The 111,916-nt window shown below is 44.7% G+C and overlaps 2 protein-coding genes and 1 long non-coding RNA gene across 8 annotated transcripts; 1 reads left to right on the forward strand and 2 right to left on the reverse strand.

Annotated features, from left to right (window-relative positions):
- Positions 1-541: 541 nt before the first annotated feature.
- On the reverse strand, positions 542-26,296 carry fn1a (fibronectin 1a). Of its 2 annotated transcripts, XM_078939008.1 has the most exons (50): positions 26,198-26,296; positions 25,680-26,024; positions 24,664-24,789; positions 24,453-24,587; positions 24,211-24,342; positions 23,991-24,128; positions 23,614-23,772; positions 22,555-22,737; positions 22,271-22,453; positions 21,757-21,933; positions 19,848-20,003; positions 19,505-19,633; positions 19,061-19,204; positions 16,279-16,400; positions 16,030-16,198; positions 15,773-15,958; positions 15,558-15,686; positions 15,162-15,251; positions 14,883-15,077; positions 13,931-14,209; positions 13,390-13,653; positions 12,970-13,064; positions 12,680-12,848; positions 12,514-12,600; positions 12,253-12,444; positions 11,559-11,831; positions 11,161-11,275; positions 10,990-11,066; positions 10,823-10,912; positions 10,484-10,750; positions 10,286-10,402; positions 9,304-9,468; positions 9,070-9,225; positions 8,870-8,983; positions 8,503-8,772; positions 8,214-8,425; positions 8,014-8,101; positions 7,760-7,945; positions 7,579-7,668; positions 6,845-7,036; positions 6,689-6,778; positions 5,918-6,032; positions 5,602-5,821; positions 5,347-5,517; positions 5,131-5,269; positions 4,882-5,049; positions 4,352-4,477; positions 2,975-3,081; positions 2,770-2,889; positions 542-1,465 (listed from the first exon to the last, which is right to left on the reverse strand). In XM_078939008.1, exons 2-50 carry the CDS (start codon positions 25,813-25,815, stop codon positions 1,397-1,399), a joined length of 7,512 nt encoding a protein of 2,503 aa, XP_078795134.1. In that variant the 5' UTR covers positions 25,816-26,024; positions 26,198-26,296; the 3' UTR covers positions 542-1,396.
- Positions 26,297-32,578: 6,282 nt separating this feature from the next.
- On the forward strand, positions 32,579-58,113 carry LOC110014894 (uncharacterized). Of its 5 annotated transcripts, none has more exons than XR_013652603.1 (3): positions 32,579-32,925; positions 33,127-33,250; positions 37,219-38,072. It is a non-coding gene; the product is annotated as an uncharacterized LOC110014894 (long non-coding RNA). The 5 variants fall into 5 exon arrangements; XR_013652601.1 differs by lacking the exon at positions 32,579-32,925 and adding an exon at positions 57,675-58,113 and having other exon boundaries at positions 32,950-33,250; positions 37,219-37,359; XR_013652602.1 differs by lacking the exon at positions 32,579-32,925 and adding an exon at positions 47,853-49,250 and having other exon boundaries at positions 32,950-33,250; positions 37,219-37,359.
- LOC101156879 (melanoregulin) lies at positions 57,461-61,370 on the reverse strand. Its single transcript, XM_004086936.5, has 5 exons — positions 60,635-61,370; positions 60,341-60,560; positions 59,125-59,215; positions 58,111-58,277; positions 57,461-57,748 (listed from the first exon to the last, which is right to left on the reverse strand). The coding sequence occupies exons 1-5, from the start codon at positions 60,850-60,852 to the stop codon at positions 57,671-57,673; spliced, it is 774 nt and encodes a 257-aa protein (XP_004086984.2). The 5' UTR covers positions 60,853-61,370; the 3' UTR covers positions 57,461-57,670.
- Positions 61,371-111,916: the final 50,546 nt, after the last annotated feature.

The raw sequence follows: 111,916 nt of genomic DNA on the forward strand, positions 1-111,916 counted from the left end.
TATTCCACATGATTAAAATGAATAATTTTAAAATGCTGTTTTAAAATAATGAACAGGTTTTTAAAGCAAAATGAAATATATTGAATAATATAATGGCTAATTTAAAATCTGTGTGCAGGTTTTTCACAATTTCATGATCTTTTTATATATTTATGAGAGATTTATTGGTTGTGTATTTGCATGAGGTCATATTTATTTAATTAAATATTTATTTATTTAATTATGAACAGTATAGGACTCCATAAGTGACGGCCGCGCGCCAGGATACCAGTAACTTATTTTTTAAATTTATGTAACGGTTTGGGGGAAATAATCTCCTAAATCTGACAGTCTTAGTCTTCATATGTGGAAGAATTTAATGTTTTTAATCTGATTTTCTTGCTTTTTGAGACACAATTTATCAGAAAAGTACATAGTAATTATTCTAAGATGCATTAAAAGGGTTGATGATGGATTTTTACTATCTGAAAAAGATCTTTACTGCAGTTTTGGATATCTTTTGTTTTTAATATTTTGTAATAAAATAAAACAAACTGAAAACTTTTTTTGTTTTTCTTTAGAAGTTTATTAAAAATATTCAGTCCACAGTAGTTCAATGTTTGGCTGCAAAAATATAAAAAGTTGATCAAAATAAAGTGTACACCCCCACATTAGCACTGAGCAAACGTGTCTGAGTAAAAAGGATAAATAAAAGAAAGACTGGAAAACATACAAACACGATCAAAACACAAATCGTAAAAAAATCTCAATAATTTTATTTTTGGTCTGGTTTCACACCTTCAGAGGTCTCAGCATTTTGAAGAACCTCGTCTGAAGGATCATTTCAGTAAAAAGCAGGGCAGTTTCATACAATCTCAAATGTTGGCAGTGCTTTTCCTTGAAAAGATGAGAGTGGGATTTCAGACCTGCAGCTGCTGGAGACAAATGACCTTCCTCACAAAATCTGCAGACTCAGCATCACAGAGATGATGGAGATGTTTATCTACCGATAAAACATCTAAAATACTGTGCGGCTGCCTTTGATCTGCTCTCTCCGCCGCTGACCTGAACATGTCCCAGATGTGACATCAGTCCTCGTCGTTCAGGGAACCGAGCTGAAAGTTCAGGATCCAGAGCTCCAGCAGTGACAACATGTGGCGTTTGGACCAATCAGCAGAGTTTGTGGAGGCGACGTTTGGGTGATGAAGCAGCAGGATGTGTGTCAAACAGAGAACAGGGCGGATCTCCACGGCGGCTTGGAGAGACCTCGGAACGAGTTCCGATCAGAAAAGTCCTGATAGGGCCCGGTGTTCGGTGAACGCTGGGAGAACAAGTGGGATGGAAATGTTTTGGCTACTGCAGCTGGAGGAGATGTCCTTCTGGGAGGGTCTCTCTTCCTCCATCTTCTCCTCACCATTCACTCCAGCTGGCTCTGAGCGTCTGCAAGCAGCTCTGGCCTTAAACATTCGATGGGACAGTGGATGTTCTGCACAAGAGACGAGCAACACAACAATGTTGTTATTTATATTTTGACTTTTCTTCATACATAAGATGCAAAAAAAAAAGGAGAAAATGAATTGTAGGAAAGTAGGTCAGCAGTGGGCCAGTTAGTTCCAGCTGCGCAGCCTGGAGCAGATTTGGATGTGGTGCATCTGCAACGCCAGATCAGACAGAGCTTTCCCAGATGTCAGCAAAGCTTTGATGAGGAAGAGGAAGAAGCCATTGAGGCAGCCGCTGAGACCCGGCAGCAGGGCGGGGCGATCCACTGTTCTGCACGCTGCCGCGTCAGCAGAAATGCTTGTTTGCCCTTTTTCTTTATTATTGTAATCATTGAACGCCAATATTTGTAAAATTTGTGATTTGTAAAAAGTAATTTATTTATTGATTGCTTTATTTTTACTGAATATTTGCATTTATGAAATAAAAAAATTCTAATGTCACACATTTATTGTTGTAAATTGGTGAATATTTCCTCAAACATTGTATTTTGTTCAGGCTTTTTCCCCCATACCATGTCAGACGTCAGTGGCTCCTAAGCAAACCTACTGCCCCGTCTAAACCTCTTAGAAAGTTGGAAAACAAAAGGAGGACACACAGAAAAGTGTCTGCATGGTGTGCAAAGTCCTGCTTGGAAAAGTGCGGCACAAGAACTTGACATTTAGATAAGCTAAGTCCAAACTGTTCTTTGATTGCTTCAGGAGGAACTTTTTCATTCGGTTCCAGGAAGTCCAGACGTCTGCTTCTCTTAAAGCAGCTTTAGCGTCACCTTTAGCACCATTGTCTGTTACAGAGGTCAGATACCTGCATCTGCAACCAACACGCTGAAGGTAATGTACACAGGTAGTCCGATTGTTTTTACTGAAAAGAATGGAAAATCTTTGCATAAACTAAATTCCTTTACATACTTGATTTTAATAACTTATCATTTTATTAAGTTCAGTTGTCCCTTGAACGTTTTTAATCAACTGCACTTTCTGCACTGGATTTTTTTTCACCATTTTCCTGACATTTTTCTTTCAATTTAAATTTTTCCATTTAGATTAGTGAACCATGATTTATAAGTGCAGCTTTACATTTAGTTTGATTACATCAGTTCTGCAGTTTAATAAGTTTGCAGTAATTTGACATGTTTGGCGCCCCCTGGTGGTAGCAGGTGGACTAACATGAAGAACCAGAATGAAAAATGTCTTTAAACCTCCTGACTAGCAGCAATGCAAACGAGTTCTCTGTAGAGAGTTAGGTGTAAATTAAATGTGAGTGTAGTTTGAAAACATCAGATTTGACACTGACCAGCTTCTTCAGAGCGTTTTCTCTGTAGCGGTTGTAAGCGTCTGACGGAGGCGGATGCAGCAGTTCAGCCTCCACATTTGTCTCTCCTCCCGGCCTCCTGCAGTTCTCGCATCTCCAGCCCTTCAAAGGAAGAGCAGCAGGACAGCGATGAACACAAAGCTCCTTAGAACACCCCACACTTTCCAGCAGCAGGCATCAAACGTACCTGCTGTCCTCCATAGCAGGTACAGGTGCAGATGGCCCCCAGGTATTCCTTCTGCCACTGGTTTCCCACTTGGTACATTTTCCCGTCATCGTAGCACGTCGACTCATCTACAGGTTGTTAATAAATAAATAAATAAAACACAATTTTGTGTGATTCGTTTGTGTGACTGAAAAGCAAAGAATTTAAACACTAAATTAACTTTTAACTTTTAATGCTCATATCAACTTAGTGGTGAAATCCAGTTTTTTTCACCTGAGACAACTGGCCAAAATTAAACCTCTCCTCTCTCACCATGACTTTGAGATTTTAATCCATGCTTTTATTTCAACACGTTTGGACTACTGTAATGCTCTCTATGTTGGGCTTTCCCAGAAATTACTTGCTCGTTTGCAGTTAGTCCAAAATGCAGCTGCCCGTCTTCTAACTGGTACACGGAAACAAGAACATATCACTCCCATTTTAGCATCTCTTCACTGGCTCCCAGTTCGCTTACGCATTGATTTTAAAATTCTCCTATTTGTTTTTAAATGTCTCCATGGACTCGCCCCAAAATATCTGTCTGACCTGATTCAGGTGTACACTCCCCCCCCCGCTCCCTTAGGTCACCCAATCAGACACAGCTGGTCGTCTCGAAGACCAGGAGAAAACTGAGAGGTGACCGAGCCTTCTCGGTCTTCGGACCAAAAATCTGGAACGAATTGCCCCTGTACCTCAGACAGATAGACTCACTTAGTATTTTTAAATCTGCTCTTAAAACATATTTTTTCACTTTGGCTTTTAACTGAGTTGGAATCCGGACCTATTTTATGTGTTTTATGCTTTATATTTTCATGTGCTTTTATTAATTTTTGTGTTGTTCAGCACTTTGGTGAACCTTGCTCTGTTTAAAGTGCTTTATAAATAAAGTTGAGTTGAGTTAAAGACCCAATCCAAAGAAAATGGTGTTTTTAAAATGTTCTTGTGACATTTTTATAATGACATATTTAACCAAATGTATGCTTAAAATTGCATTTCTGAGTATTTTTTTATTCGAAACGAATGAGGAGAAAAATGCAGTTTGAAAAAGGTCGCTGGGAAGGTTACAAGCTCCCTGCTTGGAGCAACGGGGAGGGGAAGGGGGGCGGGGTTGCTCCATGCCAATGGTGCCACCCAAAACTTAGATGTGAATTTCTAACAAACTCCTGCTGCCCTGCAGAAACTATGTCCTAGACAACGACCCAGTTTTTAAATTTTGTCTAAAAACGGCATCATGACCACTAAAAGACCACCGGGAAGGCTTTGAAAACAGTTCAGAAGATGATCAGAGTGGGGCTCCAAATACAAATATATCATGTTCTGCATCATCAGTTTAACATGCGATCCTTTCAGACAACTTACGAGGTTCACACTTGAACTCTCCCTTTCCGTTGCCGAGGCAGGTGCAGCTCATCATGTGACCGTTCTCCCCACGGCGGTCCCAGCGCTCGCCAACGCGGTAGTTGTTGCCGTTGTCATGGCACCACTCTGAGTGGGGGGAGGTGGGTGGAAGTGAAGGATCACAAGAGAGAAATGCAGATGAAGAAGAGAACAAATGAAGGATGAGGACGTCCTTCGCCGATGCAGCAGCGCCGCTCTCAGCTCTTCTACTGTCACGTTAGCCGTTCGGGACGATAACAGAGACTGAAATCGAAGCTCGGAGGAGATTTCTGTCTCGTCAACATGGGCAGATCTGTTCCTTATTAACCGAATAATAGTTCAAATGTTTTCATTCAAGCATCCAAATCTGGTTTAAACCATCCTCATCTGTGCTGCTGCCCATGCTGAAATCATATTATTCCACAGAAATCCATAGAATTTTATTTTCAATTCCATGGTTTGCAGCTGTGTGTTTTGCAAAGCATGCTGGGAAGGGTTAATAAGCCACTCACTGGATGAGTCACACCTAAAATGCCCACTGCCCAGCCCGAGGCAGCGGCACCACAGCTTGAAGCCCATCTCGGACATTCGCTCCCACTCGGCGCCCACCTGGTGGTGCGTGTGCGTCAACGTGTCGTAGCACACGTCCTGGCTGGCGCTGACGGGGACGTCGCCTGGAACTGAAGGAAACGACGACTCAGCATGAATAGGAGCTTGTTTTGTTGGAGCGCTGCTTTAGCTGTGGACAGAGAGGAGCGTACCGGCGTTGCCCACGGTCACGACCTCCTCCAGGACCTTCTCCTTGGTGCCCTCCTTCATGGCCTCCACCACCACGTTATAGGAGGCTCCTGACGTCAGGCCGATCAGCGTGGCGCTGTTGTAGGAGCCGGGGAGCCGCGTCTGTGTAGAGAAGGAGAGCGTGGCTCAGCGGGGGTCATTCTCCGCTCTGTGGCGCCCGTGAGGCGGCGTGCCTTTACCTGGAAGCCCGTTTCCTCCCGGAGCGTCACAGGGTTGCAGGACACCTCGTACTCGGAGGTCTCGGGGACGGCCTGCCAGGAGATGGTTGTGACGGTCTGCGCTTCTTGGGGAAGTTCTGTCTCGTTTTCAGGGAAAGCCAACGCTAAACCTGGCAGGTGACTCTCGCTCACCTGCAGGGTCAACGGGACAAAGTCAGCCCCACATCTCAGAAAGTCAAGCATCGGTGAGGCTGATGAGCGGTGAGGTCAGCCCACCTTAACCAGGGGAACTCGTTGCCCATCCGGGCCTGCAACAGGAACATAAACCAGGGGCTCTCTCAGAGTGGCTCTCTGGCCTTCTCTGGGTCCATTGAAGGGGCCATGAAGTCCATTATTGGGACCCAGGTTCTGGTCCTCTGTGTAGATGTGCTGCCCCTGCTGGCCTGGCTGGTTCTGACCACTCGTTCCTGCCAGGTGGACGTAGTTGGAGTTAAAACTAAAAAAAAAAGGAGACAGAGATTTTTCTTTTTAAAAAGACAGTTTCTGAGACAGAGAGGAGAGTTTTGGGTCAAAACGAGGAGGCGAAGCTCACAACTTGTCATCAAAAGATTCTGGAACATCCAGGATCTCGGTGTTGGTCCGGTGTGGGACGGGAAGATTAGGCATCAGTGGTTCTGAGACACGATGGATGGTAGGAAAGTCCGGTTCTGAGGACACAAGAGAAACGTGTGTGTGGAATGTTAGAGGCAACTTTAAAAAAGTCAGAAAAAAAAAGAAGCCTGTTAAGGTAAAAGCAGTCAAGACAGATTCCTAAAAGTCTGTAGAGACGGCATCAAAAAGAGGATTTTTGAGAAATGCAGCTCAGACTGTCAGAGAGCAGCCAGGTACAAAAGTACTGTTGCAAACAAATAGTACTTTACGTTTTTGACAAAAAAATGTGTTTTTTTATCAGTATCACATTTAAAAGCCATTCATAGAATCATAAATCTGGCCTCAATAACAAAATATGTGTTAAACAGCAACTGCAGTATAAACACTAAAGTATAAATACTAAGTACACATACCAGATAATAAATATTGAAGATACACACTGAACTGTAAATACTAATGTATACAAACATTTAAATACTGAAGTATAAATGCTAAAGTGTAAACACTGAAATATCGATACTGAAGGATAACTATAGAAGTACATTATTGAAGTATAAATAGTGAAGAGTAAATACTGAGGTAAACTGTAAAGATACTAAGTACTGGTGATTCATGGAGGATTTTGATAAAGGGAAGAAAAAAACGTGGATTTCTACAGTATTTGAGCAAAAGGAGGGAAGACCTGGACCCGGACCCGGCAGGACCGACTCACGTGTTCTGGCTTTGCCCACCAGAGGCGTGCTCCTCAGGGAGTTCTGGAGCGCCACGATCTTGATGACGTACTCCGTTCCAGCTTTCAGACCTGAAACCACGAAGCCTTTAGAAGTCTATCCCGGCTTTGAAGCAGAGGCACGTTTTCCACACTTACCCCGGATGGTGGCGGAGCTCTGGCCCGCATGAGGTCGGGGAACCAGCTCCAGAGGCAAACCCCCCGCCTCCTCGTACGTCACGTAGTAGCCCGTCACCCTCGGGCTGCGAGAAAGGTCCCATGTGAAAGAAATGCTGGTGGGGTTGAGGGAGGTGAAGCGCAGGTTGGTGGGTGGGATGATCAGAGCTAGAGCTGAACCACAGACAAGTAAAGGATTAGAAACCAGAACTGGACCCCCCCGATAAAGAGTCATAACTGATAACGTAGAGTTTTGTGTCACTTTTCCAAAATAAAAGTTTATTTTATAGAAACTGGAGGAATGTTCAGCATTCACGGCTCTTCTAGCTCCTGAAACGGAGTCTCAGATTTTACTCAGACTTTACTTTGTTTGTAAGAAGTGGACCTTCTGTAGTTTTGGATCAGTGTTCTGTAGCAGAACCCTGGTAAACCCTGATGCTCATGAGCCGATGAAGGACATCCAGCTGTTAGGTATTCTAGTCAAACTTGGTACCGTGGGTCATGCTAACTGTTTGGGGAGCTGAAGACAGCTCTAAACCATCACACTGCCACCACCGTGCTCCACAGCTGTCTTTGACTCACATGTAACAGGATTCTTCATTTTCTTTAAGATGCCATAAATCTGTCAGTTTAAAAACATCTGTGGTTTATGTTCCCCTTGCTGAGGTGCAACACCTCCCAGGTGAGTCTGTAGTGTAAAGCTTTGTGTTGGTTACCTGTGGTGGCAGTTTGCGTCTGAGGAATACTGCGTCCGTTGCCTTTTAGCGTGTAGATGCTGATCTTGTAGGAGGTGCCAGGCTCCAGACCTAGAGAAAGGAGCAGGTTGGGGAGAGTGAGGCTTACAACCTGTTGAGGTGGAACAGGAGGCCTCAGGCGCTGATGAACGCTGCTGCTCACCTGTGATAGTGAAGGAGCGCGAGTCGGGGCCGATTGTCCTACGGATGGGGACGTAGCCTGAGGGGGAAAGGGTGGGCGTGGCCTCAATCAAGAACCCAGAGATGGTCTCCGTCTTGTATCGCCACATGAGAGTGATGGAGGAGTCGTTTACGTCGGCGATGCGTACTCGGCGGGGAGGGCTAATATCTGCGGGGAAGAAAGGCCTTTAGAGAGGAGGAGGTTCTGTTTCTCCTGCTGTGGAGTCAAAGACTTACTCTCCAGAGTGGTGACCTCTCCGCGGACTGGCCTGCTGGTTAGGGAGTTCTTCAAGGCGTAAACGTGGACCTCATATGTCGTGGCGATCTAACAAAAAGTCATGAAAAGTCTAGTTTATTTTTCAGTTTTAAAGCAGCGATTTCTGCACAACAGGGAGTTTTTCATTAGCCTGAGTGTGGAGGGAGCGTGCAACACTCACCATGAGTCCAGAGATGTGCGCCTGAGTGGAGTCTGGGGCGAGGCTGACCTCTTTGGTGGGGCCGCTCTTGGTTTTTGGGTTTACCACCACACGGTAACCTGTGAGGCCGGACAGGCTGTTGATCCGGTTCTCCTGACCCGGTGCGGTCCAGTGAATGATGAAGGATGTGGGGCCAACCTGGGAGAACTGGAGGCCTGATGGAGCGGAGATGGCTGGAGGGGAGAGAAGAGGTCATGAAGATAAAAGCTGCCAACTCTCTGTTTTGTTTTTACCACCAAACCTTGGGTACCTGTGGCTTGTGTCCCGGTCAGCGGCGGGCTGACCTTGCCGTTGTGCGTGGCGAGGACCTTCACGGTGTACTCGGTGCCGGGCTGGAGTCCATGGATGACAGCGGACTCGGCATCTCCTCTGGGAGCAGGAAGCAGCTCCCGCTCCCCCTCCTCTGGACTGGAATACAGGACCCGGTAGGAAGTGACGATTCCCTCAGGACTGTCCCAGGTGATCCGCAGCGAGGTGGAGTCCACGTCTGAGAAAGTCAGATCTTTTGGACGGTCTACATCTAAAAACAGGCAAAAGTTGTGGGAAACATGTTACCCTAAAGCTTTTCCAGATCTAATGGTGATTACAGGGGAAGAACAGAACTACTGAACCCTCACTCGTTAGAGCGTTCACCACCAGCGGAGAGCTCTCGCCGTTTTGTCCGAGAGCGGAAACGCTGAAGATGTACTCTTCTGAAGGCATCAGGCCTGAGAAAGTCAGCTCTGTCTGATCTGGAAGAGAAGAAGAGTAGTTCTAAACCCGGCCAACGTTTGCTTCTAAAGCAGCCATGAACACAGAGTCAAGATCAGCACCACACCTGGAGCCACCTCCTCCGTGTAAGTCTGACCCTGGCCGTTCCTGGGGACCCCAGTCACTCTGTACCCTTTGATGGGGCCAGGGGCCGGGCTCCATCTCACCGTCACGCTGTTGTCGTTCACATCCGTCACCTCCATATCTGACGGAGAGTCCACGCCTACAAGAGGTCAAAGGAGGGAGAGATGAGGAGGCGAAATCCACAGAAATCCCAGCCACACCTGTGCGGTGGCTGTACCTGTCCTGTGGGAGACGTGGATGGGGATGCTGGATGCGGGGCTGTCTCCTCTGCCGGTGACGGCGTACACAGTGATGGTGTAGTCAGTGCCAGGCTTAAGGCTGTCGATGACGGCGGTGGACTTGGAGCCGGGAACGGTGAACTCCTTTGGATTGCTCTCACCTCCTGCATAGATGGACATCCACGTTACAACTCTGAATAATTACTAGACAAGTAAAAGAGATGTAAAATAATGGTTACAGTTTCCCTTATTTGAATTTTTTCTCTCACTCTATGCTAGAATAGTTGTAAATGTGGTGACCCAGGTGATCCAGCAGAAGGAATGTCAGGAAAAACCAGAAAACATGCACCGGAGTCAACCATTGTTTAGCCTCAGTCACATGAACATGTTGGGAAGGTTGACCCGTCCGGGTGCTGCGGTTTTTTGGGGGTTTTCCGGGTCTGTGGAGCATCGAAGAAAGGAGCGGCTGCATCTTAAGGGGAGCGGAGGTGTGTCTTGCAGTGTCCTTAAGGGTCGTACCTCAAGGGACATCATGTAAATAGATCGTACAGTCGTGCCATGTCCTTACGCCACACCAGTGGTTAGTAAAGTGCGAGTACCAAATACATAAACAAATGTAATATTTGCTCCAAACGCTCAAGTCTGCCTGGCCATCAGCCTGTAGACGTGGTGAGGGTTAACAGGAAAGCCAATGTTTGGTTTTTCCTGCTTCTTGTTAAACTTTGGCAGCAGTGATAGAACATGTACTGAGGAGCCAAGCGAAGTGTTTTTGTCAAAGCTGTAACTCTTGTGGTTCATAATCAACACAAAGGAAAGACGAATAACCAAGAATGCCAAGAATGACCCCTGGGGAACTCCACATGTCCGGATATTAAAAAGAGAGTTATGACCAGTTTCATGATCCTCAATGAAAACAACATGATTTCCAGCTTTTGAAGTCTATTAGGAGGCAGCTTTCTGAAAGCCTCTGCTGATGCTTACCCGTCTCCCCATGAGTGATCCTGTAGTATCGCACAGTCACTGGTGGAGGAGTCCAACGGACGGTGATGCTTGTGGGGGTAGAATCCAGCACTTCCAGGTCAGTGGGGGCGTCGGAAACTGGACGAGATGAACAAACATCCGCATTAAAACATGTATTGAGTCATTAAAATGATCAGGAAGTCCGGACCGGGTCTGTACTTGTTTTCTGGGTCCCACTGAGCGGCAGGCTCTCTTCAGAGCCGCTCACGGCATAGATGTGGACCAAGTACTCCGTCTCCGGAGTGAGCCCCGTCAGTGTGAAGTAGTTCCTGGAAGGAGGAAGCCTCTCGTCCTTGGCTCTGCCGCCGCTCGTCATCTGGTAACGGATGCGGTAACCAGAGAATCTGCTTTGGGGAGCCAGCCAGTGGACGGTGAAGGAGCTGGTTAAGATTTCAGAGAAACGCAACCCCATCGGAGAATCCAGAGCTGGAAGAAGAAATCCAGAAATCAGAAAAGAAAAGAAAATAATCCAGTTTTTAAAAGGATGCCTCATCTCACCTGTTTTCTTGGTACCAACCAAAGGAGAGCCCTCTCTCTGCTCGTACACGGCCACCACGCTTACCAGATACTCGGTGTTGGGCAGCAGATCTGCAGAGAAATCAGAAATGAAGAATCAGCGGTTCTGTCTCTGCTGATCAGCATCATTGGCACTCACAGCAACTTACTCCTCAACACGACTCGATCAGTCCCACCCCTCACACTGGTTTCTGTAATTTCATCCTCATCGTCTGTGGGGTGGTACCTGGAAACAGCAGCGTGTCAAGTCAGCCGGTGTCCAGATAGGATCTGATCCAACAATTGGTAAATATTCCTGAAAAGGGGGATTCTTCTCTTGCCTGATGATGAAACTGTTAATGTGAGCAGGGTTGGGCACGGCCGGGGGAGCCCAGGTCAGCTCAATGGTGTCTGGTCCGACCTCGCCAAAGCCCAGGTCCGTAGGAGCTGGTACAGCTGCTCACAGGAGAACGGCGTGAATGACGGGGCACAAAAGTGAGCCGCCAAAAGGCCAAAGCGTTTAAAAATAACAGTCTGTCTTTTATGTATAAGCTGGAAATTTTACAGCATCTTAAAAATTAAAGAACAAAGAGAGTCTGAAGTCAGTATGACAAACCCCCTAAAGTACAACCAGATGGTCTGTTTGAGCAGAGATGCAGGGCAGCTCACACAGCAAATTCATGTCTCATAGTGGTGATTCAAGTCAGTCTGGGCCTCATTTTCAGGCAGCAGATCTTACATGTTTGGTGAGTGAAGGTGGTGGGCTCGCTCTCGCCGTTCTCCGTTATGGTGATCACACTAATCTCATAGTCGATGCCCGGCTCCAGTCCGTAAACGGTGTAGTGACCCGTACCCGACGAGACCGTGTCCTCAAAAATGGGGAGGCTCTCTCCGGCGGTCACCACCATGATCTTGTACCCGGTGATGGCCGTGGTGTTGAACGGAGACCAGCGGAGACTGATGCTGGTGTCGCCCACGTCCTCAAAGCTGAGGTCGGTCAGCTGAGGTACCTCTGGATATGTGGAAGAAATGGAGAAAACCGGAAAAGACGGAGCCGAAGATGGAGGAAAAGAAAGGAGGCACAAACGGGAAGACAGAAACGCAGAAGGAAACACTGAGTCAACAAAGCAACTTGTAATATTCAGCAAATCCAAGTGTGTTTCTGCTCTTAATCCTCATCCAGCGATTAGTCAATGAACCATCTTTATTGAGGTTCTAAAGCCAAAAATGCGGGGAACACGGTGTTAGTGTGGGTATGCTGTATCAGCCTCTGCTACATGTTGAAAGTTGAAGCAATGTGACAAAACTTTCAACATGCTGTTACTTTGAGAAATGCTGAGAAGTCACAGTGTCTTTAACAACGTTTCTCTGGCTTCAGGTAGAATCTAGACCCAGTTGAAAACAAGCAAACCTTCTTAGCTCCTCCCACCCACCTGGCGTGATGACGGTTGACACCGGAGAGCTCTCCATGTCCCCCTTCACTGTGACCACACTGACATTGTACTCCACGCCCGGGAGGAGGTTTTCCAGGACCCAGAAGTCCTTCCCTGCATCTACGTGCTCCTCCACGCTTTCTCCTTGCTGTCCCTTGGTCGGAGCGCACGACACTCGGAAGCCTGTGATGTCTTGCAGAAAGAGACGTCAGATGATTGAGCGTCATTTATCCATCCATCGTTTATCTTGCCGCGGCTTACCTGGCACGCCGGCTCCATTCCAGCGGACCAAGAGCTCCCCGGTGCCTGGGATGGACTCCAGGTTCAGGTCCGTGGGAGGAGACAGAGCTGCAGATGACCCAATGAAGAGGTTTTAATCAAACAGAGACGCTAAAGATTCAGGCGGCACCTCTTGTTGGACACCTACGCGTCACTACGTGACTGGTGACCGGCGTTCCCTGATCCTGGCCGTTAACCACCGGCTGCAGGCTGTAGGTGTACTCCACTCCAGGAGTCAGACCGGAGATGTAGATGCTTCCCGACTCAGAGGTCACGTCTCTCGGGGCCTCCCCACCCAGACTGGGCCGAACCGTCAGCTGATGGACAAGCAGACCGAGTCAGCAGGTGGAGGGCTCTGGGGCGATCTGATCATTGTGCAAACCCGCGACAAAAACAAACATTTGGAATGAAATGGTCTGTTTCACACCAGGATCTGACCTTGTATCCAATATGAGGAACCGGAGTCCAGGAGACCACGATGGACGTATCCGTCACGTCGGTCGTGAACTGAGGAGCATTTCCCAAAGGTGGATCTACAGACAATGTGGTGTTAGAGTTCATTTACAACGCTTGCATGTCTGATGATCATATTAATGTTTTGAGCAGCGTCCGGAGACGACACTGCTCAATGGAGAAAACGGAGGAGAGAGGAGAAGCATTAAGTGCTGCAGGACTCATTAAAGCTTCCATTTCATTCACCAAAGGTTTTTCCAGCACAGGAACATCAGTGTCATCAGTCCTGGACTGAATCATGGAAAATCCTGTGATTGTCATCTTCATTTCAGGGAATGTGGACGTTAGTTTTTCCGACAGAAGCTTTTTTTCTCTTGATTTGAGGTACAGCTGAAAGACACTCACTGGTGGTGAAGCCCGCAGACTCGCCGGCGCTCAGCGTGTTCCCTTGCTCGGAGTGCATGGTGACGGTGTACTGCGTGTCGGGCTTCAGGTTCAGGAGGGTGTATTGAGACAGGCGGGCCGGCAGGCGCAGCTGCATCGGGTTTGAACCCTCAACGGTGATGAAGAGCCGGTAGCCGTTGACTTTCGCTCGGGGAGCAAACCACTGCACCACAGCGCTGTCTTCAGTCACATTGGTGAAATGGATGTCTGTCGGGGCGTCTGGCTCTGGAGGAAGAGACGCCATCAGTTTTGGAACATCCTGACTTCTATTTTTAGTCCTTTTGACCCTGGTAGTCTCTGACTCTGCAGCCCAGTTCAGAATAAAATGACCAAACTGGACTTTTACAATCAACTTTTTAGCAGAAATGTGTTCTCTGCTTCATAAAATTTGCAGTTTTCTAGATTTCAGTGAAACTAATCAATGGAGAAATAAAAAATGGAGTGAATCATTTTCTTTAGCGTGATTAACCAGGAGTTTTAGCGCTGACTGGACCAAACTCACTGGTGGTCTGCTCTCCAACCAGCGGCAGACTCTCCTCGCCGTTGTGGATGGAGTAGACGTTGAAGCGGTACAGCGTGCCGGGCTCCAGGTGCGTCACTTCACTGTAGGGGTTTTGTCCGACCGGCAGATTCATCTCAGTTTGGGGAGAACCAGAGTTCTCAACCGCGACCACAGTGACCCGGTAACCTGACACGCCCCCTTGTGGGCCGGACCAGGTCAAGACCACTCTGTTATCGGTCACTTCGAAAAACTGCAGGCTGGTGGGAGACTCCACTTCATCTGAGAAAAACAAAAGGTTTGTGTAGAAGTCATGAGTTTGTGCACAGAAAAATGCAGCAGTCCAGGAAGCTCTTTCATTAGACTTTCTGTGCAAAAACATTTTATTTAGCAAGCAGCTGAACAATTATGACTATAAATTTAAAATGCTCAGATAGTATGACAAGTATTTACTGATAAAAAAAAGAAACCAGTTTGAGGGAAAAAGACGTCAAATGAGAGGGATTTAAAGCAGCACTCAGTATGATTTCTGTTGCTTTTCTTCTTCCCTTTTAACACAACAAAGCTGACAGCAAAAACACAATGGTTGAACATTTTTTGCTCAGACTTACTGCTGCATAAAACCCAACAGATTCAAACTAACTTTCAAAGAAACAGACTGTTTTTAACTTTAAATTTTTCGTCCACAAGAGCAGAAATACTGTGGAATATAAAAGAAAAAAAACATCGAAAGTTTCATCTCAAAACTGGTTTCTTTCCGGTCGTTCCAGCTGTCAAGCAGTCGTGCGTCTTTTTTCCTGATTGTCCAGCCGATACTTGGCAGGCGGTGACATTTACACAACTGCAGCCGAGCAGAGCAGCTGTGAACTCACTGACTTCACTTTCCATCGGAAACCTCTTCTGCTTCTCGACACTCGGGTTGTCCCGGTTCTGAACAAAGATGTCTGGTGCTCACCTGGCAGTGGGTCTCCAGCGGTGGTGACCTGCACGAAGATGGGCTCGCTCTCCAGGCTGTGCTCCACGGCGTAGATGCTTATGTTGTATGACTTCCCGGGCATGAGGTCGCTCAGCGTCACGGAGGTCGCTGTGTCCGGAAGAGTCAGCTCGTTGCTCTCACCTTCGAGGGACGGCGTATAGACAACACGATAGCCTGCATGAAGACACACGAGTTCAGATCACCACGAGTCGGCGGAGGCCCACAGAACCCCATCGGACCATGTGACTGATAACTGACCAGTGATGGGAGCCAGTGGCTTTTCCCAGCTGATCATGATGGAGGTCTCTCCAACCTCCTCCACGTCGTGCTCTTTTGGAGCATCAGGTGCTGCAGAACAAGCACAACAGATGAAAGGGTTCGGCTTTTTCCCGCTCTTTTGATCAGGGTTTCTAACTCTGGGCCTCAAGGGCCAAATGCATTTGACAAACCGACAAAAAAAAAAAACTATAATTCATTAAGCTAATGTAGTGGTTTATATCAGTAGCTTTTGCAGGTCCTATCAGGTTTTTAAATGAGATTTCTGTTTAAGCATGCCTCACCATCTCTGGTGACCTGCTGGTAATGTTTGTGCTTCAGATCTAAAGGCCCAGAGCGGCGTGCAGGCACAAACGGGGCGTACACCACTCCACTCACCTGTTGTTTGAGAAGTAGTCAGGATGAGGTTTTCCTTTTCCCCATCTATGACCTCGTAGACATAAACTGTGTAGTTTGTTCCAGGCTCAAGCTCACTGATGATCACAGAGTTGGCTGTTCGAGGCAAGTCTGATGACAGAAAGAGGATTTCTGTTCGTAAACAGCTTCTTGGGGCAAAGCTGTGAGTCAAACCGCAAACTGTAAACCATGCTGACCTAAAACCATGGGTTGGCCCCGGCCCTGGCCCTGCTCAGTGAGCTCATACTCCACTCGGAAACCAGAAACTGTGTCTGAGGCCGAAACCCAGGAGAGGACGAAGCTGTTGGAGGTGATTTCTGTCACTGACTCCGAGGTGTCCATCACAGCCGGCAGCGGCGTGGCCTCGCCCTGAGAGGTAGCCACTACAACACAAGCACACGAGAGGTTTTTAGGATGTTCTTCATTTCTACACTGGAAGCGTCTGTGGACTCACGTGATCCATAGGTGGTGGTGAAGTCGAAGCGGGTGACCTCCTTGCGCCCGAAGCGCAGCACGCTGATCAGCTGGCCCTCATACGTGATGCCCGGCTTCAGAGAAGAGATGGTGTAGGAGTTCAGATGTCCAGGGATCATCACTTCCCTCCACGGGCTGCGTGAGTCTTTCTGCAGAAAGATTCAGACAGTTTTAGAGCTAATCGATGATAGTTTGACGTGGAAGGCGCATTTTTCATCCGGAAACTCACCACTCTCCATTTGAGGATGTACTGGACGATGTGTGCAGACGAGGGCGAGTTCCACTGAATGGGATGGGAGTTGGGCTGGTTCCCCGACTCTGTGATGATGACCTGAACTGGACGATAGCCGCCTGCAGGACAGGGAGCACACCATCAGAGCTGCTCCTCCCTCACTGTAGTTTTACAGTGAAGCTGCGCTGATGCAGCAGACAGCGATCCGTCCAACCGTCTGACTGACATCTGCACTTTCACACAGCCTGTGACTGGCGGTCAGATGTTTTCCCTGAACACGCCATACAGGCGGGGGGGGGGGGGGGGGGACTATCAGCTCCGTGTTAGATTCCAGCTCAGACTTCCACTCCTGAAGTGGAAAATGTTTACTCCTCTGCTCCTTTTCCCGTTTTACAGTTTTAGGACTCCCCAAACACTTTCCTCAGTTTTTCATGAAACATCTTTTAAAATAACATTTCAGATTTATTTGAAACTAAACCCAAAGAATGCCAGCAGATCATCACAATTCTCCCTTCAGAGCAGCACCAGCAGAACATGAGCTTCAACGTTGGGTGTCCATCTACGCTCACGGCTCACGGCAAGGCTCCTTCCTGAACTGAGAGCAAAATATGCTCCACACTCCAAAAGCTGCTTCTGTTTGGTTAAAGACCAAACAGAAGCAGCTTTTAGCCTCCAGTAAGAGGAAAACTGGACAAGAAAAAGGAGTCAGTGCAAAAGAAACAAGGTTGGCAGTGAATAAACATTTCCATCTTTATGTTTGGTTCAGTGATTGTAGTTTTCAGAGGCAGCTTGTACTTCTGAGATCCGTTCAAACCAAATTCTGCATCACGTAAACTTCTGAGCTCAATCCCAGGAATTCAGAACATACGCAAATTAAAAAAATAAAAATAAAAAGAAAACTGAGGCACTTTTAAACTAAATGAGCACATTTTCAATTAGCACGCTGGTTTGGTTCTTTTAAATTCCAAAACCGTGTTAAAAGCTGACCAGCCGCCACATTAGTCAGCGCCTGTTGGCACTGAAAACACACACACGAGTGTCCACACGGACTGCAAAGACACAAAGGTCAAGGAAACTGGGATGTTCAGCGTCATCTTTGATACACACAGCTCTTGTGGTCCTCACATACGCTGTGCTGATGCAGCCTATAAAGAACTGAGGTTTGCTAACCGCCTTCCCAAACTGCAGACCTGTAATCCACGTTTCTGAGCAAGTGGTTCGGTTTACCAGAGGCTGGAGCAGATACACAAACCTCAAAAACAATCTGGGATCAATTACCGACCCACAGGGCCATGTGTGTGGGAGGGGCTTGAAAACAAACGCACACTTCCAGTGGATACGGCAGCTTTGGGGCTCCTTCTTCAGGGTGCGTGAATGGACCCACACACCCTGATTCTGAACACACAGACACAACATCCATTGTCAACAGTGAGACAGAAGCAAATCAAGCGGTGATAAGGAGCCCTGAATAGACGGGTAACCACAGAAGTCCGGACATTGGACTGAAAAGCACAGCTGGCTCCAACATAAAACGCAACAACATTTCTGAGATCATATCAATGTAAATGCTCACTTTAAGGCTAGTAAAAACTTGTAAAAATGATCCCTAACTTAGGTTTTCCATTTTTTACCTTTTATGGCATTTTGAGAGAGCCAGCAGAGCTCGGGCTTGGATCTCAGCTGCCCTTAAATCTTTGCATGCTTGAGCACACACAGCCACAGATGGTTGCTATTATGGCCACTTCCAAAAGAGCACGGCCTTATATCCTGCAACTCTACGCAACAGGCAATCAAGGAGGCAATCAAACTGACCCAGAAACCAAGTACGTCCAACAATCAAACGTATACAGCTAATTTTCAAATATGTCCAGCAATCAAACTTAACTAACCGACAATCAAACCTATCCAACAGGGAATAAAAGTTATGCAGCAAAACAATCAAACACATCCACCAAACATCAAATGTATCCACATCAAACTTATCCAGCAAGCAATCAAACTTGTTCACCTAACAATCACAGTTGTCTGACAAACATTCTAATTTTAACGATCATCAATGAGTTTTTAATAACCAAGGTCACGAGGTCACGTGACCACATCCTAGGATGACATTATAGGGTTGCATTTCTGAAATCAATGTTTTTAACTGTCTTTACAAACAAAATAAGACATTGATTCATAATGTTCATGAGTCCAATCTATTTTATTATCATGTTTGTTTTACTTATACATTCAGAATTGTATTTTATTAATTGTATTAATTGTAACAAAAACTCCAGACTCTTTATTCCAAATTTAGATTCAGGAGTTTATCCGTGATTCCCAAACAATAATCATGGAATCTGTGAGAAAGATGCACAATAACCCAAAATGAAAAGTCTCTGGATAAACAGTTTACTTGTAAAAGGTGAGATTTGATTCAATGTGATGGAAAACACTCGTAAAATTGCACCGCAGACGTTCAGCCAAGGAGCTTTGGGCACGTCTTTCATGCAGCCATGAACCGTAGGGTACAGCTGTGGAAACAACCCAGGGATGCACCACATGCTGCCGGGAACAAAGGCTCAAACTGGGGGGGGGGGGGGGGGGGGGGTGCTTGTAAAAGAGGAAATGGCAAAGCCCCTCCCATCTCTGCCTTACATCAAAGTAAGGCCTGGTTTTGGAGGTGACTTAAAGAAGCAGGGCAGGCGATGTGGACGCGGATTCACCACGAGAGAAACGAAATGAGTTTTTTTTAACTGAAAATGAGTTTTAAAGAACTAAAAACAGAGCGTCTTACCGGAAAAGGACTGCTGGGGTTCACAGCTGAGCTCTCCAACTCCATTTCCATAGCAGTAACACTTGTACAGAATTCCCTGGATGACTTTATCCCAGGTGTCCCCAATCTGGTAGAAAGCTCTTGTTTCAGGCTCCTGGCATTGATCTAAAGGTGACGTTCCAAAAGATTAGCGTCCCTGCTCTGGCATTTCTAATTTACACTTCTACAGCAGCTTGTGAAAATATATCTGCATGTTTCTGACAGCAGGTGAAGCTTCAGTCATTTGGAAACAGAAACATGGTTTTAACTGAACCGATCTGGACCGCTCAGGGCCAACGTGTCTCTGTGTTTTCATGCTTTCCTTCCTGCTGGTATTGCTGTCTTTAAGGAAATACTTGAATTATGACAACATGCACGTCTCTGTGGTAACCGCCCCAAAGTTCTGCTTTGATCTGGAAAACCCACCGACGGCGTCGCACTTCCAGCGGCCGCGTCCCTGTCCGAAGCAGGTGCAGTTCATCATGTATCCTTCCTCGTGCTGTTTGGTGAAGGTCTGGTTGACCTCATAGGTCAAACCGTCCACACTACACTGGTCTGCCAAAGACACACACACACACACAGATGAAACCAAACGTGCACCTACACAGCCTGGAGATGCCCTGGACCTCTCCTCCATTAGCCCAGGATTTCTGAGGTGCAGGTGTGCAGGTTGACGTCCGTGATTTCACGTCAAAAACAACCTTTCACCTCCTCACTCAGGAGATACCAATACTGTAGGGTGGTTATAATAACACACACAGGTGCATACCTTTGAGCTGGGAGTAGGCGACACAGCTCCATTCTCCTCGCCCGTTACCCACGCAGGTGCAGCGCATCATGTGACCCAGAACGTCATGCCGTTTATCCCACTGGTCTCCGACATGGTACATCACTCCCTCGCTGCTTGTGCACGCTTCTTCATGAGCTGGAAACCAGACGCACGAGATGAAGAACTTCAGCTCGACTATCACACAGATCCCAAACAATTCCCCTCCGGTGATCTCTTCCTGTGATCATCTCAGCGGGTCTAACCATCAGAAACACCTGATTAAAAGCCAGAAACAGCTGTTCGTTGTGCCATCGCCGACAGTCACAGTATGTTCTTAGATCATCAAAAGCATGTGTGGATTTTAAAGATAGAGGTCGTGGGTGGGACGAGCAGATGTCTGCCTTTGTGAGACACAGGGAGTGTGGCTGTGGATAAACGGCTTCATTTCACTGAGGGTTTGAGGCTGAATCCATTTAAAGGACCTGGGGATGGGTGCAAACTGAGACTTTTACTGCAGAAACAGACAAACGTCAAGAAACTGAAGGCTGATGTTTGGTTTGGTGAGAGAAAAGAACAAAGTGTTATAACGGGATCCAACCACATGACAGGAAGTGACGGCTGGATGAAGGATGGATAATCGTCTCCAAAGTAATCGGTTGGAGTCAAATAAACTTCCTTCTCTGGTTAATGAACGTGTCTTTCTACTTCTATAAAGTATGAGATTCCTGGACACAACACGACTCTTCTTCTCACTAAAAGTCTTTTTTCTTGCCAATCACAAACCCGCTTTGAAACATCTGCAGCACATCTGGATGTTTTCAATAAGATGGAAGGTTAAATATTTTTATGATCTGGGTCTGATCTGTTGGAAAAAGTTAGTGATGTTCAGAACTGCTCCTCGGTTTGGTGTTGGTGTCCTGAAACTCATGTTGACGATGATGGGAGACCCGAACCAGGTGGATCAAGCAGCTCCTTGTGTGAACATCAGCATTAACATCTCAACAGCAGCGTTTGTTCACTGCAGCAATGGTTAACAGCCCTTATCTTCCCCCCGCTGTTCAAACTTCACAAGGTAGTTTCAGCAACAAACTGTGAAGCAAAAGGCATTTCAGGGACCCCTGAACGTTTAAGGTCTTGGCTCTCTCCTGCAGCAGGTCAGCCTGGGACCTTCTCTGATAAGTTACACAGAATTATCGGAACTACTCAGCAAAAAACTGTGTCAGAAATTTAAATAAAGAAATCTGTGTGGCCTCTGGCAGCCCGAGGCGGACGTGCATTTCACATGAGACTGGGAGGAACGCTGCAATTAGCCCCGCTAATCACGTTAGTTACCCTCATGACTAGTAAATTACTGATTGTATCTGCAGTTGGAAAGCTCACAGAGTCTCTAGGGGATGTTTGCTTCAAAGGGATAAAAATGAAACCAAAGAGACTCTGATCACGTCAAATCTGAGCAGCAAAACACGGCGGGATTCAGGAAGAGTCAGAGATCACAGCTTTATAAAAACACGACCTTGATGGTGTGAAAACACACAGATTCATCCTCATTAGTCTAAAAGGTTTTGCTGGGTTAGGAGATAAAATCAGCTGGAGGTTTGCTTTGTGAGGTCACTCCCTCCGCTACTTTTTCAATTTTATTCACTCCTTCACCATCCTTTTTGGATATATTGGGCATTCAAAGGGGAAAACCGACTCAATGTGAGATTGTCCTTCTGAAGGATTCCTGCAGCTCACTGGGTCGAGCTGCCTGTCGGTCAGGGGTTCAAATCTGAGACCGGGTCATCACCGAGCTCTTGGGAAAGTCCCCACATGAATTTAGACAGAGCCGGGAACTTTTTCAGGTTTGTAACAAAGAGACTTTGTTTTGGCTTTGGGTTGGCAAACCAAACAAAGGAAGCAACAAACGTACCGGCCATGGGGCAGAAACCAAAACGTTGCTCTGCATCATAGTTGGCCGTGGTGCCACACCACTTCATGCCGTCCCTGCGTCCGTCGGCTGTGCAGTCTGTATAGTTCCGGCCGTTGTAGAGGAAGGGGAAGTGACACAAAGCACCGTTGGAGTTACCTCCTCTTGTTGCCACGACCACTGGTTAAGAAAGAAGAAAACAATTCAAAAATATCAGTTTTTTAAAACATCTTTGTTCATCATTTCAAAATTGACTCCAGGTGCAGGTTCAACCCTGACCCTAACCCTAGCCCTCCACAACCAAAGGATGGCAATCATTCTTGACCAAAACCTTTAAACTGGATAAGAAAAGCCAAAAGATAAAAACTAAGCCTGTTTGGGACATAAAACTAAAATCCACACCAAACCTCTGTGAACAGAACTCATCTCTGCTTAAAAATGGAGCACCAAGCTCTTGTTTCAATTATTTTCTTTTTTCAAATTTACTTTCAAACAAAGCCACTGTCTGTCTTCTCACCTTTCTTCTCTGTGCAGAACGAGTACTTCTGGTCCTTCTCAAAGTCAGAGGTGGTGGAGCACCACAGCTGGCCGTCACTGCGTCCGTCAGAGGTACAGGACAGGTAGGTCTTCCCCTTGTGGACGAAAGGGAAGACGCAGGGCAGGCCTCCCGAGTTTCCACCGTAAACCGGAGCCGGTCCATCTGCACGAGAACATGAGAACACGGTTCAGCCGTGCTCCTCCTCCACCTGAACCTATAGTTCCTACAAGAGCTTCTCAGGGCGGCTTCAGCAAAGCTCTCACCCCACTGATCACAGCTTATCCCGTTCCCAAGGCAGGTACAGATCATCTGCCTCGCTCCCTGGTTCTTGAACCAGCGCTGTCCAACGAAGTACGTCAGGCCGCTGTCAGTCGCACAGGTTCCCTCCTGGGGGGTCTGAGGCAGACTGACGGGCTGGATGTTGGTGATGACGCGAGAGCCACTCCCTATGTTGTGAAGAAATCAGAGTTAATAACCCAGAATGACGGCAATGATGGACCCGCACTACCAAGACCAACTGTGGTCTACTCCATTTACCAAAAATGGGTCCAGAGAGAATCCACTCCTTGAATTTTAAATTTACCAAACTCCCAACAACTCTATGATTTTATTAGAACAACGGGAAAAAGATCAGAACCCTTGCTGCTTATGCACAAACCTAATTTAATGTGAGAGAAACCTTTCAGTTTCAGGAAAACCTTTTAAATACAGAGTCAGATCAGGGCCAAAGCGTGGCTGCTCTGAAAGTCCACTGCACTCTGGCAGATGCCAGAGCTCATCCACACTTTGGTGTCGACCAAAGTTAACTTTGGTTGCATGAAAAGACGACACAAATCAAAGAGTGTGTGGGATGAAGGTGGTCGGCGGAATGACATCCTTTCTTATAACCAAAGAGGTCAGAATGTGACATCCTCAGATGCAGCACTAAAGCAGGTGAACATGACCACAATTCTGGGCTTTCTCTCCAAAGTCCTGGACCAAAATGTATCCGTGAATTACACGGAACCATAGAACAGAGCGATCAAATGCACCCAAGGTGCTGCTCTCAGGATTTTTACTGACCTTTACTAAGTACAAGCACATGTTTTGGAGTCACGCCCCCAATCACTTCAATTGTCCCACCAGCAGTTACTTCCAGTCAGCAGCAGCCGGTTCCCACAGCCCCCCCCACACACACACACATCATTAGGGTCATAATCTTAAGACATGTCTGTCTCACTTTATCACTTTGACACTTATCTCCCTTTTCTTTAGAAGACCTGTCTTTGGCTCGCATTCTTTATCAGATAGAGTTGGGGGTGGAGTGGGGGGGGGGGTCTCACCCAGGCCTGTGGTGTGGAGAGAGGCGTGGCGCTCGCACTTCCACTGCCCGCGGCCGTTACCCATGCACAGACACTGCAGCAGGTTTCCACGGGCGTCCGTCTTGGTCCACGTATCTCCAATTCGGTATGACTTCAGGACATCCTGGTCGTTACAGCGATCTGGGTGGGACAACGGAAAAATGGTTCAGGTGCAACGCCAATGGGGGTGGGGGGCATTCAAAGGGTCACTGGCTTCTTGTTTTGCATCCTATGACTTTCCAAAAACTGTAAGAAGCAGGTGTTCTTGGATGCAACAGGCGGATCAAACGTTTATTTCTTAGCTAAGAAAGCTCGGTCACTTAACTACACCTAAAGTTTGAGGTGGGGGCGGGGCTTACTTCTTGATGTGCATGTGATTTGTCCATTTCCCTGTCCCAGACAGGTGCAGTCCATCACCATCCATCCCTGATATGGTTTCTCCCACGTCTCCCCAACAAGATAGGAGGCTCCAGCTGAACTGTCGTAACAGCGCTCAGCTGCGGGACACAAACTCATCAGCGACCTTTTCCTTCATCCACAAACTCCGACATGAATGAGACACGCATGTTTCTGACTCACCAACAGGTTTGCAGGTCCACTCTCCTTTGCCGTTTCCCAGACAGACACATTCCAGCATGTATCCTCCCGTTTCATGAGGTCTCCTCCAAGTGTCCCCTATCTTGTACGAAGCCCCGCCCTCATGACAGCGATCTGGGAGAATGAAAAGGAAAGAAGGTTTGTTCAGTTCCTGTAAATGCTGGGATGATGTGTCCTCTGGGGTTGGAAGTGGGCCGTTGAGCTGCAGACACAAATGCACGTACTGGCAATGGTGCAGCTGATCTTGCCCTTTCCAGACCCGATGCAGGTGCAGTCCCAGATCATGCCGTCTTTGGGTCTCTCGTAGGTTTCTCCCACGGCGTAGTACTGCTGGATTTCTTTGTCGTAGCACTTTTCCTCTGCAACCAGGACAGAAGTCGCCATTAACGGACATCCTGAATTCTTGGGAAACGTGATGCAGACACACAAACTGACCTTCAGGTTTGCTGTTGCACTTGATCCCAGCAACTCCATGGCAGGTACAGATGAGAGTGCTGCCCCGGAACGGCCGCTCCCACTGCTCGTTGATGCTGTAAAAGTGGCCGTTCTCCGTGCAGCCCTCTGCGCCCGCAGCAGGAGAGGAGACGACACGCCACAGAGCTCATTAAAACATTTGTATAGACTGAGGCAGCGGGGGGGCAGATGGAGCCTGTGGAAACGGACTCGCCCAAACCGCAGCAGAACACAAAAAGCAGCTCTGCTGCTCACAAGGTTTGCCTTCCCCTCTCTTCTTTCATAATTTCATGAAAGAAGAGCATTCATGTTTCTCCAATTACATAAAAGACCAACATCAAGACAGAATGTTGGTTTAGATTCAGAAAAAACAAAAGAAGATTTGAACTATTTTAACTCGGACACATCAACACATGCATACATAAACTTGGACGAGGATTCCCTGAAAGGAAAGACTGCAACTAAACTTACAGGAACCCATCAGTAACAGAAACATATCAGGGATGTGTCTGTGGCACCTCGCACAGCATTTTAGTGTACAAATTGAGGTATTTTTTTCCTTTGTTTTTTGAAAATGCTTAATATAAATCAAACAATCAAATTCTCTAAACTTTTTTCCAGAAACCTTGTTTTTTGGTTGTTGTTTTTTCTTTTTCTTTTCTGTGGGACAGGATTGTGTTCTTCAGGACTGATCTGGATGACAGATCTTCAGAAGCTGTTTAGAAGCTAAGATGAGCAGCTTTTCTGGCTCTGTCTCTAAAGTCCAGCTGAATAACAAAACTGGACCTGGATGAGAACCTTCAGACCTTCGTCTGCAGGAACTCTGATCACATGGAGGAAGCTGAAGACGAGGTTAAAGGTCAAACTTGTGACATAAAGACAGTCAGACCATCTTCATGCTGATTCAATCAAACTGAAATTGGATTAAATTTTCCTTTCAAAGTTATGAACCCATGGAGATCTTCTCCAGATTAGAAGGTTCTGCTCTGCAGGGTTACCTTGGTTGACTGAGGGGACGTTCGGTTGCGGGGCCTGCCGCCGGTCCCGCTCGGTCCCTTTGGGCATGCAGTTCACCGCGCTCCCGACGCACAGAGCGACCAGCACCCCGGCGAAGGCGCTGCTGCGACCGGCCATGGCGAGCAGAGCGTGCGTAAGCGTCTCCTTTGGTTCCGGAGGGTCTGATCCGGCGGGGCTGCTGCGGCTTTGTTCTGTGCGCGTCCGTGTGCGGGACAGCCCTCTGCGCGAGGAGCGATTTATGTAGGCATGCCCGACCTTCAGGGGAGGGAGGTGTCACGGGAGGGGGGAGTGACTGCCCACGGAACCGGGAACAGAAGCGGAGGATCCTGAGAAACACACAGTGCCTAAAAATGTGATCAAAAAACTTGAAACGCACACAAGGAGCTTTTTTTATGTCAGGACTCAAGAACAAAACGTTTTATGATGAGACTGATTACAAAAAAACTCCCAGAAAAAAAGCTCCCAGAGTCACCATCAGTGGTTGATGTATTTCTCCAACCTTCTTGTAAAGGAAGAGCTGGCTTGGCGCTGTGGTCAGAGACCTGCAGGGGTCCACGCAGCATCAGGGTCTGGAAGGCCTCCAGTAGATGCTTATATGCTTTCCTGAATGATCTCAGAGTAATCCAAGCTAACTTGTGTAAATCAGGAACCCCCCCCCCAACACACACACACATACCCCCTTCTTCTTGGCTCACCTCTTGTCCTTTAATTGTTTTCAGGTTATTCTTCTCTTCTGCTGCCTTCCTCAACTCCCATTGGTGCATTTGTGGTTTTGTAAGCCAGTTCCTCAGGTCCTCAACTAGGTCTTCTTCTGCCTGTGGGGATGACTCTGAGCTGGGGAGGGAATCTAATGATCTATTTTAAAATCCCATCAAAAGTTACGCTCTGCAGGATTGTTTGCTTTGGTAACAACACCAAACTCCATGGAGGCTTGAACGCATCGTCTCTGAGAAAACAAAGCAGTTTGATTGACCTAAAAAAATGGATTGTTTTCATGTAAATCCTGATGATTTACTTTTGGTTAACATGCAGAGCCAGTTTACAGAGCAACTGTGCTCTGCCAGCAGTGACGACTGTGTCTTGATGTCATTACTGTCTATGAGAAGATCCAGCTGTGACAGCTGGGATCCATTCCCGGGTTGGGTCTCTCTATATGCTGCAGTATTTTTGACATTTTGTTAATTGCCGTTTGGACCGGTTGAAGCCTCTTTGTTTAAACAAGAAGCTACAAATGGGAGGAGCCTCTGAGACGGTGCCGCTGCCAGCAGGACTTTTGGTGCAGGACGTGTTTTTAGTTTGGTTGGTGTTTCACGGAGCAGTGACAGTTCATACCGAATACGCTGCAGTATGCGCATCAGAGCCAATGTTCTCCTGGAATCCCACTGAGCTAGAATGTGACATAAACCTGTGCAGCTTTCACGAGCCATGAGGTATCTTTTTTTTAGTTTTCAGTTAGACACAAACATCTTTCGTGGTTCTGATCCCTCATAAAGTTGTCACATCCCATGTATTTTCTGATCAAGAGCAGTGAGCATTCACTGACTGGGTTGATCTTCACCAGAGTTGTTTCCATGGAAGGTCCGCTTCAGTGCAAGCTAACCTGGACTCTGGTGCTGACCAAAATAGAAATCTGTGGTCACCTTGTTAGCTGGCAACATGGGAGTTTAAATGCTGCTAAGATGAACGGCGAGTGTGGAGGGCCTTTGAATCAGAAGCAGCAGCCACAGTTCAGATTTCTGCACCATGGCTGCTGCTTCTGGTTCAAAGCCCCTCCACACTCTCGCCACAGTGCAGAAAGCTGAAGACATGCTGCAGCAGTTTGGATCAGCAGCAGAGGCTTGTTCCTGCAGGCTCCTCGTCCTGCTAGATGATCACTGCGGGAATCAAGCCCAGAGGTGACTGAACAAAGAGTGGGGATGAGTCAGGAGGAATGGTCTGATCTTCCTGAAGGCAAATCTCCAATAAAGTTAGGAAGGTCAATAGTTTGGTTGATGGGGGACAAAAGCTGAAGATCCCAATCTGATGGTGAAGCTGTGCTGCCTGAAGATCAAACTTCTGATTTTAAGAAAAAGATTTGAAGAGTTTTTTTCTGTGGTCCAAGTGGAGACGATGAAGATTCTGTCATGTTGTTTTATGGAAAATAGAGTCAGGTGGAATCATCGGCAAAGAATGAACCTTTTATCTTCTCACCAAACATGAATCATAAAAAACCGCCACCTGTTTTATCAATGTGTGTAAAACAAAAGACATCTATGCTCATGTAGTTTAATCTCTACAACAGAGTTTTAGGACCACAAAAAAGGAAAATAAGTCAAAATACAAGATTTAAAGTTGTAAATTTAAGAGAAAAAACTAGTAAATTTACGAGATTTAAGTCGTAGTGTTGTTGCAGAGCAGTAGGTGAACGCTGCGCAGCAGCAGAGCAGACGCACTAAACTCAATGGAACAGATGAACTGAACGTTTATTGATAACGTTCCAAATGCATGGAAGCTCATTTGTTTGATTTATGATTTATTAATGTTTGATTTATTGATGGGTGGTTTGCAGGATCTCTTGATGAAAACGTTGGTGTCCCTGCAGACAGACGTCCACTTCAATCCTTTCTTCCTCCACCAAAGACCAGATCTCTAAGTCTGTGTGATGCTTCCATCTGAGGAGGAGCACTGTTTGGCATTGTCAACGTTCTGATGCTAATATAACAGAATATTTTCATTCCTCTTTATTGTTTCATGTTGAAACGTGACGTTCCATCTGGAGGAGGGGGCGTATGGAATACTGTTTACTTCAGCTTTGGTGTTCTGTGGATGACATGTTCATGACGTCATGAGACAAATGGACTTCAGGTTATCTGTATGAAAAGGAAAATGCTGTAAAGTATTGGTCCTCTACACCCAAACGTGTCTCTTAGCTCCTAATTTTACAGATGAAACTCCGCTTTACTGACACCGAACCCCGGAAAGCTGGCTCCACTGAAAATAAACTGATTTTAAGTCACCAAAAGGTTCAGAAGTCTTTGTCTTTGAAACCTATCCGGCAGTAAAGCTTCACAAAATGCTCCACATCTTTCATCTTCAAGCTAGGCTCCAATGAACAGACAACTTTGGCTGAGTGGCTTAAATCTATTTTCGACTTTTTTTCCTGTAAGTGTGGAACTAAACAAAAAAAATTATCCTCCGGACTCTTTTTCTCACCGTGGCCCTAATACTCTGTCGTAGATCTCAGTGTGTGAGGCCGGTGTGGAGATAAGACCTTTCAGCAACGGTGCTCTGGCACAGATCGAGACTCACACTGCAGACACATTTTCAGAAGCAGCAAAGTCTCTGTGACGGTTCTGAGAAAACATCAGAGAAGTTTCATTTCTGAACATTTTTAAAACTTGTCTGCATGCTGGTGTAGTGGTTAGCACTCTTGCCTCTCAGTGAGAGGGCCCTGGTTCAAATCCCAGCTGGTTTCTGTCTGTGTTCATGTTCCTCCCGTGCATATGTAGGTTTTCTCCAGTGTCCTCCTACATCCCAAAAACATGCTGCATAGCTCCACTGGTGACTCTAAATTTCCCCTAGGCTTGCCTGTGGTTGTGTTGCCCTGTGATGGACAGGGAAGCTGTTCAGGAGGGACCTTGCCTTCCCCCATCAGCAGCTGGGATAGGCTCCAGCAACCCCGGGACCCTGAAAGGGTTTCAGCAGGTTTTAAAGATGGATCTTTAAAACTCCAGCTGGACAAGAGCAAACTGTAATCATCCAAGGCGATTAAAAATGCAAACATCTGGACACTTTCATCCAAAAATGGGCATTAGTGACTCATATGAATCTAAGTGGCTGATTTGATCAGCACCTTCCAAATCCACACAGTAGTAGAAATATAGAAGATTTGATGCACCTTTTACTGCATTTAGATGGGAAAACTCACATTTTGCAGCTAAATCTGAATGGATGTCGTCCTGCTGACGAGCTCAGTGTGGTCAGCAGGACGACATCCGTTTTGATCGATACTTGGCAGTCTGTGATCTGATCAAGGTTTTCTGCTTGACATCCTGAAGGGCAAAAATTAGATTATGTTCATGAAAGTAAAGACAAAGACATGTTTCTGTGCAGAGGAATGAAGTCTCCTGAACCAAACACTGAGATCATTCTGTTATATTAAATCCATTTTACTTTGCTGGGGACGGCAGTTGTCCACTTCTATGTGACAATGTGACCACTGTGGACCATAAGATGACAACGTCTCAACAAGAGGAGACGCCTTTGTCCCTTCCTCTGACTGTTTCTTAAAGTTTCTGTAAAACCACTGGAAGTCCTGTTTACGGTCATCCTGTGGCTTTCAGTGACACACGCGCCATGCACGTCTCTGGTCAGCAGCTGCAGACCACGCACACAGCAGCGGCGCAGTGACGAGCAATGATGTCGATGGAAATCCGCGTCTACAGCCATCCTTGTAAATACAGATGTGTTCAGCTTTTAGGTGATGAGTCACGCAGGAACCTCTCAATGAAAATTGCAACATTGATTTCCATTGTGCAACTTTAGGACAATGTAGCAACAAAACTCTGAGACGAAGAGCCACAAAGGAAAACGCCTTTTCCTGCAGCACAAAAATGCTTGAGTTCAGGTTCTACAGATTCAGGAGGATGCTGGCAAAAACCGGAGCAGGAGAATGAAAAAGGCGGCAAAAAGAGTGGAAAGACAAAAAAAAGCGAGGTTGAAAATTTCTGGCAGAGCTGCCGATGTTTAAGAACGAAGCGTGGAAACGATCTGCTAACTTTGTGATTTCATTACACAGATATCCCCCAGAGTTACAACTTAGAGACGGAGGCCAAATGTGAGGAAAGAGGTTACAGCTGCAGAGCCTCCGCATGAAAAGTCAGCAATAACTCATCTCTCCGGCCCCCCCACCGCTGCTGACAGACATGAGCTGACTGGTGAGCTCTCCTCCAGTTGTGACCCAGATACTATGAAGAGTTTGTGTGAAAGATCCCCCATCGCCTCTGTGGATCTTTTTTTCAATCCGCTACACTTTTGGTGGCAGAGGTGAACCACATTTTGTCGTTTTCGCTTCGCAAGTGAAGCATTTGGAGAAACAGCAGATCATGACTCTGTCCTTGTCTGCAGATCTTACCTTCTCAGTGGTCTAGACCAAAGGAATCACCTGTCTGGTTTGAAAAAAACTACCAAACAAAGTCTTTCTGTCTCTTCTGACACCCAACCCCCCCTCGCCTCCGGCTAGTTTCCCCGCTCCTTCAGCCCTCCATATCAGGGAGATGAGGTCACATTGTGAAGGGAGAGATGACGTGATTAGAGGCTCAGACTCAACTGTTTTCTCAAGCTGATTAGTTCTAGATATCCTCAAATTTCCCTCCTTGAGCTGCAGCACAAATCCCAGCTTCTGCCAGCATCTGGCTGTGGAGGAACCATGAACAAAATCCCTCACAGTGTCCATTATTTCCTTGTTAGGCAAACAAATTAAAAAGAAATGAAACAAATGTTTTGATTAGAATCTGAGTTTTTTCCTTGCTTTGCAGTAAAAATGACAGCCGACGGAAAAGTGACGTGGTTCACGCAGAACATCATTAATGCTGCTGTAAAAAACAAAAGCTAACAGCTGTCCAGACCAACAAACAGAACTTTTTTCCTCTTTTTAAACCTGAAAAATGTCTGTCTGAGGACACACTGTTTTACACGTTTATTTCTGCGTCCACAAGTTACCTCAGGATATTCTCTGTACACATACACTGCATGCTGCCACCCCAGTGACCCGCATCCTTCCACTTTAACCTGAAAAGGTCGAGCGTAAGACCAACAGTATGTTTTTCTGCAGTGTTCATTCTTTGTAAACGTCTTTTACGTCTGCAACTATGTTTCCTGTAACTGAAAATCTTATAAACTGATTCTAACCTCTGACCTGCAAAACCCAGACATAAAGCCATAAGTTAGAAACTGTTTGGAATCAGCCACATTCCTAAAATCTGGGTAAATGCGTCTTTTCAGCCTTTTGGTGATGAGTTTTCTCACTTGTTCATGTTGGTGCATCAATCGGCCCTGCTCATCATGTCCCTGCAGCTCCACGCATAAATGTATTTCTTCTTCGTTCATTTTGACATTTAAGTAAAGAAATGATCTACATTTCAGAGCCAAGGCTCTTTTTCCCTGAAAAAAATCATGAGGCAAACCACCAACTGAAAAATCAACTCCATAGACTGCATTCAGTAATTATCTCTGTTTTATTAGATTTAGTTGGTATATTTTGAATAAAAATTCAGTGATATTAGTCTGTGAATTTGTCTATGGGTTTTTGCCTGTCTGGGAACATAAATAAATAGATAAATAAAGCTTGGCACACTTTTTTCAGTTCTACTTCTTCTGACTCTATTCTTAAATAAATGCACACATTTCTTTGAGGCAGGGGTGGGCAATTCCAGGCCTCGAGGGCCGGTGTGTCTGCATGATTTCCAGATAGTCTTGCCCTACTCATGGCTGATTACCTGGTTCAGGTGTGTCCAGCCATTTAGAACATGCCAGAGCAGGGTATGCTGGAAAACATGCAGGAATGCGGCCCTCAGTGCCCACCTCTGCTTTGAGGTCATTTATTCTGTCTTCAGTGTTTATTTGCAGCACATGCAGTTTGTACTGAGTGACTCAACAAGCTCCCACAGGAGTCCAAATTAATGTTTTCTTGATCGAGGTTTGGACTCGACTAGAGCATCGTTTCCCTTCCTCTCACCTTTTTGACTGACTCAGATGTGTCCGATCCTCGTTAACTTCTCCAGGAGGCTCCGCCTCCTGCGACGGGACTCAGTTCTGACTTGAACTGTGCAGCCTAGTCGAGCTCTTTGACTTCAAACTGATACTGCAGGGGCGGGAAGCTCTTTGCAAGGTGGAAGATCTTCCTCCTCCTGCTGTTGCTGCATGTGTGACTGAGAATGATTTCCTCCTCTCTGCCTACAAAGATCCCGCTCTGCATCAGCAGCAGCCACACGCTTTGCCACGGAGGCCTTTGTGTTACTCAGAGACTTCTGGGATGTCGTTTATTGTGCAGACATGAAACTGCTTTGAAAGTCCTCCACATGAATGTTAATGCTTTGGGCTGAATCAAAAGTCTTTGATTCAAAATGTAATGTCATTGCAAGTTGTTTCTCTTTAGAGCAGAGGGGGGCACTGAGGGCCGCATTCCTGCATGTTTTCCAGCATACCCTGCTCTGGCATGTTCTGATTGGCTAGACACACCTGAACCAGGTAATCAGCCATGAGTAGGGCAAGACTATCTGGAAATCATGCAGACACACCGGCCCTGCTTTAGACAAATGTTTTCAGACCAATGAAAAAGTTCCAGTGCTCTAAATATTTAGAAAAAAATTTACCACAAAAGTTTATATATACATTTTTTTTAAGTTTCCAAGACTTCAAATGGATCTGTTTTGAATGGTGGGTTTTTAGGGCGAGGCGTTCTGCCCGGCTCATCTTCACTGATCCCACCTGGTCTGACTGAATCACCACACCTGCTGCTCAGCGCTGGGATGACTGCCTCCGCAGCAGGAGGATCCGAACGGCTTGTTTTCAGGTAGAACCCGTCACCTTCTGGTGTCAGTTCCAGGCTTTATCACTTCTTCTTCTTCTTCTTGGGGTTTTCTTTCTTTCTTTTTGCCATATCAGCTGTTTTTTTGTTCATTTTTCAGGACATTTTTGATCATTTCCTTTCCTCTGTTAACCTGCAACACTTTTACTGTTCTTCTTTACTTTACACCTTAGATGGGAGCCGGTTTAGCTCGTGCTGGTTTGCGGCGCCTGCCGTCCGTGAAACCAGGGTTCGACTCCGGGCTGCTCCCTGTTCCCTTCTCTACCTCTGCCGGTTCCAAGCCCGGTTTGAGAAGGTTGCGTCAGGAAGGGCATCCGGCGTAAAACATTGCCAAATCTACCATGCGACTCGTTCGCTGTGGCGACCCCTGATGGGAGAAGCCGAAAGTGGAAGAAGACTTTACACCTTAGATATTTAAATGCAAGCGTGTTCTTATCAATCATGGTATAAAAATGCTAAATAGTGTTTTTTTAACAGGAGGGCTATTTAAATTTAGTTTGACCTCCATCTGATGTCTCCAAATAATTCAGCTCAAACCTCCTTTGACTGACTCCCAGTGACTCAGCAGGAGGTTCCAGTGATAAACAGACTGTGTTGATAAATCGTTGGTTACTCTTTGGTCAATGCAGCGGGTGGAGAAAGCAGCTGCATGCATGTCAGCCAGCATCTGATTCATTTGGCCTGTCTGGTGTTTGATTCCAATGAAAATTGGTTACTCATTACACTTTTAAACACCAACCTAGTAATTATTGCTCTAAAGGTTTCCTGAGATTAGTTGTTGGGTTTCAATACAAAGATATTTTTTGTTTGGAATTGGTGCACAAAAAAAAACTTAAGTCTGTTCTTATTTTAAATCTCGAGTGGGTTTTCTGTGAAGCATCGCCGTAATCCTGCTAATGTTGACATTCTGGTTAAAAAAAAACCCAAAGAACACACAGATTAATGGCGGATTTACTGGACTCTCCTCCACAGACTGAGCTGATTTACTCCCAAAGCAAACAAACGTAAGTGAAAACTGCGACTGTTTGTTTGCTTCTTCAGTAAACCTCGGATGGGTTTACCAAACTGAGGAGCCAATAGGAGTCGGCTGCCTTACTCCACATTACTGCAAGCATCCTGTTTAATTTGGCCTTTTCCTTTTCAGTTTTTGTTAATATTTCTTGTTTCCTTCACAACCCCCCCCCCAATAAAGAAAGCAAGCAGGCAGATGAGAACGGCGAAGCATTTGGATTATCTTTTCGCTGACAGAGCATAATGTTGGGGGGCTGCTAACCCCCACAGGGAGCCCGGCCGGAAGGGAGGAAGCTTGGAGATTCACGGGGTGGGATATTTGTCTGTGGGTGGAGGTGTGAGTGTTTGGGCAAACAACACTGCGTGGAGCAGCTGCTCTCAACAGGGACCTGCATCACCAAGGGGGTGTCACTATGCCTAAGAAAATATAGGACGACCCATCAAAACATGAAACCTGCTGTAAATATTCTTTATCTAGATGATGATGATGATCTCCTCACAGAGAGATTTTCCTTATGCAGAAAATAACATCATTGCTTTAAAAAAAAGTGCTTGACATCTAACTGAAGCTGTTTCTGTTCATAGAGATGTGACCAAATGCATGAACCTTTTTAAGGGAAGTTTTTAAAATCTTTAAAACCACAGAATTGACGTAGAGTCTCTAAATGTATCTTACGCTCCAATAGCTGGAATCCCAAATGCTGTTTAGCTGAATCTGCATTAAGCCTGAGGCTGTAGATCACATCTCAGGTCAGTTTTGCTCATAGGGAGTCCTGAACACCAACTTTAATAGACATGCAGACAAATGTTAACCCTTTCTGAACTCACCAGGGCGTCAGCCAGCCACACAGGTGTTTAAATGACCCAGAATTAGTATTATATACTTGTCTGTGTTTCAATGAATGTAAAGGTCTCAAAAAAGTTGTTAGCTTTGACTTTTTTTTAAACAAACAAGTTATTACACATAACTGTAATATCCCTTGAAATAAATCTTTGCAAGACTTTAAACAGCTTTGTGGAGTTTTGCCCATTTTTTTCATGTTTTAACCTTGTTTTTGCTCTTTTAAATAGTTTTGGGTGATTAAGCCATTTGAATTTTGTCTTTACACTTTTGAAATGTTCCAATTTGATCTTTTTTTTTTGCAGTAACAATTTATCATTTGGAATTTATTTTTTTGTAAAGTTTCAGATTTATTGTAGAAGTAATATGTAATACAATGAAACATAATGATACAGATCAAGCCTGTCGGTGTTAACGCACCTGTAACACCTAATTCCTCTATACACTTTAGAGTCTTTAATTCTTGAAGCCTTTGTGAGGAAATTATCCAAAACCTTTAATTTTTGTTAACAGGAAAAGTTGAAGTACATGAAAGTATACAGTTCTGCTGGTGATCAGAACAGAAACTGAAATATCAGTCATTAGTTACATCAGATTAAGTTTATTTGTATGATCAGGCAACATCTTGTGTAACATCAAATGGGTTTCAGAAAATGGATGGATGGATGGATGGATGAGTGGGTGGGTGGGTGGATCCTATTTCAATTTAACAGAGAGAGGATTTCTTGCCGGTGTTTCGTGGGAAAACTGGTCTTGATTCTGGTAATGTAGAGGAACAGTCTGGTTTTGAGAGAAGTTCTCCATCCGTCATTCAGTGGTTCTAACCTTCTGGTAAGATGGGCAGAGTGGGTTTCCATCAGTGTTCCTTCTGTGGTCCTGTGGCTTCACGTTGGTTTCCTTGGTTTTATTGGACTGCTCAGTCTTTTCCTTTGTCTGATCAAAATGAGTTCTCTTTAGCATAAATGCAGTCTGGTATAATGGCTTCTAACAGGGTACTGATCCACTCAAATACCAAGGCTTTCCTTTGATCATTTCTTCTTTTTGGTATCTGGCTGTTCAAAGTCAAGTTTGGCTGCTTGATTTTGCTGTTGAAAGTTTCAGACGTGCTGCCACAACGCAGGTTTAAAGGGCAAAGAGCTCCTCGGACCCTCACAAAGATTAATGAGCCAGACAATGACTCGTCTGGCCTCAGTGTCCCCTTCCTGACCTTCCCACAGTTTACATCCCCATTTTCATATTTGTGGCGTTGCTAAGTAACACAAGAATGGTGTTTTTCCCTAAGTTCATCGTAGAATTTAATCTTTATCCTTTTTATTCTGCCAAAACCCCCCAATTTCTTTATTTTAAAATCCAAATTCCCCTATTTGTCATACAGTTCTGTTGTATTTCTGTAGCATTTTGAAAAAAAAATGAAATCAAAATAAAACAGAGGGAAGTTCAGAGGTTTCCATGGTTACGACATCGCATTGCTGTGGAACTCCAGAGTGATAACCTTACTCCAAAACAGGACGACGGACGAAGAAAGCGAGTGAAATTCTGAGCAGGGAAGAAGAAATCCCCCTCCAACAACAAACCACACACTCATTATGATCCCCGAGAAAAGGGTTAGCGAGCACAGAGGGCATGGAAAGTCAGACACACTGGGAAATGAGGCCTTCAAGCGTCTGACTCATGCATGGTAATGCTCTAAATGGAGGAGCAGAATAACTACAGGTTGGTGTTTTGGGAGTAGCAACCTGTGTGTTTTCATGCTGTCAGGCGTAAAACTAAAATATACACATGATGTAAAGCTACTTTTTATTCCAACAGTTGAAATAGAGGGGTTAGTAGTACTCCCATCTATTGAAGGAGTCCTCTCTCCACATTAAAGTTCTCTTGAAAAAAGTCCAACTTTTTGGGAGTTTCATGAAGGCTGGCCATGCCCCCCAAGGTCAAAGCAAACTCTGTGCTTAACATCCTTTAACATGTGGAAGTGGGGGCTCTGACTGAAACCTTGCGCTCTCTTTGTGGCTTTTGGTTTGATAACATGGGCTATACGATGTTTTGTGAGTGAAATGAACGCTGAAAGTGCAGCTCTGTTTTCTTTTCTCCTCTTTCTCAGTCGAGGTGTTACATCACCGCCGGCTGAGGTCCTCTGGGTCCGAGTGGAAACTGGAGACTGAAACAGACGGGTGAACGCACGTGAACATGCACGCGTCCAGATGCCGCCGCTCTGCTAACGCTGGAAACATCTGCAGGAACGGTTGGTGCAGCAGCCAGTGTGGGAATTTCATGAACAACCTGTTCATAAATATTACAGATTTCAATGTGGAAAGTTATTAAACTCGTTAGTTTCTTCTCAGCACATTTGAGTTTGAGGGTAGCGCAGTTTCTGCCGGGCAAAAAGAAAGTTGTGGTGATGATGAGGATGGAAAACGTGGATGAATTTGACGTTCATGAAAATCTAGAAACATTAAAGGACGTCACTGGCTCCTTTTTGACCATTTAAAGGAGGATCTACTGGGCCAAAATCCTGAGTGTCAGACTTTAATGTGTAAAAATGACAGGGAGCACTTTCCCTGGAAAGTTCACCACAGTTCAGGGTCCTTTAATGTCTTTGAACGCCAACATTTAGAGGGACTGAGACGGTGCTCTGATGTTCTCTGGACCAAGACAGATAAATCAGGCCGGGTCCTTTGAAGTTACCCCCCCCCCAGATAAATACTCTGCTATCAGAACAGAGGACTATCTGTTTCACTGAAGGCGTGCGGCCCGTTTCCTGAAAGCTTTTAATAATGTGGTGATTTGTGGAGCACTGAGACTAAAAGATGACAGAAAAGAGGAAATATTACCGCTGATATGAAACACAACAATAAAGAATTTCGTGAAGCCGTTTTAAAATCTTTAATTAAAAAAATACTTACTCAAAAAATAAGCGAGGTAATTCATTTAACTAACTATTCATACCACATACTTTCGTGGTGTAAATTAAATGAGTTTGTTTTTCAGATGAGGGATGATGTCTGTGGAAAATGACAGAACAGAAAACTTTCCTGAGGTCAGAGGTCCTGCAAATGTAAAACCAACTGGAATCAAATAAAAAAATCCATGCTATAAGTTTCACAGAAAAGCACATTGTAGTTTATGCAACTAAGGAGTCTGCGTTGATCTGTCTGATACCAACCAGATTGATCTGTCTGAGGCAAGCTGTTCATCAAATCGGCCTTAACCATCATAAAATCCTTTCAGAACGAAATAAATTATTTATGTCGGCCTCAGGAAAATACCATCTGGATTGAGGTTCAGGAGGTTTGAATTTTAGGTCAAACCGACCAATCACAGCGAACAACACACATGTGATGTCATGAACACGGATCAGTCCATCATTCCAGTCCAATGTGTGGACAGACTGTGAATAAAGTCATGTGACCATCCAGTGTCTAGAATGTTCTAAGAATGTTCCCTTTGGATTCTTTGGATGTGGAAAAACAACAGTGGTGAACTTTAGGAAACTAACATGTGAATGGATTTGATATTCATTCTAGTTTACTGGTTTGTTTGGACACACATTTCATTCACCTGCACTGTTCAGTACCAGGTATTTCTCTTTCAGTGACACTGGTTAAAGTTTTGGCCAAAGATGTCCTGGATCCATTTTAGGTCAAAGAATCGGATCCAATCCAATCGGAATGAACAAATGTCTGCTTTGAATCGAATTGACAAACATAAATGATATGAATTAAATTGTTGTTCAAACGAATCGTTACTGCCTTAACATTTATTACAGAATAAATGAACTGAACAGAGTTTTAAATACTCGGTTACCGTTTTTAACCGGTGGTGCTCGCTGCTTCAGTCTTTTGTTGAAGTCCTGCTGGTTAGAAAAGATCCACGCAGGTCAGTCTCTGATCTTTATTCAAAGGTTTCCCCTTTTTGGGGTTACTTTCAAAGAGCTACACAGTCAAAATAATTATTTTTAATATCTTTTCTTTGTTGAGGTTTTATCCAGAACCGTCACAGCACTATTAAATGTGGGAAAAAGTATATATTTTCATCCATCTGGAATGGTGGTGAAGAAGAGCTGGTTTTACAGGGCAAGCGGTCTTCAGCTGCATGTCTGTGTATGAATACTGAGTTGTCTGGTGGGGCTGTGGTGAAATAATCTGAAGTGCAAAAACAGGAAAAATGTCTGAAGATTATTGGTCCTCCTGGACAGGATTCAGTTCTTCAGGAAAGCTGGACATTACAGGTTCATCTAGAAGTGTCTCTGTTCATCTGGGTATCAGTCCAGACAGCTGATGGAGACTTTGGTTATTTCTGTGCGACTCCTTCAGAAGTATGGCAAAAAGTAAAACATGCAAATGTGAAAGATCTGAGCGGTCGGCTAAAGTCACGTCACTTGGTAGGGGTCTGGTGTGGCTCACAGGTGGGGGCTCTCATCAGTGGTTTATTGTTGGTGTGTAGGGGTGTGGGTTGAAGATGGCCCCGCGTTTGTCTGTCTATATAATCATCTGTAAGGAGAGTCCATGACCTTTGTGGTCATGTGACCTCCCCGCTCTGCTTCTCCATTTGTGTTCTGTTCTTGGACCAGTTCTTGTCTGTGTGTTGCTGGAGTAAATTGAGAAGTTTGTGGATGAACTTTAAAAGTTTCTCAGAAACTCTAGGTGCAGATGAAGGACCATGTTGTTGAGCTCCTATTTCCTGGACTCGGTCCTGCGAGTTCTCCTTTTCTGGAACTGCCAGTCCTGAAGGCGGTGGTTTTGTGGATCTGCTCTTTGTTGCTTCCTTCTGAGTTTGTTGGTCTGGTTTCTGCTGTGATGTTCTGGTGGGTGGTGGAAGTCAAACATGAGAGGTGGAGGGATGTTTTTAAACTTAATTTTCTTTATATGTGTCCTTCATCAAATAAAAATGCCATAACATGTTATAAACACCAAAAAAACAAGAGTGGGTCTTAAAGGGCAGAAGAATATGTCCAGTAAACATTTACATCACTCCAGTTGGGTCAAATAAGTAAAAAAAAAATCCCGAAGATCATTGTTGTCAGTTTTTCCCAAAAGTCCCTTCTTAAGCAACTGACCCTGATTCATTATTATCTTTCCACTCACAAAGTTCCACTTTCCTTTCACATTTTGCCACATTGTGAAATAAAAGCCTGTAACCCCGACAGAACTCTCCCTACAACTTCCAGCAATGACTCCAACACAACTTAAAAATCAACACAAAAAAATGGAAATGGTTTTTCTGTAGCAGTGATTCACCAGACGGAGAGCTTTTCCTCGCCATACAAGGACATGACCTCCTGTTTTCATCCGATGTCTCATTAACCGTGTTTTTCAAACATGTCTACTGTAAAATGACTCTTATCTTAACAAAAGCCCCGACTTTCTCACATGAGAAAGAAAACACTCACAGTGGTGGAGACTGGACACGGTGACCCTTTTGTGGTTTCTGTTACTGCAGAGTGAAGGAGGCTGCATCCAAAATGAATTTAACAGTCAAATAAAAGATCAAGGACAATTTAAAGCTTCATGTTATCTTCAAAGAGGCACTAAAGTGACAGAAAACAGCTTTGAAAAGCTGCCAGGACATGTTACTGTGTCACTGCTGTGTCTGAGCGCTAAAAGCCTCATTATGAGGAAAACCATCCATCCATCTTTGTCCCCTTATCCAGGACCTGGTCAGGGCTCTAAGCAAAGATGCCCAGACTTCCCTTTACCTGGCCACTTCCCCGAGCTCCTCTGGGGGGACCCGAGGTGTTCCCAGGCCAGCCAAGAGACGTTGTCTCTGCAGTGTGTCCTGGGTCCTCCCTGGCGTCTCCGCCCAGTGGGACATGTGTGACCAAGCTCCTCCCCCTATCTCTAAGGGGATTGTCAAACCCCCCCAGAGAGGACAAAACTACCTTTCTCCAGTCAAGAACCATGGCCTCAGACTTGGCGGCACAGATACTCCTCCCAGGCACTTCAGATTCAGCCACAAAGCGCCACAATGCATGCTGGGGGTCCCAGCTTGACGAAGCCAACAGGACATCATCTGCAAAGAACAGAGAGGAAATCCTGAGGTCCCCAAACCAGACCCCCTCCAGCCCCAGGCTGCGCCTAGAAATTCTGTCTATGAATATTATGAACAGAACCGGTGAGCAGTCCTGCCCCAGTCCAACATGCACCGGGAACAGGTCCGACTTGCTACCGGCTATGAGAACCAAGCTCTTGCTCCGGTCATGCCGAGACCTGACAGCCCTCAGTAAGGCTCATTCATTTGAGCTTTTATCCAAAAAGGCGCCCGCCCATACTCCCAGAGCACCCTCCACAGGACACCACGGGGGACGCGGTCGAACGCCTTCTCCAAATCCAAGAAACGCATACGGACTGGATGTGCGTCCTCCCACGAACCCTCCAGCACCCTAAAGAGGGTGTAGAGCTGCTCCACGGTTTCACGACCAGGACGGACTCTGCACTGTTGTTCCTGAGTCCAACGAACTGAAACGGCTCGACACCACTGTTGACGTGTCATCAACAACTGTTGACAGCAAGATGATGGAAGAAACAGTGGGAAGTTAACAAGTAGGGGAATTTCAAAATAAACATGGCAGCCATAGAATGAAGTGAAGTAAAATGGAGCGATTTTATTTTTTATTTTTTATTTTTTTGGCATGAAGACCAGTCCACTCTGACTAACCCCCACCCCCCCAAGTTGATTTAGATCCTCATCAGGTGGTGAAGTGATCTCCAGTCACAGATCTGCTGTTGGACTGGTCTTCATGTGTCTGCAGATTCACTTCTTTAATTCTGTAAAAAGGAAATTGTTAATCAAATAAACCATAAATCAAAGATGAACTGAGATTATCTGCTCTGCTGTTTTCCTCTGAGTCTAAACAGACATTTGCTCAGCATGAATAATGTGGCTTTCACAATAAAAACAAAGAATACACCAACTGGGACTTCATCAAATACTGGTGGCTGTTGAACAGATATTAAAGACAAACATCTCTCATAAAGTGGCTCCCAAACAGATAGCAATGGGCCGACCCAAACGGACCCTGCTGAGATGTTGGATGCGCTGGGAAAACGGTGACGTGGGTCAATGTGAGCCAGACTGCAAGAGTCCAGCATTTCCGCTGTCTGGGACGCAGCTACAACTCTCAGGGAAAAAGTCTTTTTTGGTAAGATTTCTTCAAAGTAGTTGTGACGTCTGGCTATTTTCAGACAAATAAAACCTAAAAATGGGCTCTAAACAATCAGGTATATTGCTCTGGTAATTTAAAATATTATGTTTAAAAAAAAGATTGTATAATTTCAAAAAATTTTAACATCTTTAAAATACGCACAGTTGTACCCTCCCCCCTCCAAAAAAATATCAGAACCTTCCAACAAGATTCCAACTATCCTTAATTCTAGACCATGATCCTCCTAAATTAGGACTGGAAATACTCTGTTTATTTTCTGATTTTACATTTTACATAAGTTAAACATAAAAACAATAGGAAATGAAAATTCAACAGCTGAGCATATTTTAAAAACAGGTACAATCAGCATAAATATGACTGAGTCTTTGAGTCTTTCAAAATTAAGAAACCATGGTACAAAATAATATTGTAGAGCCGCAGAGGAAGTGTTATTGTGTTTTTTAACGTGCTGGTTATTTTTTCCAATGGTAAACAGACATTTCTTAAAGCCATTTTTTAACACTTGGCTTGTTCACCGATCCCAGAGCGATTACTCTCTTTGCTTTTACTATTCCCACATCAGTTATTTTTTTATTTTGTGTAACTACTTATATTTAAATCGTTGGGATATAGACCCAAGAGGAATACTTTTGGTCCCAATCCCAGATGGACTGATGACATCTCCTCTAATGTACCTTTAACTTCTGTCCAGAATTCTTTTATTTTCGGACACAATGAAACGGAGAGCCTTTCTCTGCATCACATCTGTAACAGAGGTTTTTGAAACTACTGTTAAATTTATTGAGTTTTTCTGGAGTAACATAGTCTCATCAACCAGCTGTATTGCAGTAATTTAAGCCGGGTGTTGCCTGTTTGTGTTTGGGCTGTTATACATGCTTTCTCCCATTGTTCAGTGGTAATTTCTTCCTCGAAGTCAGAAATCCAAGCATTGAGTTTGGCAGTGGAGGATTCAGGGGAAGATGACTTCAATAAGTTATAGAATTCAGAAATCTTTTGTTAAATCTTTTTCCAGAGCAGACATTGTGGGGGCTTGTGTAAAGTTGGAGTGGTGTAGTCTCATGAAATTTCTTAATTGCAAATATTTACAAAAGGGTTTTAGTGGAATTTGATATTCAGAGACAATTTGTTCAAATGTGAGTATTTTCCCATTCCCTCCATTACTATTTTTTTATTGCCTATGCCTTCGTTTGCCCACTTTCTGAAGCCCTCATCGTTTCTGCTCCGTAGGAATTTATTGTTTCCCCAATAAAGAATAAAGACAAAGAACGGGGTTCTTCTAAGTACCTTTGTGTGGTTTTAAGACACATATCATATTTAACTATTGGGTTAGGTGTAGATTTTTAAGACTGTTGAAATAGTCAGAATGAATATAGTTGAGAAGATGTAGCTTCAGCGACAGTGACTCAATGTTTAACCATGTGGCTGGATTTCCTTCAGCATAATAAAACATTACCGTCCCTAATTGGGTTGGCCAGTAGTACCAAATAAATTGGGGCATTGGAGCCCCCCCCCCCCCCCCCCCCCCTGTCAAATGGTAAAAATAAGAGGGACAATCGAAGGGAAAATTCAACAAATGTTTGTACTTTCAAACTTTTGCCCTGCTGTCGCTAAATGCATTTTTACTGTTATGATTCAAATAAAACTTTCTAATTTATCCAAATTTAAAAATAATATATATCTTTTTTTTGTAAAAAGGCCAGTCATTATTCATTAATAAAATAATTAAACACTTTATGTACAGTAAACATGTTTCATTAGAGGTCTTGCATAGTGAAATGTCTTCAAGATCAAATGAACGTTTTCAGGATTTATTGTCTTGAAAAGTCGTGACTGAACAGGAATTCAATATTTAAACTAGAAACCAGACACAAAGAATTGGAGAGATTTTGTTTTTGAAGTGGACCGCTCACATTTCCTTCCAGCCAAACCGCAGCAGATACAGGGATTGTTTTTTATTCATTTCAGTTTTTGTCCAACTCCTCCTTCTTTTTTTCCTTTTCTCTTGTGTTTTCATCCACCCTTCTTTTTTCCATCTATTGTCTTGTCCTCCTCCTGTCTGTAATCAGTCTTTTAGTCTGACCGACCCAAGTTCATCTGGAACTCAGCGGTTCTCCAACTCCAACCTCTAATCTCACAACTCCTCTGCAGTCTCTATAAAAAGAGATGTGAGGAGTTTTGAAGTGTGTGCGTTCAGTCCGCCTGTAGGTTACACCCGCATGAGCTGTGATAACAGCAGCATCCCGCACAGGAAATGCATCAGCGTTAGTTTGCGGAACGATCAAAGATGGGGCGGAATTACTGCTGTTGCCAGGCAGAAGAATTCATTTTTTCATCAGAAATGCTGCAGTTTTCCTGTTCTCACCTTTAAATCTTCACCTGCTTTTGCTCCGGACCTTTCTGTGAGCACAAACCGAATCCAAAAGTGAGTTTAGCTCAACAGAAAAGTCTTGAATGTTGTTTTTATTTCTAGTTTTTAACACTTGATCTAAAAACATGACACCTTCCTCCTTTTTAGCTGTAGCTCGTCATCTAGAGCAAGGAGAAAAGTGGAACTTTTTGTCCACCAACCGGGTTGGAGTCTGACAGCTGGATGTTTGCCAGACCAGCATTTGTCCGCTATCAGGAAGACCCTCCCCCTCTTCCTCCTTCAGCCCTTTTTCATAATCCTCACTTCCTCTCAGTTCGGACCCTTTTTTTAGAGAAAGTATCTTATCATAGTCACCCCTCACCTCCTTCCTCCACTCTTATCTGCCACTTTCAACCGCTTCTCCACCTTCCTCCTCACCTGCATCAAACGGCCTTTAATGAAACAAAGCCTCACTGTTTACACTTCTGACAAAGACAGGAATCAAGAAGAGTTCAAAAGTGGAGGAAAAGGAAGAAAAATGTACCTCGTTCGGCTTTTACTGTTATCCAGCAACAAAAAGCTGAAATGAATGGGTGAACATCAGATTAAAATCTGCAGTTATTCCTACAGTCTCTCTCTTATCCACTGGACTAAGATTCTGTCCCACATGAAGTCGGGGAGAACGTGAGATCCCTGTGAGGGGTCTGGAGCCAGTCACGGGTCGTTTGGGATGTTAGAGGCTTTATGAATCATAGCCAGAAATAACAGAGTTTCAAATCCCTCTGCGGCTCATTATGGGGGTTTCACAAGCCCTGTATCAACAGCAGGTTGAGAACCAGAGAACCCGAGAACGGAGAGATGAGGACAAAGAGAGTTGGAGAATGTAGGTTTGTAGTCGGTTTAGACCTGAGAGGAACAATCCTTCTGAAACGTGAGGTTTCTGTAAAAACACTTCAGCTGTCGTCTCCTGAAACAGTCAGGCTTCAGGTTTTAAAAACCTGGCATTCAGGGGTCAGAGCAGGTCAAAGGATTTTAAAAAGCGATGCTTTTTCCACCGATGGTGTTTTTATTAAAACGTTCAGCAGCACAAACAAGATCCAATTCTCATGAGGAATAAACCGAGCGAACAGAAGAGCGTCTTCTCTCCATCTGCTTGTGGAACCCGTCCGCCAGTCACTCGCGTCCAGGCAGAGGACTTTCCTCCCTGCCCGCCGTTCCTTAACCACCGCTGATCTCATGCTCTGTCATTTAGAGCTCCATTCTGGAAAAAGCCCTCCTTTTAATCGCTCCACCTCAAGAGCGTGCACAGGTTCCTCCCAGAAGGAAGGGAGGAGCAAGGAGATGGATGTTTAGATACTGGAGGCTCAACCGGTGGACTGACCAGTTTTTATTCTTTACAGCTGCCGACTTGCTTTGTGGAAGGTGAAGTTTAGCTCATGCCATCTGAATCTCTGTGGAACGCCTTCACAGAGGAAGTGTCTCAGGACACCGGCAAGTCACTTCCTGTTCACTTCAATGTAAACGATCCTACCGGACAATAGATCCATCATGGTGAAGACAGATGTGGGCACGCAGCAGTGATTAGTCCAAGTCAACGTTTCTATGGCAACCAACTCTTACCAATCGGGAGTGTTGGAAGGCCACGCCCCTACCCTTGAACATGGGGGGCAGCAGACTCCCCCTACTTTTATTAAGGCATCTGATTGGTCAGTTTATAACTTGAATAACTTAAACTCCAGAAAAAATATCATTAAAAAATGAGGATTATCAATCTTCTTCTTCCACTTTCGGCTTCTCCCATCAGGGGCCGCCACAGCGAACAAGTCGCATGGTAAATTTGGCAATGTTTTACGCCGGATGCCCTTCCTGACGCAACCTTCTCAAACCGGGCTTGGAACCGGCAGAGGTAGAGAAGGGAACAGGGAGCAGCCCGGAGTCGAACCCTGGTTTCACGAACGGAAGGCGCCGCAAACCAGCACGAGCTAAACTGGCTCTCCAGAAAAAAAAAAAAAAAAAGAGGATTATCAATATGTTAAGAAAATGTACCAGATCCAGAACAGTTCTTCTGACCAATAGAAAGACTAACAGCTATTCATTTCTCTATAGAAGTGTATGGGATTTTGTCTTCTTGGAGCCACTTCCTGTGTTGAACGCCAGTGGGAGGGGTCACTCAGTCTAGCCCTCACAGTCAATGGGAGCGCTCCAGCAGCTGTTCGTAACAGTTTATCCTTCCTATTAGCCCGCTTTTGTAAGAAGTCCAGGTTTGGGTCGGCTTCAAAGTCCACCACGATGACCTCAGTGCTGAAAACTGGCTTCACATCAACTCCTGAGCGAGGAACCACCGGCTGAGGAAACTGCAGCTCCTGCCGTCCTGCAGCTCCTGCAGTCCTACAGCTCCTGCAGCTCCTGCAGTCCTACAGGCTAGGAGGTCCTGCCATGCCCGTCTGCGTCTGCACAGGAAGGTCTAAATCCTGCAGCTCCTGCCGTCCTGCAGCTCCTGCAGTCCTGCAGGCGGCGAGGTCCCGCCATGCCCGTCTGCGTCTGCACAGGAAGGTCTAAATCCTGCAGCTCCTGCCGTCCTGCAGTCCTGCAGGCTGGCAAGGTTTAAATCCTTTTCACAAACGGAGAACATTTCACGGCATCACACAGCTGTGGCCGGGAGGTTTTGCATGCTGGTGACAAATTTGGAAATATTGAGACCAAGTTCTCATTTTCTTTAGGAAAAGAGACAAAGTCAATCTTACAGAGAAGATGATAAATCTGCTCACATTTAGATTCTTCTGAACATCAAGTCACTAAACCTTTACAGACAGAAGGTGTCTGTGTTTTCTGGGTTTATTATTGGATTTGCCATCACATCTCATGAAAATCTCATTTCTTCAGCATAATCTCTGGTTTTAGTTTCTAATCACAAACCCTTAAAGTGCTGATTTTTATAAAGACTTTTCTGTAAACTTGTGGAACTCTCTTTTCAACCAGACAGACCTCCAGAACATTAAAACTTCAATTTTAAACCAAACATTCATCTTTTAGCTTTTCTCACTCCTTTGAGTTCAGAAAGCTTTAAGGCATTAATAACTTTAGGAAGGGAAGATGAAACATATTTTCTGACTGTGTGCAGTTGTGTTTCTGTTCAGTCATCACTTCACTCTGGTTTCGTCATTTTTAGGCATTTTCTCATTTGGCAAAAGCTTGAGGTCTCTTTTAAACGTGGGTCTGTCTGCAGATGCAGATGGCACTTTCAGGAAAATCGAATGAAACCCAAGAACCAAACGAGAGGCGGCAGCCTGGAGAAATGCAAAAAAGGGATTGGATGGACAGACAGACAGGTATAGAGGCGTCTGGGACATCCAAGACCCCCCCCCCTCCCCTCAGAGTTGTGACGGCGAGCAGCAGCTGCTGCTCTTTGAGCTCACGATGGTGGAAGCCCAGCATGTGTCACGGTTCCTTCCTGTAAGCAGCACAAACTCATTTCTGGATGCTGAGTCACAGACCAAAGCCTGAAGAGTCAGGCTGAGCAGAAGCAGAGCTCCTCCCACCGGGCGTACTGCTGATCAGGCCGTTGAGGAAATGTTAGAAGAAAAAATAAAGAATATCACAACGTTTAGTGACCTTCTCCGAATCAAACTGTGTTGAGAGTTCCTGCAGAGGTGGAGTCCAGGTGGAGCATGTTTGGAGATCAGATCTTTGTTTATACCCTTTCTGACGACGTTAACCCTGACAAAGACTTGACAGAATTTTCCATTTTTTTGGATGAAATCCTCAAAAAAAATTGCAATATCATTTTTTATTAGGTAAAGATCAGCTATATTTTGGATTATTTGGTGAGTTTTACCTCACAACATTTTTTCAAGATGAAAACATTTACCTTATTTAGCCACTAATAAGATCCACTCATTTTTAACATTGTGTAACTGGATTATAAAGAATTGTTTACAAATTTTGTATTTTTTTCAATCAAGTAGATTTAAAGAAAAAAAAATAGGGGACCATAAAGTTTAGAAAACTTTTCCTGCCAAATGTGTTTGAGATTTAATGGAAGTGGCCATTTAGAGAAGACCAAGAAAAGCCCTTCTACTGCCCCTAGTGGAAGGATGATGCACTACAGGACAGAAAACACAGATCATGTTCCATACATTGAGTTTTAAGATACATGCACACCGGCTGCGTCAAGTCACGTTCAAGCGGCCACTTCCGATGAAGTCTACGCAAGCGCACGTCAACCTGAGTTTCCGGCGTCTGGAACGCTCACGTTTACGCGTCACCTCGCAGGTTTTTGGGTCTGGTTGTGAGCTGGAAGTTCAACCAGTTTAACCGCTTGACTGCTAAATCGCCACTATGCTGAACTTTGACCAGTCAGGGACTTGCATTTGGTAGTGACATGTAGGTAGAGTCCTTTTCAGAACACGGAGGTACAACTGTTGTAAACATGATCAAGAAAGAGAAACCAACAATTGCAGTTTCTGTCCGCCTGGAATTATGGGAATGAGGTCTTTCATATATTTGGGGAAAAAAGCCTGGAGCAAGATTTTAGTGATTTACACCGCTTTGACGTTTCGCACCAAGACTCTTCCAATTATAGGAGGTGGACAACTTTTAGTAAACAGTGAAAAAAAAAAACAAAGAAGAGTCCTCGTCCCGGCCGCCCCCTGCTTGTCTGGTGTGAACGCCGCGGGTGTCGTCAACACGCTACGCGGCTTGTGAATAGGCGCCTTTAGGGAAAGTTAAGATAAATTTAATGAGAGGTATCTCAGAAATGCATACATTAAATATGATACAAAGGGTTATGTCATTTGTGCCTCTTTAATTTTTACACCCAAAATTTACCTTTTTGACTTCAAGTATTTCAAAATATTCAATAACTGTTTTTAACTGTTTTATTGAGTGCATTAAAAAGATGAAAGAAAACTGGACAGGCATATCAATGCTGTCATATGTATTTATATTTACATATATTCACACAGACTTGAGTGAATTTTACATCTTTGACTTTTAATTTCGTATTATGTTATTTGAACGCATTTATAAGCGACCAAGCGGTAAACCTGATGGAAATTCATGTTGAATGCACATTTCCCGCATGTATTTTAAGTGATTCTAAGGCTAAATGTTGTTGTTGTTGTTCGTCACATGTATTATCCTTACCTTAACCCCAACCTTAACCTTCCTCCGGGTCAGGTGAAAAGTTCTGCACGGCCTGAGCGTATTTAGAAAACGACGTGCCAACAATCACTTTCTTTCATTTTTATCACATTTTTAAATCTATTATATCCATTTTATCATTATTTTTAATCTTGTGTGTCATTTGACCGGAGGAGGTGTGTTTTTTTGTGCAACTCCTGCAGCAATTCAATTCAATTCAATTTTATTTGTAGCCCAAATTCACAACAGTCGTCTCGATGGGCTTTGTATCGGTAATTGAAGAAATTAAACATAAACTCAAAAGGATCATGAATACAAAGAGTTCAATAGGAAAATACTAAACTGAACTAACAAACTGACTAAACTAAACTAGCATCCCTGCCCTTAGACCCCCCTTCTCTGTGAGGAAAACCTCCTAAAAAAATGGATTCCGGAAAAAACAAAGAAACCTCAGGGGTGCCCACATGAAGGAGGGATCCTCCCCCAGGACGGACAGGCGATTTACCAGAACTCACAGAGAAGAATCAACTTATCTAAATCTACAACTACATATATAAAGTCCAGCAGACGAGCTTCATCCAGCCGTGGTTGTGGGGACAGTCAGGGGTGCGAGTCGAGCCGGAGGCAGGAACCACAGCCAGGTGTAGGAGCAGAGACGAGGTACTCGGTCAGGTACAGAGCAGAGACGAGCCAGAGATGAGCCAGAGGCAGGATCCACAGCCAGGTGTAGGAGCGCGAGCAAAGGCGAGGTAGACGGTCAGCAACTGGAGCACGGATGAGCCAACTGGAGTCGGAAGCACTCCCACTCCCCAGGAGGGAAAAGAGGGACAATTCATGAATCACTGCACCAAACAGAGGCATGGAGAACTAAATGATGAATAAAGATCAAGAATAGAGAAGAGAGGAAGAGTAGAAGTAGATGAGAAAAGAGGACAGAACCCCAGAGCACCATAGTTACCCCAGCTTCAACTTCTAGCAGCCTTTAAAACAAATAGTTATTAAGTTTAATTTAAACAAATTAACATAAAGTTAAATAATCTCTGAATACTAACTAGTCTGATAATAATCCTGTCCATCTCCTCCCTGTGAGCTCCTTCTGCTCCAAGGAGGAGGACTTCAGCTCCATGTAAGTCATTTTTCTGTTGTTCCTTATGCATTCTTCATCAAAGCAGGTGAGAATTACCCAGCAATCATTTAATTTTCCCGCCTTTCTCCTTTGGCTGTGACAATGTCTTTGAAGCTGGTCTCAAATCATTTGGAGTCTCAGTTCTGCCTCTGAGAAGTCCCTGATGAAATTACCATCAGGTGTTTGCAGCGGCAGGCTGACGGTCTCTATGGAAACCGGAATGCGAGCGGCCCAAACATGCAGCAGTGAATCTGTGCAGTCGTTGGCGTCTCTTACGTTGCAGAGAGATGGAAACACTGAAAGTTTTTCTGATCCCCCTCCGATCATCCCAGTAACACCGCAGAAAGTTAAAACCTCTGGAAACAGTGAGGAGATACGGGAATCTGATTTTATTTCCCAGCATTCCAGCAAAATAAAAGCTCAGAAAAACACAAAGTTATTTTCTTTTATTGATCCTCTTCCTTCTGGCCTGAAATGAAAATCAGAGAAGTAGCAGAGAAAGTCTGAACTCTGTAGTTCTCTGGTTCTGATTCCAGACGTCCATGACACAAACGTTCCACTCTTTACCGTTTCACTTCAGGGTCTCATTAGTGGAAAAACACATGAATACACATGGATTCATATCTAACCTTCAGCGTGAAGACATGAGTTTCCTTTGGGAGACAGAATCTCAGGACCAGAACCAGGTCCATTTTAGTCTTCCAGAACCAGGTCTGTTACTGTGAAGTTGTGTGTACAAGCACTTGCATGCACACACATGCACATACACACATGCGTGCATGCTAGCACACACACAGTCCTGTTGTGTTTTCATAGGAAAAGTGCTTTATAAATAAAGTTTGATTTGATTTGAAATCTCTTACATGGTGGTCTTCATCAGGGCTTGTTGGGGTCAGACTGGGTTAATGTGACCCGTCTGGAGCTCAGAGGCAGAACCTGCAGCCTCTCCTCTGTCTCGTGTTTCATCTCTCCTTATCCTTCCACACCTTCATCTCATGACATCACCTGAGAGCGGCTCTTCTGAATGATCTTCCGCCATCGGTGCTCTGACTCACGCCAAAAGAGCGGCGAGGCTCGGGCTGTGTTGAGCGTCTGCGGGCCGTCAGATCAGTGCAGACGGGGACTTAGTCAGGTGAATGAATCACCGTCTCACCTGGAAAGATCTAAATAATGACAGGTGTCTCTGCTGATGGTGTTTAGCCTTAGAACTCTAAAAATCTGGAGTGACTCAGGAACTGATCCTGAAAGAAATCTGCCCTCAGTTTAAGGACAAGGAGAGGATTTTGAAATGGTTTATTCCAAGTAATCAAAGCAAGAATAGTACATAAAACAATAAAATCAGCAGTTATTCTCTCAGGATTTCAGTTTGTTTTTTGTGTCCTTCCTTTTTTTGTCTTTAGTTTTTGTCAGGTTGAGCCCATATCATCAAACGCCCAACACTGTGCTTAGCTGTTATCATAAAGGCTGTCCAAAAGTCACTTTCTGACTGATCATGACCTCTGACCTGAACTCAGTCCAGTGACGCCTGAAAGTCTCTTCACTGTCTTTTGCTTCTCTCATGACCTCCTGCAGGAGTCCTCCTTGTGTTCTTGGACTCTCCTTGCTCCTGTGAAGGTTCTCCTGTGTTCCGGGTGTCTCCATGTGTGGATGATGGATCTTTCTATGGATCTCAAAGCGGCGTTTAGAAAACAAAAATATGTCGTGTAGCAACAACACAGGGAGGGTGGTCCTCTGGTTCTGAAACAGCAAATATGTCATGACGTTGTTTCTCCATCAGCAGAAATGTTTATTATTTGACTGATCCTCATTTGTCTGTGAGTTTGTGTTTGGTGAAAGCCGTTTGCTTCCCTTAAAGCCAGCATAACCTCTGAGGGGAAACCCGAGCTCATGTCTGCTGTGACGGACCGCTGTGATGGAGCGTTTACCACAGTGGAGGTCCTTCCTGAATGAGACGGCAGGTTTTAATTACAGCTCTGAGGTTCTGTCAGAAACCTGTTTCAGCAGGTGTTTCAGGGATCTTTGATGCTGAAGTGAATCATCTGACCTGATGGTATCTGAGGGTTTGGACGTGTCTGCTCATGCTGCAGAGCTCCTGTGGCACTTTGGGGAAACACGGCTGGAGCAGCTGGGTGAAATCCACACAAACGTGCACACGTTCACACCCACAGTCTACAGACTCTGCTCTGGGCTAAACTCATCTGAAGGAAACGTGTGCCGATAGCTCTGTCCTCAAATCAGACTCAGGCTGCAGCCCAAAATCTGGACCGGTCTTCATCAGAATCTACTAAACTCGCAGGTTAGAGGTCGGATTAAACTGCAATGTGGACTCGATTCACCACAGAAAGGCTGCACACGCCCTGCTGCGCCACAGCTCTGGCTAAATCCACATGTGTGAGGATATTTCTGATCTGCTATCCTTTTGCATGAACTAATATTCAGCAGAATCATCAGGAGGAGCCTGTTTCTGTGAAAACGGGTCGGTAAAGGTCTGAGGAACCACTGAAAGGTTCCACCTTGCTCTCCGGACTCATCCCCGACCAAATGTGATGACAATTTCAACCCTCATATTACAGATAACAACAGCCAGGATACAACAAAGCACGGTGGCGGTCCGGTGGTAGTCTGGGCTGCATGTTTGCAGTGGAAAAGCACAGCCAAGTGCTTGAAGTTGTCCTTGTGTTTGATCCATTACGCCTAATTAGAAGTGGAGTTGGGTCACGCTAATTGGGACAGCGTGTTCCTGTGGAGCTTCTTGAGCCCACATGGAGCTCTCAGTGATGCTGGAGATCTTTCAAATGAACAAAACATGGCCACTCCCACTTTTTCATGTGAGCGTTCCCGCCGCCACACGGCCTTTAAACTCTGTCCGCCTGTGGCCAAATCCCCGTTTCAACCCTCTGCTTTGTGGTGTTTCCTCCTGACTCCAGCTGCTCAGCCCTCAGCTGTGATGAAGCAGCTGCTCTTTCAAGTGGATGCTGGTCTGATTCCGTTTCTTTAGGTGTGACGCTGTTCCTCCTGAGCAAACATCAAGAATCAGAAGATGCTAAATCTTCTTCTGTCACTGACCGTGTGTGCATTCATACCTTTTAAAGTTTCATTAAACATGATTATTATTATCCTGTGCCTCTATTTAAGATGAGTCTTCCTGAACCCACCAGTGTTCTCTCATGGATAGGATTCCATGTGTTCTGGACGATAAGCTAAATGTTTTTTTTGACGTGTGGCAGCCTTTTTGGATCATTTGACCAAGTATAAAAAGTTACAACCCGCCCAGCACAGATTTAATCCACTTTTCCTTTTTCTACTTCTTTATGGAAAGGATTTTCTCTAATTACAGTGTAATATTACGTTTCCTTTGTAGTGTCTTATTCCTTGCCCTTGTTCCTGTGTGTCTGGGTTTGTTTCTTTGTTTTTCCTCTTAGTTGTTGTTCAAATGTATATTGTTCTGTGACATAAATTATTTATGTGTTAAAACTAATAAGTATTTCCACCAAATTATAACTTTTATTTTTATTTTATATGTTTTTGAACCTTGTTTGTTCTGTGCACTGTCATTGAAGAGACAGGTGAAGACGGAAGGCTGGTGTGTGTGTGGGCGTGCACGTGAGTCTGTGCATGAGCTGGACTGAACTGTTTCTTCTTTGTTTCTTTCTCGTCTACTTTGGTAAAGGTGTGATAAAGAGGACCCTCATGAAAGGCAGATGTTGCATCTCAAAGGACTTACCCTCGTGTTTAAATACAAAATAAATGAAGTCTGTTGGTTGATGTGTGTCTGTGTGTGTGTGTGGGGGGGGGGGTTCTCTGAGAGAAACCATGGAAGCTCTGAAAGGGTTAAATCCTGTCAGCTGTGAAGGAAACAGACATTCTGGATTGTTTCTCTGACACCTTTAGTTTAGGGAACTCTCCGATCTTAGCTGATCAGTTTTATTGATTACAAATTATAGGGGTGGGATTATATAAGATCGCTTCTTCCCACTCCTTTATAAGCAATAAATGAAGCTCTACATGACTTTAGTTAATGATCACTGTTTTTAATTACCAAAAGCAAATGCGACTTAAGTGTCTTTTTTTTTGTTTTTTTTAATCTTTGCATTTTGTCATTTCTGTAATGATCTTGATAAATCATTCTTTATTTCTTTGACTTCAATCCTTGAAATAAATCAATAAATCAAATCAAATTATTTGCTTTTCTTTCCATGAAGATTGAATTTTTCTGATCCTTTTATAACTCTTAAAGACAAGATGTGATCATGTCAGTCAAAGAGAGAAAAAAATGACCTAAAAATGCTCAAATCCTCACTTAACATTTTATTAATGACAGAGATCTAAAAAAAGTTTAAACGTTTTCTCGTCAAAAGCGTTTCTGTTCAGGACTTCCTGCTAACTTTACATTCATGACCTCCAGCAAAGATTTGTATCACTTTTTTTCCATCCACAAAGCTTTTTTAAGAAAAAAACCCTTCAGAATGTGATTCAAACTTGTGATGGATGAAGAAACGAGGTCGTGAAAGAACAGAACAAAGAACTGAACCAGAACTTCAACCCAACGCCGCTGAATGCACAGAAACGCGTCAGCTTTTGTTTACTTCTGCATAACTCCTCTTATCAGCAGAATCAGAGACAGGAAATGCCAAGAGGAGATGCATCCCAGTGTTTACATTAAACCCAACTGCAGTCTGACCCCCCCCCCCCCCCCACACACACACACGTATGTAGCGTGACAAATGCCGGTGAGGTTTGGCTTCACGTCTGCAGAGACCCAGTAGCTGTTGGAGAAAACCGTCAGTAAAACCTGCAGAATCTGTCGTTTCTGCTGCTTCACAGCTTCAAACTTCTTCCAGATGGGGGGGTTTCAGATAGGGGGGGGGGGCAAGCACAAACCTGCCTTTGTTGCTTCTTCTGTGATGGATCACACAGTTTGTGGCTTTTATTTTTGTTGCTGACCCCTCTGTAATTTTCAGCAGCAAAGCTTTAGCCCCCCCATTTATCCTGAGGGGGGTTGTGACTGGGGTGTCCCTTATGGATTAGAGAGGCGTATGCAGACGCAGGACGACCGTAACTGATGATAAAGTCAATTTTTTTTCTTTTTCTTTTTTTACTTGTCCAATGGCTGAGCAGACAGATGAGAGCTGAAGGCCTCTTGTGTCGGACAGATTTCATTCAAATACACACAAGGTGTGTATTTGAATAAACCCCTTTTGTAATTTAGACTAAACTGTATTTCTACAAACCATGTGAGGGGGGACCACAGCCTGGATGGTAACATGAAGATGTCCTGCTGCTGTGCTGGAGGTCATGATAACAAAAGGCTTCTCTGTGATTGTTTAGGGTTATGTCATGTGGATCATAAATACTGTGCATGCTCCTGCTTTCTGTTATTTGCAGCAGGAAAAGACTGTTTAATAATTCTTTAAACCAATGATTTTCTGGATTTTGGGGTTTAGGAGCTTCATCCTCATGTCTTGTGACACTCCAGGTTAATCGTTTTCAGTACATTTTACATGAAACGTCTTGAAAACCTGAAGGTGTTTCGCTCCAGAGCCATTATTTCTCTGGTCGATGATGCTCCAGTGAATATTCTTCAGTAACGGCATCTGCAGACATGTTTTATACTTGTTTAATCTCTGCGAAGACAGCGAGCAGATTCAAGCCTCTGAGTCATTGGAAGCTGTCAAACAGGTGAGCTGCCGCCTGAGCGTCACGCCTTCCTTCCTGGCTAAACTCAGACGCCCCTGAAGGGCAGCAGAGGTAGGCTGTGATTGGATTCACAAAGGAGAGCCTGAGGAGGTGAAGGAAAGGCCTGTGGTCCCCAAAAACACAGATGGAAGGAGATGAAGAAGACTTAAACCACAAAAACCACTCATCTTATCAACTAAGTGTTGATAAGATGAGTGGTGATGACCTTTTCCATCATTAGGTGGAAATGCATGTTTTATTGCACATAGCGTAACCATAGCGACCGGAATAACAGGGAACATCTCAGAGGTCCGGGTCGGCATCACTCCTGTCCGGACCGGATCTGAGAACGAGTGGATCGCTGCGCCGTGCACTCTTTTCACGCACAAAGGCGTTTAATGAGAAAAAGAGGTGCGGGTGGTGTAACGGCCTTCCCTTCCCCCAGTGTTCCCCTCTTCTCAGTTCCACATCTGTTTCCCAAACTTGGGAAGGGGCCTTGGAGAGAAAATATCTGGGTCAGAGAAAACTCCGTCCTCTTGTGCACATTATGCTGCCGTCTCTGGAGAAGCTGCTGCCCCCTTTGAAGCTCCTGATCGGCCTAAATGAGTGTTTATGAGGAAATGATCTGTGAGGAGAAGACTGAGGAGAAATCTGCGTGACGTCTTAGCAAAAGGGAAACGTATCTTATCAGTTTATTTAAGCTTTTTTTTAGTTTTTAGAGGAAAAACTAGTTTTTTCACGTTAAAAAAATATTTTGAGAAGAAAAGGGCTTTGGGGAATGTTTTGCTGTTATTTCTTTGGAACATGAGTGTATGCTGCCACCTTCTGGGCACAACAGTTACTGCAGGAGTATTGGACATTTGAATTTATTTGAGAAAAATAAACAAATCTTTTTTTGAACCTTATGATTTTTAGGTTTATTAAGATAAAAGCATTTAAATCTATATCAAACAAAAACCTTAGTACTTCTCATTGACAGTTCATACTGAGCATTAGTAATTGTGAGTTAATTGTAAGTTTAAGAGGCGAGCAGAGAAAAGCTTCCATCATGACTGCTGTCTCCTGTCTGCAGATTCCTGACATTCATCTGTTTCTGCCTCTCAGGCTTCCTTCTTGGGATATTTCTGCTTGGCCAGCCTGATGAAGTCGTCTGCGCTGTCCAGAGACACCAGGCGGTCCTGAAACGTGGACAAGGTCCATCACAAACACACCAGAATCTGTGAATACAAAGCGCCGTCCTGCAAACAGAGAAAAGCAGAGCGAGCTCGGGGCCTCCTGCTCGACACAGAAGCAGCAGAAGAAGATATGAAACATCTGCAAGCCGGAAGAGGAATGGAGGAGAGGTCAGGGGCAGAAAAGAAGGATTGAAGGAGCGGCAGGAAACCTAAAGAGACGGATTCATGAGGAGCTTCAGGGAAGCTGAAGTTCAGCTCAGATGTACGTTTATCTGCCTGTTTGCTCTCATGAAGCCTCCTTCCTGTTGAACCTGGAACCTTTGAGGAGGGGTTTCCTGTCTCTGAGCCCAAGCCTCTCAGCTCACCATGACGTGGAGATATCTGCTGCGGTTCTGAGTCCCAGGAGGGAACAGAAAGCTGTGGTCCAGCAGCTGCTTCAGCAGCTCCTTGGCTTCTTTCAGATGCTCTCTGTCTGGACTGAAGCTGCTCTGCTTGTTCACATCCAGCAGCGACTCCACCTCACACTCGTAACCTGCAAACAGTCTAACATTAGGTGGGATTTCTTTGGGGGGGGGTTTTGCAGCAAAGACCTGAAGGTGCACAGTTTGGTGTTTTCAAACCTCAGTCCACTGTCCCGCTTAATTTCTAGTAATGAATTGATTCTGCCAATGAGAATTCTTCCTCTAAAAAAGCAAATCCTTTATTCAGCGCTGATTTAGTTTGTGATCGATCTGGAGGTGATGCCGGATGCTTTCTGACAGAAAGCTGCAGAAACAATGGAGGACAGACAGCAGGATGGCTCCCAACAAAACCCCCCAAGTGTGAAGGACAAACAGCTTCCAGGTGTGAAACACCGGCAGGAAACAAGAAACACGCAGCTCCCCTTCAAAATAAGAGCGGAAAACAGCAGGAGCACTGAACCGCAGACAACAGAACTAAAAAGCTAAATCTAAGTTGTTTATAACATGTTAGTGTTTGTACACTGGAGCTTGTTAACTTTAAATTCCAGCAGGTCATGTTCCTGATGAGAAACGGTGAGAAAAGAAATCCAAAGACAGCTTTTACAATCGTTCACAATCCGCTCAAGACTTTAGAAAATTCAGGAAAAGTTTCAGTCCAGAATATTTTTGTTTAACGTTTCTGCCCTGAGACTGGTAGGTTGTGGGTTCAAATCCATCTTGGAATCGCACCGCAAGCTCCAAAGGCTCCACTCCCCCCCTCTCTGACACTCAGCATTAAGGGGTTGGATTGGGGGGGGTTAAACCACCAAGCTTCCTGTGTCTGCAGCTCAGGAATTGGGTCAAATGTGGAGAACAAATGCCCCCCCCCACGTATGAGACAGCTGAAACCGGACTGAAGCGGGAAGCAGAGCGTCTCACCCAGCTGGAGCAGGATCTTCTTCCATCGAGATCGAACTTCTCGCCTGGTGCAGCGTAACGTGTAAATGTCGTAATTCAGCTTCTCCCACTCCTGTGGAGAAACCAGCAGACACAGAACGGTTCCGTATCCATGACGATAGTTTAGTGCACCCCAACAGAGACGACCATCAGGCTGCGTCGACCCCTAGAGTGTTGAGCTTCCTGCCTTTTGTGATTGTTTTCAAAAACATCTGTTGAAACGTTTGAAACTGCAGAGTATTTGATTGTTTTACAGCAGTAATCGGTACGACCTGGAAACGTCAATTCATTTAAGAAATTATAACAACAACTGTTTCTGACTCGTTGTTGTGTGTGTGTGAGTGCGCGTGCGTGCGCGCTAGCCTCCAACATCTAATTCCAACATTTTTCCCAAACAGCAAGTCAGAAAGCGATAGATCCACATCCTTAGGAGGGGTTTTAATTTATAGCTGGCGCTAAGGTTTTTTTTTTTTTAATTGATGATGACGGCCTGTTCCGGAGGTCAAAGGTCAACAAAACGTTGGTTGTGATTGTAGACCCAAGCAGGCAGCATGTGTGTAAAACATTTTTTTTTCCATATTCTGGGGAAATTGCCAAATTTCAAACTTTGCCACACAATGGCCACCAAAACACAGGATCCCATGGCCATCCCATAATAATTTAAACATAATTTTGTTTTATTTTCTTAATCTATGCATTTCATCATTTCTGTAATGAGTTTGATAAATGTGTGTAAATTTTTTATTGCTTTGACAACAATACTTGAAATAAATCCATAAATCAAATCCATAAATCAACCATTTCTTTTGGAGCCCCCCCCCCCTCTTCTGTGATTTGGTTTCGTTGGTGGATTTCGATACTTTTTCTTATTTTTTTTAAACTCAGAAGAGATTTTGTCGCTGTTTGTTTTTAAGGTCTTCTCCTGCTGTGATTTGAAAAAGCTCGGACGGTTTTCTTAATTCTTTGGAGGAACCTGGAGTGAAAGGATTCTTTGAGAGTCAGCTGTTTGCGTCCTCTGTCCTGATTGGATGATTGAATTAGAAAACTCCTCTGGAGCAGAAAGACTCAATGCCTCATGGAAGTTCTCACAGTTTTTACTCTCATTCCTGCTCTGTCCAGATTTATGTGACGTGTTTAAAGAAGATCGCTGAAGCGTCTGCTGCTCATCAGAACCAGGAACAGAAAGAGCTGCCGTCACCTCTGTGGCCTGGTCGGCCTCCTCCCGCAGGCTCAGAAAAGCCTGCAGCTCCTTTTCTGATCCACGGCTGCTGCAAGAATCCACCAGGGAGTCCGAGGCCTTCCTCGGGCCCCGACGGCTGTCCTTCAGACTGGGGGGTCCGAAGAGGCTCTCCTCCTCGCTGTCGCTGGACTCGCTGGTCAGCTCCTCCGCTCGTCTGGAGGCTGAAGTTGTGTTCAAACTGGGGGGAAAACACCAGAACAGAAATGAAAAAAACACAGGCAGATCTGGGAGCAGACGTCCAGCTTTTCTCACCGCAGAATGGCCTTCTTCTCCTCCCTGCTGGTTCTCAGACAGCACTGACAGCAGCGGAGGGTGAAGGAAGCCCCCATCTCCACACAGAACGGCCGATCCTCACCAGAACCCTGAAAGAACCTAAACATGTCCGCCCGAAAAGCTCCCCATTTCTGAGTGAGCAGGAGAATAAATCCAGCCTGAGTCCGCCCTTCGTCCCGGCCGTTATGAGAAGCCATCCTGGTCTGGGTGAGGGCTGGCTGCCAATTACATTATCCTGTGACCAGAAACAGGGTCGACGCTCAGATAACACGGGACGGCTCAGGAATGAATGGAACGTTTATCCAACAGGAATCAGGAACTCCTGAGTCAGAGCTCTGCAGCTCTGCTGAACCCTCAGCTTAGCGGATCCTCCAGAGGAACCTTTTCAACTCTTGTTCTTCATCCTGTCTCACCGTACGTCACTCAGGTTTGAGTTTGGAGTTCACCTCCTTCCAGTTCAGCTCGTCTTCCCAACAGAAGCCAGAACCTGCGGTAATTCAGACGGAACGGTGCGAGGAAAACAGGCTGCTTACCTTCAGATGCATCCTCTTGGACACGTGTGTCGTCCCTGTTTTCCACACCAGGTGGCAGTGTTGCTCCATGTCTCACACCAGATCCTGGCTGGAGTGGAGATGTTCCAGCAGCTCCTGGTGTCAGCCTGAACACAGATCTCCTTTGACTGCGTTTGACCCTCTGTGTGTCTCCTGTCAGCCTGACGTCCAGAAAATGTCTGAGAGCGGCTCAGTGAGGCTGAGCTTTCAGACGGATTTACTCAGATTCCTGGGTAGATTAAAGGCCCAATCCCATGAACATGGTGTTTCAGGTGTTTTTAACATGTTCTTGTAGCATTTTTCTCATGAATGAGGATGGATAGATAAAGAAAATCATGCTTTAAATGATAATTTTGAGTATTACTTTATTTACATCATCGGGAATCAGGAGCAGACGAAAAAGTGTTGGAAGAAGACTTTATCCGCCCCTTTCTGATGATCACCTGCAGACCAACAGATCCATGAATCCAGCTGGAATCTGGATCAGAACTGGACGGATGGAAAGATCTGATGCTGCTGTCAGTTTTATTGCATCGCTAACTGGGGGGAGAGGAGCTGTAAGCCAGCGGGGGAGCATGTAAACAGAGAGCTCTCAGCAACAGGGAGGGAAAGGGGGGGCGGGGTTGCTCTGCACCAGCAGTCCCACCAAATACTCAGAGGTAAATTTCTAATGAACTCCTGCCGCTCTGCAGAAACTACGTCCTGGAAATCCACACAGGCTTTTGGATTTTGACTAAAATGCCATAATTATTATGAAAAGCTCCCTGGGAAAACAGATCAAGAGGTGATCGGAGTGGGTCTTTAAAACTACGTACACACTAGTCATGTGATGAAGTGAGTCAGGTGAGGAACGCGTGTTCTGCTTATGGCACGCTGTGTTTACATTTAAGTGTCGATACCTGAGCGTGTTCTCGCGGCTGGAAAAGGCTTGGTGTGAAAATCGGAAAACGTCTGTGAGTAAAAATGAGGCAACTCTCGCATCTCTACCAAATCTGATTGGCCAGAGCTCAACTGGTTTAACTTTTAACGTGCGTTCAATGGTCGTGTGTTTGACTAACTGACTTAAAAACCTGTGTAAGGACGTGTGAGGGTGGCAGCCCGAAACACCATCTAGGCGTGGTGCAGTAGTAGGATGGTCAACCTCTGACCAGAAGATCGCAGGTTCGATTCCCGCCTAGCATATCCATGTGTCCAAGTGTCCTTGGTCAAGACACTGAACCCCACCTTGCCTCTGGTGGAAGGTTGGCGCCAGCGGAGCCGCCATCAGTGTGTGAATGGGAATGTGACTGTAAAGCGCTTTGGGCCTTCAGGAAGGTAAAGAAGCGCTATACAAGTATGCGCCATTGACAGACGTTTCAGTGGAAGCGGTCACTTGAATACATGTTTGTGAGGGCGGTGTGAACACAGGATCAGCCCCCAACCATCAGCTTCAGCTATGATGAGGGATCATTTGTAAGAACCCGTCCATGCAGAACTTTCCTCAGCGGCTCCTCTGGGATTTCTGGAAGCAGATGTGTTTTGTTCTAAAACGTGTCATTTACTCTAAAACAAAAGTCCTCTTCCTTCAAAAGGGTCATCAAAATGCTTCTTCATTCATTTGTTTCCATTAACAACCGAAGGCGGAGGACCGTTGGGTTTGTTGGGAGAATCAGCTGCAGTCTGTGTGAATCTTCTCCTCCTGTTTCCAGGATGTTGTTGCAGTGGATGCTGGACCGACACTTTCTCACACACTCGGCCAGTGACAACGTGACACTGACGGAGTGTAGCCCAACAGCGCACGTGAGGGTGAGTGATGGAGCCCTCGCACTGATGGCCGCCGCCTAAAGGTGTGTTTGTGCTTGTGCAGCTCTGGGAACAGAATTATGTTCCAGCTCGACGGAAAAGACAGACGGGTCCGACGCCAGGGCAGCCCGACAACAAGAGTAACAACACACGTGCACGCTGAAGCCTGCAGGGAGCTAAGTCCATCACTTCCATTCATGAGGTCCACACGAGAAGCTGTCACACACAAACACACACACATGCACACACATACACACACTGATGGGATGCAGAGACACAGACGGAAGGTGATTTTAATTCCCAGGGAAGTCTGGCTGGTTTACTCATCTCCAGCTCATTCATCTACCTAATGTGAGGCTGAACTCTCATCAAGGTACCAGGAAGGAGAAAAGAACAGCAGCAACACATCACAGAACAGAGGAAGAAGAGGAAGAGAGGAGGAAATGTTCAAACAAGCCAGTTTTTTTTAAACTTGTGGACAAAATTTGTGGACTGATGAGACAGAAGAACTTTTTGTGTCTTCTTTCATCTGGACGCTTACGCAGAAAAACATGACAGCAACAGTCAGACGTGGTGGTGGGAGTATGATGGTGGGCTTTGCAGTTCCGCGATCAATTGTTTTAGCCATTGATTGTGTTTGAGAACTGTGATGTCATCCAAAGAAAACTGTTCCACTTGTGGTTCCAACCAAATTAAGTCAATTCAGTCGCCATTTTTTAACGAAATATGGACGTCGTCATGTTGGAACCAAACATCCGTAAGCAATAATTGGTCTGGGTTTGTTTGAGTCACAGTTTCTATGGCAACCATCCTCGTCAATCAGGAGTGAGAAAGGCCACACCCCTACCACTTGAAAGGCTACACCAAATCTGTCAAACGTTTTGAAAGTTGGACGTTATAATAATCCACGGTTTGGGAGCTGGGAGGGGTCCAGCTGGGGGATAAGGCCCTGAATTAGGGGGGCAGCCTCCTCCCCGTGGACCTGCCCCCCCCATCTTTCTCACTGTTTATCACGTTTTTGTGAAGAAACCAAAGGCAGCATCATTTTCTTTCTCTTCTAATTCTATGGCTTTATCTTAAAGAGATCACATATACCTCTTTTTCATTGTCTTTCTTTGTTGTTATTGGTCAATCTGTTGGAATTAAGCCCAATCAATCAATCAATCAATCAATCAATCAATCAATCAATCAATCAATCAATCAATCAATCAATCAATCAATCAATCAATCAATCAATCAATCAATCAATCAATCAATCAATCAAAATATTAAAAAAAAGTAAAGTAGACATGTAATATGCAGCTCCACACACCTTTTCCCCTCAGTGAGAGGCATCTTGGTGAACAGACGTTTCCTAAATGTTTCAACAAAGGAAACACTTTTAAGGTGTGTTTTTAATTTTTTTTTTGTGTTTGGTCATTTTTTTCCCCGCACTCTGAAGATCTGTTTTACCTTCTTCTAACTTGAGCTCACACGGTGCTGTGCACATTAAAGTGATGAACGGAGGTGTGGCGGAGGGCTCCACGGGATGGCGATGACACCTTCTTACCACATGCTCTGACTGCTAATCGATAGAGATGACAGCGTGTTCTACACCCTGTCACCGATGATCAACGAGAACCACGCCATGCTTCTTCACTGTCACCTGTAATCAATGAGGGTGGCGCCATCATCTGCATCTCCTGATCATTACAGCTGGCGATCATTAACAAAGCCGCCTCAGGCTGGCACACAGTGAGAAGAAGCACATGGAAAAGCAGAGGAGTGGTTCACCAAAACAGGAAGCAGAGCTGCTGGATCTCAACCCTTATCCTCCTGACGCCTATCCAACAGACCAGCAGACATAGCTCCACCTTTGTGCTGAAGCAGAGGTTAAGGTCCCTAAAAGGAAACCTTCCTGCTCTGAGCTAACCCAGCCTGAGTTAAACAGAGGTTTACAGTATAGGTGATTTATGACTTCATTTTGTTCGTGCTCTCTCTTCTGTTTGTCTTCAGGATTCGGTTTTGGACAGCCGTGCATGCCGACGTGGTGATGCACGCGTGTTTGCATTTTATGTTGAGGAACTGTTTGGTCTTCCAAGCAACCAAAATGAATCTTCAGTCCAGTTCTTAAAGCAAACAGGGAACGCTTCGACTGTTCAAGGCTGGTTAAAAACAAAAGTAGAGCTGGGTCGGTTTAACAAGTTACCTCATCAAAAATGGTCTGAACCTTCACCAGGAATGGTCTAACTCTTCATCAGGAATGGTCTAAACCCTCATCTGGAATGGTCTGAACCAGGGACGTCAAACCCATTTAACCCATCTGATCCCAAGTGGGCCAGACCAGTAACATAAAAGCAAAAATCCGCTTTGTGTTTTTTTGTTTGTTTTTTTACTCAGTTGGAAAAAATGCCTCAACCAACATGGTCTCCTAATCACTTATCATCACACATTCATTCACAGAGGCCAATGGATCGCAAATAAAATGCATTTCACTTAAAAAAATTGGTTTATTCAATTTTATACAGACTGAATATTTTACATCTGACACTGAAGCAATCCTGAAAATAAACTCAAGAAGGGCTGAAAGGAAAATGAAACACCTGCCTAAAATGTAAATGCGCACATCAATGAAAAAGTAAACTAAATTAAACTTGCAAACATATGTGAACATAAGAATTTGGAGTTTACCTCCTTTCTCTCCTGAAACTTCACCAGATCATCAATATCAGGATTCAAATCCTGTGCAGAAACACATTTACTGTCATTCACCTGTGCAAAACAGAATGAAATATCCAAGAATCTTTTCCTGGTTTCTGCCTGTATTTTGTAGCATCACCTGCCTTCTTCCTGACCTTTGATGGGCGTCATCTGTGACCAGACTGACGTCAGTGACCAGTTCACATAGTCTGATGCAGTAACTAGAGAGCTGACTATGTCATCAACTGTTGTTGTATCCATCAACTCAAGAAACTCGGCTGTGATGGTCTCCTCAACACCTCTAATAAATATGCTTTCATCAATAGCAACTGAAAATGCAGTAAATGACTGGATTCCTTCATTTGGCGTCCAAGTCTCCTCAGAGATGTTGGATCTGATCGTCCTCCCTGACAGACTCATGCAAAAAGGCAAAGGTCGACTGCTTTTTGGGGAACAAGACTTCTGCAGCTTTCAGCATTTTTCCATAAGTTCACCATCTGAAAATGGTTTGGATGTTTGTTCCAACTTGTTACCAATCAGGTGTCTGTCACTGCTCCATCAGTGACGTCACGGCTGCAGTAAATGCAGACGGTTGTTCTTCAGTCCAGCTAATAGTTGCTAAATCTTCTCTTTTCTTAACTCCAAATGGTGAAATTTTACTTTATGGTGAGTCTCATCACCATCATCACTCTGAATGTTATATTCTTCGAGCACCTGTTGGTGACATACCAAGCATGCAGGTTCTGCATTCAGCTCCGTGAACAAATAAAACTCTTTCCATTTTTCCTGGAAAGCTCAGCAATCCACTCCACCTTTTTATTCTTTTTGACAACATCTTGGTCATTATTGTGTCACTACTGATCATTCTAATAGCAATGTAACATTGGTGGGGCACGCGCAGAACCAAACTACATCTTACTCAGACGCAGAGCTGTTAGGTTTTGTTTTTTGGCACATGCAGAGATATGCTGTTTCACCTGTTTTGCTTTTCCTTTGCTCCCCCTAGTGGCGGAATTGCACATTTCAGTTATTTATTTTAACCCTTGTGCTATCCTAGGCACTTTAACATTGGGAGTGGGGTCATCTAGACCCACTAGAAAGAGCTCTGAACCTTTTTTCTTCAGTGATTTGTGATCTTCACTGGTTTCCATGGATTACATGAAATCTTTCCACCTTTATCCACCTTTGTCATGGTAGGGAGAACACCTCAATGGAAGGGGGGGTGGGGTCATCTACGATAGCACAAATCATAACTTGCCACAGAAATGGACTAGAAACGTGCATTCTTTTAAACATCCTTTTCATTTTTACTCTTCATGACTGGGCCGGATTGAACCATCTGACGGGCCGAATACGCCGTATGTTTGACACCCCTGGTTTAAACCTTCATCCGGAATGGTGCTAACCTTTATCAGATAGATATTTCAGATATTTCCTCATATTTATGCTAATGTTTCTAGAAGGGCTGGTAAAGGAGCTTTACAACTCTGATCAGCAACTGTGAGAACAAACATGATTTCCTTTTTAAACTCATAACTGGTTCATTTAACTGTGATTCTCTAATGTCTTCTGCTAAACTCTAAATAACCTTTAGCCTTCTTTTGTTTTGTTCCTTCATCATTAAAGTTCCTTTACCCGTCATCATGTTGTTCTAACCGTTCCAGCTGACAGCTCCTTCTCATCCATGAACAATGGCACCTCCCTATTCTTAAACAAGTGGGGACTGCCTCCCTCCACTTCCTGTTTGGCACGCGGCGGTTGAGCCTGCATTCTGATGAGCTTGAATATAACTCGCTGTCCAAATTCTCCTCAGCACGCAGAGGAGCAGACCAAGAAGGTGCAGGAAGTGGAGTGTGACTGAGAGAATGAGTGATATGAGTGTGGAGGAGGAAAAGGCAGACAAACTACCACAGACCCTCACTGAGAGGTGACCGGGCCATCCGCTGCCCTGCCATCCAAACAGGAAACAGCCAATCGTGCAGTAATGCTCCGGGGAATGAGCAGCACATTTGCAGGCCTGCCGCTGTGTTGGTGTGCCGCTCCTAACGGCCCCGCCGTGAGCGTGCACGGCCATTTCATCACTGCATTATCAGCCCAATTTGTTTAGTTTGCCTGTGGACCAGCATCTGAATTTCTCTGTGTTCCCACATCAGACACCTTCAGGTAACACCCAAGTCTTAGTTTCACGCACAGAGAATTCCTTTAGAGCTCTAAGAGTTATGACGAGTTTCTCTGGAAGAGGTCAGTCCCTGCTGCATCCGCGTCTGTTGGTAACCATGGTGATCACCTAAACCCTGTCTCAGAAATTACCACTTCTATTCCCAGAGAAACTGAGCGACTTTTTTGTTTGTGTAAACCAAACGTTGACATTTTGCAAAAGAAAACGCTGAAATCTGCTGCTGCTCATCTGACCTACAGAGAAAACCATACGTTCCTGTGGTAGTATTTACACTAGGGTGCATTTTGAAAATGTGAAAACTGTGTCTGGTATTTATACAAAAAACAAAACATTCATTAACATGAAAAAACTGTGTTTGTTATGAAATATATTTACTGACATTGAGGCTTTGGCTAAATGTCATCATGTAGATTTCTGATCAAAATGAACCAGACTTTTATGATGAAAATCCTCTTTGTTTTTGGGTGTTTTATTATGAATACATTTGTTTTCTAGATGTATCTGTCAGTCATTTCTCTTTTTCTATTTCTGGGTAAACAAATGTTTTTTATGTACTCTCCTCTGCCAGCAGATGTCGCTGTTGGTGATCACAGAAAGATTTGGAAAGTGGAGATGAAAACAGGAGAACCCATGAGTCTGCAGTGGACGTTGTGTGTCAACATCTCTGCTTACAAGCCCGTCTGTCTTTGTTTATGTGAGCAGACACTGAACAATAAAAAACACACAATGGTTCTGGTTCTGAATGCTTTCCACCTCAAAACGTGTCTGCAAAGAAGAAGGTCTGCAGATTCTGCTCACGTTCTGAAAACCTTCCCAGTAAACCTGTGGGGCTTAAGCGTCTGCTGCACTGAGTCCGCCCCCCCGTCCCTCTGTGACTGTGCCTCTTCAGCCTCGTCTTCCTCATCTTGACTCCACAGTTCACAAATGCCTCCTTTTGCAGGCCGAACTGATCCAGTGGCTTGGCAGATAACTCTAAATGTCAAGGATCTGAGTCCTGATCCGTTTATCAAAGCAGACATCTTGTTGGCCCGCGCTGCCTCTGTCTCCTCATCCTCTCCTCTCGTCTGCCTGAAACTCGTCTTGCATCGTCAAATATCTTCCCTTTTTACTTTATTTGTTTTTATCCCTTGCTCCATCCGCTCTGCAGTCCCAGGAAAACCTAAACATTATAAATATTCTACAACTGAGTAACAGCTGTTTATTCCTCCGTAGAAGTCTGTGGGGTTTGGGCTTCATTGGAACGCCGGGGGGAGGAGTCACTCAGTCCATGGTTGAGGGGGGGGACACCTACAGAAGGCCATAAACTGGTCACATGATCAGATTTAAATCTTATTGGTCTTTTCTTCAGGAGTTGCTCAAAGTCACAGCATCTCTTCTGCAGAGATGTGGCAATCATCCCACTGCTGCTGCTGCTGCCGCTGCTGCCGCCGCTGCTGCTGCCGCTGCTGCTGCTGCTGCCGCTGCTGGTGCCGCTGCTGCCTCAGTTAAGAGGAACAGCATTTTCATAGACTCTTTCAAAATAAAAGACTTTTTCCTGCATTCATCACACAGCCTCCTTCTAACCGAAGCCTCCAACACAAGACATCAGCACGTCCTTCCACAAATACACACACCATCAGTGTAGTTTAGTGGGCCTCCGTGCATACAAACTGCCTGCTTAAGGCAATCACTCCCCTGCTGCAGGCTCGTGTTTGATGCAGAGGAGAAGAGGAGGTCGATGGATGGAGGAAGGGCAGCAGGAGAAAAAGGAGAGTTTGATCAGAGAAATACATTTCTAAGTTGTGTCAAATGAAGGCGTGAACCTGTACTAATACACATCCATGCTAGCAAACGTGGCTCCTCTGTTTCATGTGAGGAGAAGGTTCAAGCGTTGGATGTCAGGAGGAAAAAGGGAGGAAGGGATTCAACTTTACAATTGAGACGACAGTTTTGAGGGAGGGATGGGTGGATAAACAAAGGGAGACGAGGAAGAGGAGGAGAGGAGGAAGATAGGAGGAGGCCGGGTCTGTTCACGGTGAAAGTGAGGTGACGGGGTTTTGTGCGGCAGAAAGTCGGTGGAAGAAAGACGTCTGAGATAAAGAGGGATGAAAAAGTGTAGGAGTGATCGTGCTGACAGGATGGATGGCTGGTGTGGGGGATAATGTGTTGTGGGGGGGTGAGTGAACGTACACAGTGAGAATGACGCGCAGCTCGATGCACGGTGATAAATGTTGATGCTGGAGGTGAGAACATGCTAAGGAAAGCTAGCGGGGCAGAAATAGATGGAGAAGGGTTGGCTTGCTGACAGTAGGACTTTTATATGATCTCATAATGTATATTATTCACACGCTGTCGGCCATATTTGCATCTGCATTGATTTACATGAACATTTTTACAGCCTCATTTCTGTAAAATATGCTGCTCTTTTTGCTCTCAGAATGCAATAAATGTCAGTTACACAAACAAACTTTTTTTCTGAGAACAATGGATTAAAAAAAAACCTGCTGCAAGATGTGCCGTGGTGCAGAGGGCAACATTTGATCACAGGTTTGATTCTGTCCTGCACAAAAAGGCATCCATGGAAGAGCGAAAGAACCAGAAAGACTTGTCCAAAACATCTGGATGAAGGTTCTGAGACCAAAATAACATTTGAAGTTCATTCACTGAGTGGGATTCATGGATGAACGGTTCTTCTTTAAACCTGAAGTAGGAACTGAGATCTCATTTCCATTTTTGAAATCTTTTAATTATAAATGTTTATATCAATGAAAACAAGGGCCTGCTGGGCCTTCTGAGGCCAAAGTTCCTTCATCCATTCACCTTCTAAATCTGTTTGTCTCTTTCAGGGTCACAGGCTGCTGGAGCCTATCCCAGCCCCTCGTTGGTGAAGGCTGGGGACACCATGAACAGGTCGCCAATCTGGCTCGGGGCCACAACCACAAACCCATGCACTCTCACATTCACACTCACACCTAGGGACAATTTGGAGGAACCAATGAACCTATGAAGCCTGTTTTTGGACGGTGGGAGGAAGTCGGAAAAAAACCCACGCATGCACGGGGAGAACATGCAAACTCCACACAGAAAGGTCCCCCATTGGTGTTCTGGTTCAGCGGGGGGCCCTCTTGGTGTGAGGCATGAGCGCCAATCCACTGGAGATTCAATATTTGCTTTGAGGATTCTCCTGGAGAAGAACAGGTGAGAAGGAGCTGCCTTGTGTTTTTGTAGATCCAGAGAAAGTCGATGGCATGATTTTGTCACTGAACTGTGGTTTGGATGAGGAAGTCTGGAGTGGCAGAGAAGAACACTGAAGGAACGGAGAGCTGTCACGGTCCATGTTTTGGAGATCAATGCGGGAAAGCAGATTGAGATGTGATGTGGCAAAGAAATCTCTTCCATCCTTTAGTGTTTGTCAGGTTTCTGGTTTGTGGGGAAAGACGTCTTTGTTTCTGCTTTGGGGTTGCATTTATCTGGTAGCCAGGGTCTTCAGTTTTCCTCTGTCTTCCTCTTTCTAATCGCCAACGTTCACAGCAGCCTCTTTGTTTAAAAGTTAATTATTTAGCTCTGAAAATCATCTTCCAGCCTTTTTGGGGTATCCTTGTTGAAGCATGGCGGAGAAAATATTATAGTTGGGGCTGCTTTCTTATATCCTGAAGACATTTATCTAAACTTTGGGGAAAGTTCTCCTTGAAAAAGTAGTTTTAGAAGACAAAATCTGTTTCAAAGAAGGAGGGCAGCAAAGCTGCAGCTGTGAGGATCTTTGTGATTGTTTCTTTGGTTTGTTGTGTTTTCCTGGTCCCATCAATTACCTACAGCTGTCTTGATTTGTGTTAGCGACCTCTAGTGTATTTAAGTTTTCTCACACTTGTGTTTCTCCCTTGGGTTTCTCATTGGGTCCTGTGGTGCCGGTTCCTGACAGGAATGATGGGAACAGAGGGGTGAATGTTGGGGGAGTGGGAGGCAGCAACTGATAGATGACCAAGCTGGAAGACGGGTTCTGACTGGTGATGAAGAAACGGGCAAAATGAAGGGATGATGGTGAAGCACAGACGGATGGCAGCCGTGTCATGTTGTCTAACTAATGATTCCCAGGCCTGTAGCTCAATTCTTTCTGAAAATCAAAGGTTCATTTATCACCTCCATGTGCCTCATTAGCTCTGAAGCACCAACATTCCCAACACAGCCATTTACATTTTAAGTAAGATGGAAGACAGAAGTTTTTTCTGCGTGCTGCTAACCATCAGCCTGGATGTGGTTCTCCTCATCTCATGTGGAAGGAACCATCCCATGCATGCAGGAAGACCTGTGGGACTTTTCACATTTCACTTTGACCAAAACAGGAAGCACTGCAAAACTCGGTTTATCAAAATAAGACACTTAAAAAACAAAGTGTGGAGTTGAGGGTAATAAAACCTGCGCTATTCATTAGCAATCTTCGTTCTTTTCTTTATTAACATGCAAATATTGCACACAACTCTAACCTAATTAAAGCTGTGCTATCCATTTTCATCTGCTTTTCTCAATTATGGATAATATGCACGTATATTTCCCAGTGTCTGGTAATGGCCCGGCAGCCAGCTAATAATGACCGGGTTGTATTTCACACAATTCAATTTCAGTGATGAACTGCAAAGTCTTAATTGCTTTTGGTTTTGCTGTCTAAAGTGCTGAGTCATGTTCTGCAGAGCAGGCAGCAGACTGGAGCCGTTTCCCAGCCGTTCATATTTGCTGAAATGTTATCCATATTTCAGCCGCTTCATGAGAGATTTAAGTAATTCTGCTGTTTTCAGTTTGGATGAAAAAAAGTAAAGTGCTTTTAAAAGGAATCATGCAGAAAATCTACTGTCAGCAGAGGTAAAGGAAAAAACATGCTAAACAGAAATTTAGTCTTTTTTTTTATCCTCACTGAATAAAAAACAAGCCTTGATTCATGTGAGTATATGACTTAGTAAAGTGACCATAAAAATAGTTGATTAAAACTTAACCTGAACAGTTTTGTCATAAATAAAATGTCACCAAAGTTCTGACATCTAACAAGATATGATCATTTTTGAACTTGTTAAATCTTAGTAATTGGATTGAAAGGGAAGCCCATGACGGTTTCCCTGGAAACCGCTGGTCAGAATTATGGATTGACAGCACTATAGACCTGTCAGGAGTCTGGAGATTAAACTAAAGTGCTTTAATTCATCTTAGATCAGCTGACGCCGATGCAGGAGGAAGTAAAGGGAGAAACTCAGCTAAAGTTTCCAGCATCACCGTCGTTTTGGATTCAGTCCAACTGAGCAACTATTCAAATGTTATTCACCTTCTGTCCTGTGATTAATTACAAATGACTGATAGCAACATTTTTTCAACCACATTTGATTGAAAATATGGAATCTGCTTTAAGAAAACGGAGGGAAAAATGTTCGTTTCAGCACCAACGCCACAGTCAGAGCTCAACTGTTGTTATCAGAGCAACAAAGAGGGTTAAGATGCAACACTTGATATTCATTTTTGTTTAGAACCAACAAATGTTTGTTCATGTGTCAGAGAACAGCAGAAGAGTCCCTGTTCAGTGATAAATGTCCCGAAGAGATTCTCCAAAAATCCACCAAATTACAGCCAGGATTTAGTTCATGTCTGTCCTAAAGAAAACATTTAAAAAATAAAATCCTGAAACGCTTGATGCATTTAAGGATCAAGGATAATAGTAAATCATTTTCTACCAAACCGGAATCCACGTGTTTGATTCTAAGAAAAGAGAAGAGAAGCTCTTTCCTCGTGGAAACCACACCAGTAGATCTGGATTCTGCTGGAGATCCAGTTATAGACTGGATCTGTCATTTATAATTGTGCATTTTTGGCAAATGCTTTCATGGTCATTGAAGCTTCATATGTTGTTTCTTCTACCGAATTAGCCGAACAAATTTCCGTCTTTTAAACAGACTTCTGTCGAGCCACCAGCTCCCTGCTCCGCTCCATTCTGATGCATCCACTTTTCTAATGAACTTCTGCTGCTCTGCAGAAACTAAGTCGTAGAAAACGACAGATTTATTTTATTTTGGCTAAAAACAGCATCATGGTAACTAAAAGCCCACTGAGAACACTTAGATTGAAAACATCAGAATCTGAACCCTTTGTTGACGATGTGCAGAGTACTTGGACATTATAGCAGTCGGGGTTGCTGCTCCACGTTCAAAAACAACATAAAGTGACATTAATGACATGATCAGAGTGGGACTTTAACACTGAATTTTTGATTCAACAGCCTCTATAAATCCAACTCTGGAGGAAAAGTGACTGCATGACTGCGTTGGTTACAACTCAGTCAATGTTTTACAAAATGGTTGGTTTCTCTGATAAATGTCTTCTCTTTTTTTTTACAATCCTAAGTTTTGATGACACTGACTCTAAATCGCCGTTTTGATGGAGTCCCAAGCTGAAATCCTCAGAGGGATGAAAGCCTGAGCTGCAGCATCAGGACCAGCATCTTTGTTCCTGTAGAGTTCTGGATTTGAACCAAGTAAGAATGTTTGCAGGGGAACCGTGTGCTGTTGATGGGATGACTGACATCCGTGAAGGCGTTTCCCTCTGTCATCATGGATGTCAGGATTTGTCCAGAAGACCCCGCTAACAGGTTATGCTGAAGGCAGCACGGCCCCCACCAGAGGGGGGCCTGGTGAGGAAGGTTTTCCGTTGATGGTCCTCACACCTCTATTGTTTATGTCTCGTCTGGTATCTAATCTTTTTCCATCCACGTTCACCAGCACCCTCATTCATCTGAGCGGCTCACGCTGTCGTCCTCCATCTGCTGATGCTGGTAAAAGCCGCCCTGTCAGGTTTGTGGCACTGAGCTGTAATTGATGTCCCTTCTTCACTCATTACTGCAGGGTTCTGGTGTTAGTGCTGAATGGCCATAATCTGACTGGAATGCACACATATATGCTGTTACACACATAACAGCGGCTCACACACAAACACACGCAGCAGCAAATGTCACAAAGCACGGTTGATGCTGCCCAGGGTGTTACAGAACGCAGGCGGCGTCTCCTCTCAGAGGTTTAGTTTGCCAGCAAGAGATTCTAATGAAGACATCCAGGTTGAAAGTTTTATTTATAAAAGGCTGATTCTGCATACGTTTGTCACTCTGAATATGGTGATTTATAGCTCCCAGGTTTTCCCTCCTGATCCCAGAAACCACAGGCAAAGTCAGAAAATCTCTGTTTCCTCAATGCATTGCATCTATGAAGAAGCCTTGTGATTTACTGCAGGTTTCTTCACGCTGGACCTGAGCCATGAAACCAGAGAAAAGGCATCGTTACGAGTGAAAGTGCAGGAGGGAAAGTTAAGAGAGAAACCAAACAAGGAGGAGAGCAGCTGCTGAGAAGACAGAGAAGAATAAAACGTTGTGATGACAACACCAGAAGAAAAGGCTGGAGCGCAGAAGATAATAAAAGGTAAGAAATGATCAGGAGAAACTGGAAAACCAGAGGAAAATACTAAATTTGGCTGTAATTTGTTGAAACAGCAGTCAGTTTGTCTACTGTTCTGATAGACATTTTGATCGGGACTCTGGTTTTGTCTTCAGAACCTTTTTCTTGATGGTCCTGCAGAACTTGGATCTCTGCTCTGCTGCAGCTGCTGCAGAGCTTCGGCTCTGATGAAGGTTTTCTTCTGGTAAAAGCAAACAAAAGGTTTCCTGAAGTTCTGAAGCAAACCATGATACTACCACCACCATGTTTGACTGCTGCAATGATGTACTGCTCCCAAACATCTGGGCTACTTTTACCACGGATTAATAATAGAATATAAAAAGTTCACATTATTTATGCTAAACTTTTGGGAAAAATTCAAAGGTTTTGTAAACCCTTGTAGCTCCACTCTGATGAAAATGCTGTTTTTCGTGTTTTTTACGTGTTTTAACATGTTCTTGTGGCATTTTTCTGACGATGGAGGACATTTGTAAAGAAATTTCAGATGGTTTCAGCCGCTGTTTTGTTGCGCCTCTTCTCAGGTAAACAGTACAGGTGCGGCAGCGAGGGGGGGGTTGTGCCACTAAAATACAAAAAGTCGATCTTAAGAATGAAGTCCTGCAAACCAATGAGCTGCTGATGAATTTGTCCTGGAACAACAAGCAGCATCCAAAGGCTGCCTTGTCCTTGACTGATTACACCAAACAGCCTCTCGGTTCATCCATCATACGTCTTTATGTTGCCTTTGGGAATGCTTTGGCGGCACGCTCGTGCGTGCATTTCCACGTGCACGACCACATCGCTACACGCTGCAAGTGTTTTCTCAGCGTCGGGAGAGGTGTGGTCAGGCAATTAACCAGCTGTGCTAACGATCATCTCGCTGCAGCATCACACAATGTTTTACAGCGCCATCCAGCACTTTACTGCCTTTGTTGTCACGGTGATATACGGTTCTCCAGCATAAAGTGCTGATACCGGGTGATTGTTTTGGCCTCTTCAGGCTTGTTCCTTTACATACTTACACACACACACGCAACCAGTTCAAAGTCATTCACCAACCTTTATCGCACAAAAATACACACACTTGAGCACATTACCCGTCTTTTATGGCTCGGGGGGGGGAGTTTATGGCTTGTGTCTATGGATCTGCCCCGGGACCGATCTGAAGCCATAGATCTCTCTTACCTCACAATGAGTTTGGTGGTGTAAAACGGAGCCCAGCTGTCAATTCTGCAACCCAGAGACGCCATTATAGTAACACCAGCAACTTCAGCTCATTCATGTAAATGTATGGGGGGGGCATGATTCTGCATTCACACCAGACATGATTGGCGCGTCAAATAACGCGTCTGCTGCCTCTCTTTTGACACGCATCAAATTTACTACTCGACGCCTTGACGCCCCGCCCTGAAAACATGGATGATGTTGAGCCAGTCGCTTGGGTTTATGTGTTTTGGAGAACTCTACAGAGGCGCCAGCAAGCACGCCGCCGTACCCGGGTTCACCAGATCCTCCAGTCTGTACCGGTGTACTTCACTCCTGCAGTCTGAGCAATAACCTGAGAATAAAACTGGGGGGTCTTTTTGTTATTGCCTCGATTAAAATAAGGTTAAAGTCATAGCCTATGGAGCTGAAACGATCGTGGTCGTTACAACAGCAACCCATGGCGGCTCTCCATCTGCCAGACAGCCAACCGCCTGGGGGCCACCATGGCGAGCTGACTCGCTACGCTGAGTTGCCGATGATTGTCCCGGTAACTGTTGGGCGAAGGCGGGGTACACCCTGGACAGGTCGCCAGCCTGTCAATGAGTCCCTGGAGCGGGAATGCCGCCGCCCAGGGTCCGGCTGGACCATGGGTCCTGCCATAGCAGGCTCGAACCTGTCCAAAGTGTATCCTTGCTTCACCCAGCAGGAACCAGGGCAGCAACCGGCAACCCCGCAGCCCCAGCGGGTTAAGAAAACAGAGGGAAGTTCAGAATCAAAATCCTCGCATCCAGTGGCCATATTAGATTTATTTTTCAACCCTGAGATTGAGTCACTGTATGTCACGTGCCCAAAGCCGAGTCCCTGATTGGTTGACCGAGTCGTGCATGATGCCTAAATTGCGCCGCAGGACCTAAGAGCGCATCTGTACACTGACTTTACATTGAAAGTCCACGCCCATAACGCGTGGATCGCGTCCGGTGTGAACTCACCTTAAGAGTGCTGTGATGACGCACGGCTGAACAAGGAGTGTTGTATTGGTTCACTGTTTAACAGCTGACATATATATACATATATACACAAAGCTGTGTGAGAGACAGTCCTCACACTCTCAGGTGCGTCTGCTGAGCTGAAGGAAACACGATGAAGGTCAACCGCTGCATTGCACCTGTAGAGCCAAGGGCAAAAAGTCACACTTTCTATCTACAGAAAATATTTTAAAAAGCCAAAAACTAAAAGTAAACCTTCTCTGCTAAAATGATGCGGCTGTGTTTCTCTTTGAAAGCCTCAGAAGCATCAAAGAGATTTTTAGAAGAAAACCACATGGATGAAGGGCTGGATTTCAGCAGATAAATTATTATCTGCCCCAACTTTAAAATGGTTTGCTTAAACTATTATGGGGTGTCTTGTGACCTGCTGAACAGCAGTGCAGAGCTTCACATGAATGTTCTTCCATTCAGTAAAGAAATTCATGCTGGTACTTTTTGTTTAAAGCTGCGTGTGGTGTGGAGCTCATAACCCCCCCCTCAACAGTGTTTTCTCACAGAAGCCCCCACACGGGCTCGCAGGGCCCCCAAAAGCAGCAGACGCAGCCCCTAACAAACCATTAGTGCAGCATGAGCAGCGGCATAAACAAACCCTCATGGCGACATCAAGAAAAGTTTGCCGCCAACGAGCTCGTTAGGGTTGTTTGTTGACTTCCTCTTGATGGTGCAGCTCTTCCATTCTCCTCCTTATTCTGCCAGGTTTGTTCCTTCATGGGGGGCTGCCGTGTGTTTGTGGGGGTGCCGTCGGCCTCCTGGATGTGGCTTCAGACATGTTTGTTTGGCTCCCGTGCCGTGCAGCGTCTTAATTAATCTCTGTCGTTAATAATTTAATCGTGGCTTTTTGTTTAATAAACAGCTTGGCAGTGATGTATTGCGGCTGGGTCAGGTAATTTGATTGGCAGTGGAAATGAGCTGGGTTTGCATATCTCTCCCTCTCTCAGTCCTACAGATATTACTGCTGGCATTCAGGCTGGGGGGCTGGGGAGGGGGGGCAATTACGCTAAGATGCCATAATGATCAGTGATGGATGTAAAGAGAGCACATTTCAGCTAATGGAATATCGGTATGGAAGAAGGAAGAAACGCTTTATAGAATCACTTTTTCCCACAAAGAACGTTTCCATCACTGTCTCCTCAGCTGTAAGTGTGTGTATGGGGGGGGGGGGGGGGGGGGGGGGCAAAATGGGGTTTAATCCCCTTTTCTCCCCCATTCAGCCCCAGGAACCTACCACCCATCTTTTCTGGCACCAACACTAGATGGTGCTCTTGAACAGGGGGCTGGAATCCACAGAGATGTTTGTCTTCAGCCTTTTTCCATGAAGATGCAGTTCTTCATCCTCTGCAGGAACATTAGAAAAACGTCAACACTTTCTCTGTTACACACGGTTGTTATTGTCTCAAAACGTGTGAAAGATGCTTGTTTCTGCTCCACGGTGACAACAATCTGACCCTCTCAGCCATGAGAGGGTCAGGCTACTCTGCATGTTTTCCTGATTGACCTGATTGACCTGATTGACCTTACCAACTCTTCATCAAACACAACAGAAGCCCCACAATGAAGCAGATGTTTGAATCATGCAAGAAATTCACCCTCCAACTCCTTTCTGATGCTCTTCTCCTTAGATCATCTAGAAATGGGACTTCTGAGAACCTCAGAGCTTCATGGACGACAACCAGCGACTGTGGTGGACCCACATCTTCACCAACAGAGAACCTCTGATGCTTTTAGCTTGCAGACCCACAGCGCTCATGGAGCCTGGAGAAGGTGAAGTCTCATAATTACAATTATGAACCGCAAATGAAAAACCAGACTGTTGTCACTTTAGGAATAACTGCTCATCTGCACCTTCAGGGGATCTCAGTCACTAAAAACCCTTTTTTCCTCTCTATTGTATAATGCATTTTGCAAGCTTTGGGCTCAAAGGTACTTGGGCACATAAGGAATGGTGTTCTGTAATTATAATATATATATATTATATACCAGATGACTTTATAGCTGTGATTTTATGTAGGTACACTAAAAGCTCCAATAAAAGCATATTTACAGCAGGATGCAGTGGATGCAGTTTATTGCAAAAGACAAAGGATGAAAGAAAAAGAAAAAAGAAATGTAATTTAGGAGCATTGAAACCCTCTTTGAGTGTAGCTGCTCTCTGAACATTTAGATATAAATACGTAGAGTAATATGTACAGTACAGACCAAAAGTTTTGGTCTGTACTGTACATATATATACATTCACATATATATACATTCACACTAAATGAAACATGAAAATAAAGAAAACTCTTTGAATGAGAAGGTGTGTGCAAACCTTTGGTCTGTACCGTATAGATAGATAGATAGATAGATAGATAGATAGATAGATAGATAGATAGATAGATAGATAGATAGATAGATAGATAGATAGATAGATAGATAGATAGATAGATAGATAGACGTACTGTATATACATATATATGCATTCACATATATATACATATTTAAACATTCACATTTATTTACATACATACATTCATTTACACACACACACATATATATATATATATATATATATATATATATATATATATATATATATATATATATATATATACATATACATTCACATATATCCGAATGAGTCTAGAAATTTCAGATTCCCCTCTGAAAATACAGATGACGCCTCAACTATTAGCAATTCTGCTGTTTACCGGTTGGAGGCACAGAGGTAACTCTGTCTTCACTGACCTTTGGTCTCCAACGCTCCTCCATGTTGATCCCATCTCTCCAGAAACTCGCAGTAATGACGTCGTGGGACGGTGTTGGGTCAGATGGAGCTCAGCCTGTTGTGTGACCATCTGGGGCACCATGTCTTCTTCCACCTCCCCCAGTTTCCTCACTAATGTCCCTGAACTTGTTATGGCTGTGCGACCACGCTTTGGGTGTGAGGAAGAAGTTGCTGAATGGGTCCATGTTACACTCACCTGAACACAAACACTTAAAGCTTAAAACACAACTAACCCTGAAACATATTCCTTCACTGGAGTTCACAAAGAGATGTAGATTTAAACATTTAGATGCAAATTCTTTGCAGACAACTAGACTGCAGAGACCTGTTGAGCAAACAAATAAAACACTTTATTCTTGAAGTTTATTCTTGAAGTCTTAGTCACAGGCACCCATATAGATGTTGACCTGTACAGGTACTGCACGTCTTTGGGTTGTCCAAGTCCGTGGCGGGTTGCAGGGAGGAGCGGCTGCATCATAAGGGGAGCTCAGGTGTTGTTGCAGTTCTGTTGAGGCTCAATGACCACCTCAAAAAACCTCATGAAAATGGAACCTACCATTGTCTTGGGTGTGGTAAGTGTATTGTGTATCCGCAAGGCAAATGGAATTACACACACTCATGATAGGAGTGATGTTGTTGTACAGCGTCCTTACGCCACACTCTAGTCCAGGGGTCGGGAACCTATGGCTCGCGAGCCATATATGGCTCTTTTGATGGTCACATGTGGCTCGCAGACAAATCTTTAATTATACTATTTTTTTTTTTTTCATTAGACCAGTCCTTCTCGGGCGCGATGCGATGCCAGAGGCGCGCAGTAGTAGCGGTGCTTAGAGAGAGAAATCTGCGCCAGCGCTATCAGTTACTATTATCTATTATTTCACAGAGTTTGTACCAGCTGGAAACCTGTGAATTGACGTGCCTAAAACTGCGCGCTCCCCGTCTCTGAGAAAGAGCGCGCAGATGCGAGGACGGGATGTGTGAGGAAGAAAGCAGAGGGTGGGGGGTTGTGGGGACCGGCAGCAGGTGAATCGCGCAGGGATTATAAAAACGTAAAACCCACTGCCCGTCACTCACTGCAGCGTGTGAGTGTGTGTTTGGCTCCCCGTCTGCATGTGAGCAGTCTTTGTCACATCTACAGAACATTCAGACCTACGATCACGTTTAAAGTCTCAACGCCTGCGTGAAGCAGAAACTCACCACGTATCAACCAGACTAGACCATCAGCAGAACTACCACGAGAAATACTCATCATTTATTAGCAACAGCATAACAATGTTATTGAAAATAATCCACAGACTTATTGTACTTTAAAAATGTTGAAATTACATCAAATGCACACATTCATTTGTATATTTAGTTTTAAACAAATTGTCGCGGACTGAGTTGGATGGCTGTTGGGCCGCGTTAAAAGTTCTGGAGTTCATTGAACGCATCAAGCAGAGATCTGATTGGCTCTCAGTTCTGTCGCTCAACCTGTTGTTAGGTAATTTGGACCAATGGGGTTCAGCTATGGGTCGAATAAGGGAAATGGGAGGGCTGCAGGGGGAGCAGGGGAATATAAAGTTGGGAGAAGCGCTCTCGTCTCGGCGGGAGAGATTCAGGAGTTGCTGAATTAATTGTACGGCGTTTGTTGCGGTCTGCAGTAACCAGAATAAAGGACCTTAAAAGAGGTTAAGTCTCCGTGCCTCAGTGTGGGAAAGGGACGCTACATTAATGTATGGCTCTTTCGAAATTACATTTAAAAATATGTGGCATTTATGGCTCTCTCGGCAAAAAAGGTTCCCGACCCCTGCTCTAGTCATTAGTAAGGTGTGAGTACAAGCTCCTTGCTGAGCGCGCTCGTTTTACGTGAACAGTACTAACGGGCTCTTTGTACAGTCCACATGGTTTGGGATGTGTTGAAATTGAAAAATTGGTATGACATGCCTGCGTCTCCCCTACTTCACCCTCATTTACCCTGTTCGTTTGTGTTGTGTCTCTGTTGTGTTGCCTCAACACAATGTTCGTTAATCAATAGAAATGTTTAGTTCACCTTCATCATGTCTCCGTCTGTCATTCATCCTTCCGCAACGCAACACAAGCTTTACGCATGAGTTCTATTTCAATCCGTTGACGTGTCAATGTTGGAGCAAATAGCCTGAGAAACACGAAAGAGTTACAGGTTTCAAATAAAGCTTTAGAAAATTACATTTCCTATTTAAGGAGAAGCGGCATCCATTTTTTCTATGGACGACAACAGTTTAATTCTGGAAGTGCACAAACATGACATCATTTATGATGCATTTTACAAGGACTCAGTTGGGAAAGAGGGTTGTAGTTTGTGTTGTATGGGTGTTCACTACAACCTGTCGCCCTCAGCATGCCTGAAAACGTGAATGCTGTACAGGTTCATTGAGCTGTGTGTGTGTGTGACCCGTACACACAGCTGTATCCACCCCTGAAGACAGTTTTCATGTGTGCTTTGGTTACAGATCTACAAGGGAACACTGAAATAAACTCCACTCTTGTTCTGCTTACAGTTCATTCCACATTAAAACAAACTTTTTTTGCCAAAAGTTTAAGTTTTCTTTACTTTTTGGATATTACATAAAAAATGTTTTCATCATTAAAATTGATCAAAAGAAAATTTAAAAGCAAAACCGCCTCTGAACCGTCAGATTGAACGCTTTCTTCATCCTGATCAACCACTTTGACAAAACTGAGAAAGAAACTCAAAAAAACTGAAGCAGAACATTTCAACAAGACTTTCATCATCTGTTTAATAGGCTGCAGCGGTCTGCAGGGGAATTAAACCAACGATTTGCTGGAGCCCGCTGAAGATCAGGTGATCGAACGACCTCACTCTGCTGGACGTGTTTGTGTGATAAAGTGGATCCAGAGGTTCACGGATTAAAATGAGCAACCTCATCAGATTATGGTGACACGGTTACAGAAAGATGTGACCTTCAGCAGATGAAATCCAGAGGATGTGAAGCAAAAACTGTTTTTATTCCACCAAACAGTTTCTTCAACAGTGTTCAGGCTGACAGCGGCTCATAACGCGTCTAGAAAACAACTAACTGAAGCGGATTGTTCCGAGAATGCAGCTCCGTGGACACGTCACACCACAATAGATGGAAGACATCACAGCAGGTTTGAGCTCTGAGAAAACAATGCTAAGGGCAATAGTTGTTTTTCTTTCTGTCACAGTTGAACAGATTAAGTGACACATGCTTCCCCTGAGAGTGTTGATTGCCTTGTTGAACACGTGATTAATGCGACACAATCTGCTGCAGTTTTACTTTGTCGGTGCTGATGATGCAGAACGCGCGCTGGATGCACTGATACATGGATTTAATTCAGTGTTCCCCAAATCCTTAAGGGGATTAAAGACGCATAAAATTGTTTTTGAAAGGTGTGTCCCTGTGTGGGGGGGCTGTACCCTGTCATGTAGACGAGGATGGCTTTCGTGAAGGACGACTCAAACGGTTGTGTGGTTGTGAGTCTGCCAGAGAGGCTCATTAGCTGGTGGAGTCACAGCGGTGGGTGTGGAGAGGCCCGGTGTCCCTCCAGAGAGCGCCGCTGAGCAGATGTTTACCAGGAAGAAGACAGCAAGACACGAATGTGACGATAAAACATCCCAACGCACAAATAACACGGAAGAAAATGAGCGGAGGAAGTCAGAAACAGACAGAAACCGCAGACGGAAAACAAACAGCAGCCCGCTGAGCACAGCCGGCACACAAATGAACACAACACTCACACCATTCTCTAACAACACTGCGTCTTTTAACCAAATTTCCCTTCCTAATCAAGCAGTGACCTTTGAGAGATGAAGCCTTTTCTCTGGACGCCTCACTGAAAGCTTCTCTGACATCCATAAAAGTGAGGAGGTTTCTGAAGAATGGCCGCCTCCTCTGTGGGCTTCTGGAGATGACAGATAGGATTGTGTGTCAGTCTAAAGCAGAGAGTCCTCTAGGAATCCTTGGAGAGCAGCAGCCGCTGCACCACAGCACCACATGCATTGTTTCAGATCCTTTCTGGAAAATTCTCCTCCAAACCTGTGAAATCTCAACCAGCTGAAACAGATCCAGTTCTCTTTGTTTGATGTAAACAGACCACGGAGTCTCTAAGCTCCATATCTATTTCAGTGTAAAAGATTTGTTGTTTTAAGTCCAGGATGCCAATGAAACAACAAAATACTTTAGTGGAAGCATTGAACAAAGATGTAGAATAGTGGCAGATGATCAGGTTTTCCATTGGACCAGGATGTGAAGAATAGAGGCGGAGCCAAAGCAGCACATTTAGGCCTGATTCCTGATTTGTTCCAGGATCTATCCTGATATGATCAAGACTTGGTCCTGATGTAATACAGGATTAATCACGATTTGATCCAGGTTTGGTCCTAATCTTAGCTTGATTTGGTTCCACTGAGTTCTACACTCAATCCCCAAGTGAGTTTGGTTTTAACTTGATCCGTGTTTGATCCTGATGTGTTCCAGGTTTGGTTTTAACATGACCTAGGTTTAATCCCGACGTGTTCCAGATTGTACTTGATGTGATCCAGGTTTAGTCCTGATATGATCCAGGTTTGATTCTGATCTGATCTACTTTTGGGCCTAATGTGCTCCTGGCTTGGTCTTGATCAGATCTGGTTTAGTTTCTATTGTCATCCAGATTTGGTTCTGATTTGTTTTAGGTTTGGTCCTGAAAAAGTCGCACATTGAGGCTAAAAGATGGAGGCTTTCTGACCGTGTTCATGATGATGGGGATTTCTGTGGCTGGTCCACTGATCTCTGAGCTTTTTGTGATTCCATCAGGGAAAAGTTTGACATAAATCCAACAATAACCGACTCACCATCTAGTAGAAAAGTCCTGCTTTAGTCAACTTTTTTAATCCACTCATTTTCTTCTCCATCTCTCCTCCTTTAGGGTTGCCAGCGCCTTCTGGAGCTGAGAGGGCACAAAAACGTTAAATATGTTTTGATCATGAAGACAGCTTGTGTAAAATTTACATCATGTTATAAGAATCCTCTGGTTCTGTAAAGGTTGTCTTCGGGGTGGAGGGCATTTTGAGCCTCCTGGCACACAGAAGGTCATCCAGAAAACCAACTCCACGAATAAAAATAAAACAAACATCCATTGCAAACATCCTCACGCACAAATCAGGCTTTTTATTTAGGTCTAAAAATCTCAGACTCGAGAAAGTCAAGTATTTCCCTCCACTGTGTGCATTCATATGCACTCCTCTCCATGGAAGCTGGAGCTAATCAGCCAGAGTAACAGGTGCAAGAGGCTGCATTATGCAGAAGTTACATGGGAGCAAAAGATCTTGATTTGCAACCAAGTTCTAATTGGTGCAAAGACTGAACTAATGATGGTTAAGCAGGAAACGATAGCCCCGAGCTCCCGATTCTCACTCCATAAGGAGATGATCCATAATTCATGCCCAACAGCTGAGGGAATGAGGACAAAGAGGGAGAGAATACAGAGAAGAGACCAAGTAGACATGGGGGGGGAAGAGGGCCACGTGCACAAACAAAGTGTGTGTGTCAGTGTGCACGTGTGCAGAAGCAGGGGTCGTGCACACGTGGAGTTTGAGCAGTAACACGTTAGTGTGTTTGAGGATGCGTGTGCAGGCTGTTTGGCAGCGTTCTCGGCGTGTCAAACTGTGATTGAGGTGACAGCGAGCCTGTGAGAGTAGTTAGCCTCCACCAGCAGCTCTCACATAAACACTCATGAACACAGAGGAACAGCAGCTGCTGCTAATTAAAGATTCATGCTCAAATTCCTGTGAAAACTCCATGTGGCGACGAACGCCGGGGACATCCAGGAGGGGAGGAGAGACGGGGAAGAGGGGGGACTGGGACTGCTTCCTCTGTCACCAGACGGTCATGGAGGATTCTGGTCCAGACTTTGTCGACAGATGCCCCTTCACGGCGGAAAGTTCGGTGCAGGAGTATCTGCTCCACAGCTGGGGAAACTCTGAGCGACAGGAGGTGATGACAGGAAGCTCCGCCGGCTCGCAAGGTGACGCAGGAATGTCGTGTTCTGGCTGTGTCATCACACAGCTCAGACACTGACACTCCAACGATGTTGGCCCCTCGTTTGTGTAAAGCCTTAGTCATATGCAGCCAGACAGGGGGTTGACCCAGTTTTTGGATAGTCCGGGTTCATGGAGGGTTGTAGAGAGGAGCGGCTGCATGTTAAGAGGGGGGCAGGTGTGTCTTGCAGCAGGAAGCAACCACCTCAAGGGATGTCATGAACACGGAACGTACCATTGTTGTGCGAGTGGTAAGTGTATCATGGAGAATTCGTAAGAGGATGTTGTACGGCGTCCTTATGCCACACAAGGTGTGAGTACTGACTCCTTACTGACCGCACACAAATGCTGCACGTAGGGGGTGTGCACGTGATACGTAAGTGCCAAGAGGACGTCCACGCAAACTATACTCTGATTGTCTAATTTCCTCATTTCTAACAGTCAAGCTGCAGTAAGGAGCGTGCACGTCTCACGTGAACATCCCTTACGGGCTCCGTGCAAGAGATTTGGGGAGTGTTAAAAAAAAAAGAAAGGGAGTAGACTACGTGAGGGAGTAGACTACGTGATGCTGTAGTATCGCGAGACCCAGCGAGACGAGTGTGGTGAGTCGACTTGGCGGCGCGTAAGCATTCGAACAAACATTTTCGATCTTGTTTCATTTTTCCGCCATATTAAAATATTTCCGGCAAACTAACATAACCTGTTAAGAGATTAATCTTCTGTCAGCCTGGAGGACCTGGAGAATTTCATCGACGAGTGTTTTAATACCTGCAACATGGTGAAGCCCAGAACCGCCACCACCACCCCCTCCGCCAAGCGTGAACGGCCTGAGGACTCTCCCGGGGCTGTGTCCTCTCCAGGCAGCGGCGTGAGCGATATCCTGGACTCGATTGATAAAAAGCTCTCCAGCTTTGATTGCCGCCTCAATTTGCTGGAGATCCTCCATAGAGAATTTCAAGGTCTGCGGGAGTCTCTGGAATTCAGCCAGCAGCAGGTGCGGGAGCTCGCAGAGGAGAACCAGGCCCTCAGACAGACCGTCAAGACTCTGAGCAGCGACACCGCTCGTCTCTCCGAGGAGAACCGATCAATCAAGGAAACCCTCCTGGATCTTCAGTCGAGGAGCATGAGGGACAATCTAGTGATCTCCGGGGTTCCAGAGGAGGCAGGAGAAGACCCAGAGGCCACGGCGAGGTCCTTTTTGGAAGACCATCTGAAGCTCCCCAAGGAGGAAGTCCAGAAGATCTCCTTTCACAGGGTTCACCGGCTCGGAGGAAAAAGGCCGGACAATCAGCGTCCCCGTCCTATTGTTGCTAAATTTGAACATTATAAACAAAAGGAGCAGGTAAAAAGCAGAGGGCGAGAGCTGAAAGGCACACATTACAGCGTGAATGACCAGTTTCCAGGCGAGATCCTCCGCCGGCGGAAAATCCTCTTCCCGCTGAGGAGGAAGCACCTGTTTGCTGGAGCCCGCGAGGTGGTTGCCGTTGACAAACTTTTTGTGAATGGCAAGCTGTTCCGGGACCCAGAGGTAACACCCTGGCTGTGCTGAAGGCTTTCAGAGGCGCACTGACATCTGCGCTGCCCAGAAGAAACCCGCAAACTTATTTAACTAGGAAATAATCGGATCATCAATAATCCACACCTCTCAGGAAAAGTGTTTTTTCTTTCTCTCACATTCATGTTTCTGTTGTTGTTTCGTTGTTTTTGTTTTTTGTTCTTTCTCTTTCCCTCTCTCTTTTCTCTTGTCCCCCCCCCTTCCCATGTCCTCATATGTGAATCAGGTAAAGTCAACGCAACCACGGTGAGTATTTATTTATGCACGGAACGGGCGCGCGCGCATACTAGCGTGCATAAGAGCATGCACACGCGATCCCGCACACACACGTTGATAAACTGCAAAAACCTCACTTAGGCTCACACAGGACACACGTAACATGCAGCTGACAGCCAAGACATGTCCACCCACAACGCATAGCGCTTGTCAGTGTAGCAGGAACGCACAGCGGGCACGCCCACACGGACGGGCACACGCACTATTTAGCCTTGCACTCTCCCGGTTAGAACAGCTATGAGCAGTCTTAACATCGTTAGTTGGAATGTGCGTGGACTTGGCTCTGGGCCAAAGAGATTGAAAGTGTTAAATCACCTGGATGATCTTAAAGCAGATATAGCTCTGCTGCAGGAGACCCATTTATCATTATCAGCTGGTCATCTCCTGTGCTGTTCCCAGTATCCAGTTATGTATTCTGCAAGTTTCAACTCCAAACAAAGAGGGGTTGCAGTTTTGATTAATAAAAATGTTACATTTACTCATAAGGATACAGTTACTGACCCAGAAGGCAGATTTGTAATCATTAATATATCCATTCAGAATAAGGACTTTTGCATAGCAAGCATATATGGCCCTAATGCTGACGACTCTTCCTTCTTTCACAGATTCTTCACCTCACTCTCAGCTCACTCTGACTCCACAATCATTATAGGAGGAGACGTCAACCTTGTTTTGGACCCTGAACTTGACAGACTCAGCACAGCAAACCAGCGTACATGGCAGTCTGCAAGTATTCTAAAGCAGTACATGAATGATCTGGGTCTCTGCGACGCGTGGCGCTCATGTCATCCAAACACTAAGGGGTTCACCTTTTTCTCTCCAGTTCACCATTCACACTCTCGTTTAGATTATTTATTAGTCAGTAACTCCCTTTTGAAAGAAATTAAAAGTTCCAACATTCATCCAATTATTATCAGTGACCATGCACCAGTTTCTGTTACTATTTCAAGGGAAGTACCCAGACCCTCGGGTTCAACCTGGAGGTTTAATACATCTCTGTTAAAAGACCAGGAATTTATTGAATTCTTTAAAAAAGAGTGGGCAACCTTCTTAGAATTCAACAATACTTCTGAAATATCACCAAGTATTTTTTGGGAAGCAGCAAAAGCAGTCATGAGAGGGAAAATCATCTCTTATTCAACGCATAAAAAACGCAAAGAGAAAGCAGATTTATTAGAATTAGAAAATAAAATAAAAACTCTGGAGACTGCTTATGCTGCTTCTGCACAGGAACACATACTGGGCGACCTGAAAATTTTAAAGCTGCAGTTAAATGACATCATCAATAAACAAACACAATTCCAGATACAAAGGCTTCGACTGGAAAGATATGAAAACTCAAATAAATCTGGCAAATTTCTAGCTAATCAGCTTAAAATTAATAAAGAAAAATCAACAATCACTTCTATTATGGACCAAACAGGGAATGTCACTCATGACCCGGTAAAAATTAATAATGCGTTTAAAGACTTTTATCAAAACTTATACACTCCACAGATCAATCCATCAGAACAAAGCATCAACTCATTTCTTAACAATATAAACCTGCCCAAGTTAAACGAAGATCAAATCACAAATTTAGACTCTCCGCTCTCGTTGTCTGAGCTTCATGAAGCTCTGTCACTTATGCCTAACAGCAAAGCACCAGGGCCTGACGGCTTTCCTGCAGAGTTTTATAAGGAATTCTGGGAACAAATGGCACCAACGTTTTATAAAACTGTAAAATTTATCAATGAAAGCCAATCTCTACCACCTAACATGAACTCTGCCAACATTATCCTTCTTCTAAAACCAGACAAAGACCCCACGAGTCCTTCAAGCTATCGCCCCATTTCTTTAATTAATGCAGATGTAAAAATTATCTGCAAAGCACTAGCACAGAGAATAGAAAAAGTCACTCTTCACATAATTCACTTTGATCAAACTGGATTCATCAAAGGCAGACACTCGGATGACAATGTCCGCAGACTCGTTAACATAATAGACTTTGCTACCATCAAAAACCAGGAAATGACTATACTATCACTGGATGCTGAAAAAGCCTTTGATAGAGTAAATTGGAAGTTCCTCATTGCTTCCCTTCATAAGTTTGGGTTTGGAGAATCACTCATCAAGTGGATCAAAATATTATATCACAACCCCAATGCATCAGTTAGAACTAATAAATAGACTTCCAACAGGTTTTTTCTTGGAAGAGGAACTAGACAGGGTTGCCCACTCTCCCCCTCTCTTTTTGCAATATTTATCGAGCCTCTAGCTGCAGCAATAAGACAGAATGAGAGTATTAAAGGAATTAAAACCAAACACAGCCATCATAAAATTAGTCTCTATGCAGATGACATATTACTGTTTTTAAGTAATATACATTCTGTAAATGAAACGGCAACAATCATTAATGAATTCTCTTCTATATCAGACTATTCCATTAATTGGAATAAATCTGTTTTATTACCACTGAACAGTAATGCGGAGCAAGGACTCACAATACCAGTTAAATCAGGCAATATAAAATATCTAGGTATTTATTTTTCCCCCAAAATATCAGAACTGGTGCAGCTAAACTACACCCCATTACTGAAAAACATACAGGACGATCTAACACGCTGGACCAACCTGCCTCTGTCCCTTATGGGCAAGGTAGCCACGGTAAAAATGAAAATCTTACCCAAGGTTAATTATCTCTTCTCAATGATTCCCACACAACCGCCATTAAAATGGTTCAAAACATTAGACTCATCCATATCAAGCTTTCTATGGAACAATAAACCTGCAAGAATTAGTCTAAAAACTTTAAAATCTGCAAAAAGCTGTGGAGGATTAGAATTACCAAACTTCCACAATTACTTTCTTGCAAATAGATTACAATACATCTTAAAATGGTTAAAAAATAATCCAGAAACCAACTCATGGTTAGACTTGGAACAGGCGTTATGTGGAAAGATCAACCTGTCAGATCTTCCATTTATCAGCCAAATAGTTAAAAGACAGGATTGTTTCAAAAGTACTAATATAAATGCCACTTTAACAGCCTGGTGGGAATTTCTCAAAATATCAAAATCATCAATTCAACCGTGCAAAATGACACCCATCTGGAACAACCCAGACATCCTCATAAACAAAAAGATTATCCACTTCCCAGCTTGGCAAGCAGGGGGCATAAAACAACTAGAGCACATAATTATTGATAGAAGATTCATAACTCCCCAGGAACTTCAAGACAAACATGGAATATATAACTTCTTGGAATATCAGCAACTTAAATCAATCATTACTAAAAAGTTTAAATACAGAGACAACGATTTAAAGCTACCAGATGTAGTTACAACTCTGGTCAATTTCACAATGAATAAAACTCTCTCCAAAATATACAAACTTTTATGTAATTTAGATAATAATATTTCACTTCCGACAACAAAATGGGATGCGGATTTGAGCATCAGCACAGATGAAAGCTTTTGGTCAGAACTTTGTCTAAACACCTTTAAAATGACAAAAAATCCAAATCTGCAGCTAATCCATTTCAAAACTCTTCACAGAATTTACTACACTGGACAGAGGATGTTCAAGATGGGTCTCAGTAACTCAGACATTTGTCAGCACTGTGACAGTAATCTACCCGACAATTACATGCATGCACTATGGTTCTGCACGCCTGTCCAGGCTCTCTGGCAGCAGGTATGTGCCGATCTATCAGTCTGGCTTAAGGTTTCAATCACAGCTTCACCGTCACTTTGTGTGCTTGGTGACATGAGTGCCATCGATGTAGAAGGAGAACTAGGCTCTATCATTTTCATAACTCTTTGCATTGCTAAAAAAACTATTTTAATAAATTGGAAAAGCAAGAAAAATATAAATATAAGTCAACACAGAAATCTGCTGCTTGATCATATCAGCTTGGAAAAAATGTCAGCCCAAGGTTCAAGTAACTTTGAAAGAATTCAGTCTCTCTGGTCTCCCATGGCTAACTCCGTGACTTAGGGGGTGGGGGGGCCTGGTCGTCGCTGCTCCTTGCCCTTCTGCCGTGGGCTGGGGTGGGGGTCGGGCTCCGGTGCCTGGCGGGGGGTGGTGGGGGCTCCGTTGGTCGGGGGGTCGGGTCCGGCGCCTGGGTGGGGCGGGCTGGGGCGCTGCGTGGTCCTCTGGGCTTGGGTGTGGGGGTGCGTGGTGGGGGGGTGGGGTGGTGGTCTGGCTTGGCTTGGGGGGGTGGTCCCTTTGCCTGTGCTGGGGGGCGTTGGCGGGGGGCGCTGCTCGGGGGGGGGCCCAGCGGCGCTGGATGGGCTTCCCACCTACACTTGGGGCTGGGATCGGCCCTTCCCTGGCTCTGGGGCGGGACGGGACAACCCTCTTGGGGCCCCCAGTCGCTCTGGGTGTCATCCGCTTTGGCTGCGGGGTCTGGGGTGGGGTGGGGTGGGGGGTCTTGTCGGCCCTGCCTTGTGGGGGGGCATTCTGGGGGAGGGGGGGGGCACTATTGGTACGGGGCAGGGGGGGTTGACGGGTCGGGGTCTCCGCTGAGGCCATCGGCGGTTTCCCCGGCCGGTCGGCTGCCTCGGTCCCGTCGAGGCCTGACCAGAGCTCTTCTAGGGCCGGCGTTTGGGGGTGGGGGCCTGGGCTTGCTCCGGGGGGGGGCCAACGCTTTCTGGCTCCTCTCTCTCTGTGTGGGGGGGGTGGTGCTGGGCCTGGGGTGTCGGCGCCTCCGGGGGTGGGGCCCCTGGGCTGGGTGGGCCTGGCCCCCTTGCTGGGGGGGGGGGGGGGGGGGACGGCTGTTTGACCACCTGGGGACAGTCTACCAGCTGTCCCCAACTTACCCCCTTCCTCATATAACCTCATAATAGGGTGAGGGGGTGGGGGGCTTAGCCTGCGATGAGCCTTGGGGGGGGGGGTTTACTAGGCAGTGGCCCCCCTCCTATGGTTGCCGTATGGAGTGGGCCCCCCCTCTTTCGGTTTTATTTGCACCCTAGACATGTAGGGCCCTTGGTAGGGGGGGTGCTTGGACATCACTGCCAGCAAGCAGCGGATGTCCTCCTAGCACCCTACCCGCCAATTTTAACCACACCTTAGACATTTAGGGTCCCTTGGTGGGGAGGGTGAGGGGACGTCACTGTGAGTAATCAGGAGATGTCCCCTCAGTGCCCTACCCGCCAATTTTAACTGCACCCCCCTTAGCACACACACCCCTCCCCCCTCAATATATACATTCCAACATAAACACACACACATGCACACACACACCCTCTCAAACACACATACACGCACACACATTTTGCAAGGAAGGTGGGACCTAGGACCATCTGTCCCCTGCCTCTTCCCTGGTGGGGGGTACGGGCCCCTTTGCGACGGCGGCCGTGTCCCCGGGGTGCCGGCTTCCTGGGCCCGGCGGTGCTCTCTCCGCGCGGCGGGGGGGTTCACATTACATCTGAGCCGGGAGTGCTCGTGTCCCTGGGGGGTGGGTTCTGGTCCTTGCTCCTGAGCCTGGTCGGGCCATATTTACAACACCCCATGTGGGCCCTCTTTTTTCCCCGGGGTTCCCCCCTCTTGGGCGGGGGCGGCGGGCCCCTGCCTCGCTCCTCCCTGGACCAACCGTGGGCCGGGCGGATGGCTGCCTGGAGTGCGGAGCGGGTCTCCCTTGGGGGGTCCTGGCTCGTACCTGGGGTTGGGGCGGGGGGATGCCCGGAACTCCTGGGTGGTGGTGGGGTGCTCGACTGGGGCTGTGGGCGTCCTTCTCCGGTGGGGCCCTGCGTTGGGTTCTCCCGGCGCGGCGGGGGGGCCGCGGGGGGGCCGCTCTCTCTCCCTCCGTGCCTCCCTGCTCTCTGGCTCTGGGGGCCTTGCGGCGGTCCTGCTGGCCCTGGCCTGGGTGGCGGGCTTGGTCGCCCGGGCGGGGGTTGTTCCCTGCCGGTTCCCGTGTGGCGTTGGGGGGATTCCGGCTGCCGCTGCTGCTGCGGTGGGGGTCTTGGGGTGGGGATGGCTGGGCACTCTCCCTCCTTCTTTCCACGTTCCACCATCCATTTTAGAAGAACATAAACACTCACCTGAGCACAGGTGTTAGCTCAACAGACTGAATGACTGAAATATTTCACACTAGTTGGTTTTAAGGCATAAGTATGTGTGTGAACACTATCTGTTTTGTATACATATCGACAAGTGGACATTTTTTGCAGCTAGCAGGTGTGTTTATAACATTTGAGTGTGTGTGTGGACAGGCTCCGCCCTTATTGTACTACATTTGAACCTTACCATAATGATTAACAACCAGTAAACTTGTTGCTTTATGCTGCTTCATGGTCTTATCCCCCTTCCCCTCCTATTATCACCCCCTACCCCCCCTCTCTCTATCGTCCCTCTCTCTTCTTCCCCTCTTTCCTTTTCCGTCCGGTCCAACACCCAAGATTTTCAGACATGATTGAAATTAATAAAGTTTGGCCTCAATTACAAAAGGGGTTTATTCAGACATACCTTTGGTTTGTCTGAAGATTAATAACCCCTCTTGTTAAAGTAAAATCTGTCCAACACAAGAGGCCCTCAGCTCTCATCTGTCTGCCCAGCTGTTGGACAGGACAAGTTAAAAAAAAGAAAAAAAAAAAAAAAAAAGAAAAATGTGTTCAACACCCCTGTGTGTCACCTGCCTCCCCCTTAATCACCCTTACGTGTTGTATAAGTGTTCACTACGACCTGTCCCCCCCAGCATGACTGTAGACCAACGTGCACGGACACTTTCTTCAATCCGTGTGGGTCACCTGCACAGGGTTGACCATCTTTTACCAGCAGACATTTCGTGTTCACCCTTTAGGGCAGGAGGGACTCAGGCTTTAACCAGCTCCATTCCTAATGTCTGAGGTTTCACCATAATCCTAACATTTCTACCAAAAGAAATGCACGGCCATGTCAAAGACCCATCACAAAACAAAACACCGGCTTTTCCAAGAGGAGTGTTCTGCTGGTGTGGTCATGCGACCCGGTGGCTTCAACACGGCTGATTTCAGGTTTCAGGTTTCTGTGGTGATCACCTTCATTGCCTAATAGGCTTTTATTAAACCCCCTACAACAAGTGGGGGAAGGAAAAGCTGCTAAGTGCTCACCTGTCAATCAAAACACCACACACCTTCTTAGATAGATAGATAAAACTTTATTTATCCCTCAATGGGGACATTTTCTTGTCATCGGCAGCAGAAAAAAGACATCTACAAATACGAATATTTAAAAAAAGTGGCATTCCCAGATAGTAAAGTAAACAAACCAGTTTCAAAGTTGAAATATAGCAATAATAAAAACAAATGATAAAATCAATTTCCCACAGTCCAACTGTCATGGTTCATTTAGCAAAGAGGTTAAATGTTTTGAAACCAGACTTTCTTTAACCTCTGTTTCTGACATCCCTCTCTATTTCTCTCTCTCTTTTTCCGTCCAGTCCAACAAGAAAATTGATCAATGCAAATAAAATTTGGCCTCAAATCCAAAAGGGGTTTATACAAATATACACCTCGTGTGTCAGAAGATTCCCAACCATAACATCTGTCCAACACAAGAGGCCTAAAATTTGGGGGCTCGTCTGGGATGAGGAAGTCGTTTTTTTCACGTCCCTAATTGCCCCCAAAAGTAGAAAAAAACTATGAAGATGTTTTTGATATTTTCTCTTATTTTATATTTGTTTACAGACTACGTTTCATATCGCCCCAGTATTAATGACTTTCAGATTTTGCTCAAATCTTTTCAAATTCTCAATTTGCTTGACAGAAATGGTGGAAAGTCTTAAAGGTTCGGTAGTCCCAGATCTTGGTGGTAGCAGGGCAGCAGCGGGAAGGCCGTGGAGCAGCGGTAGGGCGGTTGACCCATGATCATAATATTGCAGGTTTGATTCCCACCTTGCACACCCATGAGTCGAAGTGTCCTTGGGCAAGACACTGAGGTTGGCACCAGTGTTCAGCAGCGGAGCCGCCACCTGTGCATGATTAGGTGAATGAGGCTGTGACTGTAAAGCGCTTTGGGCCTTGAAGAAAAGTACTATATAAGTATACGTCATACCATTTAAATGGTGCTGTGTTAGTTTCAGAGTTGGTCAGCTCCTCACGAAATTGGCCTGAACGACTGTGTGGTGATTTTTATGTGAGTTTTGACGTTACATCAAACATCCAAATGATTTACGCTGCAACAAAATATTAATTTGAAAGGTGTCAGCCTCCGTGCAGAATGAGTCTGAAGGCTCCTTCCCTCAATAATGGAGGAACACGTCAGTGAACCTCTGATCTGTGTTCAGATGTGAGTAAACCAGCCGGATCTTAGGCTGAAAATACGGTGGATGAATTACCATGTGGCTCACAGGAGCGGGAAAGAACGGCGAGATCGTCAAATGTCCTTCGTGGCCACAGGCGCTTCTCATTTTTGCTGAAGCATCAGAATGAATCATTACAGCCTTTTCTTGGCATTTCCAGCCAATCAATAACTATGTGTTTTGGAATTTTGTGAATGTCTAAAACCCAAAGACAGAAGTCATTAACGGATCAGAAGCACTGAGGCTGTTTAGGCTGAAATGACTTCTCTGACAAATATACGCTGACATTTCAGACGGCGGGGAGCTATTTAAGTCCACCTTTCATTCAGAGACTCACAGCCGTAGAATATGAACGTATTGATTGTTTTTGACCAAAAGTCAAGATTGTGAAGATTGCGTCCTTTGTTTGGTTTGTTTTCAGGTTTTAGGTTTTGTGTTTCGCAGTCTCACCTGGTTTCATGTGAAAATCCTCCACAGCGGTTTTTGGTTTAGGAAAATGCTCTTCAGGTTTTCTCATGCATGGACGCCGCTTTTATATTTCCTGTTGGAGGTGGTTTCTCAGGCTTTGAGTTTATTTACTGTAGTTTATGTTCCCACTGCCAGTCTGCTGCTTTCTGTCATGAAAATTATTATTAGAGTAGCTACAAATGTATGATTTTCCAGTGACTGAATTTATCAAGAAAGAAAGATTTTACAGATTTTTTTAAGAGAAAGCAAGAAACAAATGTTATTTTCCTTCATAAATGAGACAAAGAGCGTCGCCTGGTCCAGATGTTCTCTATGCAGAACTGTCCCATCATTTTAAGGGAAATTGAGCTGGAATCAATGATGGGAACATTTCATGTTATTTGTGCAGACATTGGTGTTCTACAAAAGCTCCCTAATTACAGCCCGAGTGAGGTCTTCAAAGAGAAACCAAACAGAAATTCACTCATTAACTCATTGTAATTAAAATTTTTAGATGAAGCTTTAAAGTCCTTCTTCCCTGAAGAGCAAAGTCATGTGAGGACCCACCAGGATGAGCGGAACCAGATTAACAGACTTGTTCTGATGACTGGACTGATTCAGTCAGTTTACAAGTGAGAAACTTCAATACGTCACACCTTTTCTTGCAGTCCTGCCTCTGCTCCATAGTTCTTTGGAACACTTCACTGGCAGAGTTAATCCCAAACGGCAACGTCATCAACATATATAGAGGACATCTGGTCCAATCTGATCTGCCAGAAAGAGTTTTTTTGCATCCAGTATAGAAAATACTGTTGCGCTTCCATTTTGGCAACAATTTCCTCAACGCTGGGTATAGGATAATGGGGTCTTTTTAAAGCTGAATCGAGATCTTTTGGATTTATGCACAGTCTTATTTCTTGTTTATCCTTTTTGTGCTGCAACCATAGATGAGACCCAGTCTGTTGGTTCTGTGACTGCATTTATGTTTTGACTCTGTCTTGCAGGGATGCGATGTGCAGGTCTCACTACTGGTGGAACATTTGGGTCCACTGTCATTGAATAAGTAAAAGGAAGCTTTCCTAGTTCATCACTGAACAGATCTTTATATTGTGTAAAAATGTGCTTGTTGAAATCGGTCTTGTTCTCTGTTGTGACCTGATGGACTTCGGTGCACATTTAGACAATTCCCATACTTGTACAGGCTTGAAATCCTAATAGCGGCTGCACGTCTCTATCTATTACAAAAAAAAGGGCAGGAGGTGTTGCTTTCCTCTAAAAGTGCAGGAAAGCCTGATCTTCCCAACTGTTTTGATTTTTGTCCCCCCATGTGCGATGAGATTGATTGTTTGAATACCTGCTCCTTGTCTCTGATGGCTTCAAACATTTTTAGAGGTGGCACGTTGCACTTGGCTCCTGTGTCAACTTTCATGTCAATTGCTATGCCTTTGACGAGTAAGGTGATGAATCCTTCATCCTTGTCCAATTTAGAAGTTACACAGTCAATCTCGACACCATTTACATAAAAGGTGTCGTCAAAATCCTTTTCAGGCTGCTCTGTTCCCACATCATGCACATACTGCTTTGGAGCTCTGCTGGATGGGCTCTTTGGAGTTTTGTTCTTGCACTTACTTTCGTATTGGTTGAGCCTTTTGCACTTGTGACACTGTTGTCGGAAAGCTGGACACATTTCTCTCTTGGCAGCACGAGAACCACCACAGTTATTGCAGTTCAGGCTTTAGGCTTTTGTTGTTTATCTGGCATTGGGTTTAAAGCGTCAATATTTGTGACTTGGCTTGCCAGTGTCTGGCTGTTTTCCTCTGTCATTTCATGAATACGACACACTGAAATGGCTTATGTTAATGTTAGCTCACTGTCTCCTAGCAGGGATTTTCTGAGCGTGTCGCAAAAGTTGCAGCTTTTAGCTTTAATTCTTAAATCACTTATGAAAGAGTCAATGCTCTCACCTTGTTGCTGGTTTCTGGAATAAAATCTGCGTCTCTCCATTGTTCTGTTATTTTGAGGGCTGCATATTTCCCAGAATTTCCTCTTCAAACATTCAGGGTCCTCCCTGGACTCTGCCGGTGTGACGACGGCACCTGCCTCATCACGCAGCGTTCTTGAAGGAGCGTTGGCACTCCATGGCGTCTGGTCCAGTAATATGGGGCAGAATGTAAGCTTTGGTCTTGTTCGGTTTGTCAGCATGTGCAGCGGCAAGGAAAATATCACACTCCCGTTCAAACACACGCCAGTTCTCTAGTTCTGTGCAACATTTTCATCAAAAACCAAGGGATCGGGTCTTCGGAATCCATCTGCCATCTTGAGCTAGCAGACGAGCGGGTAACACGACTCACCGCGTGAAAAAAGTCTCTCTGCCTCCAGAAAAGTGTCCGAGGCGGTTAGTCCGTGACTTCTTCTGAAGCCATGCCGATTTCTCTCAAATCTCGATATGTTTGTGAATCAAGGATCACACCCAAGCGCGGCTAGCCTGCAGCTCACCTCTCCCCCCGGGGGGATGGGTCAAATGCGGAGAAAGAATTTCCCCATTGTCGGATATAAAAAGTAAAAAGTATTATTATTATTATTGAATACTGCTTTTAGTGTCGAACATGCAGCCATTGTACATCGGACCTTTTAGCTGAAATCCAGAAACTAGACTTCCTTTCTACGGTGTCCTGTAAGGATATAAAAATACAGACATTCTACCGAATGATCTACACTGATGAACACGTGGATTTTGAACCCAATCTGTTCGTAATGTTGTCTGGAGTTTGAACCTTTTTTCCAGGAAAAAGGTAGATTCTTTCTTCACAAGCTCCATATAACCTTAAAAATGTTGTAAAAAAAAAAAATGAGTGTCCAGCCTCCAAATGCCTGGATAAACCGTTTGATGCTGCTTGTTTCAAGCCGTCTTGATGGCTTGATGGCAAAGTCGTGCTGACCTCCCCTCACCCTGCTTCCATCCTCCAAAAAGGAACTTTTTTGCTGCTCGTGATTCATGAACCTGCGGAGCTTTAATGAAAGACACACATCCACTCTTTCTGAACCCCATTATCCAGTTTCTGTGCCGCACGATGCAGGAAAGACGCCAAAAATGACCTTCCAGCCAAGGCCCTCATTACCAAAGCCCATCAGAACGGAGGCAGACCGTCGTGTTTGTAAATTGCAGAAGAGAGGAAAGTGCTGATAAACCCAAAGAACAGGCGAGGAAGAATTTCCCAACAAAAGAAAAGGGAGGCTCGCCAATGGATGGAGAGATAATCGGAGGAACAGGCCAAGCCTCTGATGTGTGTGTGTGATTGGGAATGAAAGAGCGCGTCAGCCTGCATAAGCCATTGATTTACACAATCCCACCCAACACCTAATATTGCACTGGAGCTACATTTGCAGCCCACAGCCACGGTGGCCGTGAGCCATTACCGACGGCAGGATCACAGCGTGGCGGCCCCCTCGGAGTAATGAGATAGACAGAGGTGGAAAGTGAGAGATGGGGCAGGCGGCAAGGAGGAGGAAAAAGTGGAGGACAAAAAAGGGGGATAATGGAGGAGAAGCCGGGGACGGGGGTTGATGGAGGTTTCTCAATGTGCCATTATGGAGCCTGAAAAGGAGCAAATCAAATGGACAAAAACATTTCAGAGATGCAGAGAGTAATTGATGTGAGGCTTGAATGTAGGTACAGGAGATGCGGATGGGAGATTGCTCTTCTCTAATTACAGCTCTTTTCACCGTCAGAGAGGGATGCACAGCTTTTCCCACCTGTCCTCTTTCTTCTCTGCTTTTCTAAGAGCTCCGACTCCCCATCTTCAGAGGCAGACGGAGCATCACCTGAGACAAAAGAGTCATTTTCCATTACTGGAACAAACCCAGACCTCTGTGCACGTGGACTTCTGCTCTTCTTTGTTGTCATCCTGACTGAATGACGGCTCACTTCAAGCCTTTTTCACTGTTTACTCAGAGACATTCACAGTTTTTTTTTAACATAAAGAACATTTGCTGCTTCCAGCAGGACAAAGAAGTGAATCATAAGCCTGAAATCACTGGAGTAAACAGTTTCTGCTTCAGGACCCTGTATGTAATCATGAAAGTGCCGTGAAATTCAAAAAAAGGATTCGTGTAAATCCAGATTTACATAGAAGTTAAAGAACAGGTAAAGAAGAAAGCCATAGAAAGAAGATTTCTACAAATAAAAAAATACATTTGCTGTGTAATTTGTTAGGTGATTAGGGCTAAATAAAAATAAAAAAAACTGAAATCTCTTGTTACCTTGCGATTGAACTCCTTTTCTGCTTTTTAAATTATTTGTGAAGCATCATTTTTTAAACATAATTTAAAAAGAAACAGACATTTTATTTAATAAATTAGACATTTTATACAAATTAGTTACATTTGATTATAACTGTCTCTCTGCCACTAATCTCCAATTCTCTTCATGGGGGGGGTAACGCTCTCCTTTAAAAGCTAATTAAGCCAATCAGAGCCCAGAGGGTGGGAGGGGCTGCAGCTTTGCATGCTTTGCATTTACTGCGTTAAAGTGTTTGATCAAATGTTTCAGCCAAATCCTGTCAACTGTAATCTAATTTAGCAAAGTCGTGAGGTTCTCCTTCCTGCTGTCAACAGATGGTAAATATTGGTGTTCCACAGACCTGAGTGTCCGTGTTCTCCAACCAAAGCTCTGAAGGTCTGAAGCTTCAGCTGCACCTTTGAAAAGAGCAGGAGACGACAGAGCAACAGGACAGTCTGGTGGCTGAAATGAAAAAAAAAAAAATGAAGCTTTAATGAGGAATGCAAAGAAATCGACTTCATAAACAGCTTTTTTCATTCATGAAGGCTGTCTTTGTTAGAACTCGTTCAAATATTCAAATGCTCCAAACAAAAGAAGCCAGAAAATAGAAGAAAAGGCTTTTGCAGATAACAATAATAAATAACAATACATTTTATTTGTCAGGCGCCTTTCTAGGAACCCAAGGTCGCTGTTGATTATGATTATAAAGGGACTTCACAGCTTTTAGTGGCCTTATCTCAGCATTTATCCCATGAAAACTAAACTTTTAACCCATTTTTAGTGGCTAGATTTGATCAACAACAAAAACATAGAAGCTAAATGTAATTGTTTTTGTGGCATCATTTGTAAACTCTTTTCCTCCGATGGGAGGTTTTCAGGCTTTTCTTTTTTCACAGCTGAAACTCTATGGCTGAAGCATTTTTACACAACGTTGATGGCGGACGCAGAGGGTGGACTGACTACAGCGTGTTGACGGCTGGGACCGCCTGAAATGGCCTTTCTGCCGGAGTGGCAGGTATGGAACATATTTGGAAGATAATCACAGCTGCCAATTGCAGCCAAAAATTGAAGCAAAAGTGGCGGTACGTGATTTTTACTGGACATGTGAAATGTGTGCGTATCACACTGGCCTGGCATGCCACAGAGAACTATATAAATGAACTGGCAAAGAATGGCTCCTTTGAATGAGTGGCAGGGCGATCTGAACACGATTCTGTCTCGCCATCCCTGCAGGAACGGGCGAACCTGAACGGAGGCTCTGATAGGCCCAGTGGGGAGGAGATTACTCTGCCCCTGATTGGAAGATTAGGGGCTGCAGGGGCTCAAATCAGCCGTTTTCAGGAAGAGAAAGGTTTGGTTAAGTGGATTGGCACTGTGTGTGCTCTGTGTGTGCCCTTTGTGTGAGTTCTGCACTGGTTTTTCTTTCTCAAAAGCTCGTGTGTTTCTTCAAAAAAGGGAAGAGTCCGGGTCTGAAAATCAGGCAGACGCTTGTGGAGCGGGAGGAGCATAGAGTCGGAGCGAAAAACAAACCTGACAAATGGAAAATATCAGCTGAGGAACATGAAAAGACAAAACCAGTCGATGATAACGTGAAGAGCGGAGGTTATTTTGGTCCGCTGGAGTCCCCATGACAACTGAGGGCTGTGTGCTTCAGTTTGGCCTTATTTCCATCCAGAGCGACAGAGAATTCATGTTGTTCTCAGAACACACCAGCACTGACGCAAATGCAGAGCTGGACGGCCAAATGAGTCACCTGCTGATTTTAAGGTCATTTTGGATTTTAAATATTCCAGTTAAGACGATAAATCTAATGTGTTGGACAAAAAAAGTAGCTCAAAGCAGTTTATTGGAAGTTTAAAGCCCCCGTCTGGTCTGAAATGCAGAAATGGACTGATTCACTGTAGAGTGTGACGGGCCTGGAACAGAGGGCGCTGCTGGCCGTAAACAAAGACCTTCGTACACCAGGCCGACAAATCCCGTCATCACAAACAGCAGTGGTCCTCAAGACCGCTACACCACCTACAGTACTTCTGTTCTGCTTCTAGTCTAATTGTGAAGGAAGTTTTTTTTTTGGAAAACCACTGGTGCTTTTTAAGGATGTCTTTTCAGCTAATTTAATCTTTTCTGTATACATTTACTATTGTATATTTGAGGGTCTGTCTGTCTGTCTGTCTGTCTGTCTGTCTGTCTGTCTGTCTGTCTACTGGATTCTCCACCACATCCGACTCCGTGTGACCATGCTAACTGGAGTTTACACCGCCCCATAAAGCCCCGTAAAGAGAAACAAGTTGGTGCTTCAATAAAGTTTAGAAAAAACAAAAAAAGTCCCATCCAAGCAGTTATGAAAATACAGTAAAGTAATAAAAATTGGAAAGGTTTTTGTCAGCAGGCTGGAGACCAGTTTGTTTCTAATGTAAAGGTTTGGCAGACAGCGGAGGACCTCAGGTTAGTATTTTTAAAGTAATCACGCATCTTATGGTACAAGCACCAAATCTGGCATGATGTGCTTTAGGATCCCCTCTTTCAGAAAAGCATGTTGGCCACCGAAAAAATCTAAAATGGAGGCCATTTTTAAAGATGGCTGCCACGCACTCAACTGTTACAAAACATTCAACGTCTATTTGCTCGAGTCTTAAAAATGTGGGCTGTTCATCCACAAAATGCAGCCTTTAAACTTAACATGGGGGATCCCAGTGCCAATGATGGTGCTCGTCCCATAAAATACAGGATTTCTTTAAATAACAGGAGTCAAAATGTCCCCCTCTGAAACCAGCCCTCAGTGGTCATCAGAGGAACTGCATAGTTTGGTACATTGGGCTTCAGGTTTGGGAACAGAATGTGGGGTCTTGGTTGGGAAAATGGAACAACGTCTGTTAGCTGCTGTAGAGTAAACAGCTGACTTTAATGTCTGACATTTGTTTGATGTTATGGACTTTCTGTTTGCTCATTTGTACGCTTCTCTGACATAACTGATGCTTCCGTCTACGGGTTTACATGAAAATGGTGTTTCTCTTGCGAGAATCAGCTGTTAAACTAAGAGTGGAAGCACGTCTGCAGCACAACCCGAGGACAGGAGGGTGTGATCTCCCTGCAGAGCCATAAACTGTCTTTACTCTTGTTAGACATGTTTCATTGTATCGCTGTGCGGCAGATAAGTCCTAATTATTCCTCTCTGATTATATTTGATTAAGCCATTCTCTTCACACTCTAAGAAATTACACAATCTCTCTGAAGAACTAATTTTCTACTTCAAAACCTGATTAAGCCAATCAGAGCACAAAAGCTCTTGCCTTGACCCAGCATGCATGAGGTTTAATTATCTAAGATCCTTAACTAACTTTGAATTTTCTTCACTTTTTGTGCTGTTTGTTCAAAGTTATGCAGCCTGATGATGCATTTCAAGTCTGCACAGGTTTAGCAGGAAATCAACCTGTTTTTTTTTACCACAGTCTGAAAAAAGTTCTGATTGTTGCATCACAGATGTGTTTCTTTAAGCTAAAGCTATGTGGGTCTACTGTTGATGTGATTTCTTTCATTTCTGCTTATGAGGAACTTTTAAATGGACACTCCCTTTGGTAAATAAGATTACTAATCAATGTTTACACTTTAGAAAATGTAAATGAAGGTACTGCCAGTCAAAGTTTATTGGTTAGGGATGTGTATTTATGGCAGAAAGGTGATCATTTTTCCTCAAAATAAAACTTCACACAACCTGCAGCATAAACAGACTCTTTTTTCTTTTTCTTTCAAAACCTTCTTTTGCATCCCAACAATTATTCCAGAACCGTAAGCGAGAACTGTTCAGACACTCCAACATTTGTCGTCTTAAGCTCTGTAAGGTCATGATTTCAATAAGCTTTCAGAAAATAAAATTAAGTATCAAAAAACTATGAGAAACTGGAAAAAGTAGGTTTTATGGGAAATCTTTGATTGAATGATATCCAGTATCACCTCAAGCCAAATAACTTTCCTTTGAAATGATGGACAAACATCATCATCCAATCAGAGATGTCCCATAGTATTTTCCTCTTCTAGTTTCTCTATTTTCAGCATTTCATTTGTTTCAGTAACGTACTTTATTCATTCATCTCATTCATTCATCTTCTTCCGTTTTTTCCCTTTCGGGGTCACTGGGACAGGGGCACCCTGGACAGGTTGCCAGTCTGTCTCAGGGTAGAATGTCCACACGCACACCTACAATTTAGAGTAACCAATGAACCTCTGAAGCATGTTTTTGGACAGTGGGAGGAAGCCGGAGTCCCCGGAGAAAACCCACACATGCACGGTGAGAACATGCGAACTCCACACAGAAAGGTCCCCCATTGGTGTTCTGGTTCAGGACTTGAACCGGGGGCCTTCTTGCTGTGAGGCAAGAGCGCTAACCACTGCACCACTGTTCCACCGTGCAGCCCAATTACTGTAGTTTTCCTAAATGTTTTTTTTTTCTTTTTTACAGAAACCAGAAGAAAAAAACCCCAACAGATTTTAAATAAAGTGAGAAGTCCCTCACATACTTTTTAGCTTTTTGGTCTCAATCTGGGGAAAATTTGGCTTCAACAAAACACTGTGCTTATGCCTCGCCTGCCTTTGTGCTTGGAAAGTGATTCAAACCAGTGCGTTGGACTTACTGCACATTTTTTAGCTCAAAAAAGTCTTTTTCTGAGCCGCTGGATTAAATAGGAGGATACACAGTTTGCCTTTTCATTGTGTTCGTCTTTAGAAATCCTTGAAATGAGGCAGATCATTTGCACAACGGACGTTTTCACCCGAACCGCTTAAGAGGCGGCACAGCTGCAGAGCTGGAGCTGGATGTCTGCATGTGCAGAATTTACCCCCGTTTAGGGGCATCAATGCACGGCATTCTGAGCACAATCCCTTGAACTGGATGAGGATTAATCTGCTGCACAACAGTGTGTCAATCTCTGCCATAATTCCACATGACAACATATTGTGTGAAATGATGAGTTTAACACGACAAAGGGGTGTTTTTCCTGCAAGAAATGTTCCTTTCATGCCACAGTTTTAGGACCTTCATCACATCTCTTGGGTTCTAACGTTTATAAATCTATTTATCATTTAGTTCAGTGGTAAACTTGCTGATTGTTGTTGTGTTTTGTGTGTCTGGTGAGGAGATGGACGTGACAGTTGGACCGTGTCTATGTGAGCGTTGCACAGGAGGACCTGCATGATAGAGGTCAAAATGCTGGGATGATGTGGGTTTGCTCCTGGAATTAGTGCATTTACATAGGGTAATAGGGAATATTTGGCAGCCAAAGTGGCGCTCCCAGACGGGAAAAGGTCTGACCTCTGACAAACCGACTGATCGCCGGAAAAGAGAGAGGGAAGGAGAGGAAAATGAAGAGAGAGGCTGACCTTAGAGAAAACACAACGTTCTCCCACTTAATTTCACAGACACTCATTTACAGACGTTTCCATGAGAGAGCGTGCAAAGGGAAGAAGATTAAATTGCTTCATGCATTGATAATATCTTATATTTTGTATTAGATGAAGACGGGACAGAGCCGGGGAGAGACGGAGGCTCAGAGACCGGCGGACTGACCAATCTCTGGACGATCTCCTTAATTTCACAGAGGCTCATTTACAGGCGTTTTCACAAGGGGGGGGGGGGGGGGTGAAATTGCTTCATGCATTGAAAATTTCATATTTTTTGTAAGAGTGTGCAAAGAGATAGAGGGCGTGAACTCGCTGGTCTTTCGCTCTGCAATGCCTCTGAATCCAATTCAGAGTCGGACGGCTTCCCGTCCCTTTGCACCATTCATCAGGGCATATCAAATTTTTATTGCTCTGAAAAGGCAGATATATCCAAGCGCACTTCTTTAATGGACCACAGATATGCGATTCGCTCAATTCAAATTCCATCAGCCTCTTTTGTTGTTTTTCTTGTCAATGTGAAAAAACTGGAACGACAATGAAGGAGCTGCTGCTGCTGAAGGGATGATTCTCATGTTTTCAGTATTAGCAGGGATGGTTTGTGAGGGTTTCTTTCAGGGCGAGTCCTGTTTGAGTCATTGATCTTCATAAGTGGTTTCTGCAAAAACTGAACAAAATGCCATAAGCTGCAGTCTCTGTCTGTCATCAGTCGTCTTGTTTGCTACCATCCGTCTTCTAGACTTTATTCCTGTTCAGGATCATGGTGTTGCTGGAGCCTATCCTAGCGACAGGCAGGTACACCTGGACAGGTCTCCAGTCATAAGGTGACCCTGAAAAGAATGCCTAAGGGTCCATTTGGAGTCACCATCTAACCTGTGAACATGTTTTTGGACGGTGGGAAAAAACCAGAGTCTCTGGAGAAAAACCAGACAGAAGCATTGCTCAAACCGAGGGTAGATCCTGCTGCTGAACACACCGTACAGTAGGTGGCAGTGTGCACTCCTTCAGCCAGCATTGTTCAATGAAGAGGTACATGAAAATGTACAGTATATATTCTACCGTTGTCTGTCTGCAGAACACAATGTTGTTGGAAGTTTGGGTAACTTAGTTTTATAACAAACTGGAAACTCCCAGCATTAGGAGTCCTAAACTAACATTACAAGTTTAGGCAACAGCAACCCGGCACACCAGAACCCGCACAGAAGCAGAATCCACTGTTCCGCTCCACGTCTGCATGGCATCACTTAACCCTTTCATACCAACGGCAGCTCGTGACACCACACACTCTTTGACCTACCATAACTCTTCAACTGTTTACGTCATTGACATCATTCCATAGAGTTCTGATGCAGAGAAAAGCAGCTTTACAGTGTTGCACATGAGCACAAAGAAATATGGAATTATGCAAGTTGTTTAGACGATTGAAGAGTTAAGGTATGTCAAAGAGAGAAGTGCAGCGAATAACGCCTTAAAAATAAAAGTTTGTAATTTCTTAAAATAAAAAATTTAAATTGGTGTGTATTTATTCATATTTAGGGGGGATTGGACTTCAAATATCGGATTGGACAACTATACATTAGGACTCTGTCCATATAACCTAACCTGTCAGAATCAAATGTAAAAGGATTTATGCTAAAGTAACAAGCAAACGTATGTTTTCTATCCAACTGGAATTGACACTTTAAAAAGTTAGAATAAATAAATAATGAGTTATCCAACATTAAGGAGTAGTTACATTTATTTTTCATTACATTTAGTTACATGTATAAGTTATATTCGGCCCTTTGAGGACAGACACTATGCTGACGTGGCCCTCGGTGAAAATGAGTTTGACACCCCTGCATTAAGGTGATGGGGGGATCAATCTGTGATACACCTTGGGGGTGGGGCTACCTGGCAGTGGTCACCCTCTCATTGGATGCCATGTGGCTCCGGGCCCCTCCCCTCTGGGTTTTAACTGCACCTCAGACATGTAGGGCCCCTTGGTGGGAGGGTGCTTAGACATCACTGTCAGCAGGCAGGAGGTGTCCTCACATTTCCCTTCCTGCCAAATTTAACTACACTTTTTTTAAATTTATCCCTTACCCCACCACACTATGCACTCCAACACAAACACACACACACGTTACACAACGAAGGGGGGGCCAGTGATCTTCTGTCCCCTACCACATCCCTGGTGGGGGGAACCGGACCCTCAGCGGCTGTGTCCCTTGGGAGTTGGCTTCCCTGATCTTGCAGGAAACGTACTCGAGTTAGTACAGGTGACCAGATTGGTAAGTCTTAAAGTCCCTTCACAACCCAGAAATCTGGATCCACCGACACTCTAACAGAGGTATTGTTACCACTCACACACACATGCAGACGCACAACAGCACAAATAGGTTTCAGGAGCTGTCAGGATAATGCTCTGCTTGTTATATACACATAATTAGTTTGTAAAGTAGCTTCCCATGAATATATTATCAATTACTGTCTGTCTCTCCTCACCTCCCTGGAAACAGGTGATTTAGCTGGCTCACATGTTCTGCTGTGACAGTGTGTTAATTGAACCATTAGCCAGAGGTGTGTGTTTGTGTGAAAGAGGAGAGCTGCAAACTCAACTATTTATATTCAGGCATCACTGCAGGTGTTTGTCCATGCATGTGTTCCTGCTTGAATAATTTCAGTCTGTTAACTAAAGCGGACTAATGGGTGAGATATCATCAATTATTTGTTATGAATATAAATATAGTTTTCTTGTCGTCATCAGCCTCCTGTACATCTGTTCCTGTTTTGTAAGCCGGTGACAAATTCCTGAAAGCGTTGGACAGCCAAGCTTTTAGCTGCTGCCGCCGCCGTTCATTTGCACGACATTTACAGCATGTTCTGGTGCCGAGGACACTACTGCCAAGCAGTTCAGGTGTTATTTGGTCCCATTTTTCCTCCAAGCACATCTAATGGTGTGAAAAATAGGGTCATAATGGCATTTTCAATTTTAACATTACCCCCGAAATATTATCTTCATGATGAGGTTTAAGATAGAAGTCCTAAAGCAACACTGTGATAATAACACAGTTGTAGATTTAAAACGGGGCTGATGCTGCTGTGAGGGCTTCATGCTTGACTTTGGATTTTATAGACTCCGTTCAATGTCTTTCTCTTTATTCTTTTTCCCTTGTCTCTGAAAGGAAAATTACCATTAAAGTTAGTCGAACATATTGTTCTCATTTACATCCGCTCAGCCCCATCATTTTCCAACAAAACAACACTAACACCGCTTTTAGTAGCACAGCGGTGACTGCTCCAGATTCAGTTTTAGAAACATTTTAGGGCTCGAAAACTGAGATATGAATATGAAAGATCAAGTCAAACGTCATTAGGAAATACAATATTGACGTTCACATCTATGCTGATGACACGCAGCTTTACATCACAGTTTTAATCAATGGCCCTGAAGACAAAAGAGGGAGGATATTACCAACACGTCTGAGTCTTAACCCCTTAATGCCCAAATTTATTTCTAGCTATGAAAGAAACAAATGTTTTTGCTTTGAAGTAGATGCTCAATGAAGGAAGTTTTGGAGCCAAAGTGGTTTGATGCATATCTGCATCAATAGATGTCAAGGGTTTAAACCATCAGTACTTATTGACTGTGAGCTGAAGTTTATCCCACTTATTAGAAATATTGCCTTGTCGTGGTTTTACGACAAGGCAATATTTAGAGATTATAATTTCCTGCTCTCTTTGTTGGTTCCTTATGCACTTTGAGATGCCTAATCTGGAATGAAATGTGCTCTTATGAATAACCTTTGATTGAAAAATGTATGTTTTATCACAGATTGTCAGAAAAGTCTTTGTGATTCATTCATATACGTAATTCACAAGTGTTTCTTCCGTTCATCATTTGTCGGTGTGCACAGATGTCCGTCAACGGTTTCGGCCAATGGGTCTTTATTTGAATTCAGAGCTGTTCAAAGTTTTTGATCGGCTGAGAATCATGCGGTTCATATGTATTTTACGTAGCTTATGTGCAATTATTCCATATAGCTTATGCAGATGTGCATGATTGTTGCGAGATGCATACAGCACACATACCATGTTCAAAATATGCAATTGAGACATGAATCACTAAAAAATTGCATTTAACCAGCACAACAATCACACACGGTTCATGTTCTACGTTGATATACTTGTTCTTTGGTTTATTTGTACTTCTTTTGGTGTTTTGATGTTATTCATCCGTGATAAATCTGTTTAAATTTCTCATAGAGAACCACGACTTTTATCACTTTTTTGCATATTTCACATATTTATTTATTTTATTTTTTTTGCATATTTCACATATGACATAGGGCTGCACGGTGGCGCAGTGGTTAGCGCTCTTGCCTCACAGCAAGAAGGCCCCCGGTTCAAGTCCCGGCTGGGGGACATGAAAAACAGAACATCAATGGGGGACCTTTCTGTGAGGAGTTTGCATGTTCTCCCCGTGCATGCGTGGGTTTTCTCCGGGGTCTCCGGCTTCCTCCCACCATCCAAAAACATGCTTCATAGGTTAATTGGCAACTCTAAATTGACCATAGGTGTGAGTGCGGGAGTGAATGGGTGTGTGAGTGAGGACATTCTATCCTGCAACAAACTGGCGACTTGTTCAGGGTGTCCCCCCTGCCTTCGCCCACAAGTGGCCGGGATAGGCTCCGGCAGCCCCGTGACCCCGAAAGGGATAAAACGGTTAAGAAAATGAATGAATGAATGAACATATGACATACATCTGTGGAAAATATGCAAAATGTGCGTTGGGGCTGTGTGACACGACCTTAAGACGGCAGTTATGTTTAATACAGATAATCAGACATATATATATATATATATATATATATATATATATATATATCAGTACATATATATTTACCTATTTTTTTATTTTTTTGATTAATAAAGGCTTTGCTGGCGGTTCTTTAGATTCTGACCAAACTAACAGTCTTTGGTTCCTCAAATGACAAATGGGACTGAAAGTATGAGGAAAGTGTGTGTCATGGGTTTGGTCTGAATGTTCTTGTTCGGATAATTTTGTTGAGATAATTTTCTTGCTCATAAATGAACAGAATGACTCGAGGGAAAGAACTGCAGCGAGGACAGCCCCTGAAATAAAGATTTTTTAATCCAGCTTTCAAATGGAGATATGGTTAAACCACAGTAGCTGCGCCGGCAGGCACAGAGACTCATGAATCATAAATGGGTCTCATTATATAATTATGATTAATGTATTTTAGCATTAAAGAAAGTGCAATGATGACATTTAACTTTGTCAGAACTTTAACGCTCATGCTCTCTTAGCTTATTTCTTTTATTTTCAGTGAAAAGAAGTCCATGGTCGACATAAAGACGATTACCTGAATTCTTGAACACTGC

This window comes from Oryzias latipes, chromosome 21 (genome assembly GCF_053564925.1).
Source record: "Oryzias latipes strain Hd-rR chromosome 21, Olatipes_Hd-rR_3.1".
NCBI classification, from domain to species: domain Eukaryota; kingdom Metazoa; phylum Chordata; class Actinopteri; order Beloniformes; family Adrianichthyidae; genus Oryzias; species Oryzias latipes.

Coding starts and splice junctions, on each gene's coding strand:
- LOC101156879 (XM_004086936.5), bottom strand. CDS start 60,852: ATGGCTTCTCATAACGGCCGGGACGAAGGGCGGACTCAGGCTGGATTT. Junction 58,278..59,124: donor GAAGATCCTGCTCCAGCTGG/GTGAGACGCTCT, acceptor GACTGTTTGCAG/GTTACGAGTGTGAGGTGGAG. Junction 57,749..58,110: donor GCAGATATCTCCACGTCATG/GTGAGCTGAGAG, acceptor TCCACGTTTCAG/GACCGCCTGGTGTCTCTGGA.
- fn1a (XM_078939008.1), bottom strand. CDS start 25,815: ATGGCCGGTCGCAGCAGCGCCTTCGCCGGGGTGCTGGTCGCTCTGTGC. Junction 24,343..24,452: donor GATCAGCTGCACCATTGCCA/GTACGTGCATTT, acceptor TCATTCTCCCAG/ATCGCTGTCATGAGGGCGGG. Junction 9,226..9,303: donor CCACGTCTCCCACAGGACAG/GTACAGCCACCG, acceptor GACCTCTTGTAG/GCGTGGACTCTCCGTCAGAT.